The 107,723-nt window shown below is 41.3% G+C and overlaps 4 protein-coding genes across 7 annotated transcripts; 1 reads left to right on the forward strand and 3 right to left on the reverse strand.

Moving 5' to 3' along the window:
* Window positions 1-1,472: 1,472 nt before the first annotated feature.
* Window positions 1,473-5,914, reverse strand: plvapa (plasmalemma vesicle associated protein a). 2 transcript variants are annotated; one of them, XM_044043280.1, is made up of 8 exons: window positions 5,318-5,914; window positions 5,037-5,106; window positions 4,176-4,888; window positions 3,556-3,884; window positions 3,269-3,364; window positions 2,537-3,177; window positions 2,313-2,370; window positions 1,473-1,822 (listed from the first exon to the last, which is right to left on the reverse strand). In XM_044043280.1, exons 1-8 carry the CDS (start codon window positions 5,711-5,713, stop codon window positions 1,789-1,791), a joined length of 2,337 nt encoding a protein of 778 aa, XP_043899215.1. In that variant the 5' UTR covers window positions 5,714-5,914; the 3' UTR covers window positions 1,473-1,788. The 2 variants fall into 2 exon arrangements, with proteins under 2 accessions (XP_043899215.1, XP_043899225.1); XM_044043290.1 differs by lacking the exon at window positions 3,269-3,364.
* Window positions 5,915-16,160: 10,246 nt separating this feature from the next.
* nr2f6a (nuclear receptor subfamily 2, group F, member 6a) lies at window positions 16,161-24,074 on the forward strand. 2 transcript variants are annotated; one of them, XM_044024678.1, is made up of 6 exons: window positions 16,161-16,952; window positions 17,278-17,948; window positions 19,012-19,106; window positions 20,363-20,688; window positions 20,830-21,076; window positions 21,771-24,074. In XM_044024678.1, exons 2-6 carry the CDS (start codon window positions 17,680-17,682, stop codon window positions 22,043-22,045), a joined length of 1,212 nt encoding a protein of 403 aa, XP_043880613.1. In that variant the 5' UTR covers window positions 16,161-16,952; window positions 17,278-17,679; the 3' UTR covers window positions 22,046-24,074. The 2 variants fall into 2 exon arrangements, with proteins under 2 accessions (XP_043880613.1, XP_043880622.1); XM_044024687.1 differs by having other exon boundaries at window positions 20,366-20,688.
* LOC122768597 lies at window positions 24,073-39,555 on the reverse strand. Its single transcript, XM_044024697.1, has 14 exons — window positions 37,258-39,555; window positions 36,498-36,706; window positions 36,227-36,398; window positions 36,020-36,070; window positions 35,633-35,745; window positions 33,123-33,127; window positions 31,714-32,258; window positions 30,457-30,660; window positions 30,184-30,345; window positions 26,115-26,233; window positions 25,538-25,816; window positions 24,841-25,012; window positions 24,587-24,628; window positions 24,073-24,470 (listed from the first exon to the last, which is right to left on the reverse strand). Exons 1-14 carry the CDS (start codon window positions 38,374-38,376, stop codon window positions 24,369-24,371), a joined length of 3,294 nt encoding a protein of 1,097 aa, XP_043880632.1. The 5' UTR covers window positions 38,377-39,555; the 3' UTR covers window positions 24,073-24,368.
* Window positions 39,556-46,363: 6,808 nt separating this feature from the next.
* kcnn1a (potassium intermediate/small conductance calcium-activated channel, subfamily N, member 1a) lies at window positions 46,364-92,290 on the reverse strand. 2 transcript variants are annotated; one of them, XM_044031159.1, is made up of 10 exons: window positions 90,790-92,290; window positions 69,242-69,715; window positions 65,490-65,585; window positions 64,327-64,745; window positions 53,265-53,406; window positions 53,062-53,172; window positions 52,533-52,660; window positions 51,257-51,265; window positions 49,213-49,282; window positions 46,364-47,185 (listed from the first exon to the last, which is right to left on the reverse strand). In XM_044031159.1, exons 1-10 carry the CDS (start codon window positions 92,131-92,133, stop codon window positions 46,880-46,882), a joined length of 3,099 nt encoding a protein of 1,032 aa, XP_043887094.1. In that variant the 5' UTR covers window positions 92,134-92,290; the 3' UTR covers window positions 46,364-46,879. The 2 variants fall into 2 exon arrangements, with proteins under 2 accessions (XP_043887094.1, XP_043887102.1); XM_044031167.1 differs by lacking the exon at window positions 51,257-51,265 and having other exon boundaries at window positions 90,790-92,288.
* Between the last annotated feature and the right edge of the window lie 15,433 nt (window positions 92,291-107,723).

A 107,723-nucleotide genomic window follows, 5' to 3' on the forward strand; every position in this document is an offset into this window, starting at 1 on the left:
AAGTATCATCGGGATGATTTTTGGCAATACCCACGTCTCAGTTAAGACTTAAAGAGTGGTTCCCAATGACACTCAAGCAACTGACCCTTCATTTCCTCACAGCTGTATTCCTGCACTAAGCTGCACACCCCAAATGTGGAAAAACACTTGATGTTAAACAAAGGATTTCCTTTAGACGGGAAAGAACTCTCCCTTCGCTCAAGCTTAAGTGCAGTATTTATTGATTGGCACCGGCACAATACACGTTTGGTTCTTGGATTAACAGTTTGTTCCCATCCTTTCACAGGACAACGGACAGGATGTTTGTCTGTTCTTGCGATGTGTTGTTTTTTTCCCCCCTTCGTGCATGGTTGCATAGTAATGATGTTGTTGTCCAAACTCAATTAAATTTGCATCAAGTCATTCTCTTACCCGATATGTAACTAACACAATGCCTGACTCAAATGTGGATTTTTTTTTTTTTTTACAAAAAGCCAGCGTGCAGAAACTGCAGGTTGCCTATAACGAGTCTCTTCGGATATTACTTAAGAAACATTGGTACAGAGTTGCGAGTGAGTTGTTTTGTAATGTTCAATATCAAACGTGCACATGCGCGAGGGAAAAGCTCGTTGTTGAGTAAACAATTTGTGTCAAGTTCGCTCTGAAAAATGCACAGCAAAACGAATGGGAGAGTTTATATTGTTTTGTTAACGAAATGGCAAGCCATTCTGTCATGTCGTTGGTGTGTGACGTTTACAGTAAATCTGGACAGAGAGAGAGTGAGAGGAAGGGATGGAGGGATGTTCATGTGTGCCTGTGTGGATGATGTGGCTCTTTGGTGGTGAGTGGTTGGCCTCCCCTGCTCTATTGTGAAACTAAATGCACCTGTTGATTGACTAATTCTTTGAATTCTGCATAAAAACAGTATTGTCTTTTAAGATTCGAACGTGCATCTTTTTTTGTTTGCTTATTGTGTTCATTGTTTTTTTTTTCAGTTTGGTTTTTATTGAAATTCACCAAATTTGAATAAAAACAAAAAAATTCACCGAAATACAACCGCATTGAGCTGAGCTGAATAAAAGTTCTCGTTGTGTGTGTTGTTTGTTTTAGGAAAAGATCAGAACAGTCATCTATTCTTAATAAGAACTATGTTTGGATTTCACTTGGATCATGGATATCCGTGTTCTTTACAGTTTAAGTGATGGCGCATTGTTGGAACCGTATACAAGAGTGTTTCCAAAGGTTCCTCCCGGCTGCGTCCGTCTGCCTGCTGACAGGTTGGCAGGTAAACATAAACATGTTAGATGGATTAAATCGCGGTGCCAGTAAATCTCGCTCGAAACATCACAGGAGGGGTCGCAAAAGTCATCAGTGGACATTTAGCCACACAATAGGTGACGCACACAGTGACAAACAGTGATTTCCTTGTCCGAACAGAGTTAATATTGTAAATAGCTTTGTTTATAAAGAAGAGACAGGCACAGCTGATGTGCTTACGTTAATACAAAGGTTTGATTTATTTACACTGTTAAAGTTCGACCTGTGCTTTAACAGTGTGCACATGTGCACACAGAAACCAGTAACACCAATTTACATTTCACGTTCAAAAGTGCAAACGTTATTCCACTTACTCTTATACATGCTCTTATAGATTATAAACAGACACAGGACATGTTACACAGTAAAGATATTGATATACAATGCATGAAGTCAATATGATGACCATATAGTTAGCTGTGTTTAACAGAAGGAAGGATAAACATCTGATTTGATTATTTGTAATCATTTGGCTCATCAAGACGAGAAGGACTAACCATACATTCTGAAGTGATCTTCTTTCTCCCTGCAGAAAGAAAGAAAGAAAGAAAGAAAGAAAGAAAGAAAGAAAGAAAAAAGAGAGACTTGATTGCAACAAACGTGACAGGAGAAGAACAAATATGTATTGATCCATGACAACAGTACCTCATAAATGCACAAGTGTCTTCTCTTTCAATAAAATCTGCTTAGTAAATTATTAAATATATTCTTGTGATCTGACAGGTGGAAGACTGGGAGGGTACGGAAGTCATTTTACAGACATGGACTAATAAACTGTAGTTTTGTCATGGCATTCAATCTGTGTATGTGAGTGTGAGTGTTTGTCTCTGTACGTTGGCTAGGTGACTAACGCTTTACCCTGCCACTCAACTCCCCTCACCTCTCATTGGCTCAATGGCAGATAAACGATGGAAGGACATGACTAATATTCAATTCCAAAAATACAACATGTCTCCACACAAAGTTAAAACCACGCATTCACTGTAAACCTAGAGCTAGTGGCACGTCATACTCACTCTGGCCCAGGTGGGTTGATGAGAAGCTGCAGAGTTTGAAGGTGCTGAGCAACATTGACTGTTGGATTAAGAATAAGAGAAGAGATGTTTTAATACATGTAATACATTTGTATATTGACCTTGCAGTACATAGTTTTGCTTGAGCTATATAGCAAAAAGTGATTTATCTAAAAAATACTACACTGCAGACAATCCTACTCATTATCAAAAGTACGTCTTCTTACCAGAGCCACCTCCAAGTCCACTTATCCGTCCTGCACCAGTCCCACCATTACTGCTGCCACTTGATGTTCCTCTCCCTGTTCCACTTGCTGTTCCACTTCCTGTCTTACTTTGCCCTGAGTTACTAATCCCTAACCCCAACCCCAACCATGAGAGTCCAGAATTGGTTGACCCAGTTTTGCTTGTCGCTCCAGTTGAACCAGAAGATGAACCCAAGCCTGGGGAACTTTTCACATTTGATGTTGGCTTATTTGAGCCTATCCCACTTAAGCTAAAGTTTGGACTTGACCCAGTTGAGCCAGAGGATGAAGTCCCAAGGGTTGATGAGCCTTTTCCATTGAGTACTTGCTTATTTAATCCTAACCCACTTGAACTAAGACCTGGATTTGAGCTGGCTGATCCAAAACTAGATAAGCCTCCCCCAGTTGATCCTTGCTTATTGAGTCCTGACCCAGCGGAGCCAAATGTATTCAATCCTAATCCAGTGGAGCCAAGGCTTGAACTAGACCCAGGTGACAGGTGGGAGGATGAGCTTGAGGACCCTAACCCAGTTGATCCAAATTTATTCAATCCTAATCCAGTGGAGCCAAGGCTTGAACTTGAACCAGGTGACGAGTGGGAGGATGAGCTTGAGGAGCCTAACCCATTTGATCCAAATTTATTCAATCCTAATCCAGTGGAGGCTTGAACTTGAACCAGATGACGAGTGGGAGGATGAGCTTGAGGAGCCTAACCCATTTAATCCAAATTTATTCAATCCTAATCCAGTGGAGCCAAGGCTTGAACTTGAACCAGGTGACGAGTGGGAGGATGAGCTTGAGGAGCCTAACCCATTTGATCCAAATTTATTTAAACCTAATCCAGTGGAGCCATGGCTTGAACTAGACCAGGTGACAGGTGGGAGGATGAGCTTGAGGACCCTAACCCAGTTGATCCAAATTTATTCAATCCTAATCCAGTGGAGCCAAGGCTTGAACTTGAACCAGGTGACAAGTGGGAGGATGAGCTTGAGGAGCCTAACCCATTTGATCCAAATTTATTTAATCCTAATCCAGTGGATCCTAAATTTGAACTAGACCCAGGTGACGAGAAAGAAGATGAGCTTGAGGAGCCTAATCCATTTGATCCAAATTTATTCAAACCTAACCCAGTGGAGCCTAAACTTGAACTAGACCCAGGTGATGACAAGGACGAGCTTGAAGAACCTAACCCAGATGATCCAAATTTATTCAATCCTAATCCAGAGGAGCCAAGGTTTGAACCTAACCCACCTGAACTTGTCCTACCAAGCTGACCACCCCCAGCTAAGCCCCACCCAGGCTTTAGTAAACCTCCTTGTCCAGCTACTGCCTAAAATAAGAAGAGAGCACTGTTAATATGTAGAAAATTACAATAACCACATATTTAATTGTTTTGAATTGACACACCATCATTATATTGAGTTTTGACTTTATTTTTAATGTTTAAAAATGTAACACCCTGATTCCTTGATTCTAAAAATGCCATAGCACTTTACATCTCGATTATACATTTGTAAAAATATAAATATGTATATACATATACATATATGTGTGTGAAGTGTGCAGTGCTGACACTGCTGCAGAGCTGATGACATGATTAAGTGATAAGATATTTTCTTACCCTGCAGGACATGTTGAGGTAATTGATTTGTTGAGTGAGATGATCAACTTCTTTATTTTTATATTTGACGTTGTTTTCCAGGACTTGTATCTCTCCATTTAACTTCATCTTGTCCATCAGGAGTCTCTCCTTTTCCTGATCATGCTTCAGCTGAAGGGTGCTTAATTTCTGATTGTGCTCTTTGATCTGGCCTGTGCGGTTCTGGGTGCACCAGCGGTAATCCTCAGACAGCCGCCAGTTCTCTGCCTTCAAGCGACTGTTCTCGGCCTGGATGTCGGACACCTGGCCCCCGACAAGGTCCAGGTAATTCTGAAGCTTGTTCTCTACATCTCTGGACAGGCTGGTGCAGTTAGTGCGGATCTGTTCCAGGTGCTCCCTCTGTTTTGGGCAGGTAAGCTGGAAGGCAAGGTGTACCGGGAAGAGGGAGTCTATCTTTTCAAGTAAAGCCTTGGAGACATTGAAGACGCCGCTCAAAGACTGGAAAAATTGATCTTTACATTTTTCTTTCTGGAACTGCAACTCCTTTTCTTGTGTGGATTTGTCCCTCCTCAGACGAATGACCTCCAGGTTGATGAAGTCCCTCTCTTTGGCTGTCTGGTCCATTTCTATCCTCATCTTTCTCACCGTTTGGGTGAAGTTGGAATCTACCAACTCAAGCCGGGCTTTCAGCCGCTCAACCAACATCCCACAGTTACAGTTGTCTGGAACTGAAACTGAAAAATGGATATGTTTAAATAATAATAATAACTCTAGAAAAAGGGAAATAAGTAAACAGGTGTATTACTTTTTTTTAGAATTTAGGAATAGTATAAATCTTATGAGAAAATGTATTTAATTACAGATAACTATGATTTCACTTACTTCGTTGTGTGCAGTCACACGGATAACGTGGGGAGGCATTGCACATGAACAAATTGGTAGAGCATTGTTGCTGTTCATAGAAGAAAAAAAAGGCTTGTAAAATATAAACTGAAAAAAAAACTATTAATGTTTCTGTGTTAACACTGTATTTACAAAGGGGTTCAACACAAACGAGGTGACAATCATGACAAAACAATATGTTGTTGTGCCTCTTATTCTGAGAACAATAAAATGATTATCTCACAATTATATTTCACAACATTTAATAAAGCTTGGCTCACCAGTTTCTTGTCGTAATCTTGGATGATCACTGATGAGACGTTGGCATAGTAGCGGAACCTCCTCAGCTCCCAGTCATTACGGGCCTTCTGGGTCAGAGTGACGTTGAGTAGGTTGGTCAGGTTTTTCCTCTGCTGCCTGAGAGCCACGTTCTCTATGGAGAGTCGGCTGAAGCTCTCCTCCAGGTCCTGGATGCGTGCTGTGGACGCAGAGTCCTGCGTCTTCCCGTAGACGAGAAAGAGCACGAGGCTCACAATGATGAGAGACTGAATGAGCGATGAGAAGAAGAAGACAATGCGCATGTAGTAGCCGCAGCTCTTGCCCTTTGAGCGATACTGCATCTTCTTCTGGGCCATTGGACCGTTCCTGGTGACCTGCGAGTAGCCACTACTGTACATGGTCGCTGACAACCAAATGAGGGTGAGAAAGGTGGTTGCAAGTTCAAACAAGGTCCATCCGTGGAGACGCGTTCCTCTGAAAGCAGAATGAACAGAGATGACCAAAAATCCCAACACTCTTCACATGCAGGCCACACCTTTCCTCTCTGCAGCGTTGATACCATAAGAGTCTGTTAGCAGTCTGTGGGCAAGGTGTAAACATGGGTGTGCTTTTATAAACTTTTCTTACCTCACACTAGAAGGGGATGTTCTTTCAGCCTCAATCTCCTCCCTCAATCCTCTCTGTCTCTCTCTCTCATATTCATTTGACAACAATTACCACTTAACAAGGTTATTATAGTTACTGAAATTAAAAAAAATAGCTACTTGTGTGTTTACAAAAAGTCTTTGTCAATTTATATCATACATAATCCTTTTGGGTTCACATGTATTTTATTTTCGAAAGGTTGTGGACATAAGACTATGCGAGTCAAACATAACATTTGTTGAGTCGTTAATTGGGTTGGTTCATCTAAGTCAGGGGTCTCAAACTCAAATGACCTGTGGGCCACTGACTGTCTCGTCTGGTCATTCAGGGGCCAGTCAAGTAAAAAACATATCAATATGCCACAGTGATTCCTTTTTTATATGTACTCTATTGCCTCGTGTGAGCTTCTTTTTAATTCTTCTGTCTTTTATCCATTATTCTGTACATCACTTTGGTCCACTGTGTTTGTTTGAAAGTGCTTTACAAATAAAGGATTGGATAACTTCAAAATATAAGTGCTTGTTTTAATATGGAACAATATTCACAATATTGATGCAAAATTAATCTATTAATTAAAAAGAAAAAACAAACAGAAAGGACTTGTTACAACTTGATATTGTAGACTGTTAAATTTAATACTTATACTTATTATGAGCTTCTTGCATTTGGCAAATAGTTCATGTGACAAAAAAAACTCAAACTAACACTAAAACGAATAAAAATAATCTAAAACTAAGCATTGACAAAAAAATAAAAACCCTCTCTGAAAACTAAATTAAAACTAACTCATCTTAAAAAAATAAAAAGTCAAAACTAAATAAAAACTAAACTACAGTGTTGATCTTTGAAATGTCATGATCCCAAAGCAATCAGAACATTCCCATTTTTAAACCATCTTACGACACAATCTTATTTCATTAGAGGTCGAGCAAATTGCTGAGCAGTGTCAAAGAGCGGAAGCAAACCTGAAATGTTGCAAAAATGCTCACAAATGATTTATGTTAACAGCACCTTGTGCTTACAGACGCTGTGCAAACCTTCTTTGTAAATGTGCAAAAAACATTTTAATGGGATCATGCACAGAGGTTTCCGCTGCACCACGGGACGAGAGGACAATGGCTCATGCTGTGCCTCTGACGCCCTCGTCCAGTGATTCAAGTCTCAGTCCAACATGATGACGTGGGTAAGCTGCCCTCTTGTCTCATTAGACACACACACACTTCAAAATGAAACTCAAGCGTTTGACAGTAACAGTCGCAACTTTTTCCTGCCAGGCGCTGTTGTCGTGCCAGGCGTCATCTTGACAGGAAGCAGTAACTCATAGAGGAACTGTTGATGGTCAAACATGCAGCAACTTTGAGGACAAGATTAAACAGATAAAAGGCGCCAACAAACACAGGATATCAGAGATGAATGTGAGACAGCAGTGTTTAAATTTCTTATCTTCATATCTAAACAAGGGTATGGGAGGAGTTTTTATTGGCTATATTTCTATTTTGGGTTCATTCACGAGACGTTGCCAACTTCATTTGAAGATTATTGTTTCATGATTTATAGGCTGTTGATTTAACCCTTAATGGACCTGAGCTAAAAAGCACAACATGTCTCCACACCAGCTCCTGCTCCCAAAACAAACCAACCAACCAACCAACCAGCCAACCGAGGTGATGTTATGAGCAGCAAAGACTCTTTATGTGCACCTGCACCATGTGCAAAAAACCTCAAACAACCATAATCGGAGTTGTCACAAGACAAGAAGATCAGCCTGAAGTCTTCAGCACGCGGGAACGGAGGATGAGAAGGATTTGAGTGACGTTCAAAGTAGGTTGTGTAAGACAAATTAAGGCAGTTGGACGCTTTATTTAGCTAGGAAGGTCATACTGAGATACAAGCTCTCCTGGTCAAGAACAGATCTATCCAGTCGTTAGATCAATAAACCTGTGCAGCATGGAATGCTTTTATTTCACTTTGTGCTGCTTAAAAAAACAGAGGTAAAAGATTTAGTGGTGTGAGCATCCTGAATATGCAGTAGCCTATAGAATGATATATGTATATCCTGTGTAGAGGTGGCTGAGTTGTGAAAATGTGTGAGCATAACAGTCTCTCACATCATTCTAAATAAAATAAAAACAAAACATACAAACACTTTAAAGAAGAAAAGGATAGATTTGTTTGAATCTGGGAGACCCAAAAAAAATGAAAGCATTTTCCAAAAATTATAAACTTAATGTATAGGTTTGTAAGAGAGGCACACATTTCAGCATTACACTGAACATCCGTATTCATGGGAGTAATATTAATAAAACTTTAATTTTAGGCCCCTTTTTTCAACATGGAATCCGCCGGATCTCTCCAAGCTCACACCGAACATTGATCGCGTGAGAGTAGACGCTGTTTATTGTGTTTTTGTGAATAGTTTCCGGTAAAACTATTACTGAGTCCGCCTCACACACATCAGCAGCTTCTGTTGCTGTGGCTGAACGGTTGAGGCAGTTGTAAGTGGATGTAGACGTTCTGGAGGGCGCTCGGGTCAGCGCTGATTACGCTCATCATGCGTCAGGTAATGAGGGGACAAAAGTCTATTGTGTGAGAGGGTGTTTGGATATGAAATGTTCTGTGAGACACAAAGCAAACTGAAGAGTGTTTACAGGGATGGCTTCCCGTCAGCTGACCACGGTTTGGGCACATGCGTTGAGCATGAACTTTGTCCTTAAAATACATTGATTTAAGGCCCGTGTCATGACTTTATTTTCATTTGTTTATTCTGTATTTAGTCAGGCCTTCTCATGACAGACCAAGATCTATTTTCCAAGAGAGATCTGAGGAGAGCGAGCAATAATAAATACAAAACAAAGATAACATATTCAACAGAATTTTTATAACATTTTATAATGTTATAAATGTTATAAAGAAAATGCATTTTATATTATTGCGTAATTCTGTGAATGCTGTATAAACAGGATTCAAGAGTTGGATATGCAGATATGAAAGTTAGACGATGGTTTTAAGCCAAACTAAAACATCTTTGATTTGTTTGGATTGACGGTTTATTACAGCTGAAATAAACTGAATACAAGTGTATAATTGCTTTTTCTCGTATATCTTGGAAAATATCAGAAATTCCATGCGTTGCACTATAAAAGTACAACTATCCAAATGCAGCTGATGTATGACATAGCTCAAGGTAAAAGGTAAAGGCCTTAATATCTTGTAATGTACAGTAGAACAACCATACAGATATACACTCTGGCCAAAAAAATACCTGGATTTAACTAAGCAAATAGGTAAGGGGTTGCTGCAGTTGGTCAGGTCTAGGTTCAGCAACATCATATGCTATCTATCCATCTATCTATCTATCTATCTATCTATCTATCTATCTATCTATCTATCTAGAGATATATATATAGAGCTATATAGAGAGTGATAGAGAGAGAGAGTATTTAGAACACACACACACACTAGTTGTCATGGAACACACTGCCACTCAGTGGGCAACCATTGCTACAGCAGCTGAAAACTAAAGTGGATGAACAAAGTGGATAAAGATATGCAAATGAGCTAAATGATCTCAGAAGTAATGAAGCAAGTAACACAGAGATAAAATAAAATGAAAGCATGATGGAAAACAAGGAAACAGCTGTGCAACATACATTAAGGGATACAAGATGGATTTTATGATGCATTTCATGGCCTTTTTGTGTGATTATTTAGATTGAATATTTGATTAAGTTGGTTCCAAGACTGTTTAGTAAATATATTCTGTTTGTCAAAGCTCAACACTTTGAAAAGAATAATAAAAAAAACAATTACTCTGAATTTCTCTCCCCCCAAGAGTTAAGTAGAGAGGACAATAGCCGTCCAGCTGCTGCATGTTTATCACAAAGAGCAGAGAGAGTCCAAATTAACATGCCATATGTCATTTGACTAAACAATCCAAAAAAATAAAGTGGGACAGGTAAATTAACAGCTGTGCAGGAATTGACATCCTTTCCGTTTTGTGAAGGCCACTGTACTGTTGAGGCGCTTTCCCACTTTACAGTTCCAGCACGACTCGGCTCGGTTTGACTCTACACGGTTTTTCTCGCTTTAACCTGGTGCTTTTTGAAGTACCTACTCTGGCGAGGATCCAAGCGAGCTGAGCCGATACTAAAATATGATGTCATCCGACTGCCGGCCACTGAACAATAATAATACATTTATTTATATAACGCTTTTTTATCAAAGTGATTTACAGTAAAGGGTGAACAATGAAGTGTGTTTTGTGCTCACTAATAACCACATTTATATAATCTGTAATGATGATGAAAGACATATTTGGTCAAATTAAAAGAAAGGCATGAAAAAAAGCAGAACTGAAGGCAAGAATAAGAAATAATATAAAGGAAAAATATTAAGCATTTGCAACATGATCACAAAATGAAGAGGTCAACCTAAAGAGGAAAGCAATGTATGAACTTATCAAGTCCTATATGTCTTTATGAGCCACATAAGCAAATTGAATGTCCGTCTTTCGAGAACTTTTCACACCACCCTCCAGCCATTTTGTGTCCAGCTCACAAACCAGATACGACACACACATCATCTATGTGAAGCCTGAATATCACAAGGAGTCACACTGAGATGCGTCGCCCCAGAGATGCTCGGATAATTGGTCACTTGCTCTGACAGATCTGGTTACCAATGACAAAGCCATTCACAGTATCAGAGGGTTTGACCTGAAGAAAGACATCTCTGTTCCTGTGACATACACAGGGAGCTGAGGGGGAAGTGGTAAATACCTTCACTGACCACCAGACTGAACAGAGACAAATAAACAACGCAGTGTTAAATAGCTGCATGTGCACGTGTGTTGAAATGCTTTCTTTGTTGTCTCCGGCCCAGATACTGACAGGGCAACAGACCAGCAGCCACATTTAAAGAGAGAATATGTAACATTTCTGCATGAAATATCTAGTTTTGTTGAATAGTGTAGTTACATTTAAATGCATATAAATCATTTTGGTAGCCTTTAATTATAGCAAATTGGTTTTCCCATCAAGTTCTATGATGTGCAATCCTTTCAGATCATTTATTCAGACTGGAATTGAATTTAAGAATGAGAGACTAGTTGTGACCAGTGGCTCCTGTGGTGATGTGATAAGAGACGCTGCAGCATTCATATCAAAGAAGCTTCCACTCAAATTGTATTTATCTGCATTTTCTTTAAATCATTTCTTTCCCCCTCCAAACCACATGGAGTGCAGCTGATCGGCATTAACCCAACAAAATGAGGATTTGGGGTGGTAACGATGGTATCTACAGTGGCTTTCTGTGTGTTCCCATCAGGCATTTGTCATCCGAGGTGGCCGAAAGACCGAAATGATGAATACCTGAGAGTTAATCCCTCTTCTTTTCTCTGTGTCTTCAGCCTAGCAGATGTTTTTCCTTTGACCAGCACAAAAGGCTTCTGTTTTTGTTTCCAGGCTTGTCCATTCTTCACAGGTCAAAGGTCACTCTGGTCTCAGGGTGAAGCTGTCACTGCAAGTCTAAACACTTGATGGTCATCAGAGCGTGATAGAACGCCGTCCCTAAAACAAGGCGGCACTGACGCCTCATGATTACTTTAAGTAAAGACCTACTTTCCATATGTTGATGTGGCTGAGAGCACACTTCTAACACCCCGATATAGAATTACAGTGGCTGCTGGGGATAAAGAGGGCCGTGCTAACTTTAGACATGCTGCGTGGGTGTGTGTGTGTGTGAGGAAGGGGTGATGGTGTATTTTATGGGATGGGATCCTTTGTAACAGATCTGAAAGGTTAACTTCACCGGTTGAAACGTTAACTCGATCAATAGGGAGGAAACTCGTGGTTGAGCCCGTCTGACAACTTAAACCATAGAAAATATAGGATTTAAAATGTCACTGCTAGGGCAAGTGGCTAACAGTGTTACCGTTTTAGAAAAGTTAATTTCTCGCAGTATCATAAAAATTGAGCATTGAAATTGTAACGCTGCAAATAAGGTGTGCTATACGCATGAGGAAAACTGTCCCAATGAACAGATTCATTGTAAAATCTACGTAAAACCTACAACCTGCTTTAATCTGGAAGATGTACTGATTCCAAATATAATTGTTAAAGCACTGACTGTGAGGAAATTACAAATTAGAGGCATCATTTGTAACATTTCTGCATTAAAATATCTGAAAATTGTATCGTACATAAGCCAGATGAGTTCTAACATTCTTTAAATCCATATTTAAACATAGAAGATTAAGTTTCATTTTGGTCGCCTTTTAATGACGTCATCCACTTTACCGTCTCTGCTATAACTTCCTGGGGCAAACTCCGGATGGCATGCTCCACCTCAAAGTAAGTTCTCAAATTACAACCATGAATTGTTGATTAGGTTGGTCACATTACACGATAAACTTTGTGACCTTTCACCCCAAAAAAGCAAGACAAAGGGAACTAAACAATGTCAACGTTGAACAAGGAAAGCGAAGCTACATCTTCTTTGGGCTCTGAACACATCAGTGTAGTTGATGCTCCAGTCACATTTCAATCACTGCAACAGTAAACGTATCTTGTGCTTTGTTGCCATGCTGCAGCTTTCTCGGTGCAGTTCCAGACAGACAGATCTTAGACCCAGAGGCCCCGCCCATCTTCAATCAACTATTAAGATTATTAAATATTCTGAAATTTTTGGGATTGATTTTCATTATGGTCTGTCCTCTTACAGATGTCCACAGTGGAGAGTGGTTTTGTTCTGTTTGGCAACATCTTGGGTTGGACCTGTGACCGCAAACTACCCACAACCTTGTGTTCACGACACCTTCGTTAATATTAATATTACTATTAATAATAATACTGGTTGATTTTGGTTGACCATTGGTCTCTTCTGTTAACAATTCCGGCCAACTTCTACATTTTACATTTTACATTTCTGCGATTCATACTTTTCCATGCTTTTTGTAATCTGCTGAACATGTTTCTGTGAACGTGACACCAACTGCATGTCTGTCTGTCCTGGGAGAGGGAGCTGAGGGTCTGTGGATAGAGAGACTGTAAAGCCCTGAGTTAGTGATGTTGGGCTGAATAAATAAAATGGGCCTGACTTGAGAGTGAGTTGGCAACAAAAGTACAAGTTCCAGGAGATTACTGTCCCGGAAAGACCAAAGGAAATGGCAACAATAAAGTCAAACTGAGACATGAAGAAACATGGCAGACTATACAAACATGACTACCAGCTGTAACCAAATGGATGAATCTTTCATTTTTGTCTATGTGCGTTAATAGGGTGAAGAGAAATCGATAACATTGTAACATCACAATTTCCAGGTAGGAAGGAAATAAAACTGTTATACTAGACTGGATATAAACACTTCTAGTGGGTCCTGTTGGTTTACTTTCACTTAAAAAGGGCCATACAGAGACTTGAGTCATCCCTTAGTGTCACTGCAGCAAATTTACATTTATTATTGATTTGTATTATTTCAAACTGCCAGTTTCTACATAGACCGTTCTTGGGTTTGCTGTGTGTGTGTGTGTGTGTGGTCTCTGTGTCTGTGTCTGTGTCTATAGTAGATGTTTGATTTGACCGTGTGGCAGGCATCTTTTGCAGACTTGCATTTCTGAATTCCTTCCTCTGGGCAAACAGATTCCTGACTGTTGGTTCAAAGGTCATGTTACTCCTGCCCCCGCGTGGCATCTCTCACGAACGCACACACACAAAGCGGAAATTGACATCCACAGCATTTCTTTGAATCTATGTTTTCTATGTTACAATTTATCTCCTAAATATTTTGTAGGTGTTTCTAATTACGATTTAACAAATATTTATGCAATTAATTTTTTTTCAACAAGTAATGATCAATAGCATAAAATGTTCTATTTAAAGCTCCAGTATGTGACTTCTGGTGCCAAAATATTGCTACTGTTGTATCCTTATAAGACTGAATCTAGGTCCATGTTCCAATTGTTCTCTATCAACATTTGTTTCACCTCACTCAAGTTTCAGAGAACCAGGGTTCATTTGTTAACCTTAAGTTTGCTGCCATCTCACTTGTCTACCTGTTCTGCTTCCACATTCCCCTCCATCAGTTGTGAAGTAAAATACATGACAGCAAAACAAAAACATTGCTACACTGAGACATACACTTTGATAATGGGTGACAACAAATATTTAAATGTTACACACTACAGCTTTATTTAAATAACAATGTGCCACAGAGATGGCAACGTGTCGACAAACAGACACGGTTTGTTGAGCCTAAACTAACAGAAGACGAGTTCTGTTACCAGCTTATTGCTGCTACAATGCTAAAATCCTGTGTCGATATACACCAGAGCAGAATAAAGGCACCTCAAACAGACTGTGAAAAATGGCTACAGCTCCCAGAAACAAATGAATGACCTTACATTTAATTAATATTACAGAAAAACACATTTTATTTCAAGGGTTAACAGCTCTGTTGGATGTCTCATCTTCTTACACACACACACACACATTTGCACAGTTAATCTTCTCAGGACTGAGTATTGACCTCAATTCATTCGAACAGCCTGAACAAGACATTATAGCAAACCCTAATCTTAACCTAAACATTGCTCAAATCTTTGCCCTAAGAAATGAGGTTCTGTCTCATTTGGACCAGGTTTTGTTCTCCATGAGGACTACGGGTCCTGACAAGGTCAGTGTTTATGCCAGAAAATGTCCTAAAGCGGTAACAAACACAAGTACAGACACACACACACACACACCGTTCTTTACAAGCCCCCTTCTTTTAAGAAGCCTCATTTTTTCCAAAACAAGAAGTGTCAATAAGCAGGCACAGTGGCCTAATTAAAGGGACTTTCACTCAAATGAGCACACACACTCACACACCACTGATGATCCATTAGCTGCACAATGGCCACAAAAATGCTGCTCTGTCACACACACACACATTCTGTCCTCCAGGGGGTAAAGCTGGTTTTAGATTTAGGAATGCCATAAAAGTGTCCACAGGAGGAAAATATGCCTGTAAAATCTCTGCAATTGCTCCTGTTAGATAAAGACAAGTTGCATACAGTGAATATCTATAAGGCTGCTGACACTTTTCGTTCCATCCATGTGTGTGATGGCACAACCCCATCCCCACAGACTAGAGCTTGCACATTTACAAGCAGATTCATCACTTATCTCTTAAAGCTCTTATCTGGGCGTGTTGTGTGTCCTCTCCTCTCCTTTATCTGCATTTGACCCTGAGATTTTTACCACAACAGGGGGGTATGAAAGTCAGTTTGACCTCTTGAGCTAACCTCAAACACAAATCACCGTGTGTTCCACAAAGCGCTGAGGCAGACTCCTTTAGAGAAATGAGCAATGACCACAGAATGGTAACCTTCATTACCAGCACAATAAGCTATTCTGCGGCAGGCTGCGTGCACGCATGCAGGATCAAAGTGGTTTTCTTTTCTTCTTTTTTTTTTAATTGAAGGGGGAGACAAAGGCTCTTGCTTTGAGGAGTGAAGCTCACCTCACTGCAGCTGTGCTCAGCTTCTGAAATTGTGGGCTGGAGTCAAAAAACTTTCATATGAAACAAATCTCTTGCTTTCTGAAAGACAGCAGGCGAGCAGGAGATTGGCATGTTTGTATTTGTTGCAGGGCTTGAGGGCGATCTGGTATTGTCGAGGTTTTTTTTCGTGGCCTTGGGGTCATGCTTTCTGCATCTGTGAGAAAGATCCTCCACATTCTTCCTGTGTTTGTGTGTGTGTGCATGCTGCCCCACACAGCCCACTCCCTTTGCTCTTTGACTCCAATGGCCATATAAGGCAGACGCTACCATGGTAACCACAGGGCTTGAATAGCAGTGTCAAATCCCTGAGAGCTCAAGCGTGCACACACACACACAAACACAGCTATACTTGTTAGGACACTGCTTTGACTTCCATTCATTTGGAAGAGCCTAACCAAACCTAACCCATTACAAGTTAAGACCCAACTCTAACCTTAACCTAACCACAATTTAGATCCAGGCCCTAAACTTAACCAGCTCCTCTAGGACCAGGTTTTGGTCTCCATGAGGTCTACTGGTCCTGAAAAGGTCAGTGTTTATGCCAGAGAAGGTCCTTGAGAGGCAACAAATACAAGTACATACACTCTGGCTGCCCCCTCCCCCAGCACACACACCCTCCCTCCCCCATGCTTTGCTTGATCTCTTTCCCTCTCTGTCACACACACACACTTACAGGTTGGGGAAAACAGAGGCAGAAGGAAGATGGAAAAAAGCTAATGTTGGTTAATCCAGACTGTCTCCTGCTTTGGCCATCCTCATGAATCATAATTTAATAATTAATTTGTGGACTCAGAACCTGGGAGCGGAGAGATGAGAGGAGCACCCATCACTCCGACCCCCGCCTCCTGTTAGCCACAGCCAAAGGGGAAAAGCCTCACTCACTCTCAGAAACACACCGCGGACGGAAAGCAGCAGCAGCAGCCACACAGGGCTAGGCCGCAAGTCATTAGTTCTTGGTGGGCAAGCATTGACAAAAGCCTGGAGGGAGAAGCCTCGCATGAGGAGAGGAGGAGGAAGCACAGGAACTAAGGCGGACAGACTCTCTCTCCCCCCCGTTCTTGTTTTTCTTGTCTGTCCAGAGAGGCAGCAGCAGCACGGAGGATATCGTGGTGCTACAACAACAAGAGGGAGCGAGAGAGGGAGCACTTCCCTGTGCTGGAGATCAACTGGGTGTTTTGGAAGGGAGGTGACCTCCGTCTCCTGCTTCAGAAGCTGGTGGTGCCTTTAAGGACACCCACACCAGAGTGTTGCTGTTGTCGTCGCGGTGTAGACGACAAGTCGATTTGTTGTGTATCTGAAAATGCCGCTGAGAGGATTACAGCAGTAGAGCGGGCGTGCTGCGTTCACTGCCTCAGCTTCGCTGGATGGCACGGAGCTGTACAGCGAGGGGGAAAGCTGCGGTCCGTAAACGCAGCACAGACAGCCACACTAGCCGACCGTTCGCTCGTCCTCAGGTAATAAAACGTTGGCACGGTTTGCACGGTGAATAATTAACCAGGCAGCTGTTTTAAATGATAATCAATTAGCCCAAGAGGTGGATAAAACTAAGTGTATGGACTATTTTAATGAGAAAGGGGCGGTTAGAGTCTCCCCAGGCATGTGCTAACACGAAGCTAACACCGAGCTTCTTTTTCAGCCATTATTGTTGATGTTACAGTCAGAGCTGAGGTTGTGAGGACTGACACCCGTCGATGTGTGTTTGTTTTATTCAGCCTTATGTCATATTTGTTTGCGTCTTCATTTTTTCAACGGACATTTTGTTTGTCCCCTGCGGTAAAGGTCTCCGGACTGAACGCGGTTGACGGGCAGCATCTCTTCAACCGTTCGGGAGAGAAGGAAACAAGAAGAGGACACCGATGGACAAATAGGAGACAGAAAACGGAGGAAACCCCGTCAAACACTCGATATTAAAAAGTTGCCACGGTGGAGACTGTTTCCAGGTCATAGTGGAGTGGGAGGGGACTGAGCTGCTCTTGTTTTTTGTTTCTTACTTTTTTGTTTCAGTATAAAAATAAGACTGCGATAGCACATTAGACCACATACGGTGAAGAAGAAGTCATCTTCTTCCACACTGTCCGCCCAAGACTTTTCATATTATTCGATATTTATGTTACCTTGACGGCAAGCAGAAACCTTGGCTGTCTGTCCCATTTTTCTCTGCGGTGGTTCGGTAACCAAGCGATGGCCATGGTGAGTGGGGGCTGGGGAGATCCTAACGGGGGCACCAACGGGCTGGGGGACAAGAGCTACCTGAGAGGGGAGGAAGAGGACGGTTCTCCTCAGGCGGGGGGCAGCGACATGGAGGCCGGGGACGACGACAAGGCGTGCGTGGTGGACTGCGTTGTGTGCGGGGACAAGTCCAGCGGAAAACACTACGGCGTGTTCACATGTGAGGGCTGCAAGAGCTTCTTCAAGAGGAGCGTCAGACGCAATCTCAGCTATACCTGCAGGTGAGCGGTGCATTATGGGTGATGTATTTTATGAGGCCATGCCGCTGCAGGAGTCTGCACTATAGGTCATAATGCATCAGAGTATTCAAGTTCAATACCACACCTGAAGTTCTGTCAGTACCACACACACATTGAAGTTTGATACCCACCTCTACTAATGTTCTCAAAGAACAAACGGGTGTCAGTTTCCTACAAAGAACTAATTTATTACTTGATTGTTGCAATGATCCATTATAGTCTCACAGCAGTTAATTAGTTCATAGTTAATTAAATATTTTCACCAGCTACAGTGATAATAGTTTGTCATTTATTAGCAAAATAAATCTCATGTGATCATTTTTTTGTCTTGTTTCATGGCATTTTCAAGTCAGACTTTAAGAGAATCTTAATATGAAACCCAGGCAGCATGGTGGACATTTTCCATCAAAAGCTTGAGTGCATCACTTCTTTTGCCTCCCTGAGGAATTCTAAATTACTACCAAAAACACTGCTGGCATATACACAGTAAAATCCACTGAAAACTTTTATGGACACTAAAAAGAGATATATGGCTGCAACAAAAGTTAACAAGACTAGTCAATTACTGCTATGATTTATGAACATAAAAACTGTATTTATTACAACTTATTTAAGTTAGGCTTCCTATTGTGATTTATGTGCTCCTCTGACAGTAAACACAATATATTGTAACCTTAGTTTGCTTGTCTTGAAAGATTGAGCAAACAACTAGGTATTCAAATTATTTATACTTGAGTCATTCAAAATCTTAGGGCAACTGAGTGTCTGAATCAGGATTTAGAAACTCAACTTTCTATCAAGTCACGTTCATCACTGCAGTGACTTTCATTTTCCTCATTGTGACATTAGCAACAGTTACACACTTGTCATGTTCTGGACAGTTTCAGCACTGGAAATTGCATCAAAACCAGAAAACTGTTGTAAATGAGACTGTTTTTGCATTTGTGTAAAAATTAGGAGAAGTTGGTATAATTCCATTGGTTTGCAGGAACTAATTCACAAACGAAGAATCCTCTTTAATCTCAGATTTTTTTTTTGTTCTCAGGTCAAACAGAGAATGTCAGATTGACCAGCACCACAGAAACCAATGCCAGTACTGTCGCCTGAAAAAGTGTTTCCGTGTTGGCATGCGCAAAGAAGGTATCTGTCTATTCTTATCCATACATACTTTGTCCAGTATTGTTGACACTGTGAGACACACTGGGATCATAATTCTGGAAACTGCACTTGAACTGATATGAAAAACGGAATCATTGATATTTATTTCAGTGAAGAGCCCTCGAGAGCCTCTGTATTACTTCCATTAGCTGCTCAAGTGAAAAAAAAAATCAATCCTAGTTAAATTTGCTACATGTCTTTTCTTCTCCAAGAGCTCCAAGGAGAGGAGAAAACATTACACATGGGTGTCCAGGCCCTATTGCGTCAAAGCTAGTCATGCTTGTCAGCTCAATGCCATGCGCTAAGTGCCTTAATCTAGTGTCTCCATAAGAGTGACTGAGAGGGATACAGGGCTAAGACACCTGCGTCCCAGAGCCTTAAGCCTCTGGTTGTCGCTGGAGCAGAAACCCTCTGACTTATTGGCTCCATCAAGAATAATTCAATGTTGGGACTTTGTGGTGGAGTGGTGGAGCATAGGCTACACATTATTTAATATTCTGCAGATTGTAACATGCATGCCATACATTAATTAAAACTGTGCATACAGATGAGTTGTATAGTTTCCATTTTGAGTTGAATTTTAGAGTTGTTTGATACTTAAGATATATTTTACTTTAAACTCCCAGATCATAAAACTTGCTAATTAGACACTTTATGGCTCCCTGCAGAGAAATTCCCTTTAATTGACCACTCCCACAGGGAGGTTAGAGGTCACATTCACTAGCGGAGCAAGATTCCTATGCCTTGAGAAGACTCTGTGTCTAGTGTCTTGCTCAAGGCCACATACACTGGAAGAGTTGCTTATAACATACAGTCATATCTTTAAATTAATTGATTTTCTATTTAGCAGGCTGCTCTAATTTCTCACTTCTGGGAGCGATGCTTTATGTCATGACTACAGTGCTTTCTTGGCACTATATAACCATAGTCATCTAGCGTGGTTTTGAGAACAAATATGATGATATCTAGGTCAGTGCAATAGCATGTTTAACATTTGAACAGAGCCTAAATTGTTGTTGAAGTCTTAATCTCTGAAGATTATTATTTTGCACTCCTAACTGAATCAAATCTGTCTGCAAATATGTGACATTCACCACTGGAAGAACCCAGTTTTAACTTTTTGTTCCCTCTCTGTTATCTCCTCCCTCATCCTTCACAATTTTGTCCTCTTCATCTTCTCTGTCTGTCCCTTGCTTCACCACCCCTCTCCTCCCCTTTGTCCCCCAACCAAACTACAGCAGTTCAACGCGGACGCATCCCCCCTCAGGCAAGTCTCAGCCCCTCCATCACTCCCATAGGTGGCGCCAGTGTCCTTGGAGGTGGTGAGTTTTACAACAATGGAGGAAGTGGCGGCGGTCAGCCCGTGTCTGAGCTCATCTCTCAGCTGCTGCGAGCTGAGCCATATCCCAGCAGTCGCTATGGGCACCAGTACAACCAACAGGCCGGTCCAGATAATGCCATGGGCATTGATAATATTTGTGAACTGGCTGCCCGCCTACTCTTCAGCATCGTAGAGTGGGCCAGAAGCATCCCGTATTTCCCTGAGCTGCCTGTTTCAGACCAGGTCAGTAGATTAAATTTCATAGAAAAGTAAAAACTTGATTGTTGCGCTATATTTGAATGACCTTGTCCACATAAAGAAACGTTACGCAGAGATTTGTGTTTTAAAGCAAATGTAACATAAAACATGCTCACCAATCCTCAGGTGGCCCTGCTGAGGCTGAGCTGGAGCGAGCTGTTCATCCTCAATGCGGCCCAGTCGGCTCTGCCGCTCCACATGGCTCCTTTACTGGCTGCAGCCGGCTTCCACTCCTCACCCATGTCTGCTGAGCGTGTGGTTTCCTTCATGGATCAGGTGAGGGTGTTCCAGGACCAGGTGGACAAGCTGACCAGGTTGCAGGTGGACTCGGCTGAGTACAGCTGTCTCAAGGCCATCGCACTGTTCTCGCCAGGTGATTTCCTCCGCTCATCTGCTTTGTCGGCTTTTATTGTAACACAGGGTACTTGTGTAACCCCCACAGAGGACACTTTTATAAGGTCGCCCAGTGTGAGGCATGTTTACAAACGATTTGGACCTGTAAAGCACATAAAAGAAACATTCAGTCATTCACATTTCACACTTAACTTTAACACAGGCTTTCTGTTATGTAGACACAAGACATTACATAAACAGTTAGACTGCCACTATTAAACTGAACAGGAATTGGTCACACGGAAGAGTTTACATGAAGATGGTAGTACAAAAACAGTAAAAAAAAAAAAAAAATCATGTAAGTTGCTTTAAATTTAACTATATAGATGGAGCATCGATTACAACTTACACTAAAATATAAGACAGCTCCTTAACTTCAGGGCATTTGTCTCCAAGAGGAAACCTTGTAAGGTAACATCAGTGATTAAAACTTCTGATATTGATCATAACCATTTACATTGTCTTTTATTAGTTTCAGTAGTTAGGAATTCAACATGGTCTACAATGAAAGCATCATGAGAGGATACTGCTGTATCTCTTGGCGCACACGATGAGGCACAATATTTGTTCATCACAGTATTTTCCAGTAGTTCAACTATGCTCTTGGCTCATCACGATGCTTTACATAACCTGCCCACACTATTGAATAACCACCACGTTTCCCTCCTGCTCAGATGCTTGTGGTCTGACAGACCCAGTCCACGTGGAGTCTCTGCAAGAGAAGGCTCAGGTGGCTCTGACGGAGTACGAGAGGATGCAGTACCCCAGTCAGCCGCAGCGCTTCGGCCGCCTGCTCCTGCGTCTCCCTGCCCTGCGCGCCGTTCCCGCCAACCTCATCTCCCAGCTCTTTTTCATGCGCCTGGTAGGAAAGACGCCCATTGAGACGCTGATCCGTGACATGCAGCTCTCTGGAAGCTCAATCAGCTGGCCGTATGTCCCAGGACAGTAGCTCCCTCTACTGGGATGGACATGGTTTTTGTCTGGGATTAGTGACGACAAGGACCCATAAAGAGACCTCCTGACGCATCATTATCCATCTGTGTTGCTTTCAAACTGCAGTGCCAGCTGGCTGTCTCATGTACTTTACTGTAACTGCTCTACTCCCTCCTCATGAAACGAGTCCTCTGTCTCCACACGACCTGTCGGAGGAAGACGCACGAGACGATGCCAGCCTGGATCTGGTTCTCAGGCCAGAGAACAGTTCTTCATGCTGGGCTACAATATGGCGCTCACTGTCAGACATGTAACCACCTACATGCTATAGTGACGAAAGACATTGCAGTTTCATGTAGAGGGCAGAAGCACCCTGCTACAAACTGCCCTGTCACTGGAAGTCAGCTGAGACATTTTTCCCACACAAGGCTTATGGGAGATTGACTGGAGATTTGTGATATAGAAACCTTTTTATCACACAACAGTAACATTACATCTATGACTAGAACGACCCTAATTGAACAGTCTAAAGTAGTAGGTGCGCCATTGACTGGATATACAGACACAGTACGAGCCTTTTTGTTGACAAGACAATTATGATTTCACTGCTCTTACCTCAACAGTGGAGGACAAACAAATGGCTCAAAAGAACGACGAGTGAAATAAAACCAAGGAAAGTTCACCAAAGTTTCATCAGATGATTTTTTTTTTTTTTATATATATATATAGAATTAGTACATAAAGCAGAGAGATGGAAATGAACAGACTCTTGTGACTGCCTGACCATCAAGTCAGCAATGCATTTATTTCATTCACAAGGCTCTCGGTCGCTGTAGTTTTAGAAGAATTAAAACGAGAAGAGTGACAGAACGGACAATTACCTCAAGAGACATCAGAATGCTTTAGTCTGATATTTCCAAAACACAAACCTCTGTAAACGTCGTTCACCAGAAACCGCCTTCTTTTTAAACTGCCTTGTTATTCAGTATGAATTTGGGACACCTAATGAAGGATGAAATGAGACTTGTGAGTGTTACAAACGTGCTTCATGTACATTTTTGAAAAAAAAAAAAAAAATCCCGAGTAAATTTCGTCCATGATTTGAATTTTGACTGACGGAATACGGTGAATTAAGCTATTAAACATTGTTTAGAGCATTGTTTTCTTTTTCGGGTGCATAAATAAACTATCAAAACAATTTCAAACACTTCATTGGTGATTAGCGTTTATATCAAACACAACCATTGCTGTTTCTAAAGGTAAAAATTCCCTGAAAAATATGTTGAAGTGTGTACAAACACACGCACAATAAAACCAACTTTTTATCATTTTGCATGTTAAAATATTGTTTTGGATCTCTATGTTGAGACTTTTCTTCTTTTACATTAAGTGTTGCTTTCTCTGCTAGTTCCTAAACTTTTTTCCAATATGTGTTTCCATGTAAAGAAAAAAAAAATATACCTCTGTCATCCGTCAAAATGGAAGCTGATCTTCATGCTATACAGAGTCTCTGCTGTAATACATGACAAGACCATGTTGTAAAGAACATTTAACGTGTAAAGAACATTTAACGCCAAATAACGCTCTGTCTATGAGTGAGAGAGAATATGAGCCTCCTGGTTTGCGGGTCTGTAAGGATTTACCTCACACAGATATTACAAGTGGCAAGTTTACAAATTCACAGATTTGTTTGTTTTGTTTCCCCATAAATCAACTCTAAAGAGAAATACGTTCCAGCATTGACCAAGCAAATCAAATGCTTGAACTCAGCTGCTGGATCGACCACCGGGTCTCTGGATTTTCCTTTTTTCAGCAACAACTCGCACAAAACTGTCATCGAGAAGAGAAATCATGAGTATACTATTGATGTTTTTTTGTTTTTTTTTAAAAAATCTTTTGGGTTACTGACTTAATGTGTATGGCAACGGTATTAAAAATCAAAAGATACAAGTGTGTCTTTTGCTTTGTTTTTTCAGATTATTTGAAAGTGTTGTAGTTACGTACATATGTATGAAGAATGCAAAAATAAAAAGAGCAACATGTTCCATAAATGTACAAGTGTTTTCATCTTCCAAAAAGTGTGTTTGAATAGTTTTATTTACATTATTTGTCCGCTTTATCTTCATCTTCTATAAAAACATACAGTCATTAGAACATAGAAACACAGTAATTCCAAATCAAGCATAACAACTCAAGGGTATTGCAGAGGAAAGTCAGTCCTAGTGACTGACAGCTGGAAGGTAAGACGTGGCGTCCAAACCAGAGCTGACTTACAGCGCCTGAAGTCAGGAGAGAAGCTGTTCAAAGATCCTCAGCAGTTTGAACACATGACTGAGACACTAACAAAGACCTTGGTCATAGATTTTTACCAAGCGCTTGATGTGAAAAAGCTTTTGTCGGAGTTGTTTGCTCTGCTGCTTCTTTGCTTGATAGTCTGGTGTCTGGAGGAAAATTCAAGAGCAAACAAATATTAAACCAACATTGTATCTGTAGTAATAGACATTACAGTGGGATTAGAAGAGTCTGATAATGAAACTCCAAACATAACTGCACTCACCCTTTTAAGGTCTTTCAGGTGATTATACTCCTCTGCCACCCCCTATCAATAGAAATACAACTTGTCACTTAAGTCTGGTGATATTATGTTTAAAAGAACAATTCAAATCTCAAGACTTCACACAAAAATCTTTTCCATCTTGACAAAAACCACACAAACGTCAAAGAGATGCCCATAAGTCACTGGATCAGTCCATTTGATTCAATAACTTTGGGATAAGACTGACTTAATGACTCCCCACTGTGTTTCACTACCTGGTATTTCATAGAACCTTCGTCCAGTGTGTCCAGTTCTCGACTGAGCTTGTGTATTTGGTCACTGATGTTGTCCATGTCTGCACACAGACTCTTGTAGTGGGTCAGATCAGAGTCAAACTCCCTCTTGTACTGCTGCCGCTGCTCATCTGTGGTTATTTCTGGGTACATCCTGGATCGACACATTAAAGTAAATACATTAAATCATCATTCGCCCTATGTCAGCTGGGACTGGCACCAGCGGCCTCTGCGACCCTCATGTGGAGGATAAAGCGGTAGACCCGCTTATCCGAGGTCGGGTCGCGGGGGCAGCAGCTTGAGCAGAGAAGCCCAGACTCCCCTCTCCCTGGCTACTTCCAGCTCTTCTGGGTTTTCCCAGCGAGTCCTGGGTCTTCCCTGGGGCCTCCTCCCAGCGTGTGTTATCTGTATTCTAGTTGTATTAAAATAAAATGATTTGGTCGACTTGTCTTACAGACATTGGTGACTGTGGTTCTTCTCAACATCTCAACATGATCGAAAAGAAAGAAGCTCTTACTTTCAAGGTGTACATTTACAACCTTCATTGCTACAGCAACTGCTGAATTGCCTTTGTAATTTTCCCTAGTTCGTTATGTGCAAATGATGAAGCTCGTTCTTGTGTATTTTTTGAGAATTGTAACACACGCCCTGTTGTTTTTTTTTCATAGGAGTACCTCACCTGTAAAGATGAAGTGTATGGTCCTGGTCCAGTTCATTACCAGTGTCCCCAGTGGTGTAACCAGTTTCATACTGAGACTCGACCATCTCCTGAGCAGCAGGACGAGGCTCCAGATTCTTCCTTGCTTTCCTTTCCACATGAGGAGGTTGAAGAGGAGGAGGAGGAGGAGGTTTTTGGAAGCTACCGATCTCGTCCGAGGAGCTGCTGGAGTAACGCGTGGCCGTGCTGCTCTGGCACAGAGGCACCGCAGCTCCGTGATTGCTGCGCTCAGCAGAGAAACTAGAGAAGACACAAGATATTTGCCTCTGTATATAATATAATATGCACAAGTTACGCTTGGACATCTACTGTACATCTGCCAAGGAGGTTGTGTTGTCTTTTCACCTGCAGTTTTTAATCATCTGTTTTTCTGTAGCCTTGTGAGCAACTTCACTCGATTCTAAACAGCAGATCATGAATTCTTGTGGCGATGCACAATAGGTCATGTTGAAACTGAGCAGCCTTGGCAGACGTATGTGCTGCCTTCCTCTAGTTTCTAATGATTTCATCATTATCGCACTGTGGACTCATCACTCACCTGTTGCTTTGATATTGTCCCTCACTGTGGATGTTGACTGTTTTGCTGCTATAGGAGACCACGCTGTTCGCCACCCTGAGGTCAGGCGCTGTTCTCTCTGATGCCACAACAGTCGGTGCCTGATGCAGTGGAGCAAATAACAGGAAATACAAAAGCCATGTGACCTATTTGTCTTTTCATGTTGTGAAATACAGTCAAGGTCAGATTCAAGTACATTTTCGAGCTCTTTTCAAGGTCAATTTTAAAAGTGAATACAAGCATACTCAAAATGACAGTTCACTCTTTTATTACAATGAAAGAGATGATATTATGTTATAAACAACCAAATGTGTGTATTATAATAGTCACAGGCACACATACAAACAAGGTCCAGGTGAAGCGGTTTTCATGTGGACTAATTTATCCCCCTCATCTACTCAGTGAAGTCAGTTAGCTGTCTGTTATGACAGAAGTGACAGAATTGGGGGGGTCACAAAAGCATCAGACGCTGAACAGAACAATGGATTCGAAAACATGTAACAAGCGTGTAACAGGACACACACACGCTGCTGAAAAGTGAAAAGCAGCCATTACCTCGGGAAGTGTGTTCCTACAAACAAAAGGAAGATTGTGAAACACGTGTTGCCAGAGTGTGAGTCTGTGTCACCGTGAGCACAATGGAAGACGACGGTGGAATCAAGGGAACAAACATTACTGCATGTTCAGGAGAACCAAGGCGAACATGAGACACAGAGTTTAAAAAAAAAACCTAGCTGTACCTCTCCTCCTCACATATCTACTGTCGTACTGTATCATGCATTATTAATTGCTTCTAGTCTTTGACCTATTTCTGGATTACAGTGTAGTCACACAGGATGAGGATCTAGTGAGCTAATGTGAGCATGTGGAAAAAGCCGCCTGTGAAATAGATCTCATGAACATGCAGTCGGAGGACGATGATGATGATGATCCTCTGTGTGTGGAGAAAAAAATCACAGAAACTGCAGGAAAACAGATTCACTGTGGTGGAATGATGCTGAAGCAGCTGCAGCTTCTATCAAGTGTCATTAGTCACTACAGCTGAAACTCTGAGGACTGATAAAGAAAAACGTTTTGATTTAATGTTTAAAAAATGTTGTTTTTACAGTTTCGGTTCCTCGTGCTGCAGCTAATGAGGGTTTTCATTCCTGCTTTATCCACTGATTTATTTATTTGGTTAAGCAGTTTCTAATGTGGTAAACTGCATAGAGTTTATGAGATTTTCACATTTAGATCTTTAAGTGGGAGATCTGGAAATGTTTTAGAATTGTTAAAAAGTAAAGGTACTTAAATTTGGTTTGAAAATGGGAACAAATACGACATGATTACATAATTTTACTGTAGGAAACTGTAACAAATTAATACTGTTACTGATTTGACTTGAGATTTCATCCTTTTCAAATGTATTTAACTATCTATATTATATTAAAATAAAACATAAATGTGTTTTTGCATGCACCATCTTGAGGTTTGTATTCTCTTTGGAAGAACACTGCATGCTTCTCTGCTACTTCTTTTTGACTCGCTCGTGTTGGGATGTCCTGTTCAACGTAAGCAACATAGTAGAGTTGAATCTACATTTTTCCTTTTTGTGCTGAATGAAAATGCGGCACATGTGCTAAAACATGTGGAAACTGATTGGTTCCCCGGAGTCTAATCTGGTAGCGGTGTGTTACAGCCCCGTCTCAGACTGAATCATTTAACGCTACCGTGCTCTGTAGGCAACACAGACACAACGCAAGCCTTTTTATTCATTATACATTCCACATACATTATATATATCTTTCTGCAAGGCAAGCATCTTCACTGTGATACAAGAGTGTCCCAGAATAGGACCTGCATTCTGATGAAGTGACACGCTGCACACTTTTACAGTGACGGGAAGTATGTAGGCCAAGATCTCACTGGACCTTGTTTCTCCCTTTCTATAATGAGTCATGGTGGACGTGATGCATTCACTGTACGCTGCTATACTTATGAATTAATCATTGTCAAATACCACACGAGGCTGCCGCTGTGAAACACAGCTTTAACAGGGCTCTGCAGCCATGAATACCCAAACTGAAGTGACAACATACTGTATTTTCACAGTCGTTTCTCCCAACCTCTGGAATGACTTACCTCCTTTCCTTGGCTTTTAATACAGTGTGAGATGCCATTCATAATAATTGAGCAATTGTGTCTGGCTGCTTTTTGTACAATTAATGTAAATGTTTTATTTTATTTTATGGATGTTACCGTACAGCATTTGGCTGACTGTGTTGTCTCATTACAAAAAAAAAATCGATTGAGATGGATTTTTTTGTACAGTCCTCCCCCAGTAATGTCAAATATCGATAGCAAAATGAGAAAAACTGTGTGGCTTCTCTCCTTCACTTGCCTGACTGATTAACCCCCAATCGATTTCATGTGGCCCGCCACTTAATAGCAAGTTCTATGTTGTTGTTGTTTGAGTAATTTTGCATCATAAATACATTTTTATTGTGAACTATATATTGTTCCATATGAACACAGATACTTTTATTTTGAAATTCTGAGAAATGTCCATCAGCATAATATTTTTATTTGCAATATCATGATAGAATTGTAAGCTCATATTGCCCCACCCCTGCTTAATAGTTTATTTTTTCCAAATTCCAATTGCAATTTTTTGGACTTTTTTTTTTTTTTACACTCTGTGGCTCCAAGGTCATTTGCATTTGGGACCCCTGTCCTAGAGTTTCTACACAATAAATACAGTATACAGTACACATGACCACCAACTACTTGTGTATGTGTGAATCATCATCCATCCATCCACCTTCTACCGCTTTATTCTCCACAGGAGCGTCGTGGGGGGAGCTGTGCCAATCTCAGCCTGGACAGTTTCACCAGTCCATCGCAGGGACACATACACAGACAAACAACCACTCATACTCACACCTACGGACAATTTAGAGTGTCCAATTTACCCAATCCCCATATTGCATGTTTTTGGACTGTGGGAGGAAACTAGAGAACTTGGAGAACACACACACACACACACACGGGGAGAACATGCAAACTCCCCTGTAGTCTGTAGGTGAATCATCATATTGAACAAAATTTGAAATGAGTCTCCTCCACCAAGAACCCACTTGATGCAGTGATAACCACTTGTTGGTCACTTAACACATCAATGACAGAATCATAGCTACAACCACTGAACATTTATTTAAATGACTGGGGGTTAGGCTGATTTCATTAGTACTTGTTTCATTTTAGATGAAATATTTCTTCTTCACTTGCAAACACAATGAGTCATTTACAGCTAAAACACTTTCTGCACACTGGGAACTTGTGTGTGATAACATCTCTTTGAACACCTTGTGACTTGAAACCAGGCTCTTAATCATGAGGTTATTCACCTCCATGACCTCTTTTTTGAAGATCCTACAATGCGGTTGACAGGTTATCTTTTTGTTTTAAAATGGTTTCTGTGCAGCTCTTATCACTGGTCAGGTTAATGATCAGTCAGGGTGAAACCTGGGTGTGCCGAAGATAAACACCAACATTCACTGAGTCAATAGCGGCATGAGAATCTTATGTGTTCACCCATGACACAGTATACATGCAGGGAAGTAGAACAGTCCAAATATGTGATCGTAAGTATTGAGATAACTGTATTAACTGTAATTTTAATCAACTCCTTTAACATAATCTTTCAGTCAACTGATCTCAAACCAGTATGATCGTAATGTTGATACTGTCCTTTCACTTGTTGTGAGTCTTAGCCCCGCCCTAAAGCATATTATGGGACTATAATTGACAAAAATGGACACCACGCTGTATTAAGAATATTAAGACATGAAACTAGAGATTGGGACCATCATTTCCTGATAATATAATTGAATTATTTCATATAATTCTTCTTACACCAACGAGAGACGCCCCCTGGTGGCAGAAAAAGTTCTGAAGCAACATTTGTAGGAAAATGTCTGGACTTGATCACATGACTCAAAGAAGCTTGGCCTGCACTGTTAAAATAGCGCATGAAGAAATACATGATAGTAGAGACAGAAATTTGACTGACCCAGTCCAGCACCTCCTGCCCCTCCGATGGTCTGACCACTGGATTGTCCCAGTAGATGTTAGCCTTTCCATGGCGCCAAATCTTGCTGCGGGTCTTGTATGCGTAGTAAGCGGACAGAGACAGAGCCAACACCACCATCAGACCCAACACTAATCCTACAGCCTGAGGGGGGATACAAATAAATTACACACCAGAAAAGAATAGTGCATGTAAGATTATTATAACAATAATAATAATAATAATAATAACAATAAAAAAATCAATTCAGCTAACCTCTTCAGGGTCCATGTAGCAGTAGTGGTGCAGGTACTGGTTGTACATGGGGAACCCCCCAGGGAAACCTGCCCCCACACTTCCGCTGAGGCTGGGGCTGCCCTGGATGTTCTGACACATCATGAGCATGGGGTTGTACAACATGCTCTGTGAGCTCTGAGACATTGGATTCACTCCAATCACAAAGATAATGTCGATGATTCCCTAAAAACAGAGGTCCACCACACTGTAAACTGGTAGTGTGTAACTTTTAATTACAAACAATTGTCTCTCTGTTACAGTCAAACCTCTGTCAGAGAAGTTCACACAGTGTCCATCAGCTCCACATGACTCTCTGTGTGTTTCTCAGTATAGTAGTGTTTAGAAGATACACACAGACACTCCCACAGTCAGGCCTGTTTTCATTTGAAGAATGCAACATCCAAATATCGTACCATTGTTTCTGTTCAGAAAGACCAAACAGAGCCCACGCAGATTTATTAATCAGCTTTCCACAGGTTTTGTTTGGTTTTACAACTCACAACTATGCAGTTTTGGCTCCTTCTCACAGCTCTCATAAAGTCATAAACGCTAAATGAAGAGTGAATGTTGGACTTGTATTCTTCACATGACCAGAGATGCATTTGCATAGGAATTATAATGCAGCTTCAAAGTAGCTGGAAGTGTTAATAGTCACCTGCTTGTGTTAATATGTTGGGTTCACAGTTTGTTTCCAGTTACTAACAATTTTAAAGCATCAACGTGGAATTTGATATTAATAATTACAATTTCATTAGTCATGAAACTAAAAATCATCACAATGAGCTGGAGTGGGTCTCCCACCACAGAATATGCCATCTTGTATCTACAGTAATCCAGACTGGACAAACCAAAGACTCCTTGTGTTTTTGTGTTGCCTGAAATCTACCACAATTTCCTTATATACACTTGGAATGGGTGTATTATGTCGTCATCCATTCATCTTCTACCGCTTTATCCTCCACATGTGCCGATCTCAGCTGGCAAAGGGCAAAAGGCAGGGTGCACCCTGGACAAGTCGCCAGTCCTCACAGGGCCACATCGAGACAGACAACCACCCACTCTCACACCTATGGTCAATTTACAGTGTCCAATTTACCTAATCCCTAAATCTGCATGTTTTTGGGCTGTGGGAGGAAACTGGAGAACCTGGAGGAAACCCACACACACACGGGGGAGAACATGCAAACTCCATGCAGACATCATGTGAGTAGTTATTTCAGAGTAAGGCAGACTCACCTGAAGGACAGCTAAGATGATATCACAGATGAACACAGTCAGGTAAAACCTGCATCCCCTAATCATCCGAGACCGTGAGAAACTTCCCACCAGGAAGCCCAGTGAAACCAGGAAGTTGATGGCTGCCATGGAGATCATTGCTGACTTGGCAGAGTGCGGCGTCATGTACGAGCCGCCATATCCGTAGCTGCCTCCGTAATATCCTGACCCCGTCCCAGCGACACCTCCTGTAGCCCCAAGACCGTAACCCCCGTACCCAAATCCATTCATGTCCCACACCAAAGTGGAAGCAACACAGGCAAAGATGACGAAACACATGACGACGATGGCGCCCTGGAAGGTCTTGACAAAACCGGGGGGTGAAAACCAGCGGTAAAAGTGCTGAGGCGTGCCCTCCACATAGTAGGAGTCTGGAGGGAGACTGTAGGTGTGAGGGACACTCTGGCTCTGAGGGGAATGGACGCTTCTCGCAGGATAGAAGCTTTGGGAGGTGGTGCTGTACGGTGGGCTGTACACGGGAGGGCTGTCATACATGATGGATGTTACTGCAATCTCATCTGGAGAAGAAAAATAAGTAATTAATTGAAAAACCATCCATCCATCTTCTAACTTTATCCTCCACATGAGGGTTGCCGGGGGCATTGGACCAGGTGCCGGTCCATCACAGAGACAAATTACCATCCACTTTCAACCTACACTCAATTTAGAGTGTCCAATTTGCCTTATCCCCAAATCTGCATGTTTCTGGACTGAGGGAGGAAACCGGAGAACCCAGAGAAATCCCACGCACACATGGGGAGAACATGCAAACTCCATGCAGAAAGACTCTTGGTGCCCTTGCTGCAAAGGCAAGTATGCTAACCACTGCACCATCCGTGTGGCCATTGTAAGACCAAAGCCTTTCAGTATCTCTACATCAATTTATATACAGTATAATATACTGTCTTGAAGGTGTCAAATGACCAAGTTCTAAACATTGTGTTGTCTATTTTTTGATGAGTAAGCTCCCGGTTAACATAGGTGCAGCAGAAGGGATTTTCTTTTTCTTCTTTTTGTCATTGTTGATCAATAATTCCACAATGACCTTTCAGCATAATGCAAATCAAGTGATCTGAGAAAGAACAGCACTTCTACACCTCCTCTGGCTTCCTATGCTACATTAAATAAACAAATCTCTCAAGCCCTCGGTTGCACATGAGACAAACTTATGACAAAGAGCTGCAATCAATTTGGGGGTGACTTTTCCAGTGATCCGGCCTACTGCAACATTAAATGAAGCAAATAAAAAAACATGTCCGGGCAACCACTTATGTCTGCTCAGCACTTGGCTCATTAGGTTTTGAAGAACACATATGCATGCTGGCCTGCGTTCACCTCATCCCCTGAACTCTCTGCTCAGTATCACTGACCCACACTTCATCACTCCAGAGGAACTCAACCCAGCAGCCTTCAATAATTCAGACAGACACACGGACAGACAGCAGGTGAGAGGCGAGCTGGGGCAGCCATGTGAGGAGGCAGCTACTGCAGGGCGGACACACAGACGTGTCCCCTCTCTGTGTTGCATAGAGTAGGGGGGTGCATGTTGTTGTTGTTGTTGTTTACGCGACAGGTTGTTGTTTACACAATAAAAAAAATAATAATTTAGAATTGAATCTTCATCTATCTCGAAGATTAATGTTGACATGTTTAGATTCGATTGTATTGATCCCACACCGGGAACAATTCACTACAATAGATGAATCAACGACTTACCTTGTATTTCTCCTTGTAAAAAACATAACATTAGAGTCAGCAATCATGATGACAACTTACCCAAACTCTGTGGAAACGGTGCTCTACTTTGTGCCAGCGCAGCTCCGCCGCCGTCATTACGCACAGCTCGTGTGAGTCTCCGACTGCATCATAAAACAAAATGTCCCTTTCAAGTGGAGTGAGTGAGTGAGTGAGTGAAGGTTTCTTTTCTCGGTAAGAATAATAAAAGTGCAAGGACGTGACGGAGCAGCAGCTGAGCTGAGTCACAGTCAGAGCCGCGGAGTGAGTAAATGTCTTCTGTTCACCTGGTGTTCACCTGGTGTTCACCTCCACCTGCTGCTGCTGCTGCTGCTCCCACATCATACTCTCTGACTCACTCACAGGAAACTGAAACCTACATACATACAGTTCACTGAATGCAATCACACCTGAAATAATAAGAACAAGTTGTTTAATGAATTACTCATTATTAAGTGTTACGATTTAAAGCTGTAGTACGTAACTATTAAAGGTTAACTACATTCAAACGTTCAACACAACTGTCTGTGTTTCTCAGTACAGACAGTATTTTGAGTAAATAAGTAGACCTGGCATGATTAGAGAGGCCTCCTTGAAATGCATGAAATTACAATTATTACATGACAAAAAGTACTTTCATATTGAGATCATATGACTGGGATTACTGCAACAAATAAGTCATTTAAGACTTACTTTTATAACATGAAATCATATAGCAGTTAACAGCTGAATATATAGTATATATATATATATATGTAGTTGATTTTCTGGATGTTGTTTGCATTGGTTACAGCTGCATTGTGATTATTGTTATGTGCCCATAGAGTCTTTGTGCTGTTATGAATTTACTCTATGAGGAAGTGAGATGGGTGGAAGAAGAGGGAGAGACAGGAATGCATAGAATAAAATAATTTGCAGTCATGGAAGTGTATAATTTCACTGCAGATAAAAGACAGACATAATGTAATATTTTCACACATTAATACTTGGATGAATATACAAATAATTAATCACAATCTGTTGAATGTAAACATGAAACCTTTTTATTTTTATTATTATTATTGAGAAAATCTCCGCATCATACAGGCTGGAGTTGTCACTCACAATAAGGCGGACACGCTGACATATTACAGTGAATGCATCCATGACCTTTATCCTGCAGTGCACACAGTGATGCATTTCACGACACAACTAGAGGAGGCAGGGTGGAAGAAGCACACGGTGCTAGTAAAGCAAGACAGCTTCATACAGCAGCACTGTGACTGAAAACACCACGAAATAAATCTGAGCTTTCAGGAGGATTTTCACCATAATTACCTGTTACTTGTTAGGAAGGCGAATACACTGCTTGGATCCAAATGCACGAGACAGGAGGCACGATGAAAGATTCAAGAGTTTTTATTGTCCTCACTTCTTCCTTGAAGTAGAAAAACAAAACAAAACTTGGCACTAGAGCTAACTAAGCAAAAGGCGACACAGACTTGTACGCTGATGTTTTCTCTGGTAGCAGAAACAACAGAGGGACTGGGGACACTACAGTATATAGGGAAGAGGGAATCAAGGCCAGGTGCGAGTGATTACTTAAGGATCACCAGGTGAAGTGCATGAGGGGAATTAGGGGAGATGGATAAAGACAGATGAAGAAACAATGCGACAGGAAGACATGGACGTTTACCAAAATAAAAGGGGAAGTGAAAATCAAACCCAACACCAAAAGTGACATGAACTTAACGTGACTTTAAACATAAACTAACACAAGAACTGACTGAGCAAGACAACAACACAAACACATCTGACGCCTCGTGACATTACCTGTGGAAATTGTTCCAGGACCAGATATTTGTAGAATGGGTCATCAGTTTAAATCCTCCTGGCCTTAACATTGTGTTGCTGCTTTTATTGTGTATTTGTATGAAAAGTACAATATAAATGAAGTTTGATTGATTTGAGGACAATAACTTAAGTGTTGAAGGTTACTACAAATACTACACAACAAAAATGTAAAAAAAAACTTTATTGCACACATTTGTATTTTGTAAAAAACAAAGTTGTCATTAATGACAGAATATGGACTTAAGAACATACAGTGAATCAAGAAAGAGACAAAAAAAAGTTGCTTTGTCACGACTTTCCTTCTGTCCTTCACGTCTGAGCGTTTGTCATCATCTCCTGGTCAAATGTGTGGATTCTGTATTTGATGTGACTTAGTTTGGCTTTCAAATAATCACAGCGTTCCTTCTTGTCTAAGAAGGAAGGATCCTATAAATCACAGAAACACAAGATAGTGTAATGATCAGTGAATGAAAACGTAATGACCTGAAACTATCTTTTCAGTACTCCCGTGTCATCTCCTCTGTTCAGCTGAGGCCAGATTTCATGCTGGAAACAGTATTAATTGCATCAGTGGTCAGCTTTAGTGTGGGAAAATGCTAATGATATTGGAAATACCAAAACATGTGTGGGTTAACTGTTAATATTCTCAGTTATTCTGTTGTTTTAAGTGTGCAAACAGTTTCCGAGCCCTGTCACTTACACTTTTTTTCTGCTCATATTTCTTCAGAATGCTTCGAATCCTCTGTTGATCCTAAAGGAAAAAGACAACAACATTCTAATCTGGACAGATTATGGCATAAAGGAATACGAGCCCAGAATCAATGTCACAGAAATCATTTCTGTAATATATGCAGTAATATAATATAATACAGTTAGATAAACTCGATAAACTCCATGTCTACCTCACCTGCTGGCCTTTTCCAGCTTTCAGTAGTTGTGCCATCATGACGTCCAGCTCTCTGAACTTGCTGAGTGTGATGGCGAGGTCTCGGTGAAGGTCTTTATACTCCAGATACTGATCATTGAAAACAGCTTTGTACTTTTCCCGCTCTTCCACGCAGCGGATCTCCGGAAACTTCCTACAAAGAGATGAAAATGAAACATAAAGTGTCTGTACGACGCGGCTGAATGTAGACAGAGAAAAAGCTTCCATAAGATACTTGATTGAAATCACTCACACGATGTAGTCTGCCACTATGTATGCTTTGGGCGTGTATTCCATTGCTGTATTTCTCCTCACACTGGCCGGGTTCTCTTGCGAGTCAAGGACATTTGCCCGTGGACCGATGGAATCTTTACTCACAGACTTGTCTATTTCGTCCTTGAATGAAATCCGTGTTTTTTTGGGGTGCGTCAGAGGGATGGACTGGTGAAACTCCTCGTGGTGCTAAAAGGGTCACAGAGAAGGGAAAAATGTAAATCAACAAATGAGTAATGCACTTTGAGTCAGTGCCATTACTGGTATCTAAGAAGACTGGGGGGGATGTGGGCTAGTATCAGAGAAATTATAAATAAATGAATTAATAAGCCAGTGGAGAAACAGCTGAAATTTTTTTTTAAATCTCTTAAGAGGAATTTCTTCATCAAGGAGGTGGATTTAATGATTATGTTTACTCCTCCCACCCTTTCTTATTTGACATCAAATACACAGTGCTAATGAGATTAGATTCACCATCATCTTATTGTCAACATAGATCTGCATTTGAAGCCATGCTGTTCTGGGGATATCACTGTTTAAAGCGAACTGTCAGTGAGGTCAGGAGTATTTGACACGTACTGTTCCGAATAATTCAGTTCAGTAAGATCTTTGAAGTTATCAAAGCAACTGCATTTGAAAAAAAAACTCAACTTTAACGTCTCCATTTCTGGCACGTTTATACAAAGGTTTGCAGCTCTGGGACAAATCCTCACCCACACTTCAAAATGTAAAGACTCTACCTTGTTCCCAAAGTGCTCCCTCTCCCTGCGTGTGGCTTCATGCCTCCACATCTTCAGACATACCAGGAAGCTTCCAAGATACAGTGTCATGTTGATGAAGATGAAAGCTGTTCCCGCCATCTGGCCTCCATCAACCCGACAAAGATTGGCCATGACGGGATTAACGCCTATTGTCATGTCGCACAGCCCTCCGCGGTTTAAGTCATTGAGGTATACAATCCCTGCAGCCATGAGGAGGAGGAAGAGTGCCACGTTCATGAAAGCCTCCGCTACAGGCCACCAGGGGGAGTTGAGGAGGATGGTGCGATAAATCATCGTCATTCCCACCACCAGAAGACAAAAGGTAACGATCCACGAGATTCCAGCTACGGCCAGAATGAAGGGGGTCATGGGGCCGCTGTAGCTGTAGCCAGACAAGCCCAGCCCGTTGTTATAAGCACCGTTATAGAGTCCATAGGCGTTGGACCACTCGCTGTCTTTCTGGACGTAAGCAATGACACAGGCAATGACCATCCCTCCAAACAGGAGCTCAAGTCCAGCAAGAAGTCTGAGCAGGCCTGGCCAGGATTTCAAGTATGAGTACTTCTGGTTGTAGACTTCCAACTTCTCGGCATAGTACTCTGCAGGGTGGATGCTGGTGAGGAGAGAGTCCTCCCGTAGGCCATAATGATCGGAGTCCTCCGTCAGCAATAGCTTATGGGAGTTCTGGCTGGAGTTGCCGAGTGAGCCTCCACAATTCTTACGCTCAAACAGGGGACTTACAGGAGGACTCACCCTGGTCCCATTAGGAAGGATCTGAATTGTTTTAGTGCTGATGTCAGAGTCCTCACAACTGTCACTTTCCCCTGACCGTTTATGGAACATGTTCCCCAGAGACCTAGGGATGAGGGACCTCAGCCTGTCTTTCATGCTCCCTTTTTTGTCATCCTCCTCTACACCTGCATACGGTGGAGTGCTAGATGTGGTGTTTTCAGCATCATCTGTGATAATACTGGATGTGGGTGAGTGATTAACCCACACAGGCACCGGTGGCTCAGCGATGGAGTTCCTCTTGCTTGAGGAAGACTCTGTCACGCTGTGAGGCTCTTCAGCCTTGAATTTCTTTCTCCAGCTTCTCATGCTGCAAGCTGACTTTGGTCATTCAATGAGAGAGAGAGGGAGAGAGAGGGAGAGAGAGAGAGGGAGAGAGACTGTGCAGAGAAGAAAAGAAAAGATGAATTATGAATGTATCACATAATTATATGCTCTGAAGTCTATAATTCAGACACCTGAACTGAAATAGCTCCGGAGAGTAGATTATGAATATTGTTTTAAAATATTATGGGACATGATAACCCTCGTTGATTATTCTCTAAGATAAATTAGGATGTATTAACACTTGTATTGACCATATTTGACCTTCCCAACCTTTCCAGGAAGATCTCCTTTCATTTCGGAGTGATAGGAAAAACAAATTGACATTATTGTCTGGGGGCATCAGAAACCAGCTGGCATGAACAACTATTGAACTGATACGTAAACTCATTCCATCTTTGTGATGTTTCCAGGTTATAATTCAACTATATCCCCTGTGTCTGCTATTTTATACTGAGCAAAACAAAGTAACCCACAATGTACTGAAATGCTGCATAGAAGTTATACCAACTGTTGAGATTAAATATTATTATTATTACATGTATTCACTGGATCCACTGTTGAAATAACATCATCTTTTATTAATAGCTTTAGCTGCTAGAAAACAATCCGTTACAATTAAAAATAAAGGCCTTACATGTATGATAGTCTTACACAGGAATACCATGGTTCTAAGTGTAAATGCAGATTGATTATGGAAATGTAAACAAACAAACAACTGTGGCATAAGGTGTTCAGTATGTGATTTGCAGCACATATTCCAGAACAATTCAAAACCACTGGAATGTGGTGGAAGCCCATTGCTCACCCACTGTGTGTGGACCAGCATGGGAAACACACACCGTGACCACACTGCACTGCTCCCACTCGACTAATAACAGAGGACTTTAAGTTGAGCTGTGACTCACAGCAACAGTTATGACACTGTCGCATCATGTCAAAAACGCGAATACACGAATAACGTATTTCAATAATAACCCCTCGATTCAACAACCTCCTCACCTGTAGGAGCCCAGCCTGTCTCTCTGGTCAGTCTTTGTCGTAGGAACTGTTACCCTCTGTAAAATGGTGGTAGTTTTCACCAGGGCTCACTCAGCTCAGCCGCTTCAGTCTCTCAGGTGACTCACTCCTAAAGCTGGACGCTGTGTGTGTGTGTGTGTGTGTGTGTGTGTGTGTGTGCTCGGTACAGCACACACAGTAGCTATTGGCCAGTGTGAGTGTAGAGGGGGAGTTACAGCTTAAACATTAAACCTGAACCAACCCTGTGTGCTGGTGTTGACTGGCACTACTAATCTAATCTGTGGGACAGAGAGAGAGAGAGAGAGAGAGAGAGAGAGAAAGGTGCGACTGACTGTTGACACTCATAAATCTAAGGGAAGTAGGTGGTTGTCTACCCTGAAATGATGCATGTAGCCCACAGCAGATGCATTAAAAGTCCCCGGGGTGACTGGACTGAACTACAGCCTCATCAGTATGTTTCTCATGACAGTCAGGAGTGAGTCCGTTTCCATGACATTAGAGAAAAATAACACAAATGATTGTCTTCATCCAACTAAAAACCTGTCTTTTAAAATACAAAGCATGACAGTCCAGCTTAAATTGTCCTAATATTGCAACTGGGACTCCAGAATCATATTCAGACTAGCCTGGGCCTGAACCAGAGTCTACCCTGAACAACATCCAAGAGATTATTGATTAGCTCCTAATATCAGCGCTACACGATCAATTACACCTCGTATCTAACATCTGTGAAATACTGCTTTATCATCCTCTCATTTATGAATTATTCATTCTGATCTCAACAGTGTCATATTGTTGTTGTATTGTAAGAGGAGGAGGAGGAGGAGGAGGAGGAGTGTTTGGCACTAGAGGGCAGCACACTCCTGTGCTTTTTACTCGCAGCTCACCACCACCATTCCACCTCACTCTCTCCAGCGTGTTTGGTTTGTCTCTTAAGTGCTTTTACTCCTTGCATTGTCATGAATTTTTCATGTGCCTCCACGAGCACTAACTAACACACTGTGTTCTAATGTCCTCAGTCACAGGAAAATGATTAAGTAGCAGTTAAACGAATGAGGTACATGCTGGCGTTAGGATCTTCTAAGGTTTGCGATGAGCAAATTGTCTCAGTATTTGTCATTTACGGCAGCACTTTGCCTTTGGAGACGACACTCGAGGCTTGTCCTGAACTTCGATTTAATCCTCCACATCTGACTCAGGAGAGTCACTCCTGCTGTATGTGATGTCACTCTGTGCCAGAAGAGTCTCTGGCACAGAAATGCTTTTCATGTAGAGAAAGCTCAGGGCAAGGACGTCTTCAGTGTCCTCCCCTCCTCCTCCTCCTCCTCCTCCTCCACAACCACCAACCTCATCTACTGCTTAACACACACAGAGAGAGAGAACAGTACTCATTGCTAATACAGTACAGTATACTCATAATGCAACCAACTCTCCTAACTCACTAGTGAGTCCCACAAGTGGCCTCAGCCTGGGGCTTCAGTACCTCGTCTGGCGCTGCCATGCTTGCACCGTACTTGCCAGTGCAGGTGTCAGAACAATTGCAGAACAATGTAAAAATCATGGATCATATACAGTACAGTATCGGCCACTAGTTAAACGCATAAGATAAATAAAAGTCTGGCTGCTCTCTGAATGTCTATGTTCATCTGAATAAATAGCAAAGATTAATTTATCGTGTATGTGCATAAAACATACAATGGAAATGTGAAATTATTATGACACCTGTCACGCTAAATCTTAAGTTACGTCTTAAATAGCATTTACAGTGTTTTGCAAATGTAAAACAAACATCGTCTCAACAAATTGAATAAGATGGGATCATCACTGATGTGAATTCCTTTCCTGGACTGATTGTGTCAAGTGAAGGACACACGACGGGCTACGTGTGTATATGTGATCATGTGTATAATGCAGATACATACATGTACACTTTAATGCTCCACGTCCTGAGGGCTGCAGAAAGGGCTTTTTTGTCCTTCCTCCTCCACAGCTAAATGAAGCAGGGATGCAACAGCAGCGTCCAGCAGACAATCATATTTGTATCAGTTAATTCTGCGGCTGATCTATGGGAGAGAGAGAGAGAGAGAGAGAGAGAGAGAGAGGGATGTGCAGCAGAGGAAGAGATGCAGATAAACACAGAGAGAGAATGAGAAAGAGAGGAATGATTATTGAACGCTGAAATAAAAGACACTCAAAAAAACATTTGATGCAATGAAAAGGCCCTTCACACCCACTCTCCACCACTACAGCACCGTACATTAAGCAAGGCCAAAAAAAAAACCCCTGCAAGATCAATACTGCTATTCTTTCTGATTTCCCTGAGTGTGTGCCAAACCATGTTAGCCAGAAGTGATAGTGATGGCATTAAGTATAATGCAGCTGCTGGCTATTAGCTCCCAGGGCAGATGGGGAGAAAAGTGGGGCCTGTAATAAATTGAGTAAATGTCTTTCCTTGCTGTCCCCAAAGAACCTCCCGACTCAGTGGGACGATCGTGAAGCCCGCAAGCCGATTCCACACCCCCCGTGTCCTTCCTCAGTCGAGGGGTCATCTACAATCCTCTGAAACCCTCTCCCTTCTTTTGTCTCTCATCTTCAGTGCCTGCTATGGGAGATCTCTGGTAATTAGTACTTTTCTGGCTTTTCTCACTTTAACACAAGAATTCACTGCGTTCATTAAGAGACCGATATTGTTGAAGAGGGAATAATGGAAGGCTTGCATGTTCAGGGGACGATCTAACCAGGGTGCAGTCTTTCCATTTTCTTTGTTTTGGCTTAAAAGGTAAAATAAAGAGATGATTTGATCTATTAGTGTATGTTTGAAGCCTTGTGTGGTCATGTCTATCATATCGAAAGATATGAGCAATAATTCATTCAATTATTCTGTACTCAAGGGAGGGATCATTGGCAAAGGAGCGGTGCAGTGTTTCCACTGATGCATGTCTTTGGGGTTGTGTAGCAACAACCACAGGGTGAGCGAGTCTGTCACTCTTGCAGGTTATGGGTCTGCTGTCACCTCACTCCTGGTTTGGCTGTAAATAACCAGGCTGAGTCTTGTTTGTGCATGAGGACATGGATAGTAGCTTATTATTTGACCATTAATGGTTGTGTGTGTGTGTGTGTGTGTGTGTGTATACTCCCCATAGTTCACCTTGGAACGGTACCCCAGCAGCTGTGTGTCCTCTGGAGTGGTGTCCATGTTCAAATCAATATGTCCTCCTGTAATCATATTTTCAGATGTCTCACAGGAAGACAGATTTACAGGAAGATACATGTGGTGTCTGTATCTGTCGACACTTGTGCCAACCCACTCTGCAGAGTCCCAATTAGCTTTAGGATGCTGCCACTTCCACTTCCTCTGGGGGTTAGACCTTGTGTGTCTGGTGGTTTTAGATGATTGGAGGACATACAATGCAGGATTATAGTGTGTACTTCTTTCTTCTTCTTCTTTTTTTTTTTTCCGATTTACTGGTGAAAATGAAACATGATAAATTATTTCAAATTAAAGAAAGAGTGATGGTCATAGCTGAAGACAGTCTTTAATGATTTCACCTTGGTGTCTCTCCTTGCTAGGACAAAAGTTCACCTGCAAAATGAAGGAAGAGCGAAACAGTATACAGAGAATATGTTCAACCCATTTGCCATCCATTAAAAGTTGATTTATTCCAGTGCTACTACGTACATTATGCATCATGTGGCAGTGTACACAGAACAATGGTTGGGTTACATTTCTTCACTTTTGGGGTTGTTTCACTCTTATTATTCAGTTGAAGTGTGTTCTGACGCCTGCGGTGTGAAAAAGCCTACATTTTCTGAATAATAAAAGACTCTGGGTTTATCACTTTGACTCATCTACCATCATCAGAATAACATCATGAATGTCCCTCACTTCACTACAAAATACTATGCGTTTGTTGTTGTCTAGGATAAAATTGGGTCACTATTAAATATTGGAATGGTGTTTTGGCAGGACTTTGTTGTTACAGGATAAGGACTGAAAAAAAACAACTTCACAACTTCATTTAAAAAAAAACAAAGAAACAAAACAGCAATCTGATCATAGCTCCAACAGCAGAAGAAAAAACCTGATAAAAACATGATCTTTTAATTTGCCAGGATTCAAAAACCTTTCCATTTCAACCATTCAAGGATGCTGTGCATTGCACCCAGTTACCTTTACCTCTGCGGGCACCATTTGTCCCATTTAATTGGCGACATCTACAATGAGGTCATATTTACAGGGCACCCACCCTTGCTGTTCTCAATCCCTCAGGACAAAACCGAAGTATGTCAGTAAATGAGCTATGGCTCTCATCATTCTATTATTTTCAGTCTTCTATTTCCTGTTGCCTGGTAAAGGATGAAGTTGTCAACACCGGCACCCTAACCTCTCTCTTGACACTCAAGCATCTAATATTACACAGTAAGAGTGTAACATGGAATAAGACCTGGGGGTTCCCCTGCTTCTTCCTTTCTGTTGCAGCCAACCAGACATCTTGGCTGCGAGCCATTTGGGAAGCCACTTTGTGTATGGGAGGACTGAAGTTCTTAATGATGACAGATGACAAACATGAGACTAAAGCTCTGGTGTAACGAAGAGGTGGAGACCTTAGATATAAATGGGAAGGTGAGGCCGTAATCGGGATAAGATACGGGAAAAACAGACTCTAATGGCATGATAGATCCCCTCATACTTGGAGTATAGTGTAGCACTGAATGAGAAGTGGCAAGATGTGGGGCAAGTAAAGAATCATGCTTCATTAACTTAAGTTGAAAGGAAAAAAAACCCTAATATTCATGCTTGATTAAGTTCCACTTGTATCATCTCAGAGTCTCTTTCTGTCCAGTTCAGAATCAGTGGGAGACAGGACTCACAGGGCTTAGCCCAAGCTCAGCTCAACGCTGCAGTACAGTGTATGAGCATTACCTTGAGATATCGTGAAGATGTTTAGAAAGCAAAGATTTAATATTATCCTTTTGATAATATCTAACTTTGAGCAAACTTTAGGACAGCATGCTAGCCTGCTAACCCGCTGACTTCCCATGGGCAACTTCTTTTTTTTTTTTTTTAAATGATTAAAAACTCAAAGTATTTCTTTTCAGGTCATACATGTACTAGTCATTACAACGCGAGGATGTCTCATACTCCATGCCTTTACAATTTTCACTTTTCAAATTCATTTCTTTATAGAAACACACCTCATTGACATTTTAAAGCTGAGACGCAAATACTCTCTCAAACGTGACGGTGAAAATGGAATTACCTCAAGTCGCCAGCTAACTTAACTTAAATATAAACATAGAATAAGGAGAAATAACTCAAATCAATGCATTTACTCCAAAAAAACAAAACAAAGAGTAGCGTTGTGTTTTTGTTTTGGGGGCATTATTTCCTGGAGTCTTAATTGTCGCCATTAAGTGACAGCGTTATTTACAATTCAGCTTTTAAACAGATTAAGCAGAAGAGAAATCCTGTATGTCATTTTGGATAGAGCTGTTTCACCATTTCCTGCCTTGAAGCTAAAGTAAACTGTTGTAATCTAACGTGAAACAAAGCTAAGCTAAGGTAAGCTAAGATAAGTTTCCAGCTTCAGTAGCTAACCATAGCTTCATATTGGCCTATCTGGTATGACAATGCTGTGGTATCTTTCTAAGCTAGTGAGTGGATTGGTAGGTTGAATTGGCATCAGTCCCAAAAATGTAAAAATCTTCTTTTAAACTTGCTGAGGGAACAATTTACTATTATGTAACCATCACAGTTGCGTCAGCACTTTTATTAGTATGCTTTTAGGAGTCCTTTGTAATATTGATTTTTTTTTTCTTCTTCTATTTATTTATTTTTTAAACCTCATATTTAACAGGAAATACATTATATTACTGCAACTGTCTAGGTTCTGCAACTGGGAAACCCCTAGGTATTGTCAAAAAGAGGACAATTTAGTTTTTTGTTTTAAAAGGAGAAAAGTATAGAAAGAAATACAACAAACAAACAAAAAAAAAATTAAGAACAATAAAAATCAAAATCATAAAATTCATTAAGCCATCCTAAAAAGATTGTGAGATTTTGGTTCCTCAGTTCAACCAGAGATGGGTGTGGCCAAATACACCAGCAGACCTCAAGCCATGCCATTATCTGAAGACCACAGGAAGCTCTAATTGGTGGCGGTAAGAAAGGTAGACTACTGTATATTATATTTCGTCGTCGTGTGCATGAGTGTGCAGCATTGAGCTAAAGGTGAACCTGTTCTCCGACATACACACTCAAAATGATTCTTCGTGTCTCGCTTTCACTTCCTCTCTGAACAACTTTTTTCATTTCTAATGGTGTTAGTATAAATAGAAAAAAACAATAATTGAAACATTTAGGTTTGCTGTGTAATGGAGGCAATGCTATGCATTACATTAAGACATTTTCTTTCAAATTTTGGAGAGGAATGTATCTGAAAAAGGAATGCAATGCTGTATTCAGACTGTTAACATCGTAAAAAAGCTCTGAAATTAGTAATTAAATAACCCTCTACTATTTATACATTCAGGCACTGAAAAATCACATGTCAATATGTAACTAAAAAAGATAGTCGCTCTCATTTTTTTCCTTGGTAAGATCAAGGAAGCTGTAACCTTGAAGTTGGCAATTGTGTAATTTTTTCCTACCCAGTAGTAATGCCATACGTGACCCCTTTTACTCTTTTGTGGAGCAGGTTTCCATCCCCTCCCTGCATTTTCAAACACTGACCAGAGGTCAGCGCTTTCATTGCCTCTTCTAAAGCTTTCACTCTAACCTATGGGAAAGAATCCACAACACTTAAGTCTTTTGAAAGGGAAATCCAGCGGTTTGTCTCCCTCCTCTCATCGGACAAACAGATAGACTGACAGATGGGTGGACTGATGTTCTCCATGGTCTGGAAGGGCCAGCAGGTGAGCAGAGGCCCTCAGCTCCACAGACCAACCCCCTCATGGTTAAGGACTCTCCGGTGTGATAGCCAGCTCTCACCCCAGCGACCCTGAACTCAGTCATTTTTTACTATACAAGGGCTTTTACAAAAAAGCTAACTTGAACAGCCATACAATGGCTAAAACATAAACCATATCTCTACTTTATCTCAGTTTTTCAGTCTCCCTCCCCCCCTCTTTTTCGGTTTTTGGATGCATTTGTGTTTTTACTTTATTTAAGTCTTCACTAGCATTTCTTTTGGAGTAGCTCTGATCCAGTCCTGTGCTGAGAGGCTCAGTCATAGAGGAATTGGTTTTGGGTTTGATGTTGTCTGTGGAGGAGGGGAAGAAGGGAAGGGTGTAAGGTAGAGAGTAAGGGGCATGGATCAGGCTAGGTGCCAAGATATGGGTTCATTATTAGTCCAGTAAATGGACTCTCTAGTGGTTACAGGGACAGCTTTAGATGGAGCAGACTGAGGTGACACGTTGGTTTGGGAAAGGTGGGGCTCGAAGGAGATCGAGGAGCGGTTTGTCAGGGTTATCCACTATCAGAGGACGTGTGTGGTGCTGTGGACGGCGAGCGCCTCCTACGGGCGGTGGAAGTCCAGGATCGCTCAGAGCGTTCGGAGCGCTCTGAGGCTAGCGAGGCGGGACGAAAGCGGTGAACAAAGCCGTCCAGGAAGTCCTGCTGCTGCTGGGTTATGGCTTGGGAGATGAGGCAGGGCAGCGCCTGCAGGCTGCCCGTCACAGAGTCCAGCTTGTCCTCTAGTGTACCGATGCGCTTGTCCAGCTCCTCACTGCGTTCCTGTAGTTCTGACACCAGGTCATACATCACATTCTGGGTCTAAATGAGGGAGAGAAAGTAAATGCATTTACGTGGAAGGATGAAGAAGAGGATGACAGAATAACTTAATACCATTAAAAATGCACTTAAAAAGGGATGTATGTATATTAGGGTTAATTTTTTTTTAAACTAAATTACTCAGTCTGGAGAGGAAGAAATAATGACAGTGTGCATGAGCAGATGTACAGTTTCAGCAAGTCAGCATAGATGTTCCCTCTGATTTAACAACCAGCTTCTCCAGGTCCATTTACAGCCCAGGAAGGGCTTCAGTGCTTTATGTATTTACTTGACACGGCTTATTTCCATAATGAAAAGTGTCATTATTACTTAGGCATTTATTGTTCCAAATGTAGATGCAGTGGGCCTGATGTTAATGTACGCAGCAGACCTACACTTTACATGCAATGTTGCTATTCACACACTGACAGTTTTATGGATTATAAAATATAATGCCATATATTGTGAGTATTCATCATTTTGACATTATGAGTTTAAAAGGAATGCAGCTCAATAAAAGTAACAACGTTTGATTTCTGCCCTATATATAAATCAAAGGACTACTTCTCATTCTCCATATATATATATATGTATATATAAAGAGACAGTGAACCACTGAACTACTGAAGGGCGTATGCGGATAGATCCGACCATCAAGCAGAGTAAGGCCAGAGTAAACACACATTAAAGGTGCTGGCCTTAGATCCTTTTAAAACACACTCCGGAGACCAAATGTCATCCACATCAAATGAGACCGCAGTCATGCACCTCCCTTTGAACCTCCTCATGGTACGTGCTGGTGGGTCAGCTGACGTTTTTATACAGCAGGACACAAACTGCTGAGTCATGACTGCTTTCACCTTCTTACAGCCACATACAGTTTGTGATGGATTAATGAGCGGTTGTGGTCAAGTACCTCAAAGTGAGTGATCCAGGCTTTTCAGTCAATGTCCTGTATCTTTGATTACAACACCACAATGACTGGATTGTCAGATTTATAGATGTAACAGTAACATAACACAGCTTCTAATGGACACGCCCACCGAGACAAATTGCTCGATATTTTCTAGTACATATCTACCTATCATAGCTATCAAAGGTCCACGCCACCCTTTATCTAATAAGGTTTTAATAACATCAAAGGTCCACAATAGCACTCCTTATAAGAATTTTTACTCAAAGAAGTAATTGTGCATTAATCACTAATGCTCCTACACCCAGCATTTAACCTCGGGGAACCTGTCACCTTAAGCAATAACAAATCTATTCTGGCCCAGTTCTTGGAACCCAGTCAGTTACAATGCATATTGAAACAGTGTTGAACAGAAAATCATCACTAAAGTTTGACAGTCAGGAAAAATGTCAGTGTTGGCAGCCTCCTCTCAAAGCTTGTCTGCTTCTTGTGATAAACAGCCAGAACACAGACTGCTGGATGTTCTCCATTGTTACTCTTTGTTTACTGTATCGTGTTTTCCTTCATGGAACTTATTGGCGGTTGCATTTTGTCGTGTTGGTATGACATCACACTATTTACACAGCTTTCACCGTCCAGCTCGTACGCTGTAGTGAAACTGCAAGTCATGTCTGAGTGTATCTGTACTATGGTGCTCTGCAATGCTTGACTTTACGTTAAATATGCGATCACCAGCAGCTACTGAGACAACTTTTCATCTTCCACCTGTCGAGTTTGTTCTGATAAATGAATGTCCAGTCATCTAAAAGCTGCTCATCCAAGCCCTAATGGCTTTCAATTAAGATAAAAGAGACATATTGGAATTGACTATGGAAAGGCCTTGGCACTGTCACGGACACAACACAATCCACATCAAACCCCATAAAGAATATATGGGCCTGCATAGTTTTGGATAAGTGAATAAGTCTCTGCGGAGTGATCACTAAAGAGCATCTTCTCATTACACAAAGTAATTTGAGCCATTGTTAATACACGGTTATTGATTAGTGCCGCAAAAGAAATGGACTCTAATAGTTTAAAGATGCATAAATAATACATAAAAGTAAAGGTGGCTTACCTTTGCCAGGTCCACCAGTGTGTTGGCTTGATCGTTGAGTTTCCTCTGCTCCATCTTTACACTGCGCAGTCTGGGTGGAGTCACAGGAAGGGGGAAGCAGGAAAGGGTGGGAAAGGAGGAAGTAGACATATAGGAGAAAGTGAAGGGGAGGGGGGGCGTTTGCAGAAGAGGAGCATAAAGGTGGTTTGGGGTCATGGAGGGGGCAGAGAAGGCCAATAGGGAAGAAAGAGGGAGGAGTAATAACAGATAATTATCAGGAGTGCTCTCTTATTAATGATGTCAAAAAGAGAGACAGCCTGCATGCACTGTAAGTGTATGTACTTTACATATATACGTATATATACATATACATATATACATGTATATATAAACATATTATAAGCATTCCTGGTCTTGGTAAATGCAATACCAACCAACACATGCAACAATTGTGGAAGCATACCACATTAAGTTTGGAAAATAATGAAACAATTGACTAAATAAATAACAAGTGGGTCTTTTTTCTTGTTATATCAAGATCTTTTTTTTTCTCATAATGAAGTAGTAAGTCCTCCACACAACAATTACGTTAGCGTCTCTTCAGTGCGAGATGCAGAGAGATGATCTTGTTAAAACCCTGAAAGAATGTTTTAAAACAAGAACATCAAAATCTCAATATAACAAAAATCATAACATTGCTATGACTACGCATGCTCTTTTTTTTTTTTGTTTCCAGCAAGAGTGCAATATGCTTCCACAGAAGAACACTCTCAAAACCTATGTTTGAAATCAAAACATTGGCATCTCGTTGAGTGAGACATTTAAAAAAAGAAAAAGAAAAAGAAAGGAAAAATATGACATGCCCTTTGTCAGTGCTGCACACAGCTCAGTGGTAGCACTTTGTATATATATACACACACTGGTCATTCAGTGAGCGTGCAGTGACTGTGAGTGACTTTGTGAACAATGAAATGTGAGTCTGCACACCTAAAATTAGTTGCGCGACGATACCATGGACATACTGTGCGACGCTGTGCCTCCTTATACCAAATCAAACACACTACGACACGACGAGGACTGTTAACGCTGACGTGAGTAATGTGGCATTGTTAGCGGTGGCGTCGCGCAGAGAGGGAGAATTTCCCTGTTCGGCAAATTAAGAGACAGGATGACATTCAAGGGCATTTATTCATGTGCAAATCAGTACATCAGAGGAGAGTGAGACTGCTCGCTTGTTTCTCAATCTCTGTGGGAAACAGTTACAGCTCCGGTGTGTCTGTTTGCTCCGCTTTGTTATCCCTTACGTCTGTTGTGGAATTCAGGTGAAAAGGTGCAAGCGCTACATGTTGGTGTGACATAAAAATGAGTGCAGTTTTATTCTACAGAGCCCCCCACCCCCTAAACTAAACGTTGTGTCATCAATGTCATGTACAAGCATTGCTGTTTGATCATATAAAAGAGAAGGACAACCAATAAATAAATAAATAAATACATATATGAAGCCAAAATCAATAATAAAACAACAGCAAACACTTGAACCTCATCAGAACTACAGTAACAGTACATCGTGTGTGTGTGTGTGTGTGTGTTCACACCATCACAAAATCATCAGGAGTGTAGGATGAGTTCTGCTGATGCAGGTTAATATAGCCTCCAGAGTAGCTATATTAATCATGGACGACATTATACAGTACATCGTAGATGATTATGAACTGCTGGCCAAGCCAACAAAACTTCAAGCTCATTCTGTGCAAGATGCTTTCTCTTTCACACGTTCTCTCCAGACAACCCTCCACTACTGACACTGGTGGCAAAATGTTGATGCTTGTTTTGGGGGTCATTCCGTTCGAGGAGGGAATGGGAGGGAGAGGGGAGTTAATGGAACACTGAAGTCAAAGAAAAACCAAAAACAATTCAGCATCCAGCATAGTCGTTTGCTTTTTTTTTTGGTGACGCTTTTTTCATGCATGTCAAACGCAGACATGGAGAGGAGGAGGAGGAGGAGGAGGAGTGGGAGGATGTTGAGGAAACAGTAGGAGGAGGATACATATAAGACTCAACTTACTTCTGAGCTCTGCAGTGATAGAGCAAAACAAAGACAGAACACAATACAGAGTTTTAACCCCACAACATTCACGAAACGAGTGAAACCATTACACTTGTCACTGTGAGCACAGGGTAAAACTGGGGGTCGGAGGGAGAGGGGGACGGGGAGGGGAACAGGGAGGACCATTACACTACTGCAGTGTGTTTGCTTATGTATGCACGTGAAAGCCTACGCATGTGTGGGAGCAGAACCATCACAGGAAATGGTACTACAGTATAGGAGGACATTGAACCAAACACTAGAGGGGATTCTACCAAAGCTACCACTACATTTACACAGGAAATCATTGATTAGCTGTACATCTTCAATATTTTGTACCACAAGTTACATTCAAGAATAAAGAAAATCCTATAGACCAGGGGTGGCAAACATACGGCCCACGGGCCAGAATCGGCCCACCAGAGGGTCCAATCTGGCCCCCAGGATGAATTTATTTGAATTTATACTGTACAAACTACTGTATTTTCCAGTTCCAGATACCTTTGTCTAAATGTGTTGTACCTTTGTAGATCCACTGTGATCTGTAAGTCACATGCAACTTAGGCATAATATTGGAGAAATTGCACTTATTTTTCAGGTTGTTTATTAGATTAGTTTTGTAAAAATATACTTCTTTAAAATGTAAAACAAAGAGGAAAACTATTAGGTTATTATGATACTTGAGATCAAATTGTTCTTTATGTCACACCTGGGTTTGACACCCCTGCTATAGACTGAACATCTTAATTCATAAAAATAACATTTCTGATCAATCAAGTTTCTGATATTGATATTTATTGGAACACTCCAAATTGAATTCAAATTGTTTTTTATATATGTCCCCCCCCCCGCCCCCCCCGTGGGTAACCTCATTAGTCCTGCAAGATCTGACTGCAACAGTGAAAACATGACAGGACCACCACCATTAAATTCACCCCATGCATAAAGGCAAATATCGTGGTTTGATTTTTGATTTAAAAAAACAAAATACAAAGACAAAGAGGAGTCAGTTTTCTGAAAATCCTGTTCATATCCAAGCAAAAATTATACATTAACTAGAAATATTGTTATAACTGAATCTGAAGCTAAATCAAGAGTTTGATAGAATTTAATATGTGGGTTAGGGTTAAGTCAAGGGTGATGAAATCTCTATCATGATACTTCTTTTTTATAATTGTAGGTTTAGATTTTAAGAACGCTCAAACATCAGTCAGTTACAGATTTACACACAAAACAAATGCAGTGCAGGACTTACTGGTGAATGGCTTGGAGAAACTTGCGCTGGTGTTTCCGCACCTTGGCATGATCTATCTTTTTGACCATCTTAGTGTGTTTGTAGATGAGCCATGTTTCCCTGAGTACATTGGCAGCTGTGTTCTTTACCTGTCAAACAAGGTCGAGAAGGATCCTCAATATTAACGGCACAGAATAGTGTAAGGGAACACACAATGCAACAATAACATGTCGGGAAATTCAAAAGGAATTGTGTGCAAAAGGCAAAATGTATGACAATAGAGTCACGTTTTTAAGTGTGGGGCATTTACATGGAGGACACACTGTAAATCAGCTTTTTAAGCTTTGGGTCAGGATGACAAAGTAAAAATAAAATAATAAGATAATTACCTGGATACAAAGGAGTCCTTTTCCACTATAAACAAAAACCTGGACTGGTTTTAAATTGCTTCTAAAAGTTATTAGCCTATAATTATATTATACTGTTAGAGTATGAATATGCAGACAAAATATATGAGTTATTCCAAAAGTGACTCTACACAGTGACTCACTCGTTTGCAGAGTTGTGTGTCCATCATGAAGTTGTGGACGTGCTTCTCAGCCTTGGTCAGCTCCAGCTTCCTGGCTACCACTGCGACCACCAGTGCAGTGCAGCCGGCTCCCTGTTAAGGTGCAAAAAAGTAAGTATTTTGTTAGTGAGTTTGTTCATCAACATGCGATTTGTTAACCTCATTAATAAAAAAGAGGAGCCTACCATAATCCCTGTAAGCAGACACACGCCTTTCCCACAGTACGTGTGTGGTACCATGTCCCCGTAGCCGATGGAGAGGAAGGTAATCGAGATGAGCCACATGGCTCCCAGGAAGTTACTGGTCACTTCCTGTTTGTCATGATACCTGCGGTGATGAAGATAAGCAGAAGTGGGACAAACAGTCAGGAAAAGCTGCACACATTTTCTTGAACATGAGCATGCTAGAGAATGACGTGGTGCTGTGTGAACCAAACAGGAGTGGGTGGGTGGAAGAGGTGGAGGTGGTGAAGAGGAGGAGGAGGAAGACATCATGGCATAAGGTTTTACATCCGTTTTGTACACTTAGTTTGAAGCACAGTCCAAAGAAACTGTGCCAAAATCTGAGAAACAAAATAAAAGATAATTATAGCATCAATACAAACAATGTTTGTTTGTTATTTTATTTTATTTGAGTCATTTCTCTCTCAGAAAGTTTATGGAGAAATATGTGTGATGGGAAGGAAACCTAAAGTGATGCAGACAGAAAAAAAAGCAAATAGTGTCCGTGATCTAAAGAATTTGGATGCAATCATTTCAAACAGAGGGAAAAACCACTAACCATGTGTTTCTTGTTCATGTTCACTTGCTCTTGGTGAACATCAGCATAGAAATTACATTTCAGAAAACATGTCCAGTGACACAGACGAGCCAGGTCACTGTAAGTGACTGGTGACAGGCTACTGCAGGTCAGACTTGATTTGAATATGGCAACTCAACTACGATAATGTCAGTGCATCCAAAAATACACATACACTGCTGCATTACTTCAAACTGACAATTGGCTCATTGGCTGCAGTTTTGTTATACTGCCCCCAAAAATAGGTTTGAGAATGCAAATCATCACTTCAAACATGTTGTTTGCTGAAAATAGCTGACAGCCATGCTTGAACTGTCAATCCAAAGGCCTGCAGTGCATATACAAAGATGGTTCTATAAAAAAAACACACTGTACAAAGCCGGATTAATGATGACATTCCCATACCTTTTGCAGCAAGACAAAAATCTATCACGGAGACAAATCTGCCTCATCCGCCCACCCTCATTCAACTCGTCTGATTATTCCCAATGGGCTGTCTAGGAGGAGATCAGATAAGATTGAATTTTGAATTTAGAATCAAATATTCATCACACACTTGAAGACAACATCTCAGGAACATAATTCTAACGAGACAAAGGAGATGGAGTGTAATTCCTTGGGATTTTGTTCGGGATTCTCTGAAGGGGACTCTCACTGGGCCAATCATGAATTGTTAACGACTTTGAACTATCCTGCAGTGACCCAGCATGTGGACTTAAAATGGCTTGAGCAATCACCTCTAATTAGTACACAAGTACAGACTAGAACACTTGGGGCCAGACCATGAATTTCTTTAGTTCTTCTATCCACCAGAAAAGAAGCCAAAAACCTGCTTCATCTTCTCCTCCAAGACAGTTCATTGTTACCAAATATCATAAATCAACAAATCATGCCCTCTGCAGTTCCTAAAACTCCCACTCTCAAGTTTTTCTTTATGCTGTGAATCAGGGGGAAAATTGCCCACTTCTTTTCCCTCAGAATGACAAAAAAAACAACGTGTGCAGTTGGTGGGTTTCAAGCTTCTTAAATGACATGCAGAGAAGCAGTCTGTACCATACCATGCAGGAATAAAAAATAGAAATCTGCAACCTGCATGCTACAAATCCAGTATATTGAGAGCAGGGGAGCAACGGGCGAACCTGGAGTCCATTTAGAGATTAAAGCCACCTCTGACAAATGAGAAAAGTATCACCAGGTGGAAAGGGGGATTGTGCGTCTTCTTAGACGGGCTTTCATTTTTAAACAGAGGGGGGGAGGATGGATGAGTAACAAAGGAAGAAGCTCATTGAATTTGACACCCCTGTCTCTTTTACCTGCATCCCAACACTTCAGCAGCTGCCCTTTGATAGCTGCCAGGGGGCTAAACTTCATCAGCTGGCTAAATATTGTAATTACAAGTGACTCCTATGTTAATTTCATTCATTTTGTCTTCAAGGCATCCAGACAGTGAGTCATGTCTTCAAGGCAGGCAGATATGTGCTGCACCTTTCAGCATAGTATGCCGACCATTACAGTGGCATTCTCTCTGTAGTAAACATGACCATTCAATGTGATTGACAATAATGTTTTTGTGAAGGGGGATGGGCTTTCTTTGAACGATGCACGCATTTCAATAATTCTCCACTCGTGAAAACAAGTAGAAGACAGCGATAGAGCAACAGAGACAGAGGCTGAATGGGGAGCTAATCAATAGCATTTTAAGGCTCTCAATATACTGTGTTGAGTTTTGAAATAGCATGGACAAGAGCTGGCACCACTTTCAACCTATTCCAGGACAGAATAGAGGTGTATACATATAACAGAGGTATAAAGTGTGTATAACAGACAGTTTTATCCCCCATTGGTAAATTCTCTCTGACAGACACTTTGCAGTGGAATCATTATTCTGGCGCCACATCTGTGGTTATTTATCCAGTGCTGTATCAAATCATACTGTCATTTACTCCTGAGTGAGCACTGGAACTTGGAGGAGTACAGCACAATCCACACGACACGTCGAACTCACAACACAACTGAAACTAACAACAAAGGGTCTGCGTGGACTCTGCGGTTTGTTTTTGTACCCACCAGGTCAACTCAGTCTCATGACCAGGTCAACTCAGTCTCATACAAGTCAAGAGCATTGGGTGTTTTTCTGGTTGTGTAATAAAAAAACACAACACAACCAAAAACTGCCATTATGTTTAGTGCAGGTGGGCTTATGATACATGGAACATGTCTAAAGGAAATGCAGCGCTCCAAGCTGACCTCGTAACCTCTGATTTAACAGAATGGTAATGATGATTTCAAGTGAAACACACACACACACACACACACACACATCCACACACACCACTTCTTATTCAAGAAGAGAAGAAAAGCCATTGATTGTATACGTCATAGCTAATACAATTAAGGCAACAAGGTAAGAAATTAGAACAAATACTCAGAAAACAGAACATTTTTTTTACATTTTACCCCTTCCCTCCTTCTTCTTCTTCTTTGGTGTTTTACAGTTGTTGGCATCCATAATGTTGTAATTGCCTCTTACTTACTCCTCATTCCTCACCAGAATTCTTAAAGTTCCCTCTATGAGAGCTACAAACAGGCTTGTGGTTCCACTTACAGTATCTTCAGCAGTCATATGGTGCTTTTCCATTATACAGTTCTGGCACAACTTGGCTCGAATCAACTCAACTCAACTCTACTTTGTTTTTTATTGCTTTTCCATTAGCGACAGTAGCTGGTACCTGGTGCTTTTTTTAGAACCCGCTCTGGACGAGGATCCAAGCGAGCTGAGCCGATACTAAAATATGACGTTGACAGAGTGATTGGTCAGAGAGTGTCGTCACTGGGCGACGTCCGACACAAGAATCAAACAAACGGCAACAGCATTAGAGCGAGCAGACATGGCTGCTGTCCGCTTTGTGTGTGACAAAAAAACACAGAGCGAACACCATGGCCTCCATGTCATTCAGTGTTTGTGTTGCGTATAAAACAATGTCAGTTTGGCGCATTCGTGCTACTACAGTATATAATGGAAAAGCGCCAATAAGACTTTCAGAGAATGCAGTTAGCATTCTGCTGCTCTCCCCTGCATGTGCTTAATAACAGCACTTCCCCTCTTCCTCCTGCTTTTTGGTTTCATGTTAACAAAACATTTTAAATATATATATATATATATATATATATATATATATATATATATATATATATATAGGTTTTTTTTTTCCTCAATGAAATACATGAATTTGAGCCCAGATGGAGATAACTCGGGGACAAATATGTGGCGATGCTCCTCGGGGAGTGTATTAGTTGCAGTAAACATGGGCAGATTAAACTGCAAAAGTGCAGACCTAACAGTGTTTTAACAGCGCAGCTGATAAGCAAGGCAAGCAAAGCGGGCAAGCAGCAGCACATTCAAAGTGGACTGAGCACATAACATAATTACATAAAAAACAGGTTTATAGGATGTGAATTATAAGGAACAACATGTCTAACTTTGCTACAGTGGACTCAATTAATAACGTGGACATAATGTAGTCATTATTTATTCTGATATTTAAAATGTTTCAGTTGCTCAATAAAATTTATTTATTTAAAGTTATTATTATTAATAATAACATGGCTCTGTGTTTGGTATGTGTGTGTGTGTGTGTGTCTGTGTGAGACTGACTGTGAGAATGAGTGAATGAAAGCCCTACTCACACTGCTGTAACCTGAAATAAGTTGTTTTCTGGTGGTGGTGGTGGCTACAAAGAAATAAATGCATGGACCCTGAATAGTTTGAGGATACTTTGATTTCACAGTTGAAACAGCAGCAGGTCAGAGGACGTCAGCCGAGTCTCAAGTGTCTCCTGGAGACATGAATGTGGCCACACGTCTCCTCTGAATGTGTTTTTGTGATCAGGTCTGAAGACACATTAAGGATGCACTGGTCAATGAAGAATAAACTTAAAATAACTATGATGCTGCAGTGTTTGTTTAGTCGGATTAAATTTGACCTGTTTTTTTTATTTATTTGATTTTTTCCAGATATTTCACTTGACCTAAACACAGTAAGTAGATGTAGGGCAGTGTATAGGGCTTTTATTTCCTTTGAAGGACGTTGACTTTTTCCTCAATTGTATTTATTATTTTCTTTCAATCCCAACGTCCTCTGTTGTTGTGGGAATAAGACATATATCTCAGATCCAGATCTGACGATCAAATAACACATTTAGCTTTTGAAATTAGTAAAAAATAAATCTGTATTTTTTGGGTGAAGTGATGCTGATGTTGGTATTGAGACACAACTAATGTTACATGTAAAAATAAGTTCTAGTGTTTACAAACTTAAGCAACTTTGCGTCACCTTACATTTTAAGTGCATCTGTCTCCTCTCTCAGTTTCCAGTGTCACGTGTTCACTGAAGAACTGTGAAAGGAAGGATTCATCAAAGTCAAGATGAGGTCTAATAGTATTTGTGTTCCATTCGCTGCGATTAAAAAAAAAAAAAATAATGCACACAGAAAGTATCTGCAGTAATCGTCTTCTTCTGGCTTCACCATGTTAGTCTAATTTAGACTAAGAATTTGTGATTAAGTGGGACTCAATGAGCCCTCACTCTGGAGCATATCACTTCCTGTTACACCATCTGTATATCTGTTGCCAGAAACTAAATGGTTTTGTCTTACCGATAGCGATATGATTGCACTTTAATAATGAGCTGTGCCTAATGCACTGCAGTCTACCGACTAGAACGTGAAATCCAGGAGCGAGGGATCACTTTAATTTGCTGACTTGCAGTTTTGGCAGTGACGCAGGCTCCCGCTGCAAGAAACGACTGAGGATGTTTGTGAATCTCATTCAGACTAATCACGGCACACAATACACACAAGGTGTAACAAGTGAGGATTCTTGCAAGTCACTCTCGTAGGCTGAGGCCACACTGGATGTGTGTGGGCAGTGCGTGAAGGCTGGTCTGCAAAGTCTCACGCAGGGAGCACGTCAGCTGTAGACCTGCCGTGAAGCTGCTGCTACAGACACAGAATGAAGTACAGACACGTTAAAACTGCGATATAAGCGCAGCTGTACATCACTGACAGCTATGTGGCAAGGTCAATCGTGTCCTTTCTTTGACTTCCTGTGAGTGTCCATCTAAATGCAAGACCAACACAGAAGATGTGTCATCTTATGTTTTTAAGGCTGGAGCGTGATGTTTGTAAGGTCTGTATCAGACATTTTCATACGAGTCTGTCTATCAGTGATGAAAATATGCTAGTTAATACTTTAATCAACCAATCCATGATTATTTATATAGCCCTTTGCGATAGTAAATAGTAAGTAAGAGAAGCGTCTGAGTCACGAAAAGCAAAGGAGGCATTTGACAGAAAAACAGAAAAATCATGCTACAAGTCGATGAACAAGACTGCTTACAAAGCAACTGAGGACACTACATAACAGATATTATTCCCTTAAATGTGGGAGTAATTTACCATGGTTTTCCAAAATACTTAAACATAAAATGATCAAAACTGCTTCATGTTAATTTCTAAATAGATAAATAGAAGAAGAATGCATGAGTGACCAAAATGCAGTTCCTTATGTTAGTTGCACCATTTATATTTTGTTGCGCATCATAATTACACCATTCTACCATGTCGGGGTCAATGGATGCACCAGCCTCAGTAGAAGTTTAAAATGTTCTACCTCCTAATACAGATTTACTGATGAGGATGATAAGTGTGAAAGTGTGCAGTTACTATGCAGAGGACTCATGTTTGCATTGAATGCATGCATTGAAAATGTCAGACTCTTTAAATGTTGTTTTGTTAAGTAGAAATCAGGCCTAACAGTAACATATGGGGACATTTCACTTTAAGCCACTATCGCTCGTCTTGACAGAGCAGTTCCGCTCATGATCCTCTGTACATCGTCTGATCATATCTCGGTGCATTCATCACATTCATGTTTGTTTTTTATGCTTTGTGGGCTCAGTGTATGACTTTGCCAGAGGCAGCAATCAATACCATGCCTGCAGAGCGTGCATAGTTTAAAGTCACGTTATCGGATCAGTCATCAAACCATAGAAAATCCACCTATCCTTGAAGGTGCTGCAATTTGCATGACAGCTAACCCTCTTTGTGAAAGACACCGTAATAAAATGAATCTTGTTCATGATTCAGCGGAAAATGAAGGTATATTAGCGACTTTGAATAAGAAACTACAAGTGTACAGACAGTTAACTGCGAATGTTCAGACAGATTCGTTTTAAACTGGAGTCCGACAACGTCTGCACATGGTCGTGAAATCAAAGAGGCATTTAATGTGACCACAGTCCGTGTTATATCGTCTTCTAAATGTGACTTGACAAACTCAAAGAAACATCAACACATTTGTGTCTATTCGGTGACACATGAGTCACAGCCTGGACATTGGGAGTAAAATCTGCTTGAATATTTCCTGTGAAACCTGTGGTTGGTCTGTTTTTATCGTTCGGCTAAGTGATGACACAATCCAGGTGTGGGTGTAGCTGACTAGATGATCCAGTGTTGCTTAGAGGGAAAGTCAGCAAAACTTTGTGCGTACTTGTCTTTTGTGTAGCCTGCGGGTCCTTAGAGGAGAGAGCAGTTTCACATCACCTTGAAACACAATGTTTTGTTTCAGGTAACAAAGTTAGAACAGAGAGGAACAGAATTAGATAACAGTTGAAAGAGGGGAAAAATGGGAGGCAGGCAAGGCATGCAAGTGAGTGTTTATCAGAGTTGTGGCCATATTGGACCTGCTTCTGTTGGATAAGGGACAGCAAAGGGATCGGGCATCAATAATAGGCAGGATGAGGGAAAACTGTTCGGCATGCCAGGTTAGATGGGTACAGTAAGAGATTTGCAAACAATCAGTGAGGGGTTAGAGAGAGAGGGAAGGCTGTTATGGAAATGAGGGAGAAGCCAAGAGAGCTTAGTAAAGGAGCTTAGTTTTAGTTGAGGTAGTTTAGCTCTGAAAATGGGCTGTGTCAAGAAAGAAAGGAAGGGGGGTCAGTGACCAATGTCAAATCCTTCCACTGTAACATTAGCATTCTTCCCCACTCCATCCTCCCAACACTCTTCCTCTGTTTGTGTGTCTTTCATTCCCCCATAGGCATCGTCCAGGTAGACTCCGTGCTCGTCCAGTCTTACATAATGTTGCCCTCTAATTGGCTTGGGGGTGTGGTCAATGTGACAACGGCGCATTTCATCGAAAAATCACATACAGCACTTTGGGAAACAAGCGCCTCTTTTTCACCCCTTATATTTGACTTGAAAAGGTGAGACTGAGAGGTAAACATGGAAACCTGCATGCTGTTTCAATGTTTACAAGAGGAGAGGACGAAGGGGGACGAGGACATTCGATTCATGGGAGTAAACAACAACTGGAGACACTGCTTTCAGCACAAAACAAACTCCCTCCTCAACAGTGTCTCCACTTACATCTGCAACAACGTAAAGCAAAGCCCCTTACAGGACTAGCTTTGAACTGCATAACAATAGTCCGATTTTTTTTTATAATTGCCAAACAAAATGACTACATAGCAAGAACACACAAACCAGATCAAAACTAAATGAAGTCAATGACAAAATGACTTGACACTTGTCCTTTCCTTCGATACTCGGCTACGGAACACAATCTTTGTAGTAGAGGCAACAGCAGTCTGTGGGGAAAACCACTACAACACTGTTCTATTCATTTTGTGAAGGGAGACACATAATGGGATGGTAATGTGTGAACACAAAGAACAGAAAGGCTTTTGCTCGTCGGCCAATCTTTGGAATTGCTGTTAAGAGGACTTTTTGTGAAATATAGATCTATAACAATTGCATAAGGAGAGGGAGAGAAAGAATGAGAAGAGACAAATCGCCCTGTGGCAGACACGTGAAGGTGACTTGAAGGAGCTGCTCCATTTTAGCACTGATTTCCTCCTCTTCCTCTTCCTCAAGTCCCTGCTAGCCTGACACACAACAGTTTGCAAAGAGACGCTTGCTTCAAAGTGCTGCTCACACCGCTGCTCTCTGCTGTTCTCCTGTCGCCACTAAAAGCCTTCGTTTTCTTAGCAGTTTGGTGCCACTTTCACATAATCCTCCTCTGCCATACTGAGTTTGGAAAGGATAATCAGTTAATTATTTTAGAGGGGCTGCCCCTTCTCCCCACTACCACCCCCACCCTCCAGACCCCAACTCGGGAGAGCAGTGGCGCCAGCTCAGTGCAAAATGGTGAGTTGTTATTTCCACGGCTAGGGAACGAGGACTCACATGGTATCCCTATGGAGCAGCATAGTGGGGAAATAGAAAGTACAACAAAACATTATACAAACACACACACACACACACGCACGCACGCACGCACGCATGCAAGCACACACACCTGTATGTGCATGCTTGCACCTATCTATGGCAGCACACAAAGAGATACACACACATATCCAACCAGCTGAGCACATGTCGTTCTGCAACCTAAGGACTAACAGCATGCACTGCTCATGAAACGTGTGTGTAAGTGAATGCGTTGCTGCGTGTGTGGGCAAACCAATCTACCAAGGTTCTGTCAGAGACTCTGTCGCTTTCTTCTAATCATCTGTTTCATGCCAAATTTCCACCAGCAACTTGTAGAAATAGAAATCATGTCCAGTGTCAGATGTCCACTGCACTGGCATGAATATGGCCTTTTATACAGAGGCACTAAAATAAAATGATAGATATAAAGTGTGTTTTATGTTGGAATTAATAACGTGGAAGTAAGAATGTCTAGGATTAGACATTAACTGCACTTCACAAAGACTTCAAAGTACCCACTGTGTCATATCAAACAGAGGCAAATATCAAGTCTTGGCTCAACTCTGACATTGTGGCTCCATTCAGACCTGGTATTAGCATCCATCCTCAGAGGTCCAAATATTCCCAATCCATCCCAAATGTGTCACATCACCAGAAACCAGTCCGAGGTGGTTTGGAGATGCATGAGGCCACATTGAGTCCTCAGGATTCACTCGCCTCCTGAGCCGACGTCCTCTGACCTACGTCAGTGTCAGTTGTTGTTTTTTTTTTTTTTACATTAATCAATGCTTATGTTGAATAAAATATTAGCACTTATCGCCAGATGATTCACTCACACAAGACATTCATTCATAACCATAACCATTTAATGCCTTACCCTAACCACAGTTTAAATCTTAGTCCTAAACATAACCAGTTCCTCAGAAATTAGGTTCTGTCTCAGTAGGACCAGGTTTTGGTCTCCATGAGGACTACTTATCATGACAAGGTCAGTGTGTACGCCAGAAAAACACCCCCCCACACACACACACCAACGCACACCATAAACAGACACTTCTATCAAGTGAAACTGATGACACGAGTGTGCATTTGAATAAAGGGCGGGGAGGCCAGATCCAATCACATGTGGTCAGGATGCATCTGAATGCCAGGTGTAAACAGTCAGACTGTCCGAATGCGATCAGATCACAGGGAACGGATGTTAATACCAAGTCTGAACGGAACCACTGTCTTTGTGTTACAGTGGAGCTGGAGTCAGAGATCAGCTGATTAGGTCAAACAAAACAGTTAGAGGTGCTGAGGGTCTGAGAAGATCCAGGGTCACACGTGCGAGGGGGGCTTGGTTAGTGACAGGCGTTGTTAACATGGGGGAAGGGGAGGGGGGTAGTTAAGCGGAGAGGCACAGGCAGGGTGAGCTGCAGGAGGACGCTGAGCATCTATAGTCAGGTGCTGGCTGAGAGACTGAGAGCAAAGTCCTTCTCAGAGCTGAGACCTAACTTTTCCAGTACATTTACATATTAGGTCTGACAAGAACTGCTTCTATAGATGTCTGGCTCTCTACCCACTCATCTCAAGCCCCTCCTTCCACCCTGACTATGCAAAAGTGACTTTAAACCATCAAAGCTAATGTTAATGTCTCATTTCCCTATGCAAATGCAAAATGAGAAAGAAAATAAAGCTGCGTCTTTCATTTTTCAGCGAGAATCATTGCTGCCCCCCCCCGAGACGAAGCCTGATGCGCAGTTTTGGGGATAAAAGGGGTTAGGGAATTCTGGGGGCTGCTCTACATTACCAAAACAAACCACTCAGCAAACAAACAATTAGACACTCATGAATTATGGACAAGCCATCAAAAATAGCAGTAAGAAACCAAGGAGCGGTGGAGCAATTGCTGAGCTAATGAAACATGTTTAAACACTTAGTGGAGTAGTGTGTCGACGCATCTCTGTGTACAGTGTTAACTTGAACTCTATCCTAATGATGTCCACACATTTCTGTGGACCAGTGCGGGTGAGCAACACAAAACAAGGTAACGCTGGGAAGTGTGAGGAAAAGAAAACGGCGACAAGAGTGAAGAGCGAAGGAAAGGCATCTCGTTATCCCCCAATGTGTGACTGTGCATCCGCTATTTAGCTTTTCAATTCGCCCATGAGTCGACCATGAATGACAACCCTGTGTTTACCTCTCACAGACGCGTACAGTCCATGCAGCAATGATCCAGGAGGATATACTGAACACCAGCAGAACAGTTCCCGGACAGATGGTCATGAGGGTCTTCATAACAAAGCGTGTGTTGAAGTTGATCTTGTTAAGAGCGCCGATGCTGCGAGACGAAGCGTCCGTGAACAGCTTGCTGTGCAGTAACATGACTCTGCCAATCAGGTAGAGTCTCACGAACATGGGGATGGAGAGAATGATGTCCACGTCAGCATCGGCCACCGATGGCGTGTAGGTAAAGGCCAGTCGTGCCGTCCATGTGAACACATACTGGCCTGGTATGGGATGGATGGCACACACCAGCAGCTCTAACACAATGAAGAAGATCCGTTCATACGTCATGGCTATCCTCCAATCGTCCGCACCATTGTCGACCATAAACAGCTGAAGAAAAACAAACACACCAATGACTTAGCACTTTCTTAAAAATGCCCTTTTTTTTTTGGACTGCACTCGTGTCTACATCTATATCACAGCTGTAACTATATGTTGGGAGACAGGTATTTAAACCAAACACACAGATTTTATATGAAATTCTATTCAAGGTCCCCAGAGGTCATGTTGGAATTGTATGTTTTTTTTTGTTATATATATGTATGTATATAAATATATAAATATATATATATATATATATATATATATATATATATATATATATATATATATATATATGTGTGTGCATATGGCATCCAAAAAAATAATATATAATAATAATGGATATAATCCAGATTGATTTAAGATGATGAACAAAGATTACATATAATATCCATAAAAGACATAAAATACAGGGGATGAATAAAAACTAACTCACTGAATCAGCTCATTCTGTGTTATGTGTTTGTTATAGTTAATGTAAGCGATAATGAATTAAATTGTCATTTTAAATAACAGAAATCAGTACGCATGATGTACGTATTATTTGTACTGCATTAGTTTGTACCACACTATACAAAATCATGTCATAAAAGCATAGTTATTAGCATACATTCATTTTATAACATTTCACTTTTAACACAACAAATGTAATACTCGCGAAAATCAAGCTTAGCCTCATAATAATTATTTTTATCATCACTACAACTTCATCAATGATCCCAAAAGCTGCTGTTTGTTTTTCTCAAGACTCACCTGGATTTCCCGGGCATGGTACATTATTATAAGACCAAGCAATATAACAGTGGAAAGGCTGATAAGGCATTTCAGTGCAAATGAGTATGAAGATTCCTACAGAGAGAGAGAGAGAGAGAGAGAGAATAAATGACTATTAGAAATATTCAGTTGACACATTTTACTAAAACTATTCTTTCTAATCTGCAGGTATAAAAAGTTAGACTGTTGTGTGTTTTCATTGTCAGTGTGCATTTGATCTGTTTTCAGAATATATTTAGCCCCAACAGGTGGCAACAGTGACTGGTTTCTGAGTTGTATGTTACTGCTTAGCAACAAGGTGAAATCAGGTAGTTAAGCAAAATGGATGGAAGTGAAAGCAAGGTGTAAATACTGTAACTCGACATTTCACATGGGATGGCTTTAAAAAATGCAACACTGTCCTCTCTTCATGTAATCCGTCTGCAAAAATACACACAAAAGCAACACAACACACACACACATATACACACACAGTAATAATTAGTTGAAAAGTCTATGTGAAAACAGATAATGGGGTTTTACACACAAACAGTGCAGTCAGGATGTTGCTAAACAATGCAGTCGCAGGTGTAGGTGAAGCCTCATATTATCTACGAACGCTGTTCGCCTCCATCCTAACTACCAATTAATCAAAGCCCAGCACTAACACGGGGACTTTCTATTTAATGGTAGGAGCAGAAAAGGCAAGGCTAGCATTAGCAGGGAGGCCGCCACCGTGAGCGTCGCTGGTGATAAATAGGCCAGCTGGAAGCTAATGCAGTGTCTGTGTGTGTGTGTGTGTGTGTGTGTATGAACGCGTAGGGGCCATAGATCTAGGAAATGAGAACCTGTACCTCTCAAGTCTGCCCCTCTAAGCTGGTAAAATGCCATTTGATAAATCAAATTAACCACCATGATGTAAAAATGCTGCTCCGCAGCGAGCTAGCGATCATTGGGCTGTTATTATAATAACAACACCAACAAACAAATGACAAATACAACACACTGAAATATCATTCATAATTGTCAGTGTGATGACAGCGTGCGCTGCTCAGGATTACTCCGTCCTTCACTGGTCCATATTACAGATGGTATTTTTAGCAATAAACTAGATTGCTTTGGCCTTTAGGTCGGCGACATGTTCGCAAGATATTCTAATGTCTGAGATTGTTTTGAGAAGTCCCAGGTGAAATAACATTGAGTAAACCAATTAATCCACCTTACAGAAGTTCAAGGATTTTTCAGTCCCAGTGCTCACTGCCTCCCAACCTGTTTCCCTCCTTCAGCAATTAGAAAATCTAGGCAGAGCCTCGACAGAGACCATCCACAGCACACGTGTGCGCCCACTACCTGTCCGTTTTGTGTGCCACTCCAAGATGGGAAGTCATTTCAATTTCAGCTGGGGTCAGCTTGATGAACCTCGGTCACAGACGAACCACAGCCCTATTGACTTTCTTAAAAACCCATAAATCATCCTATAGATTACTGCATTGACTTACTATGGGACACATACACACACACACACCATGTGTGATGAAAAATGATAATCATCTTATTTCTACTAAAGCATTTATTTGCCTCAGAATTTAAGATGTTACCTGACGAAGGTATCAGTATCTCAAAGACTGTTGCACCAAAAAAATCAACTTCATTGGAAACCAATGGCTTCTATAAATAAGTAAACAAGACAATAACGATGGTCGTTTCCTGTAGCAATGAACCCTTTGAGAACAATCTCTTAGCGCACTATTATGCTTTTAATCGCCTGCACCTCGTTCCGTGCTGTAGAGGAAGGATTAACACATCCAACATGGCGGTCACCAAAGAGAGGCCGTCTTTTGATTCAAATGTTGCCTCACCAGGCAATGCAAAAGTCATTAGATGCCATTACGAGATAACAAGCATGTTTGTTGACACGTGTTCTGTCACTCTGCATGTGTCATCCGGATCAGTGGTTAAATGGTTGAAGGTCTATCCAATTGCTTACAGGACCAGTTATTTAGACATAAATTGAAATATAAAGTGTATATGTACTAACGATGGTCTATATCGCCAGGCAAATAAAACACAACGACCAGCTATATGTCTACGGATTCTCTCGCACAACCCACTGAGGCAGAAAAGGCTCCACTGTTGTGTATGTTTCTGCAACGCTGTCAGTCCAAAAACCGGGTCTGCCTTTCAGACAGTTCCGCCAATCATTCTGCTAAAGTCCAGAGTCCACGGCCGCCCACTGTTCCATCCACTGTCGTGGAAGCCCAGCTTCCCTGGAAGTGAAGATTTTGCCGCATTTCTCCAATCACGGCCGAGCTCACCGCAGTGAAAAAAGCCTAGTCTGTGTCGTCCCATAGAGAACAGTCGAAGCTGAGCTTCTGAATGAACTAGTGACACATTCCAATTGTGTTCTAGCGCATGTTTAGTATTCAAATGTAAATACAACACAGCAGATATTTGACAACATTTTAGAGGAAGCTGAGCTTCTCTTGTTGTCTTAGAGCAATCGCCACTGATGCAACCTTTCCAAACTCATACTCATTTGAGATTGAGCTTCAGTCTGGTGTTGTCTGGTGCCAGACATATGACTCTCAATCAGTACTTAGACAAATCATTACTTAGGTGTTATATGTGCTATAATGAATGGATACAATATACTGCAGTGCAGTACAAACAACCCAGTGAGTTTTGTAGTACAAGCTGTCCTGAGTTCACTGATTGAATGATATTCATCCATAAATGATCGGACACAGCATACCTGAGCAGCTGACACTGAAGGACAATAACAGGTCAGTGGGTGGTTCCCTGGTCACTCTGACCCTATATCCTATTTGCTTGCTGGTGTCCTATTACTCAAGGCTACACTACACTAGTTCCAACAGCCTGCTGTGCTGTCTCCACTCTGAAAGTAAAAATGCTTTCCTTCTTTCTTTTTTCATTTCCGACAAGCAAAAAAAGAAAGGTTTACTTCATTATTATGAAACATTTCCACAAGTAAAATTGACCTGAACAATTAATCATTTTCAAAACAATTTGAAACAATGCAATTAGCATGTTGCAGGAGCTGCAATTTACGGATACTATTTTTATATAAGACATTCACATAACATTCACTCACTTAACTATTAACTGATCATTAAATTAATTGCCAACTATTTTGATATTTCATTACTCACTTCAAGTGTTGTTGTTTTGTAAAATAAAATAAAAACATTTCTGTGAATGTCTTTGGTCTCTGGACGTAATAAAACACTTATGGACACATTTGGGAGACACAGGTCACCGTTTTTCTGCATTTTATGAAGAAAACAACTAATCAAGAAACAAACCTATTGATAATGTTAATTATTGTTAGTTCTCATTCTCATCCTTGCATTAGAGAACAGTAGTTAATATTGTACATTGCCACAATTAAGTCATCTTGACTTAAAAAAGATCAAATCAAAGACAGAAGGCGTGTTCAAAAATATTGCTACTAAACTCTAGTAAACGAAATGACTGAAAAGAAAAGTTTAAAAGCCAAAATCTAAGATTCCCTTCAATTTACTCTCGTCACTGTGGAGATCACATGGCACTACTTCATTTATATTTTTACCACATTCTTAACACTTTGTTAGATAATGTCCGCTAGTGTTTGTGTTAATAAACGCTCTTCATAAAGCTGACAGTCGTCAAACCCCACACAACTCAAACACAGACAAAAGCAGTGACACCACAACAAAGATTCCACTCATGCATCACACACATGCACAACCTACCTTAGTGTAAACCCCCCATGACAATTCCGTTTCTGTCACCATGACAACAATCCCAAACATCCCAAAGATGAGTGCGTAGTCGCTGAGCCGCTTTCGCTTCTCAAAAAGCGCCCTCCTGTGGCCAAGCTTGTAGCCAATGTCCCTATTCTTCTTTTGCGGCGCCCTGCCTCTACCGCGGCTGCTGCCCTCCCTGACCAAGTTCTCGTTGGACGCCTTGCTAGGGTCTTCGCCGCTGTTGCCCTTGGATACCACCACCTCCAGGCCAGAGCTGTGCAGTGTCTGCAGGGGCTGCGTCTCCGAGTCGAGCTCCGCGAGATTGCGGCGCGACGAGGATGCCAGGCTGCCAACTAGTGGTCTCACCACCCCGCCATTGTACTTGCAGGTGTTCATGGCTATCTGAGGGAGTCGGCCGCTGCTCTCAGAGAGGGAGGGCTTGGATCCAGCATGGCTCAGCTTCTTCTGCTCAGTTGTGGCCTGTGAACAGAAAGAGGAATGATGAATACAAATACTATCACAACACAAAGGTTGTAGAAACTCAACAGTAGGTTTAAGAGACAAACACACAGATGGAGCTAAAATAGAGCATCGATGTGGGTGTTGTTTGCCCTCTTCAGAGCCACAGAGAGAGGAAGGATCTTGCAAAACAACTTTGGTTATAAAAGCAGACCGATTATTGCTCAGCAGGACATGTGGCCAACATACAGTATACAACTAAATACCAACTGTTCTTATTTAGAAGTCTCAAATACTAAGAACTAACCCTAGCTCTTCTCCTTTAACTGGACAGCTGCCTTCATGTGTTTCCCATAAAGAAAATGGCTTCAAAACAACATGGCTAAAAGACAAATAAATAATGAATTGGCTTTGATGATAAATAAAACCATATCGCTATTTGAAGACTCTACAAAGTGCAGAAAACGGAATCCTTGCACTGGACAAATTTAGATATGAATGTTTAATGATCGGCGTGACCCCGTTTTTTCTCGTCAGAGAAATACTTTTGAACAGCGGACTTCTGAAAAGACAGCGGTGCAGAAAAGAACGCAGGCGTGTCACGGGGACCTAATGTGAGAAACCTACTACATTTAAGAGGAAACAACGTCTATTCTTGAACTTAAAAGGTTATGAATACTGTAAATCTTGTGCCTGTTGGGATTAAGGGGGCAACCTCAGGCCAAGTTGAAGAACACATGTAAGTACTCTCTCTTAGAGGAGGCTGTGTGCACCTGAATTGTGATGATTGCTGTATTGCATGTTACACCCAAAACACACATGACATTAAACGAAAGGTCGAGTTCATCCCTTTTAAGCCATGGGCTTGGTGCAATGACCTTTTCTAAAGTTATAAAAAGTGGATTTGGACACACCCTGAATGGACATGCATCATGTGCCTCAAACCATGAGCGCAAAGGCTTCTTTTGTTTCTGCTTTTCTTGGCACAGAGGAAAGCAGACTCAGTCCTCGGGACAAACACACAGAGAAAAGGTTCTATATCCGAACCGAAGCTGCAGAGCATCACCTCGGTCACATCTATCTGCCCGTCTATCTCCTGCCCTTCAGAGACACCAGCAGATTAACATAATGGCTTATGAAAACTTCCCATGGAACAGTGCTTCTCCTGAAACAATTGTGATAGCACACGCTGGCCATTTTTATTAGCTTTGATGAAGCACGTCTAATGCCTTTAAATTTGCTGATGGGAATAAAGAAGAGCAGCCCTAATGGAAATCCACTAACTCTAGTCCTGTGATACAATCATCTTGCACATATTGTGGCTCCATGAGAACAAGACTAAAGGTTAAGGATTAGTGCAGCCCACAGTGTTTCTAATCCCTTTTTCTGTATTAAATTGCTTTTTAATCTGCGCCATTAGGAGCCCATGACACTTTTAAAGACTGTACAGTGAGAGAACTTTCAATTTGAATGACAGAAGAGAAGATTCCAATATGCCAAAAGTGGTTGGGAAAGAACAAAGTGCTGAACTTTGCAAATTTGACTTCAGGTGTGTGTCTTGCTGCAAAATGTTCTGCGAAAACATCAGTAAGTCAGTCAGTCAGTCATCATCTAACCGCTTTATCCTCCACCAGAGGGTCGCGGGGGGTGCTGTGCCAATCTCAGCTACATTGGGCGATAGGCGGGGTACACCCTGGACAGTTCGCCAGTCCATCGCAGGGCCACACACAACTAGAGACAAACAACCATTCACTCTCACACTCACTCCTACGGTCAATTTAGAGTGTCCAATTTACCTAATCCCCACATTGCATGTTTTTGGACTGTGGGAGGAAGCCGGAGTACCCAGAGAGAACCCACGCACACACGGGGAGAACATGCAAACTCCATGCAGAAAGGCCCTTGTTCCAACCGGGGCTCGAACCCGGGTCTTCTCGCTGCAAGGCGAGAGTGCTAACCACTACACCACCGTGTGGCCCACATCAGTAAGTAATGTTTGCAAATGAATCACAGATGTCCAGAGATACTGTATGTCAGAAGTCAAGCAACATCTTAAGTGAAGCTGTTTGGGTAAAGTTCAGGCAAATGTTTTTGAAGATTTAAAATGTGTCTAATCCACAGCAGCAAGTGCAAAATATCCGTATTCCTTTGGTTGTGTCACAGTGTCATTACCTGCCTTTGTGTGGGACATAAATAACTAAAAATCACTTATTTTTAGTCTCAGCCAAACATTCTGTGGTTCTTAAATGCTTAATATGCAAATGAAGGTCCTGTGCTATAACAGGAGAAAATGGGAAGACAACTCCCTCCAACAACGGCTGTGCATGTTTGTGTATTTGTTTGTGTTGACTTGTTTGACCTAACACTGAGGACGTGTATTACACCCAACACAACTGCCAAGCCTTCAATTAATAAGGTTTAATGAACCCATGTAATCAAAAACTAGGAGCCTGTGCAACTGCCCCTCAAAATGTTTTCATGTAAAAACTGAAAAACGAGACACAAAATGTAATCCTAATTTGGTTTCCAATGACCTGACGATACATCAGAGTTATATAAACATGTTGTGACATCCACGAGACAAAGTAGGAGCCTGAGATGTAAAAGGAGACGGACTGGGAAGTGTAAATGGGATCATTCATCATGAAACAAGGTCATCAATGAGCCAAGCATGGGCAGACCTTACACGAGTACATGTTTGTGGGTGTTTCTGCTTTTCTAGAGAGAGAATAATTGCATGGCTGAATTCTGATAGCAATAACTTTGCAATGGTTAAGTATGGGGCTGTCAAAGTCAATCGTCAATTGCGTTAATACAGCCGAGATTATTATCACGATAAAATGATTAAAACAAAAAATAATTAAGAGGTTAGCGTTTGTTGGGCGGACGGTTTCATTTTAAGAAGCTGAGCGACGGAACCATCAATAAAACAAAAGTTACCATTTATTGACAATAACTGAATGACTGCGATCCTTTTTCTTGACTGTCCAAGAAACAGACGCGCGACTAATCGCTGAGACCTGCGCAGAGGAATTCCTCGACATCGCCAACGAGTTTAAAGTAAGTGGCAAACGAACCACTGTAGGCACCGATAGTGCCCGTAATATGCTGGCAACTGCCCGCCGACTGCCATTTGGACACCTACGCCGCGTGGCCGTCTGTGCTTTTGTTCTTTCTTGCTTTCATTCCCTCTCGTTGTGATGTTAACACATGGCAGTCATCCATGTTGGCCTTCATTTTAAGATGACCTGGTTGGCTTTGAAACCACAGTTCTGTAGTGGCTCTGTGTTTAAAAAGAAAGATTCAATTAAACAATGGTGTCTGAATTGCACACCGTATGATTACTCATTAACTTAGTTAGTCATTAGATGAAAAGCAAACTTTTATTGCAATTCTATTGACAGCCCTAGCCCTAATATTATAATACATTTTAATTGACACCAACACCTGCCGTGAACCCTCATGTGGAGGATAAAGTGGTAGAAGATGCATGCATGGATTTTGATTTACAACATTTCCATGTCATTTTCATAATGAGAATATAGTTATTCTCATTCTTAAACTATTACACGGGTGGTGTTACTGTAATATTATCTCCTTATTACCACAATATCAGCTGACAATATGTCACCATGTTGTTACTGTACAGTGTCACCATGTCCTTTGCTCTTTTTTTCCCGTTCGTCCTCACACTTTTGCAGCAGGGGTCCTCACATCTCATTCCAAAATCTCAAAGCACTCAATCACTTACCATACTCTCACCCACTTAGCCAGCAACTCAAGCATCTCTTTCTGCATTTCCCCCTGCAATCTGACTAAAGAGTGCGGTGGAAGGTCATGGCAGGCCAACTTTGCCAGCGCTGTCCCCTAATGCCCTCACGGAGGAGACAAGGGGAGGCTGCTCATTCCGTCGACCAGTGGCTCAATTTCAGTCTGAATGGCACACGGCATCCAGGTTCTATTCTACGGAGCCTCATAATAAAATTGAAAAGCCTCCGTGCAGAACAGTTTAAATTAAGGAAACCTCTCTACCTCCCCTTCTGTCTTTCTCTCTCCTGCCGACTCAAATCTAATAGAAAATCTAGCTGAAGTCTTGAAGACCTATATATACCCGAAAATGGAACTGTGCTTTTTCAAATGTTCTCACTTCTGTGTGTGTTTTCACATGTGGACGACTGTTTAATTGTGTGTGAGTGAGTGAGTGAGTTAGTGGGTGGGTGGGAGGATATGTGCATGTGTGTGCTAGTTAAACAAGATGAGCCTCAGCCAGGCGTTGGATTAGACTGGATATTGACAAAGACCGAGTGCAGCAATGAAACAAGAATGAGTTGGAATTGTTTCGATAAATCCAAATGCATGCGCAAAATTCGTTAACAGACAAAGTTGATATTAGACGAAATAGCAAAAGGGAAAAAAAGATGAGGAAAACGCAACAAAACAAGGGATAGATCTAAAAATGGAGGGAACATGAAAGATAGAGGTGCTGGAAAAGATAAATGAGAAAGAGGGAAGACAGTTCCCTGTGGGGGTCTCTGTCAGCCCCTGGAGTGATTGAGAGCTGCAGGCTATATTCTCCTGTTTGTCCCTGCACACTAGACACTGTCACATTTCTCTGACAGGCCAGCAGGCATCAGTGCTCCTCTGTCTTTCCCTGACCAGCATAGGGATCATTACTCAGTGCTGGTAAAGACACGGGAAACCAGGGGCCGCTGACGCTTCTTCATTTAGGAAAATCCACCCTCAGAAACTCTCTCTGTGTACTGAAAATGAATGTATGTACATATTTCTTATTCTTTTATACTGAATTCTAAAATTAGAATGTTTATATTACACATCGAAATAATGTTTTTTTTCTTAATTTAATCTGTCTCAATGTTTATTGAACCAGAGAGTTTGTTATGCACCAAAACACCAAATTTATTGTATGCTTTAAACAAAGTTGACAATAAAACTAATTCTGGTTCTAAATGAACGTGAGTTATCTTCATCAGTGGTCTATAAATGAACTATTGCAGCAGCAGAAAGGCTCATACTTCATGTCCTTACATGGGATAACATCTTCCACGCAAAAAATAAATTAACTTAATACAATTAGCCAGTAACCAAAATATTACACCGTGCAAGCAATAACAAGATATGGAAAAAATCAGTACAGATACAACATTTTTCTTCCATAAAGGAAGAAAAACGTGGTAGACCTAGACCCAACACATCAACTCAGCAAGAGAATTCAAGATAACAAAAAACTGACATCATTTAAAAAATGTCACCTCAGGGATGCTGTAACCTTTAATGAGGCTAAGAACTAGACTACAGAGGAAATATGGGACAGGATTATGGCTCCACAGCTGCTAAAGACGTTAACTATCAAAGGAAACTGGAGAAGGCATTCAAGGCTGCTCATCTTCCTCGTGCCACTTTCATTATCCTGATTTGGTTTTGACTTTTCCGTCTTGCATTTATTGGTGTTGTCTTTTGTCATTTTCCTGTCTGTGTAGTCTGTAGACTTAACTTCCTGTTTTATTTTGCTTGTGATTGTCTTTTGTTTTCTAACCCTTTAACGCCGAGCGTATTGTAGACGACATGTTGAGCAAGCACACTCTGCATTACCGTAATTACGCGACGGTTTTTGAAAGCTAAGAAGTTATTGCGGTAATTTCACTCGTGCTGTTGCAGGATGTCGGCAAATCAGCGTCTTTGTCACCAGAGAGGACAATTTCTTGGCCCGTTATTTCACATTGAGACAAAGACTCAAACAAATGTTATTTCAAATTTAACATGCAAAATCTGGTGTCTCGTGTAAATCTAAAGTGCTTTTTTTTCTCAATAAAACTTTTTGTTTTTCTTCATTTTAAATTGTTAATACACTATTTTAACATGTAGTAAATTGTAAGTAACTGCCAAATATTAAAAGTTATTCTGGAAAAAGAGCCACAGGACATTTTCTGGCCCTGGTTAAAATAAGCAAATTCAGAGCACTTGGGCCCAACACTACAACGTAACAAATAACAATAACCTATAATCCACACAAAACCAATAATCAACACAATGCAAAGCTTTCTTGTCAGAATCAATGTTTACAAATGCAGGTATCACACAGTCGTAGTCCAAACATTTGACAAAACATAATGTTTTCCTATAACTCAGCCTCCCTTGTGTCACCTCCTTTTGTTCCTCTATTCAAAAAGTAGCCAGAAACAAGACAAACCCACCGTGGAGCAAAAGAGCACCTGTGCATGCCTGTGGGAGTGTGTTATTGTTAGGTCTAATAATGCGCTGTGTTCAACAGGGACGCAGCGCTATTATAATAAGGATTCAGCGAGGCTACTCCACGTGTGCTTGTGCTCATGTGAGTCGTATAAACTAGGTCCTGGGGAGATTGGGGTTGGGGGTGGTGGGGCTTTCCCTGTGGAACATCCCTACCTCATTAGAAGCAATTTTAATTTCCAGCAAATTAAAGGAGGGGCTTGTTAGGGACCTGATTTGTAGACGCGAGCCATGAATGATGTGCTGATTCTGGTGAAACGGTTCAACAAAATGAACCTCGACTGTGATGACATGTACGTGTATGTGAGGTCAACACACTTTTCGTCAAATCAGATTTGTGATGTTCATATTTTGAACATTCAACGTAACTTGCAATTCCCATGGTTATCAGCGTCTCTGATTTTCCATCACCAACACGTCGATGGATCAACTTAGAAATCATAGAAATTGATGTTGCTTTTGAACTTAAGAAAATAATCACGTTTTAATTAATTATTATGTAATCACAAACATATCATTATTGCCGTTCTTTCCAATAGAGTCCCTTTCTAAAGCTTGATTTGTTCGTTTGTTCTCAGTAGAGGTCACAGTCAGGGTCAGTCTGGGATTTGGTGCCCCACCAACCACCACACCACAAAATGATCCTTACAATGGTTTCAACACAAAATGTGAAATTGTATTTCTCTAAATTCAAATAATTTTTCAAACACACAAAACAATTTTACATGGGAAAGACATATAGTGAAGGTTTATTAATAAAGGTAGACAAGTCAGATGTATAATTTTGTCTCTTTTTGCCGTGTTAATGTTCATTAAAACAAACACACACTTACTTTAAAACGAAATCACGAAGCATGTTTTCAGTTGTACTTTGTGACATGTTCATGTCTGTTATGAGTTACTTTCATTATTATGATTATTACTGTGCTCCAGGTTTACTGGGTGACAGCACAGTATCACAATCAGCTGCATATCTCAGATCCGTCGATGCCGCCGTGTGAATGCCTCCACAAAGCTGCCTCCTTGAGATTTGACATTGTACATGGTAATGGGACCTGAAGAGCATTTTAAAGTTGTTACTAATCAGCTCTCTAAAGCATCCTCTTTATGTTGGCTAATCAACAGTATTGCCCCATTCAACTCAATAGTCTCCCGTTAGGGCTGATTGCATGATTGATGCCGCTCATAAAAGGGCAGCCTCAGTCCTTGACAAATTCCAAAACAAAAACAGAGACAGACGACGAGAGAAGACGTTCTGACCGGAAATCACAGTCATTGTCCTGCACCTGTGGAACAGAGCACGACTGCGGCCACTTCAGTGTACAGTCGCACGCAAAGCCGCGCGCATGCCATCCATTATCATTCACGGTGTGCAGTTATCTGCTCGTATGAGCATGTTGGCGTCTCAGATGAGTACAGTCATGTGTTAGAGATGTAAGAGGATAAAGAAGTGTGTGTGTGTGTGTGCGTGTGTGTGTAGGAGAGCACAGTGTAACGTTACGTAACATTATGATCCTGTTGTGTGAACAAGTATGAATTATCACCTAGAAAGGTCTCTTGTACTGAAGTCCTTTTGCCAGTTAATCAAAACACCTGGTGAGACTGTATGTGTGGCCAGGGACGCAAGACACACACAAATGCACTGGAAAAAAAACTGAATTATAGCTTAGTCTATGTTGGACCCTGAGGACAAAGCCATCTTCATTAAGTGACTATTTCCCAGATGACTATTTGACATCCCAACAGGACAGGAGGAGCCACATATTTCTCACAGAGATTATCAGCCTTAAGTGCTCCATAAGCCACACCACAATCCCACAATCTCGCCCTCCTGTCACTATACATTCACTACTGTGGGAACCAACAAGAGCATCACTGTATAAATGCCACCGTGTGACAACCTCCATTTTCATAGCGAGGTGATTGTAAGTCATTTGAAAACAAGCCCTCGGTAAATTTAAGCCGAGGCCATTTCTTACTTTCTCCAAGGGACAAACATCAATAGCGGAGGGAGAAGCCAGGACAACCTATAGCATAGGACGGATCAATAGCACAACAAACTCAGTAAAGATTGACTGGAGAGTTGCCTGGAAACATCCTGCTCCAGATTTATGACGAGGAGGACGACGCGAGCCAACAGGAGAGTCCCGTCGAGGCCAAGAGAAGGAGAGAAAGAGGGAGTGATGGGGATCAGAGGACTGTCATTCCACCAAAGAATAGATCATTTTTTACAAGCACATAATAGGGGATGTAATAATGCTCCATATGTTTCCATTTCTGTAACAGTCAATATTGTTATAGAAATGGGAAAAATTGTCCCAGAGTGACTGTCTAGTCTGCCAATATAGAGTCCTAGTGATTTATTTTGAAGTGCTACATGCAAATTTCCAGTCATTGTATTTTTTAGTTATATTTGTACGAAAGTCTTAGTTTGTCATGTTGATATTAGTAGTTTTTTAAAGAAGTAACTGTATATAATATACATGCTGACCAGTGGTGTGAATACAGCCCATTTCTGTGTATTGATACTGAATTTGTATTTGTGTTCAATGCCCATGTCAATCATTTATTAGTATTACTTTAAGAAACTCTTTTAATACAGTACATAAATTCAGTAGAGAGAAGTAGACAATTTGATATATGTATCGTTATGTTGTTACTGCTAAGATTTATGTCAAGGTGTCACTCATTTCCCTCTGTTTCATATTTCTTTATGTGCATTATGTTTTATTTCCTTTCAGACCATAACAAACCACACTCGAACTGAAGACAGTACGTGACTACTGTGGAATAAAGCAAGCCGAGCTGAAATTCGATTCTCTGACCGGAATCTTGTCACTGAGGTCAAATTTCCTCACAACATCCGTGTATTTCCGAGCCATTTTAATGAATTGCAATAATATTGTGAATTGTAAATTATGGACAGGACAATAAACACTAATAAATCATTTTGTTTTAGTCCCAGTATTTGCTTTGTCTTCCATTTCTGTTTCTAAGATGAGACCTTCACGACGGGACATGAAGGAGAAATGACATCTACTGAAGCAGACAGTATATGTTTGACATTCCAATAGGAAGATTAGTGAAATGGTGACAAGATGAAATGAAACGATATCAGGTTTCTTTGCTCCTTCACTCTAACAGAGAGCCCTTACCATATGTCAGCCAGCGCCTACATGCTCCGACTGGTGCAGTGGTCTACCAGAGACTCAAGCTAATTGAATATCCTTATCTGTCTCTGAACCTCTATTTTCCTCTGGTGAAGTGAAACAGAGGCCAGTTGGAAAAACAGCACATTTATATTCCGCCAGAGAGGCTTCTTGAAAAAAAATGTAACACACACGCAGTCAAATACTGCATGTTAATGCGTTTGCACGTAATCTCTTTAAGGCAGGTGAACCATAGCCACACCCAACACTGTCCTGTACAGTTTAAAGTTTGCCGTCTTTCATGGAAGTCTTTTACATCTCACATGATAAAGGTTGTGGGAATTGAGCTAAAAGCCTCAAACTACAATCTCCTTTTTTTGTTGAAATTAAGTGCTGCAGTTTTCTAATGCCCCTTGGGCCCTTTAATGTAAATTGATTCAAAGCTTCTTCTTTTTTTAGCCTGACAAAGAATAAGAGGTGGATGGGGAGCGAAAATGGGTGATCGAAAATGGACTCTCAAAGAAAGAGAAAGTGGAGAGACTGCAGGCATCATTGTTCATGAAAGGGTTAAAGGGAAAGTGGCAGTGACAAAAGGGGAAGTGCAGACTGCTGGGCCATTAAGGGGTTAACAGTCAGAGGGAGGCCAATAATGGAAGCTGGCGTGGTATAGAAACAGCATGTGGAGAGCCAAACACCATAGAAACCACCAACAGAAACCAATACACAGAAAAACATGGAGAGATCCAGAGAGGGAGGAAAACACACACTTTGTTTTTTTTTAATGTCAGCAATATGTGAACACTCACGCCTAATCTGCTGAATAAAACGGAAGCTTTTTTTTTTTTTGACCATTCTCTTCTAAAACACATGCACAACCATTAACACACACGCTTTGTTCAGCGTCTTTGTAAACACAACTGCAGATGCATAATTAAGCACGGAGCCCAGATGCTGTGGCTCAAACAGGAAAACGTTCTTGGAAAAGACGACAGTGCAACAAGACGGGTCTTCCACGCGACGAGAACCTGCAATAGAGTTAATGTGGCCTCTATCGTCTAAAGACAAAGCTGATGATAATAATACACTAAAGCTGATCCTCCCACTCATTCACTAGCTCACTTTCTCTCGCTCTCTTTCCTGCATAAACTCAGGTACAGACAAATATGCAAATATGTGCCAACATGTAGAACAAACACAAGCATGTCAGGATAATGCCCCATGTTTTTGGTTTTTTTTGTGCAGCCAACATCGCCTGCAGTCAATCTCAGCAGACCTGCGCTGACGGCTGTTTCATATTCTACAGCTAGGTGACTTGAGGTAATAAAAGCACAGGGGAGGGGGGTTGCTGAAGAAAAGCAGCTTCATTCAACTCATCTTCTCTATCACGGTGCAAAGCTTGTGTGAAGAAGAGGAGCCACCGTGGATGGTGACGGCAAAGGAGTCACACATCTCTGTTTAATTAAACCCGCTTAAATTAGGGATGTTACACCTTTATTTTGTGATATGAGCAGTGACTTGTGAGGAGATGGTGTTGTTCCACATTTAAAGCTGCAGTAATTCGCTTTTGGTGATTTTTTTTTTAATGTTATTATTTTGCCTCGATGAACAGGAGCAATGTAACTTTATTTCTATCTGAAAACAGACGCCGTCAAGCAAAACTATCAGACCTGACTGTGAGACGTAGAATCTTTTTGTGGGCACTACTTTGTGTTTTCAGTCATACTCTTATATGTTTGTCTCACTTTACTAGCACAATGTTGCCGTTGTCGCCGCCTGTCTTCACATTAAACACATCACTTCACAAAATCTGAAGCGCTGCCATACAATGCTGTATAATCGGCAGTGGAGGTGACCACGGAGTCAGGTCAGCATCTGTGTACCAAGAGGAGAGCTGACATGCTGAAGCGACACACCAACGAAGTTGTGTTACACATTGCACGTCTGATTTTGGGAACGCAGACATGCTCGGAATCTAAAATCACACGTGGGGGCGGCAAATTGTTGGCTTGTGTAGTTCAGTGTAAACAAACAAAGGTGGCATAAAAAGGGAGTCTTCCTTATGAAAACACCGAGATATATATCCTTAAAAAAAATGAATTCATTTAGATATCCTGTGTTAGACGTGCATGAAACTCACTGGTCACTTTATTAGATACAGCCCTTCAGCTGCTTGTTGACGCAAAACATCTTATTAGCCACATCACTGCGTTGAGCCATGCAGACATGATTAAGTCAACATCAAAGTGAGGATGAAAGATGATTTAAGTGACTTTGAATGTGACATGGTTGTTGGTGCCAGACAGGCTGGTCTGCTCTACCGGGATTTCCACACACACACAAACATCTCTAGGGTTTTTACAGAGAACAGTCAGAAAAAGTGAAACCTTGAAGCGGATGTGCTACAACAGCAGAGGACCACTCCTGACACTTTATTAGGCATTATGTGTCCCTAATAAAGTGGTAGTTGAGTGTGTATTTTGGCCCTGCTTCCTCTTCTTCTCGTTTAACCTCCCCCCACTACCCACAAAGAATAAGTGGGATAGACAATGGAAAGAATGAGTGGACACACATACTACTAAGTCTTAGGTGACCATTTATTGTTTTGACCATAGAGTATAATAAAAGTAAAAAGAAAAAAACAGCTACAGAGTCCATTTAAGTGTCAATTAGCACGACCCTGGCTCTCTTAAACCTGCAGTGAAATGAATGTCATTTGTAAAAACCTGTTGTCAAAGCTGTTGTTGTGCTGTCGCACACATAGAAACACAAAGGCCTCCCTATGAGAGGCTCTGTTGCTTCCTTTATATTTCCATAGAAAGTTTTCCATAGAAATTGTTTATATGCAGGTATACAAAAATGCCACAAACACTCTGTAAACTGCTGAAGACAGGGTAAATCTGATTAGCTGTGGATCAGCAGAGCCTTTTTGTTCTTCAGTGAATATTTATCAGTGGATAGAGGAGGCTGTGACTGACTTTTACTGGAGAATAGTTGTGTATCATGCGCTATAAATTAAGCAGTGTGCGCCAACTCAGGGGATCTATGGTTAACCTGGGGGCAAAGAGACCTGCAGATGCTGTGAGCACAGGCAGAATAGGATGCATATACTGTATATGTGCATACACTATTGCATGCACTTACATATAAAACAAACACACTTGGTACCTTCTGAGCAAGGGCAGGCTGTGAGCTAAAACGATATGTGTGAACAGAGCATGATGAAATCTCACATCTCATTAATGCACGACCAAACTGTGTTTAACAAACATTTGAAAACAGCTCGCAGGCAATATTGAAATGAATCAATGAGCTCACATGTCGACAGTATTACAAGATTATGTGCGCACACACACACACTTATGCAGTATGAAGCCATCTGACATCTGAATCGCTCCATCTTTGTAATGAATGACAAATATCCGCTTGTACGGCCGCATTACTCAAACTGTTTTGTGATGCGATCATGCCCTGACGCAGGAACAGCCTCGGATCAATAACTTAATTAGCCATAAAGCATATGCATTGCAGCGATGCATTATATGCCTGGCATCCCTTGGCTAGGATCTTACAGGAATTACCATATAAATTAACTATGGCCATTTATTAACCAAGCATGGTGGGGACTTGGCACCACAGCGGAGCAGAAAAAAAAAATGCAGAAACACACATTAGAAAAGGGAAACATCACGGGAAAAAGATCGAACAGTCAAGTTACAAATTGCATTGACTGCTGGCAGAGCGAAATCATCCGCCATGCTGTGACACAACCCATACAGCAAGTAAGCAACGAGGCTGCTCACGACAACTGAGGAAACCCCCCCCCCACACACACCACACACACACACACCAACACTCTTTCTTTCCACTCTTTGTATTCAACTGGACTGCAAGTAATTCAATCCACCTCTCCTTGTGCTGGCTCACTCAAATGAAACGCAAAGCGAATGAACTGTATTAAGTGGAGCAGCATTTGAACACCAGTTACAGTGACGTCCGTGTTTGTGTGGGCTGCCCTACACTTTGTGTGTTATATTAGAACATGTTTGTGAGCCCATGCCGCGTGTCAGAGGTGAGTGCGAAAAGAATTGTCGATTAAAAAAAAAAATTACATAAATCTTGTTTTGCGCGATTCCCTGACCAAACCTTGTACACCGGAGAGCGAGAGACTGCCACACAATACCGGGCTGATCTCTCCATAGCAACACATGGTAACACAAATCTATTTCAGAGCAGGAGTTCAGCCTTGCACTTAAACACAGTGCACACAAAAAAAACGAGGAAACAGGGAATGGGAAAACAGCAATCAATTATTAAAAGAGCTTCATGTTCATACTTACTGTTTGTTGCCGGCTGCAGCCAAAACTAAGAGGCTCCCACCTACCTCTCTTCCTACAATCACAAGTGTTTGTTACTATCAGAGAACTACAGCAGTGCCACTCCTCTGCCTTTAACAGAGGTTGTGAACTCGGATCTGCCCCTTGTCTGACATTTAATTGTTCGGTGGGGTGTGTTTATTTTCTAGGTGGCGACTGCCCTCCCGGACTCAAACGCAGGAGGCAGTGGAAACATGGACGTCTAATGAGAGAAAAACAAACGCAGGCCCTGTAACAACAGCTGAGAGATGACCGATAGAGAAAGTTTAAATCAACATAATGTTCCTCCTGGCATATGCCTGCTTGTAAATCATGACGCTGTAAGCAGATCTGTCTACATCAATTGTTTCAAGCTCCAGCATTCAGCGTTACCTCAGCGTTATTTCAGAGCCAACAAAAACACACAACTGATAAGATAAACTACTTTTCTAAAGAGGCCTGCCAGACCAATTCCCTCACATTTTCCTTCATTTAGTCAAGAAGAATGGACCTAAAAAACACCACTGTGACAGGATACACTTAAAATTAATCATTTTAGTCATAAGGAAAACATGACAGTGAAAAGCAGAAAACATCATTTACTGTTTTAAAGGTTCTTGATGTATAAATTCCATGGACAGCGTGTAGGGTCTTTTGGTTTGTTGCTTTGCTGTATTAAGACATAAAATGACCATGATGTGTCATCAGAGTTGGAGGAAACGGCAGTAAATTCATTTTCATTTGTGTGATGCAAACTGGGTCGAACAATCATCGGCCTGGACCGTTATTGGGGGCAGATATTAGGCATTCTGCGCTGCTGAGGCTCTGCTGCCGGCCATTTGCTCTCAAGCCACTGCTTCAGCTGACAACTACGTGGAGTCTCTTACTCTTAATTAGAATCTGTTACCAAACGTCCATATAAATGACAAGAGGGAAAAAAGAATAGCTCAGAATTGGGCCGTTCCAGAATCCAGGACATTAAGGCACTTAATGTTTGTGCCTCAGTTTAAATATGCATTTAAACTGAGTTTCAATGCATATATATATATATATATATATATATATATATATATATATATATATATATATATATATATATATATATATACATATACATACATATATATATATATATATATATACACATATATATATAGATAGATATATGTGTTCAAAATATCAGTTATCATCCTCAGTAATAAATGATATTGATATCAACGTTGGGCCGCGACAGACATGCCAGTGTGAATACTTTGCTCCCAGGTGGGGAAGCTAATCGGGGAACTTCAGCCAAGTTTAGCCGAGCACTCTCCCTCAGTCTCTTTCATACACTTTATCATTGGATATTTAACGTCTATAACATTTTTACGGCCTATTTTTGTCACCTCGTCATCTCCTCTCATAATGTGGTAATTCCATTTGAAATGCTAAAGATTTGACATCATATATCATGTGTAAAGATTGAAGAATGGTTGTTTTTTTGCCTTACTTTGTGGGTTGATATTTGTGTGGCAAAGAAATCATTCAAACTGTACTTTGCAAAGCTTTTGCACACACACACACACACAAACACTCATGCTAAATCCTGCAGTCATCGTCGAAGAGACACTAAGTTGGTTGCAAGTGCCACTGTAATGTATGCTGTGTTGACCTTTCCTGGATCATATGGGGTGATTATATGCGTGTTGGGCTGCAGTTTGGCAGGGGCTGCACGAAAAGGCTTTACTGTAATAGCTATTCTCCCCTTTCAAGCAATCCATTCTGCAATGACACATTCAACCTTATGTTCTCCAGAAAGGTGGGCCGACACACACACATACACACACACACACACACACACACACACACAGACAATATTGATTAGTTAAGTCATTTTTGAAGCAAAATAATTTAATATGATAAATCGAATATTCTCAATTTCCAGCTTCTTGCAGTAAATGTAAGCATTTGTTGTTTTGGTCTGTTCTTTTAGGGGAGTGTAGACATTTAACTAGAAAAAATAATTATTAATAATAATATGAATTAAAAACCAAGTGTTTGATTTTCATTAATCATCATGTATCATGGGGAAATGTTAAAACTTCTCAAATACCAGGAATTTTACTCTTCTTTTTTAATAGTAAACATGTTTTTTTTATGGATGGACGATTAAAGTCATCCGTCTGGAAATGTCATCTAGACTTTAGTGTTTACAAATGTATAGAAAGTTCAAAATAAAAAGATCAAAGACATGGGGAAGAAAGCCAAAATGTCTCTCTTCCAAAAATTGTGGGGAATTCTTTACCAAAAGACTAAATGAATAATGAATGAGTTGTCAAGTGAAGCACTAAAATATCGGTCCATTTTGTCAACAACAGCAAGTGAAGCGTGAAGAACTCATCAAGCTTGGACTAATACAATTAATCACAATTATTTAAAATGTGTGTGAAGGCTTAAATGTGAAAAAAGAAAGTGCACTTCACTATGAGTGGGACTTTTTTTTATCCGTTTTATTCCCCGTCAGAGTTCAGAAAAGAGCCCTCTCCATTTCAGCCATGTTCGCCATCAAATCTGACAAAATAATAATCCGTTTTTTGTTTTTTTTTGCTAAACATGACGTGTGTGTGTGTGTGTGTGTATCCTCTTTAAAAATCAGCCATGTTAAACAAGAGCAAACCCACCAGTGTTTATGTACAACAGTGTCCCTGCAGGGGATATCACCATAGCAGTTAAGTGGCAGACATTAGAGTACTTACACAGCCTATGACAATAGAAGCAGTGATGCACCTTTCAAAGCACAATGTTGTTAAGGCTGGAAACAATATCGTACTACCTGCCATCCGTTCAGTAGGCTAGCTATTAAGTTTCAGGAAGCATTGTGAGATACTGTAATCGTATACATTTTATCAGGCTTGTTCTGTCACAAGTGTTTTGTTTAAAGGGGTCGGAGTCGCCTCATTAAGGGCGAGTCAATAAGATCCGCGATCCCACAAATATCCGTGAATGATAAGCGTGTCGCACTGTATCAAAATACTTGGCATGGTTGGATCTGAGTGACTGGAAAACTGGTTTGATACTTCGGAAAGAGTCTATCATGGGAGCACCTCTAAGATCATTTCCCCCTTTCATGACTGAAATGGGATTATGTCATACTTGTGTAATAAGTCGATGTATGAAGTCACACTGTAAACAGCTGCACATTCACATCTTAGATCGTTTTCCAGGCTTTCATTTCATTTTGGCCTTCAAAGCAGTAGCTTGGTAAAGATCCCAGCTGCTTTAAACAGTATTAAGTATTCTCCTGGACATTTGACAGTCTTTATAACTAGGTTTGACACGACAATCTGGGTAGAGTGCGTTTGTATTTTTCACCTCTTTAGGACTGCGACACACTGACCTTGACAGGACCAGTAGTCCTGGACACCAAAACCTGGTCCAATTTCTGAGGAAATGGTTTAGTGGTCAGGTTTGGACTGCGGTTGAGGTTAGGGTAAGGCATCAGCTATGGCACATATGCAGGAATTATGACCCATAGGTAAAAAAATGGTTACCTACCCCCCAGTGGTAGTATAATTAACAGCAATCTGGTATCTTGGGTGTGTTGTCATCAAGTAGCGTCAATGAGGTTTCCACTGGCAGTTGCTTAGTGGTTAAAGCATTGTCTTTTGGTTTGGTCGACATATGTCATTGTCTGTCATTTACTGTCATTTACTAAAAACATACCTATGGGTGGTTCAGGGGTTCATCAAAACGACCCACAGTAAGGATGACTTGTTGGGTTATGGTTAAGCTGTCCAAACAAATGGAAATTAATGCATATCCTAAGAAAAACAGCTGTGCAGACCTTTACAGTTTCAAGCATTGTCGAGCTTCATTGTGAGTCCACCGTTTTACTTAGCAGCACAAGTTGACAAATGTTCAACTTTCCAAGTGTCAGCATGAGCATCAGCCAATCAAAACAGCTCAAACACTACACGGCTGAACCAGAGGTCTTAGATAAGGTTATTCTCCCTGTTACAGATGGGTGTTTTTGCACCCAACAATGGCACAATATTACATCACCATCATCGAGGCAATATTAGCAACTCTTGCTTCGTAGTCGGCCATGAAAGACTCTGCCAATAGCCACCGAGCACCAGGCTCGCCCACCATCAAGCTATGTGTGAATCCAGTGTAATTTCCTTCTGAAACCCTTTATTTTTGTTTTGCTCTCTCCTCAGAGCTCCAACCTCAAAATACAAGAACACACACTGCCGAGAGGACAGAGGCAAGTGAGGACGCTACACTGATACTGACTACATGTCTGAATCACCTGTCAAAAAAAACAAAAAACACTAAATATTATCATCCAGTCAGTGAGTAACAGGTACATCATCAAATCTGTTCTTAATAAAACAACTGGTTTAGTATTAACAGATCATTGCATGGGCTACAGACACCGGCTTTTAAAAATGAGTGTTTTCGCAAAAACTACAGACTATAGCTTTAACTTGATGCCACTGATTCAAAGACACTGAAAGCCTGAAAGGAAGTCTATCCTATGATATTACTGGCAGTTATTTGGAAAACTGTGGGGCAGACTCTAAATTAGAGGTAGACCAATTGATTAGTATGGTCAATTAATCGAGACTGCATTGGCCGGTTAATTCCTTATTTATGCAAGTTTAAACAAGAAACTTGGTAACTTAAAGCTAAGCAATTGTATATATAGTCTGTTTACTAAACTGTTCTATTTCATCAGCTAAAAACATTGGCCAAAAAAGGAATCATACATCAGGTTTCAGTTCCCCTGATTCTAAAAACCAGTGTCAGCATCGACTAAGGCTGGATTATTAGTATTATTATTATCATTATTGTGATAAATGTCAGACAAATGAAGTTTTGCTTATGCTCCTGAGTTGAATAAAACCACTTTACTGTGCTTTTAAACTTCTTCATGGAGAGAAAATGATAATTTATCAAACAGAGAAACATTTCATACATCTGATGTAAAACATCCATGGCAATTGAGAATTTTCAAGAAAAAGTAATAAAAGTAATATGCAAAAATATATTGATATATATGGAACCTTTGTCATAGTAAAATTAAAGAAAATTAATATTAATATTGTTGCATTGAATTAACCAACGAGTTGTGCTAATAGTTTGGCTCATTGTTAATCTGTATCTTGGTCGTGAACACTGCTTCCTGCCTTCAGCTTTATTTGCAGCTCTCAAGTGACAGGTGCATAGATGAAGGATTGATGGTTGAATGTTCTTTATCTCCCCCTTACCAAAAATGTTTTTTCAATTATTTTCAATTAAAAATGAATGGCAGCTACTTTAAAATAAAAGTTAGGCTGTTCTTTAATAATTCTTAGTCATGGCACTGTTCTGCTGATGCTCTCAAACTGAGTCAAGTTCAGAACAGTCATGTCAAGGTGGTTTGATGTGTCACCTCTTTGCTACTGGTCCCTGCTCAGCCCCTGAAAACAGCCGCAGCATTTTAAAAAGGAGTCTGGTTCTTATTTAGATGCTGCACGCTCATCAATGCCTCCTGTGTCTTTCTCTTTTGTCCGGCCGTATGAGGAAAAAACGTCACCTCCAGTAAATGCAGTGGGAGAAAAAAGAAAAATGATCAAAACAACTTTCACAGCCAAAGCGAGTGTTTTTGCAATGATTAGCCATGATTCAGATTATTAATAGTCCTTGGTTGGAAAAAATAGTTTCCTGTGTCAGGTGTGATCAGCCGTCTTCAACTACAATGCATTTTAACAGCTGGAATGTTCTGTTCCAAAACTCAGCTCACTCATTTTCCATAAATGTACATAAAATCATGAAGTGTTCATACTCAACTTTCCCAGGTCACATTATTTTTGATTTTAACACGCACACATTGACAGGTTTGTTCAACTATTCTTAGGACACTGCATCAACTTTGACAGCCTAAACAAAACATGATCCCTGAACATAACCATAATCAGGTAATGCCGAACCCAGGGCTCTGGGTTAGTCAGGGCTCGAGAACCACATGTGGTTCTTCAAAGCCTCTTCAGTGGTTCCCTGTAACTAGGATATGTGTCACATCCTATGTCTATGTCAAACTTGTGTTCAATATGTGGAGAGACATTCGCAGCACTTAATATGTATGTCTTTACATTTAATAGTCCTGTCCATCTTTGGATCCACAAATCATTGTTCAATATTTATTTCAAAGCGATAAAAACAGTGAATGAAATGTCATCATTTTCTTTTTCTACTTTTTAGATTTCATAAATGCAACAAATTGTTTCTAAAAAAAAAAAATAGTATATCTATATATACCTATACCTACCTATTTGATTCATTCATTTTATGACTCAAATGGGTTTTGCGGCTCCTTAACACCACCAAAACTTGTGGCCCTAAACTTAACCAATTCCTTCACAAATAAGGTTCTGACTCATCAGAACCAGGTTCTGGTCTCCATGAGGACTACTGCAAATACAAGTGCACGCACACACTTGCTAACCTATGTTTTCATTTTCTGCAGGGATTTTACAACCTACTTTACAACCTTTGCTTGACATTATGTCCTGGAGAGTTGTCAGCTAGAATCTTCCATCCAATCAGATAGCTCATCCTCTTCATTTTCTTGTTGCCATGTGTCTGCTCAGCTGTTCAAAAAAGGCCCTGTGTTGCTTTATTGCCACAGAGCTTTACTGCCTTCACCTGTATGTTTCGTATATGAATACAGAGAGAAACCCATAGCAAACAGAGAGCACATACAACCGCAGAAAGTGACTTTAGAAGTGTATATGGGCAGCAGCTCATTGTCAGGTAAGCCACAGGTCTAATGATATAACCATTGTGTCTCAGAAGCCACGGTATCAAACCTGGCTCAGTGTCAGTTCACGGGAAACAACGTGCGCTTTGTTTCTAATTCTGCTGCCAGGAGACGTCATTTGAATATTTGCAGTGGGCCACCCAAAACAACACTGCAACATGGAACAGGTGTTTGTGTGCGCGCGTGCTTCCACGTCCGCGTTTCAGAGCGCGCGCGCTCTAGTGACCAAATGAAACAAATGGCAGGTTAGGGTGAGAAATGCTGCAGGGTTACATTTATGTTGCTTCTCTTTCAGAGAAATCTGCCTGACACTGAATGAAAAGCCTTCACATACACGCTACACACAAAACATACTACGCGCGCTTACGACACACACACACACACTCACACACATACATACATGCATAGGCCAATTCTCCATCAAAACCATATGACAGGCGTGGTCATTGAGTGAAAAACGTTGAGGCCACTTAGTTTTTTTTGTAACCGGGGGCTAATTATCGGCGACATCGCATGAGAAACATGACAAATGTAGCGCTTTACCTTATGGAGGTCGATGCGTATCCTCTCCTCGCCTTTATGCGGGCTCTCTGGCCACAGGTGATAGCTGGAGCCGTAGTTGGGGCTGTCTTTGCTGCTGTTGCTTCCAGTCGCAGAAGAGTTCCCCGCGTATGCCTGTTGTCTTGCCGGGGGGGTTACGCGGGAGTCGCGGCTGTGTGGCTGTGCCTGCAGATCGCCATGCACGGCGAGCCTCCCAGACTTATTGCGGTCTTGTTCACAGTGCTGCGGACGCTGGGGACTGAGCCCCAGTGCGCCTTGCTGCTGCTGCTGCTGCTGCTGTCGCTGCTGCTGCTGCTGCTGCCGCTGCTGCTGCTGCTGCTGCTGCTCCTGCTGCCGCTGCTGCTCCTGCTGTTGCTGTTGCAGCAGTGGAGCCTGGTGAGTCCTACATAGCTCTCCTGAGCCGCTGGCGCAGTAGTTGATAGGCAAGCTGCTCCCCACCAGCAGCTGTTGCTGCGCTCGTAATTGTGGGATCTGATGCTGCTGCAGGTCCTGAGTCTGGGACTCGAATGCTCTCCTGTTCTCCTCGTTTGACTCACATGCATTTAAAGAGCGCCCTTTCTGTGAGTTTGTACGGATTCCTTCAGGGGAGGGGTCCCTCTGTTGGAGTCTTAAATGACTGTGCTGTTGCTGCTGCTGCTGCTGCTGCTGTTGCTGCAACAACTGCCTGTGGTCTCGGTGCCCCCCTGCTCCTCCTCCTCCCCTGCAGCGTTCCACGATGCTTGCCTGTTGGTAGTAATTATTGGCACTCCTTTGGAGTCGATCCCCCCTTTTCGATTCCCGGCAAAACAGCAGAGAGGAGGAGGAGGAGGTTGGTGGTGGTGGTGGTGGTGGTATAGGCGGCAGAAAAGGTGGGGAGGGCTGCGGTGAGAGAAGATCGACAGGATGGTGCTGATTCTGAGTAAAGCTCGCCTCCTGCTCCGAAAAACTGCAGTGGCAGCTTGGAAAAATAGGCTGCTTCTCTGACTGCGACTGCGGCTGCTGCTGCTGAGAGCCGACCGGGGCCCAGGGATCCTGCTGCAGGCGTGCCGGCAGCCCAGTGTTGGGTTGAGTGTGTCGGTGTGAAGGTCGCTGGGCGGTGTCGTAGCTTTCCAGAGGCTGAGGGTCGCCGCTGTGAACAGGTCTGCGAGTGGGCTGGCTCAGACAGGGAAGCTCCTGGAGGCTCTGGCGGTGCGCGGCAGTGGTGGATGTGCGGTCTCGGTGGTGAGAGGAGGGCGGGGGTGGCAGGCTGAAAACGGGAGCGTCTGGGTCTCGGCTCGGTTTGGCGCTACCTGGCTTTTGGTCGGGAATGTGGTGCTGATGGACAGCTCCCGCGTACCGATGCCGCATCCCCCTGATCGCCGCGTCTCGCTGTGGTTGCTCCTTTGCCGTGCAGAGCTCCGACACCCGTTCATTGCGATCAGTCCCAGCAGAATAGGACCGACTTGTATCATTGGAAGGTTTGACCAGGACCTGCCTTAAAACGTCACTGTACAACCAAACACCCGCCTTCGAATGAACATCGCTCCATTGCCTGCTCTGCGCACAGGTTGCAGCGGATCGATCACTGTGTTATGTTATTACAACGGATCGAGTTGTGGAAAGGTGTTTAAATCCAGCTCACATGGTCGATCATCTTAATCCACTGTGGAGTGACTGGATCGACTTTGTCAGTGTTGCCATAACCACGCAACATAGTCCTAAAAAAATCACTTTTACTGCTACGTCACCCAAACACATGCACAGGCCCGTCTAACATGTTTTCACATAAACCTATAGTTTATGATCAACTCTGACTGATTATGCTGGCAACAATAAAAATCATGAAAGCAACAACAATCACGCTCATTCTCCACGACACATTCCCACTTGTTGGGCCACAGAACACCATAAAATGAAGCGGGCTGTAACGATTACCTCATGCCACGCAGACTGTGCGTCTCGCAGTCATGGTATTAAATAATTTATCAGAATATGCCTGGTTTTGTATTACCGGGCAGAAATATTCAGAATGGGTGCTGCATATAAACAGAGCCTGCAGTCGGCTCGCGTTGCGTGTGTGTGTGTGTGCGCTGGTGTTGCATGCTCACAGTGTAGCATGTTTATACTTCACTGGCATGGAGAGAAAGAGAGGGGCGCAGACAACGCTGTCCATGGTGCTGAAGACACATTCAAAAACAAAAGCTTCTGTTGCGCTGTCAAGTACCACAATTAACAGAAGATGGACACTGTCCAAATGTCGGGTTGAAATATGTCACAGATTGATGGTTGTGACATTTGGCTGTTTTTTTTAAAGTCTGTTTAAAAAAAAATAAAGATCAAACACTGCACACTGACAAAATACATTGCTGACTACTCATCTGATATTGAGATTAGGACGGAAACAATTACTTGATAATCGAAAATCAACATTAAAAGAATTAAATGTGAATAATGTTCTGGTGTCTTTGCTCCATTTAGCAAAGATAAATCATTCAAACTTAATCATTTTGGTTAATGGACAAAACAAGACATTTGAGAACATCATTTCCTGGGTTTAAAAAAACACTGATCAATTATTGACCAAAGATTAGAGTGAGTAATCAACAGATTAATCGTTTATGAAAATAATCGCATTTAACAGTCTAACTTTTCAGATTCTGAACTGAGTGAAACTCAACTTTACTTTCATTAGACCTACCATCAGGTCATGAATATGTAAAACCATAAATATATATGTATATATATATATATATATATATATATATATATGTATATGTAAAGCAATAATGTCTGTTAAGAAATGGTCAGTAATGTGTTAATAATAAATAAATACCACCCTGTACAAATACCAAGTGGTTTCCAAGTGCAGTGTCAGAAATATAATATGTAAATATGTAAATTAGTTTTATAATGACAGATGTTTCAGTTGCTATGGAACAGCTTTGTGGAACAAACTGCCAGATGACTGAGATCATAGTATACTGTACACCCAATAGCAATCCAGAGAAGTTTCTACTGCTTAGCACACGTTCCTTGCAGTATTTAAAAAACAAAACCTATGCCTTTAGAGGTAATTTCAGCATCAAACAAGGAGCATCTATATCACCTTTACATCCTTGTTGCACTCGACACACTCTGGATAGCATGAGAAAAATAAAGTGCACAGAAACTTTTAGTGCAAGAGAGGGAGAGAGATAGGACAAGGCTCAGCAAATTAGAAGGGGGATTTAGAGATGCAGCGAGAGAGCCAACTCTTACATCATACATTAGCCACCCTTAATAAGTAATAATCCTTTCCTTAAAGCTGTCTCAGCCATTTGGAGTTTTGATGGATCTAAAGACTGCAGCGGTTGCACACTTTGCCTTAACCGCTGGAAGAAAGCTGAGGTACACACTGTTTTATGGAATCTGGAGCGGAGCTGCGGCCAGGGCTGCATCAGAAACCCGATCATTTTCATTAAGTAATTGGTTGCTGTGACCTGTGCGAGTTCCTTGGCGAGATGGAGTTTCATTTGCTAGTTTGGGAATCAATGTTACTGCTTCCACATGAATAATTAAATTAAACTTTACAACTCCTGAACACACACAAAAGTATTAAACTCTCCCCCCCTTTGGCCCCCACACACCCACAACCATAACAACACCACACTATCGCACTCAAATAGAGTATCACACATTGAGTAAAACACTCAAATAGCCTCGATCCCTATCAAATACCCTCTTAAAAGACTGCCACAAGAATGTGGTCTTCCTTTGAGTTCCCATACAACTTCAGCCACGTTAAAAAAAGCACACACCATGTCTCTGTCGGGGTTCTAGAGACACAAGCAGACAAAGACGCGTGACACTAAAATGGTAGAGGAGGAAACATGGAGGAGACCAGTGGCTGCAGCGTGAAACCAAGGAAGCACATAAGCAGCCTGTAATTACAGAGAAAGAGAAAACCAAGCAGGGCAAAGCAGAGCGATGCGAGGGGAGAAACTGATAGTGTGAACTGAACACATGTGTGTGAGTGCATGTGTGAAGGCAAAACAGAATAAAGGGAGACGTATATAAATAGAGCAGGCGTCTCCATACGAGCTGAATTAAAAAGATGAAAATAATGACATAATCTCAATTCTGAAGATAAAGATAGATACTCCTCTCTTTTAATCCCAAAACAGCTGTATGCCTCTGCGAGGTATTCTTTAAAGTGTGTCCATCATAAAATAATTTATCAGACAGTATCTCAAACCACCGTGCTCTTCTAATAGTGAACGCTCCACTATAAATAACATAGACTGTATCCATATTCTTTTGAATTTATCCAGAGGAGTGTCACTGTGTCATACCTTTTTAAACACTTTTATGCAAGGCCTGTATAGAAAATGTAAGACCAGAGGGTGTGTGTACAGATTTTACAATCCTCTGAGACACATCAGTTATCTTTGGGTCTGTGAACAGAAATTACTTTCATTTCATTTTTGTAAAAAGCTTCAACATCAAAGAAAATGGTTATTTTCTGTGTTCTGATTACTACAGTGTGATTATTTCCAACATTTTTTAAGATTACAACATAGTAAAAGAACGTGTAATTCTTCTATTTATCTGACAATTTTGAAAACTAGTAAATATTGTACTATTTCTTATTGCAGGCATATTTTCTTAAATGCATCTTTGACATTATATTGTAATATTTTGGTGTTAAGAGTGAAACTGCTTCACTTTGTCAGTTTTCTACATCACATACAGTATATAGAAGTTGATAAGTTTAATGCAGCATCCAACAGCTGTTCTGAGCACAGAAAGTTCAAATATATAGAGAAACACAAACAAAGAAAGAAACTACATTGTTTTACAGCGGGAAAAGAATAGCACTTTATCATGTGAGACACTACATTGTTGCCACTACATAGCCATGGAGTAGAAGACAGCCATCTTGAATTAGTCTGTCACTTCACAACATGTCATGTCTACAGCTGTCATCTCACACCGCTATGACTAACTGGACTGAAGCCTCAAGGAGAGACAGAGTTTGAGGCTACGACAGAAGGCCGGTGTTATTACCAGTGAATAATTTGATAAACATTCAGTTGGACTGATGCAGCTGGACTGTGTAAACCGTGATAAACAACCAGCAATTCCAGGGATAAGAGACAGGTTGTGACTCAACCCAAGCTGCTTCAGCGTGGCATGCTCAGTGCAGCCAGTGTGAGATGATACCGAGGGCAGACTGGAGACAGCGGACAGAGATACATGCTGCCATTCACAGCAGCAGTGGTGGCAGCAGCAGCAGCAGTGGCAGGGCCTTGTGCTCAATGGGGGAATTTATCTCTGACAGCGGAGATCATTAGTTAGATTTGCCTCGGCTATTCAAATGACTAAGCAGCTTTGCCATCATTCAGGAGGAGGCAGGTACAGCAGGAGTCACTGTTAAATATCAGCTGACATGTTAGCATCCCCAAGTCCCATAAATGAGTGGAAAGACCTGCGCAAGGCAGACAACTGTGATGAAGTGTTTTCTATTACTGCCACAAGCAAAGCTTTGGTGCAGGGAATGATAAAGTAGCCCATGGAGGCAGCAGCTGTAACACACAAGCATGCCAGGCAACATCTGAAATGAGATGTGATGAGATCCCATTGAAGGCATAAGGAGATACTCAAGAGGCATTCGCAGTAATCCAGACACACCGCTATAAGCTGAGAGGAGCAGAGGGGCAAGTGTTTTCATCCATCTCAGAGGATGAACAAGAGGGCAATTAGTCCACACAGAATACCCCTTTCCACACATACACAAACAGACATGAAGATTCTTCTGGTTTTCTGAAGAAGTGTCTTCCAGGGCACAGGTCTGTTCATTCACTGTCTTCTGTGAGTTTAAATGTTGAGCGTATGAATGGAAATACAATGAAAATCTCTGTTGTCATCGCTGACAGGATTTGGCATGCGTACTTCTCATTACCCTAGCCTGTTCGTGATATCTAGAAAATCTAGAAAATTCAAAAAGAAACTACCAGAAAGCAGAGAAATAGAGCTTTGCGCCCATGTATTTGTCATTACGGTAGCCCACCGGACTTCCGCAGAACGACTGTCTGATCACAGACAAGATTCAGAAGCACTCACTCATTGAACATTATCATGACCGTCATAAGAGGGTTAACTTATGTCCACATGAAAGACAAAAAAAAGGAATATAGGGAAAAGCACAATGGAAAATAACTAGCTCCCACTTCCATAAAACATCTGTATCACCATTTTAGACATTATCTCACAAGCTTTACTTGTGTCAGTGTTAATACAGCAATGACACAAGTGTCTGCAGGTCTGTGTGCCGCATAACATCAAGGGGATACACGACAAAAAAAATATGTATTGCCTTGTTTTCACCATGCACTGTGGCCCCCACAGAAGCACTGGGCCATCAACTTCTATTCACTCTGAGCACACAGTGATGTCACTGCGTTAAACGGAGCTGTTGATTATGAGGAGATTTGAAGTGGACAAAGAGGACAAAAAAAAAAACAGAGCAAGGTCCATTTATGATGCTGTCTAGTGTGTGTCTGTGTGTTCAAAACATGTGCCTCACGCTGTGCCTTTGCATCACTGTGCATGTGTGAACGCATGTGCAAACGCATGTGCATGCCTGTGTGGGTGGACGAGACCAGCGTTTGACAAGCGAGGCTCTGTTTGTCGTGCAGTTGTAAAATATGGTGATGAGAGATAAAGACAGGAGAAAGCTCATCACACATGCAAAGGTTCAAAGACTCGGTCGCCGTCTCATCATCAGAGCAGCCACAAATACAAAGGAGACGATGACCAACTGACCCCCGATATTCACCAACCAGGCACCAGCAGGCAGAGATGGACTATATTCTATTAAAAGCATGTTTCATGAAACACTTTTCAGAAATCCGTGTCTTAAATTGGACCATCTTCCAGTATTTAGACACGCACAGAAAACTGTAAAAACTGCAAACACACACAACATTGTATTGAGAGACTAATTTAACGCAGAGGATATGTTCACACTAAATTACAATTTCCTCAATGTAGCTATGCCTGATAAGAATTAGTCCCTGCACAATGTGATGGACTTGTTGTTGATGTTAGATGTAAACAAGGCGAGCGGTGAAGATCAAATTACTTGCAATTTTATCATGCAACCTTTTTAGCAGAGGAAAAAAGAAGAATAACATTCATTAAGCAATCACTAAACAGCACCCATGTTTTCACTATACAGAAAAGAAAAGACAGGAAAGGAAAGGAAAGGAAAGGAAAGGAAAGGAAGGAAGAGGACGTACCTTGTATCAGATGGACGTTGATCCACATGTAGGCTCTCTGCTACAGGAAGGCACATCAACATTGATGATCAATGACAGTAAGACAATCAGTGGTCTTCTGTTCAGAAAAGAGATTCTCCCTGTCATTGCAGTCTCCTGTCGCATGTTGGAATAACCGGGAAAACCCGCTGTGGATTTTTCAGCCTATTGTTAAAGCTACACGTGCTGCCACATCTCCCCTCATTTCTCTTCTCCACCTGTTTGTGCACTAAAATGCTTGAAATATCCACTTTCTTTCTGTTCTTTTTCCCCCCCACCTTCTCTGTTTGTTTGTTATATATTTTATTTAATAAAATCTCATTTCCACCTCTGTGCCATTAAATGAATTAGGAGTAGGTGATGTAAATATGATTTACAGGGATCGATACAATTTGGGCTTCTTTGTTTTTTTTCAAATCTAATCATGTGAAGAAGAAAAAGAGGAAGAAGGAGAAAATGCTGATGGGAGCTGTGACAAATAAAGAAAAGCGGCGGAGGGCGGTTTTATGACCTTGTGTGCGCTGACGTCCCCCTCCTCTTCCCCCGCCTCCCTCTGAATTGATGCGGGGATTCCGGGTGCTATTTTTAGCCACATGGTCGTGGAGAGCTGTACGTGGGTGGAGGAGAGAAAGAAAGCAGCAGCAGTAGCAGGAGGAGGAAGAGGAGGAGGATGAAGAGCAGCACGGGGGAGAGGAAGAGAGGAGAAAGAGGAGAAGGGGGAGAAGGAGGTGGATGAGGGGTGGAGGGGTTCCCATGCCGACTTGAGCTGCAGCAGAATCCACACAAAGCTCCACGCTGATCATGTGTGGGGCTTTGAATCGTGACCAGACAACTGGTGGGGAGATGAGGAAGGGAGCGCCGTGTCATTGTCTCCACACATGACGGTACCGCGTGTTTTCTTTGATTTAGCATGAGATTTATGCTTCATTTTTACACCAGTCTTAAATTAAACAGATCTTTGAGTGAGAGAGAAATGGTGCAGAATTACAGTGTGTAATTATACTGTGGAGAATGAGAGGGGAGTGAAGAGGCTGATCCAAGAGGGAGAGTATTAAAAAAAAACACACAGCAATAAACCTGCAGTGACATTTGGATTTATAATGTAGGCTGCTGTGTACATTTCCACAGCTATAATTACTTATGTATGTCCATATATCCTATCTGTCATTTAATTTTACGTTTATGAGGTTGAAGTCACGATTAGGAAATATAAAAGGCCTATTTAGTGAACGCAGTGTTCTTTGGAGCTATACGGACATATTCACCCCACATGTATGAAGTTGTAATCTCTTCATATCTGGGTTTTTAGAACTGATCAATCTTTACGTTTTGAGTGATTATTTTTCTGCTCCTATCATTTATCATCATCATCCGTTTTGTGGTGTGTCTTGCGTCTACAGTCAACTGCCTCTAATGTGCAGTTGTGCAGCAATAATAGCCCGAGCGCTTTACATTTCTGTACAATACAGCCTATAAATTAAGTCATGTAATTAGCCGCACAGAGTGAAATTATGCAGGAGGAAAGTGACGCCTGGCATATGGAGAGAGGTTCTATTATTTATCACCAGTGGGCTATATTTAGCTCGAGCTGCCATGTTGGCGTTGAGGGTTTCCGGGCACACTGATGGCAGGTTTCCCCGTCACCTGCAGGTCACACGGCGGGGGGAGACACACCGAGGCATTGCCTGTAAGAAGAAAGAAAAAAAAAAAGGCAGGCATGAGTGAGGACTCCTCCATTATTATACATTTCTAAATAAATGTCCAAGGGAATAATGAGAATTGTTGCAACATGAGCAAGAGACATTAAAGAGCCAGTGTGTAAGAGTTAGTAACATCCAGTTGTGAGACTGCAGACTGCAACAAACACAGTTGCTATAGGGTGGCCTTTGCATACCAGAGCAAAGGAGGTCGTCTCTTTGTTTTCATTGTCAGCTTCTGCTTCAAAATGTAAAATGCACACTCTAGCAGGTTCATTGTTGAGATTGCTGAAGAAACATGGCGCTTGACTAAAGTTCATATAAAAGGATTATTTCTTGTAGTCACTGCACCAGTGCTGCCTCACACTGCTGCCACACAGCCTCCATCCCTCTGAGTCTGATGGGCTAAACAGTTTCACATGTTATTCAGTATCTTTACCGGGGCTCACACACTTGTATAGACCGTTTCCTGCATTGTACTTCCTGTTTGGCTTAGCATGCTGCGTGGCCAATCCAGGAAACATCTAAAGAGTGGAGCCATCAGCACCAAGTCTAAGTGCATTTCCATTAGTTGCAATAAATGGTTTAATTATGACTAGGGTGTTCCCAACTAAATTGATTTAACCACCGAATAGCTTCAGAAAGGCTAAATAACAGCATTAGACTACTGGCTCAATGTTAAATAAGTACAGTAAGTCGAGTATGTAAAGTTAGTTCAGTTAGTCAACTTAACTGCATACACACAACACACATGTGTATCACTCACCATAGCACATATCAAACACACCCTTCCAATTTGGCAGTCTATTTAACCTGCAACACTTCCATCATCTCCACCTTGCTCCAGCACTGCTGCCCGTTCTTCAGCCACACCATTGCCCCAGCAGCTTCCTCGTGTGTAGGCTCTGATAGAGTGTTATTTAAGATATTTGCTCATCACTCCTCTCATCTCATCTAATATAATATAATCTGCAGGGAGTGATGCAATCAAAGACTTTGTTGTATTTACAATTAGATCCAGGAACAAGGATTCAGCACAGAGATTAGAAAATGCTAAAAAATTACACAACAACACAAATTTTTTCTCCCAAATTTGAGAGTGAAGACAAATGAAGAAGTGCAAATGAGGAAATCAATAAATGATTGAGAGTGAGATGTAAGGAGAAGATGGTGATGCCAACAAGGAATAGGAGAGCATGATTGGTGAGAAGCCAGAGTAATGGATTATGGTTAAAATCAGAAGTTTTGGTTGTAAAAAAGGAAATATCGCTATGTGGTCACTGGAAACACTGCCCATCTTTCCTGTCTATCTCTCCCCCTCTCCTCTACCTTGATGATGAGCAAAGCTACTTTCTCTGTTCTTGAAGACCGTTATTCATTGAACACAGCAGGGGATTAGCTTTAGCTCTCCTCATGAGCAAAGTGTGCTTGAGGCATGGAGAGGCAGCAGGTCTGTCCCTGCCGCCTGTTGGCCTGTCTGCCATCCATCTACTCTACGTAGACGTCTGGATTTCCTCCACCCTGTCTGCTCACGTGTCCTCTTATTCATTAGTCTGTCAACTCGCCTGTCCGTTTCCATCTGACCAGCTGTTTGTCCAGTCTGTGTATTCATGGTCATTTCTCATGTGATGGTCCAGCTTTTCTCTCTCGTCTCTGACAGACGCTTTCTCTCTCATGTCTGTCTGCATGTCTGGCAGACATATTGAACTCTGGCTCCATTTGGCTGCACACTGCCATTGCCTCTTTGCCTTTGCTTTAAGAAAGGAAAGTGTCAGCCACACCCAGAAACAACAATACTTTACTAGATAACACAAACCTTTATAACATGTTAAAGGTTTAGAGTTAGACTGCTTGGCTTGAGTAAGTCTGGGTTATTTCCAAATGGAGCTGGGGTAAAAAGAACAATTGTAGTAACACACTTAATTTGAAATGTTTTGGTCAGTTGTCGTCACAGACACAGGCAAAATGCAGTAACTATGTGTAATGTCAAAATTGAGTGGTTGAGAGTTTTTGCTGTGGAGAAATGGAGAATGGAGAAAACTAAGAATGCTAAAAATCCGTATGGAATTACCAACGACGAGCCTTAGATTAAACTGCAATATGTTTATTTCCCTATCTGTATGTTGACTTATGTGTCTAAACTAAATCTATATAACTTTAGTTCAGTTCCATATACATTCAATATCCAACAGAAAATCAATATGCTCATTTTATTATTTCTAATATTTCTATATTTTTATACATCAGGGTGTTTAGAATTCATGCTCACCATTTACCATTCTTTCTTTTACACTATCTGTGCTGCCTTAATATTGTAAACACTAATAAAGGATTATCTCATCAAAAATAATCTCATTTTAACATACCGTATTAAAAGTCTGAGCGTGGCCTCCCTTGTTTTATGTTGGCAAAGTTTTAATTTCAAGGACACAGGACGACTGGAGCTGCTGCCATTTGACATTAAATTACATCAGCTAACTAAGTGTTTCTAGTTGACTGAATTGCTGACTGCTGTGTTTTGAGTGTTCTGCTGTCTGCTGGTAACTGGCCAGCCAGATGTGCTTGCTATCCATCAACCTACAACATGTGCCACTAACAGTCCCCAAGGTGCTGTCTCTCTTAAAAATGTGTCACATTATTGTTCTGATTTCTTACTCTTCTCAAGGGAGCCGGATATGATTTCACAGAACATTAACTGGATGGGATTTAAGGGAACAGTGGAGGGACTGGGGTTGGTGGTGGCGCTGGTGGAGAGTGGAGGTGATCTGGCCTAATTAAAGCTTCTCTAACTTCACCCCCTCTCCCCAATATCCCCCTCGAGCCACCCCTACCCCCATGCTCTGATAGGTTGTTGACTTTCACCGTGGAGTGTGAAGGGCAAAGGAGTATGCTTCAAATCATAATCCTCCTGACTTTGAGAAAAAAAGAATTAGACTAGTGGTAGCCTGAGCAGCCATGCAGAGGATACGCATCAGCATCTTTAACCCTATATGTCATATATAAAAATGTAGAGGGAGAACACATTATGGCATCAGAGTGGGAGATTGTACCTGAAACCGCACCAAGCCAGGAAACCACAAAATCAAGCACTGTGCCTAACCATTTTAACTTTAAAGGGTGTGTTTGTGCACAGTCAAGTCAAACATTTTGAATTGATTCTGGCAGAAGTGAGCATGTGTTCTCTCATACTAATGAACTTAACATTACAACTGAAATCTGGAAGCAGAAACAGCCAGATAGCAAGAAAATGGCAGAGAAATTGTCCTGAATAGTGGAGGGCAGCTACAGTGTGTGAGTTTTATTATTTTGCTTCTGTGTAGTCTACTGTCAAACCTGAATGAGGGAGCATTGGTGTGTAAACAGTGGCAGTGCAGGGGCAGGTGGGGACAAGAAGTGTTCATCGCATCAAAGTGATGAAAAACTTCAACATTTTTGTGTTTTCATACTTCAACCTGTTTAGAGCTGTCTCCCATTATTAGCACAATGTTACTGTTGTCTCCATCTGTTTTGACATAAATCAAATTGCTTCAAACTCATGTGGAGACATGCTTAATCAGCATTGTGTGACACACAACAGTTTTAAATACCATATAACATAATGGACTGTCACTTTACATGACGCTACATACAGCATATTTCATATGAAGGCAAACACCTTGTGTTTTCTTATGTTTCCTGCAGGTGACGTGAAGCACACAGAACTCCACAGTCCCACAGCGGTCACGCAGGGACAAATAAGGCTCTGAAACACATGCTCTAAGTGCAGTGTGAGTGTTGGCAACACAGACATGGAAGCACAGGAGAGGTGGGGTGGGGACTGAGTGGTTGAAAGGAGGAAAGGAGTCCTGCAGCTTCAACACATGCCCCCTCCTGCACATTGGGCACGGGGCTCAGGCGAGTGCAGGGTGATTGATAGCGGTGCCAAGACAACATCTCGTCAGAAGCCCAGTGGACGAGAGAGCCTGGCAGAGCAATGATGGACGAGCCCATAGACACTACATAAAAATCAAACTTGGCATATATAACACATTCCCAGCTCCTTTTCTTAACCTGTAATGTATAGTGATAGAAATTTGTTTTGCAGTCCATTGCCATGGACAGTGATGGATGCCAAAAAGAAGGAGAAGTAAAGGAGAAGGTGACAGCAAGGAGACGGAGGAGAGTGATGCAACTGTGCGTTGTTGTGTAGTGGGGAGAAATTCCACAGTTAAATCTTGGTATTTGTCACTCATTCGTGGACACAAACATATGCATAGAGTTCACGGAAACAGATGTTATCATTCGACTTATTTGATAAGATTAATATAAATGATTATTGTTGGTGTTTGCATGAACATTTATGAGTTTAGATGACCACAGTGTTCCAGCATTTCACACACACATTTCAGTTCATCCCACGTTCTCTGTGACATTACCCTTCATATTGCTGGATAATAAGAGAAAAAAGTGAGTGTGTGTTTGTGGTTCTGTAAATAGTTAAGTGGCCATGTTGTCATGTGCGTAACTTACATGAGAACAAGTTGCACACATGTTGTTACATGACCCATCATCATCATCATCATCACAGGCCATACTCCCTCACACACAAACATGCTCTATGCTCATCTTTTTCAAATTGCCATTCATTCACTAAATAAATGAACTGCATTTGCATTTAAAATAAAACAAACATTTAAAGCTGTATCTTTTAAATGTTGGCTTCATCTTTACATTTGTAAACATGTATGTCATTTATTAGAGTTACATATGAGTTCCATGTGTGCAGTGTTTATACTTTAATGCGTCATCACACACAGCGCATGCTTGTGTGTTCAGAACAACAGTGAGCACCTCATCAAATTGACTCGTCCTCGCCAATCTCCCAGTGGTTGATGAATATTAGATGGGAGCAGATAATACCTCGACAGAGGAGGCCTCCCCCCACCAAGGCAGGCGAGGCTGCACACTCAGCAGTGCAGCGCTGCCCACTGAGACCAAACCAAGGATGTTGAAAGACTCCACTGCAGTGGTGATCGGGATCCTGCATTATTGTGGGTGGACGTCATGTGATCCAGAGTATGACAGAAGGCCATGTGCAAGTGTGTGTCCATATTTGTATGGACACAACAGAAGAAAGAGAGGGATGACGGAGAGAGACATTACTCTCCATCTACAGTCATAAAGCTCCAACTGGATTTTACAGCAGTTGGTTCTTCATCATGAGCAGTGATGAACTGCATTGCAAAGCCACAGCTTTAAACGGGGGATTTCAAGGCTTACGTTTTTTTTTAGTGGCATTTCTGAAGGAGGGCAGAGTAGCTGTAGCAGAGATTTTACATATGTATGCATGAATAAGAAATAAGAGTCCATGCATGTGCTGGGCTGGAAGTATGTGCAAAAATTATACAGCATATATAAAAAAAACTATCTAAAATCTGAAGAGTGCTATAGATGGTCTCTGTAAATCTCAAATTAATTGACCTTTTTATCATATTAATTTACTACCTCTACAACACAATTGAATTTAATAGATTTAAGTTTTCAGATGTTATAAGAGATGCGATTACATATTTACAAAACAATTGCAAGAATGTTTGTTACATCACATCAGTCCTTTGTTTATAAAGTGATGCCTAGAAACAAAATCTTAATATAATTTCAACTCCAATAAGAAATCTAAAAGGTTTTGTTAGTTCACAGGAAGGAGGTTCAAGCACTAGTTGGTTTTAATATAAACTAAATTCAGTCCATGACAGACAATTTAAATAGAAAAGATGGCCATACCTAATTAGCATATGGGAGGATCTAGAAAACAGATGGTCTTGGATTATATTCAAGAGTGGCTGCAATGGAAATCTCTGACACAGGAACTGCCTCTCTGTGCTACACGATGCATGTTATAATGAATACAACTTATCCAATCTCCAGTAAAGGTTTTCTCTGGACAGACTCCAGCGCAGTGAAGTTAACAGTTAAATGTTCGTACATTTGTTTTATGTTAGGGGGACAGATTTATCTTTTGTGTGTGTAAATTGCCTCAGAGTGATGTGACTGGGTCTTTGCCAAACAAGTCTACAGTATATACTTAGTTCATCATGTCTATGTAATGAATCACTGATATCCTATCCTAACAGTGCTATGGCTGAGAAGCCAGGTACATTACCAGCCTAAATCCTGTAAAGCTGTAAAGCTGGTGACAGGGCCACCAGTGGGTCAGTGGTACAGTAGCTAATGGAAAATGCATTAACTAATAAGACGGACAACCGTGTGTAATAGTGACAAAACAGGATGCGCCAACAATCTACTCACCCATCGTTTCCTAGGGTTACATTAAACCTGAGATCAAATGTGATGACGCCACTTGGAACAGCTTCACTTCTGAGTAATAATGTATATCAACATTTTTTCAGTACATTTTGACAAGTTAACCTAAAAAGCAAAACTCCTGCTAGCACCGAAAACACACCAAGCCCACAAAATGCTGCAGTGTCAGAGCAGAGGCTGAGGTGGTGGCGTCAACTGAAAGGCTTGAAAGTTGAGAAACGCTCAACTTTATACGTAGCAGCCGATCAAAACATGTCATGCAAATAAATCAACACAGGTGCTACCCAATCAAATCATGTTTATGTGTTTAGCTCAAACAGAGCTTTTTGACAAGGTCCATCTTTCTATATGTGATGATTTTTGCAGTCAAAAGTGCACCCAAAAATGGTGGACTTCACATCAGCATCACTTTACCAGTGTTAGCAAATCTTACTACATAATCAGCCATGGCAGACACACCCACTGTCAAACACTAACAAGATTCAAGGTGAATCTATGAAGATGAGTTGAATATAATACTCACTCACTCCCTCTTCCTCTTTATCACCTCCCGACATGAAGGGTCACACCCTGGACAGGTCGCTAGTCCATCACATAGAGACAACAATCCAATCTCAGACTCACACCTACTGTCATTTTAGAGCGTCCAGTTTGCCTAATATGCATGTTTTTGGACTGTGGGAGGTCACCCATGCACATACGAGGAGAACATGCCAACTCCATGCTTGAATATGATACTGTATAATTATGTTTTCATTCATAAATTATCACCTGAAATTAGGAAATGAACCCTGATCTGAGTCCTCTGTCACAGATTGTCATGATTTACCACCACATTTGTACAGTCGCTCCCTAAATGAACAAAACACTAGTTCTAGGGAAGATTTCAATTTTTCTCAATGCTTCCTGAGGGCCAACGTAGTTTCTCATTTGAGTAGTATTAAGGTCAAGCATAGGTTCAGCCAGAAAGACATTTAACTTCTAACCCTTTGTTGCATGCTTTAAACATAACCATCTCATTCTCATACTTCCAGCTCTCATCTCCTCTTGAGCGTGTAATCTGTCACTTTCTGGTCGTCATTTCCTAGGGTGTCAGCACTGCAATCAGCTGTTCATCAACTGTAATCTGTGCATCTAACCTGTAAGCCATTCATCTCGTCGACGTCTTTTTAAATATGTTCTTAGCTCACTCTGCGGTCACGTGTACCCAGCTCTACCTCCCCATACCCACTAAGATCCATTGCTTTCTTATCTGATTCATTATTCTTTGTCCCTAATCAATCAGTCTCATCAGGTCACCAGCCGCCATCACCACCGGGGTTTAGTCACTGCTCAGAGGCAGATGACCTCGGCTCGGATATCTCCCCCTTTGTGTCCGAGCACCAAAGACACTTTAAAACATTATATCAGCACACTATTTTACTCAATCTGTAATAAATTCATTTTCATTTACTAGTGTCTCCTGATTTAAATGTGGTAGGTTAGAATGAGTATCTTATCCTATCCTAATGAGCAAATAATTAATTAATTAATTAACCACTGAATAATATAATGCATAATCTCTTGATCTTTGCAGCCTTTGCATTATTGTAATGTGTCCCTGCCTTAAACTGTTCATACCACCAAATATTATTATTAAAAAATGTCAGTATATTTAGTG

This window comes from Solea senegalensis, linkage group LG1 (genome assembly GCF_019176455.1).
Source record: "Solea senegalensis isolate Sse05_10M linkage group LG1, IFAPA_SoseM_1, whole genome shotgun sequence".
In the NCBI taxonomy this organism is placed as follows: domain Eukaryota; kingdom Metazoa; phylum Chordata; class Actinopteri; order Pleuronectiformes; family Soleidae; genus Solea; species Solea senegalensis.

Excerpts from the sequence above, each read along its gene's own strand:
- plvapa (XM_044043280.1), bottom strand. The coding sequence starts at position 5,713 with ATGTACAGTAGTGGCTACTCGCAGGTCACCAGGAACGGTCCAATGGCC. Across the intron at positions 3,885-4,175 it reads ACCTCAACATGTCCTGCAGG|GCAGTAGCTGGACAAGGAGG; the intron begins GTAAGAAAATAT and ends TTCTTATTTTAG. Across the intron at positions 3,178-3,268 it reads AATAAATTTGGATTAAATGG|GTTAGGCTCCTCAAGCTCAT; the intron begins GTTAGGCTCCTC and ends TGGATCAAATGG.
- nr2f6a (XM_044024678.1), top strand. The coding sequence starts at position 17,680 with ATGGCCATGGTGAGTGGGGGCTGGGGAGATCCTAACGGGGGCACCAAC. Across the intron at positions 17,949-19,011 it reads AATCTCAGCTATACCTGCAG|GTCAAACAGAGAATGTCAGA; the intron begins GTGAGCGGTGCA and ends TTTTGTTCTCAG. Across the intron at positions 21,077-21,770 it reads CATCGCACTGTTCTCGCCAG|ATGCTTGTGGTCTGACAGAC; the intron begins GTGATTTCCTCC and ends CCTCCTGCTCAG.
- LOC122768597 (XM_044024697.1), bottom strand. The coding sequence starts at position 38,376 with ATGAGAAGCTGGAGAAAGAAATTCAAGGCTGAAGAGCCTCACAGCGTG. Across the intron at positions 30,661-31,713 it reads TCATCTTAGCTGTCCTTCAG|GGAATCATCGACATTATCTT; the intron begins GTGAGTCTGCCT and ends CTCTGTTTTTAG. Across the intron at positions 30,346-30,456 it reads GCTACATGGACCCTGAAGAG|GCTGTAGGATTAGTGTTGGG; the intron begins GTTAGCTGAATT and ends ATCCCCCCTCAG.
- kcnn1a (XM_044031159.1), bottom strand. The coding sequence starts at position 92,133 with ATGCGGCATCGGTACGCGGGAGCTGTCCATCAGCACCACATTCCCGAC. Across the intron at positions 52,661-53,061 it reads ACACACAACTCTGCAAACGA|GTAAAGAACACAGCTGCCAA; the intron begins GTGAGTCACTGT and ends CTTGTTTGACAG. Across the intron at positions 47,186-49,212 it reads CACTGGTGGACCTGGCAAAG|ACCCAGAATGTGATGTATGA; the intron begins GTAAGCCACCTT and ends TCCCTCATTTAG.